The sequence below is a fragment of the Pristiophorus japonicus genome, chromosome 1 (genome assembly GCF_044704955.1).
Source record: "Pristiophorus japonicus isolate sPriJap1 chromosome 1, sPriJap1.hap1, whole genome shotgun sequence".
Classification (NCBI taxonomy): domain Eukaryota; kingdom Metazoa; phylum Chordata; class Chondrichthyes; family Pristiophoridae; genus Pristiophorus; species Pristiophorus japonicus.
The window spans coordinates 413,729,822-413,874,000 of NC_091977.1; the positions used below are offsets into that span (position 1 = coordinate 413,729,822).

Genomic DNA, 144,179 nt, shown 5'->3' on the forward strand with positions numbered 1-144,179 from the left:
AGACCCACAAAGGCTTTTTAAAAAAAAAAGGCATTACAACTTCCCAAGGCATTACAACTTTTAACCACCGGGACCATGTCTCAACAAACCTATCCTTTGTGCATTTCCTAGCTCCGTAACTTCTCATCCGAACAAATCCACACCTACGCTTCTAACTTAAAATGTCTTAAACTTCCCACATACAGGACAACACTATGAAGGGTTAAAAAACTTCACTTTGTTTGAAAAAGTGGGTGGAGCTAAAACAAACAGGCAGTTCCACAACCTTTCCCAACAGGTTTCCAGACACAAGAAAAAAACACAGAAGCACTCTCATTCAAAGACAAGACATTTACGCACTCTCATTCAAAGACAAGACATTCACAAAAGTCTCTCTCCATTCAATAAAGCTTCTCTTTTTTTTAATCCATAAGTCACTATCAGGTTCTCTTATGGCATTTAATGAAACGACGGGTAGCTGTTTGTTCGCAGCACTCGGGTCTGGGATTGGGCGTCATTGATCATTATACGGGCAATTTGGTTGTTGGCCAAATTGCTTTTGATTCTGTGATCCAAATGGATCTTGAACAGAGAAATTAGTCTGAGGTCTAGCATGTACCTGGACTTGGGTCGCATACGGGTTGGGTCCTGGAGGGAGAGGGGGTGCTCTATTCCCTGCCTGTTGAGTCCAATCATAATTTGGTTGTTGCTGTTTTGCCCGGCAATTTCTAGCCCAGTGTCCAATCTGACCACAATTGTAACAGGTATCATATTGTTCCCACCCTGCACCTTCTCTCCCTCTTCCGCTGAAATTTCCTCCTCTGTCTCGCCCTCTTCCTCTACCCTGGGGGGGGGGGGGGGGGGCCGTAGGACGGTGTCACCGGGGTGGGTGTTGTTGGAGCTGCTTGTTCCACAAATACGGTGACCTTGCTTTTAGATTCTCTATTTCGCTCTTGTATGTCCTTTAACATAGATACAACCTTGGATAGTGATTCCTGTCGCCATCTGAGACAAACTAGTTTAAAGGGATCTCTGAGTTCGGGTCGTAGCCCGTTTACCACGGCGCTGATCATGGGAGCTTCTACCTCCTCTATTTTCATGCCTGAACATTGGTTCATGATCTCGCTCACTCTTTCTACACAATCCTCAACATCCTCCTCCTTTCTTTGTGTAGTTTCCATAATTTTGGACCAATTCGTTTTCCTTGGGAACACCGAATGCAAGGCTGCCCAACATCTTTCCCAGAACCCCTCTCCTGGCTTCGTGCTGGGATCTGCATCCGGAGCCTCTCGCTGGGTTTTAAAATCTTTGAATTTTATTTCAAGTTCGGCAAATTTCGTGTCCTTTAACCATGCTTTCAGTAAGATTTGACCATCTAATATACTGGGTTCGTGGCACAAGATGATCACTTTTAACTGGTCTATGGCCTTTTCAATATTGGTTTTAGGGTCTGTCAATCCTTCCACAATTATTCTTAACTCACTTGGTGACCATGGTCGATAAATAGGGACCGGAGCCCCCCCAGAGAGTGGACTGGGAAAAAGTCTTATTGGGTATGCAGATGATGATGGCTCCAGGGCACCGGGCCCTTGTCCACAGGTAAGACTTCGTGTGCCACCTGCAGGGCCATCATGGTATTGATTCCCTTGTGGCTGATCTATTTTTCCTGCAGCCGCACCTGCATTGTTGGGAGCAGGTGTTACCCCATTTCCCTGTGCTCCGGCCCGAGGATCGTCTCCTCCTTGTTGGCCTGGAGCACCCCCCGGGGGTGGAACATACGGCGGTGGTCGATGGCTGTAGGGCGTCTAATCATCGTCCCATTCCTCATCCTCATCTTTTTCTCAATCCTTAGGGGCACTTGGTGAGTGTGCCTTTGTCTCTTTAGCAACCATAACAGATGGATGTTTGCTATGTCGAGGGCGATTCACCTGCTCTACCCGTTCATCCCCCTTTCTCCCTCTAGTACACTGCTTGCTAACTCTTAGGCTCTTCTCGTGTCGTTCTTCAGCTTCCCTTTTCCAATCTCCAAACGCCGACCAATTCACTTTTTTTTCCCTCTTCTACCTGGGTCTCTGTCTACAAGGCATTCTTCTAGACAGGTTATTCTCTCTAAATTAAATGAACCATCGGGTGGAAATGGCCTGTTTTCACCCTTAGTCCATTTTACCCATTCTCTTAGGTGGTCAAGTGAAGACTGACCACAATTCTGGAGCATAAAATGGGCTGGGGTCCCTTTTGGTGGTGGTTTACTTGCTCCAGCCCCCATTCTGGATGATTAAGATTTTCCAGTTTCTGATCTCACAATCCTTTCGGCCAACCGAGTTCTCTACGCCCACTTCTCCTGGCCGTTACGTGGCCTGAAAAGGCTCTTAATTCGGGCTCAGTCTGGGTGTGTGAGGTATGTTGGCACGAACCAACTGTAGTTGACAAATCAGTTACTGTTTCTTTTCTGAATCAATCCTTGTTTTTTTTTTTTCCGAATCACAATTTTCCCGAGTGACTCTTTCCGTTTCTCTAATGGCAATGTCGCACAAAGATATTGCACACAACAGTATAACAAGGACAACTAGGACAAACAATATTCACACGAGTACACAAAGGATAACCTTACACTCTATCTAAACAAATAATCAATTCTCAGTCTGCGTTGTACGCCACTACAGACCGAGCCCTTAACTTATCCTAATAAAACTTATAAAACTGATAAAACTTATGGTTCCATACCCTAACTCTTATCACATAAGAACCTTTGATCGATTGCGCTTCTCTTTTTTTTTCCTACTCTTATCACATAAGAACCTTTTCCTAATTAAAAAAATAAAACTCTTATCACATAAGAACCTTCGATCGATTAGCGCTTTTTTTTTCTAATCTTATCACATAAGAACCTTCAGGAACCTTTTTCGATCGACTAGCGCTGTTTCTACCTTACCTACTGAAACCTTCCCCAGGCTGTTTCGAGATTTTTTTCAGAACCCGTTCTCTTCTGCTTGCGAGTTGAGAAAGAAGTGGTTATAACAAAATAACTTTAGCTTTTAAATGTCGAGTCTTGTAGATTGCAGTACCTCCCCTGTGGACAAGATTACATATGCGATTCAACAGTGAAGAAACCTCTTGTGAGCAAAAGGTTCACCTTGTTTTGGCTACCGAAGCCTTTCACTGGAGAGGCACTATGCCTGTATCCGTTTTACTCACAGGGCAGAGAGTATGCATCTCGGCGGAACCTCCAAGAAGTAACTGTTGAAATCTCGACCTCTGAAAAGAATGACTCCGACACTTACAGCTCCGGCAGAAGTTTCTTTAATTTACTTGCTAGCAAGGGGCAGGTCACACTCAGTCAAGGGCTAAGTGAACACCTCCAAAATGGTACAGTTTCACAAGATATTTATACAGTAAAACCCAAGTTATGGCCTCTCCCTGTGTATTGGCTCTATCTCGCAGTCAGTGAATACAGATAAAGAGTTAATTACTACATCCTTGTCCTGACATGGTTTCCAGATATTTCCTTTTGTCAGGGTTATTAGTTGGCCAGCCGGCCATTACTCCATGAGAGTGTGGTAATGAGCTATTACCTGTCTTGAATTGTGTCAGGATTGTTCAGTTTCCTCGTCAGTTATCTGTTTGCATCAAATGGATGAGATCTCTACAAGAGATAATGGCTGGTGGTTTGAGTACTTCGAAAAGGGTGGGGTGGCATGGAACTTGTGTCGTATAGACAATAGGAGAGCACCATGGGGGGGTACTTGTCTCAGCATGGCTTGTCTCCTAGCTGTCTGATGGCCATCAGCCATCTCAAACCAGGTTTAGCTGTTTATGCAAGCTGACTGCTTTTATGCAGAAAGTTCTGGAAGGACCAGGACTCCATTTTGTTATATATATATTGCAAAGGGCACACAAATACCGTATGGTATCAGCTTAGATAAAAATACATTTCCACACGACCACGGAAGGGTCTGACGAACAGGACTGTGAGATAGTCATGGCAATCAATGCCTTTGAGTCCACCTTTGAGTCCACAGGTTCGCCCATGACGGCTCGCCAAATCAGAGCCTGGATGGCCAGCGACCCCACGTTCTTAGTAAAAAGATGTGTCCTAACCGGTGACTGGGCAGAGGCTCGCGATGACTGCCCCGAGGAAATCAAACCCTTTCACAGGCACGTGCATGAGCTATCACTACAAGCAGACTGCCTGATGTGGGGCAGCCGAGTAGTCATGCCTCTGCGAGGCAGAGAGACATTTGTCCGGGAGCTCCACCACGAGCACCCGGGGATCGTTCTCATGAAGGCCATAGCCAGATCCCACATCTGGTGGCCTGGTATTGACGCGGACCTGGAGCTCTGCGTCCGAAGGTGCACTATTTGTGCCCAACTCAGCAATGCCCCCAGGGAGGCTCCACTGAGCCCCTGGCCCTGGCCTACCAAACCGTGGTCGCGGGTACACGTAGACTATGCGGGCCCATTCATGGGCAAAATGTTCTTCGTAGTTGTAGATGCATTTTCAAAGTGGATCAAATGCACCATTTTAAACTCGAGCACAACCTCCACCACTGTGGAGAGCCTCGCAACCATATTTGCAACGCACGGAATCCCTGACACATTGGTCAGTGACAATGATCCGTGCTTCACCAGCGCAGAATTCCAAGACTTTATAATTGACCACGGCATAAATCACGTCAAGACGGCACCGTTCAAGCCGGCCTCCAACGGCCAGGCGGAGAGAGCAGTGCAAATCATTAAACAAGGCATGCTTAAAATCAAAGGTCCCACGCTGCAGGGTCGCCTGTCGCGACTGCTGCTGGCATACAGATCTCATCTGCACTCATTGACTGGGATCCCCCCCGTGCAACTGTTGATGAAAAGGACTTTAAAAACAAGGCTCTCATTAATGCTCCCCGACATGCACAAAATCGTTGAGGCAAAGCGCCGTAAGCTGACCGAGTACCATGACAGAAATTCGAGGGGGAGGTGGAATGAGATAGGGGACAAAGTGTTTGTACTAAACTATGGCAGGGGTCCCAAATGGCTTGCAGGGACAGTAACGGGCAAGGAAGGAAACAGACTACTGGTAGTACAAATGGACAATGGCAAAACCTGCCCGAGGCATGTAGACCAAGTCAAAAGCAGATTTACCAACAACACTGCGGAACCAGAGGCAGACTACAATGTGGAACTCGCACCACACCTGGTGGACAAACAGAGGGAACAACCCGAGGAAAGGGCAATCCCAATAGACAGCCCAGACGAGTCAACAACAATCACACCAATCGAAACAGACAGCCCAGACGAGATACCAGCAACCACACCCAAAGAAAAACAGACACCAAGGCAAACAACTGAACCACAACTCAGACGCTCCACGCGAGAGCGTAGACCACCTGAGAGACTGAACCTAAAAAGACACTAAGACCTTGGGGGAGGGTGATGTCATGTATCTTACATTATTATATATAACTGTATCCTAACATGCTATACATGACTGTAATAAGATATGACCTGTAACCACCAGCATATCTTCCCACCAGGGGTGCACTTGCAAGAGATAGGCATAGAAGGGCAGGTCTCGGGCAAGTGCAGCATTCCAGAGCTGTGAAATAAAGGTGCAGGTCCAGAGTGACCTTGACTTCACTACATACCTCGTGTGAATCTATACTGAGGGGACAGGACTTTAAGAGTTCTCATTGAAACATACAAATTTTTTACAGGACTTGAGAGGGTAGATGCAGGGATGAGGAGTCTAGAACGGGTCACAGTCTCAGGATACGGGGAAGGAAATTTAGGACAGAGAAGTGGAGAAATGTTTTCACTTAGAGGGTGGTGAACCTGTGGAATTCTGTGGAGGCCAAGTCACTGAATATATTTAAGAGGGAGATAGATAGATTTCTAGAAACAAAAGGCATCAAGGAGTATGGGGAAAAAGCGTGAATATGGTGTTGAGATAGAGGATCAGCCATGATCATATTGAATGGCGGTGCTGACTCGAAGGGCCAAATGGTCTACTACTGCTCCTATTTTCTATGTTTCTACCACAATCAGCCTGTCCGGTCTCTTGAGTGCAAGGCTTTCTCTTTGAAAAATGCCTCACCTGACCTTGGGTTTAAACCCCTCACATTGATTACAGCAAGGAAGAATCCAAATCAAAAAGTGAATACAGATGTAACATATTTTTGCTCCACACATGTATCAAGTGGATTGTCTAGAGTCCATAAATTGAACCATTTCTTGTTTCAAAAGGGATGAATGCCTTTTCAAGGGTCTTTCAGGAAGAGCGAGGTGCAGGAAATATTGAAAAGTGGAACCCAGGTGGCTGAAAGCTTAGTTAGCAAAGGTGGTGTAACATAGAAAATAGATGCAGGAGTAGGCTATTCAGCCCTTCGAGTCTGCACCACCATTCAATATGATCATGGCTGATCATGTAACTTCAGTACCCCATTCCTGCTTTTTCGCCATACCCCTTGATCCCTTTAGCCGTAAGGGCCACATCTAACTCCCTTTTGAATATATCTAAACGCAACAACTTTCTGTGGTAGAGAATTCCACAGGTTCACCACTCTCTGGGTGAAGAAGTTTCTCCTCATCTCGGTCCTAAATGGCTTACCCCTTATCCTTAGACTGTGACCCCTGGTTCTGGACTTCCCCAACAAGGGAGAGGGAACAGAGATTTTGAAAGGTTGTAAAAGTTTAGAGATAGAAAGGGGTGAGACGATAATTTTAAATACCAGACGTTGGAGGACTGGAAGCTGATGTAGGTCAGTGAGGAACATAGAACCAGGCGTAAGTACTTCAGCCCCTGGAGCCTGATCTTCCATTCAATTAGATTATGGCTGATCTGTACCACAACTCCATTTACCAACCTTTGATCTAAATCCTTTGATATACTTACCCAATAAAAATATATCTATCTCAAGTCTTGAAAATGTCAATTGACCCAACATCCACAACCTTTGGGGGAAGAATTTGAGATTTCCACTACACTTTGTGTGAAGAATGCTTCCTGATGCCAATTCTAAATGGCCAAGCACTAATTTTATGATTATGGCCCATTGTTTTGGATTCCAGCACCAGAAGAAATTATTTCTCCTTACTTAACCTATCAAATCCCTTTATCATTTTAAAGATGTCGATTACATCATTCCATAATCTTCTAAACTCAAGGCAATACAAACAAAGTTTATGCAACCTGTCGTCATAATTTAGGACAGGAATGGGGGCTTGATAGACGAGTTGGATACAAGCAGAAGTGTTTGGATGAACTTTAGACTGATTCCTGGAATGGGGGGATTGTCTTATGAGGAGATTTTGAGTAGACTAGGCCTATATTCTCTGGCGTTTAGAAGAATGAGGTGATCTCATTGAAACATACAAACTTCTTTCAGGGCTTGACAGGGTAGATGCAGGGAGGATGTTTCCTCTGGCCGAGGAGTCTAGAACCAGGGGTCACAGTCTCAGAATAAGGGTTTGGCCATTTAGGACAGAGATGAAGAGAAACTTCTTCACTCAGAGGGTGGTGAATCTTTGGAGTTCTCTACCCAGAGGTCTGTGGAGGCTTAGTCTTTGAGTATATTCAAGACAGAGATCGATAGATTTTTGGATATTAAGGGAATCAATGTATATGGGGATAGTACAAGAAAAGAGAGTGGAGATTGAGATCATGGCTGATCTTCTTTCAATGGTGGAGCAGGCTTGAGGGGCTGAATGGCCTACTCCTAATCCTAATTCTTAGGCCCTTCTTATGTAGTTTATGAAGGGTGCAAGGTTAGAGGTGACAACAAGATGCATTAAGGTTTCAGTGACAGTGGGCAAAGACAGGCAATTTTACCAAGATAGAAATGAGAAGTCTTTGTGCTGGAGAGGATATGGGGTCAAAAACCCGAGACGATAACACTTTAACAGACCTTGGAGAAGATTGAAGAAGGGCCGGTAGTTAGTCAATGTCATGCATAATGTGAACAACTACTTTCAGTTCAAAGTCTGATTTCAGATAGTTTCCATTGCTGCATCCCTCTTCCTACCACCCAGACTTGGACACTACGAATACAAAAATCCCACTACACACATGTGCTGTACTAAATAAAAATCCAACAATCATCTTTGCAAACATCTCAATCAGAAATGGCCTGGGGTTTTTTTATACATTATTGAGAAATCTTTTTTCCTGTTTTTGAATTCCCACAGTTCTTTAAATCCAAGCATATACTTTTGAATCCTTCACACCCAAAGTGGTCAAAGCTCCCACTAAAAAAAAAAGAATTCTTCAAATATTCTAATCATCATAACAGAACAGAGTCAAAAGCATCCTTTAATCACAGGCCCAGTTTATGTATTAACCGACTATCAGCTGTGGCTCAGTGGGTAGCACACTCGTCTCGGATTCAGAAGGGTGTGGGTTGAAGTCCCATTGCAGCACAAAAATCTAGGCTGTCACTCCAGTGCAGTGCTGAGGGAGTGCTGCACTGTCGGAGATGGCGTCTTTCGGATGAGGCGTTAAACCGAGGTCCCATCTGCTCTCCCAAGTGGACGTAAAAGATCCCATAGCACTATTTCGTACAAGAGCAGGGGAGTTATCCTTATTCCCGGTGCCCTGGCCAATATTTATCCCTCAAATCAATTTAACAAAAAAAATTATCTGGTCATTTATCACATTGCTGTTTGTGGGTGCTTGCTTGTGCACAAATTGGCTGCCACATTTCTTACATTACAATAGGAAAAGGGGAGGTGCAAAGAGACCTGGGTGTCATGGTACATCAGTCATTGAAGGTTGGCATGCAGGTGCAGCAGGCGGTTAAGAAAGCAAATGGCATGTTGGCCTTCATAGCAAGGGGATTTGAGTACAGGGGCAGGGAGGTGTTGCTAGTTGTACAGGGCATTGGTGAGGCCACACCTGGAGTATTGTGTACAGTTTTGGTCTCCTAACCTGAGGAAGGACATTCTTGCTATTGAGGGAGTGCAGCGAAGGTTCACCAGACTGATTCCCGGGATGGCGGGACTGACCTATCAAGAAAGACTGGATCAACTGGGCTTGTATTCACTGGAGTTCAGAAGAATGAGAGGGGACCTCATAGAAACATTTAAAATTCTGACGGGGTTAGACAGGTTAGATGCAGGAAGAATGTTCCCAATGTTGGGGAAGTCCAGAACCAGAGGTCACAGTCTAAGGATAAGGGGTAAGGCATTTAGGACCGAGATGCGGAGGAACTTCTTCACCCAGAGAGTGGTGAACCTGTGGAATTCTCTACCACAGAAAGTTGTTGAGGCCAATTCACTAAATATATTCAAAAAGGAGTTAGATGAGGTCCTTACTACTAGGGGGATCAAGGGGTATGGCGAGAAAGCAGGAATGGGGTACTGAAGTTGAATGTTCAGCCATGAACTCATTGAATGGCGGTGCAGGCTAGAAGGGCCGAATGGCCCACTCCTGCACCTAGTTTCTATAGCGACTACACTTCAAAAATAACTTCATTGGTTGTAAAGCGCTTTGAGACATCCGGTGGTCATGAAAGGCACTATATAAATCTAAGACTTTCTTTTTCTATCAAAAGGTGCACATCCCTGGCTTTATAAAAACTAGGCTCTAAATCTCAATGTAAGTAAGCAGTCCGTGCCAGCATGTAGCAGACATGAACACCATCCAGGCTTGAGCTGATAATTGGAAAGTAACATTTATGCCCTACAAGTGCCAGGCAATGACAATCTCCAAAAAAAGTCCGATCACCTCCCCTTGACATTCAATGGCATTATCATTAAATCCCCCACCATCAACATCCTCGGAGGGGGAGTCACCATTGACCAGAAACTTAACTGGACCAGTCACACAAATACTGTAGTTACAAGAGCAGATCTGAGGCTGGGTATTCTGCCTCACCTCCGGACTCCCCAAGGTCTTCCCACAAGGTTACTGCACAAGGTAAAGGTTCACGGGATTGGGGGTAATATATTAGCATGGATAGAGGATTGGCTAACAAACAGAAAACAGAGAGTAGGGGTAAGTGGTTCATTCTCGGGTTGGCAATCAGTAATGAGTGGGGTGCCGCAGGGATCAGTGCTGGGACCCCAACTATTTACAATCTATATTAATGACTTGGAGGAAGGGACCGAGTGTAATGTAGCCAAGTTTGCTGATGATACAAACATGGGAGGAAAAGCAATGTGTGAGGACACAAAAAATCTGCAAAAGGACATAGACAGGCTAAGTGAGTGGGCAAAAATTTGGCAGATAGAGTATAACGTTGGAGAGTGTGAGGTCATGCACTGTGGCAGAAAAAAAAATCAAAGAACAAGTTATTATTTAAATGGAGAAAGATTACAAAGTGCTGCAGTCCAGCGGGACCTGGGGGCACTTGTGCATGAAACACAAAAGGTTAGTATTCAGGTACAGCAAGTGATCAGGAAGGCCAATGGGATCTCGGCCTTTATTGCAAAGGGGATGGAGTATAAAAGCAGGGAAGTCTTGCTACAGTTATACAGGGTATTGGTGAGGCGACACTTGGAATACTGCATGCAGTTTTAGTTTCCATAGTTACGAAAGGATATACTTGCTTTGGAGGCAGTTCAGAGAAGGTTCACAAGGTTGAGTCTGGAGATGAAGAGGTTGACATGAGGAAAGGTTGAGTAGGTTGGGCCTCTACTCATTGGAGTTCAGAAGAATGAGAGGTGATCATATCAAAACGTATAAGATTATGAGGGGGCTTGACAAGGTGGATGCAGAGAGGATGTTTCCACTGACAGGGGAAGACTAGAACTAGAGGGCATGATCTTAGAATAAGGGGCCACCCATTTAAAACTGAGATGAGGAGAAATTACTTCTCTCAGAGGGTTGTGGATCTGTGGAATTCGCTGCCTCAGAGAGCTGTGGAAGCTGGGCTATTGAATAAATTTAAGACAGAAATACACAGTTTCTTAAACGATAAGGGAATAAGGGGTTATGGAGAGCGGGCAGGGAAGTGGACCCGAGTCCATGATCGGACCAGCCATGATTGTATTAAATGGCAAAGCAGGCTCGAAGGGCCATATGGTTTACTCCTGCTCCTATTTCTTATGTTCTTATCTCTACAAGGCACAAGTCAAAAGTATGATGGAATACTTTGCACTTGCCTGGCTGAGCGCAGCTCCAACAACACTCAAGAAGCACGATACCATCCAGGACAAAGCAGCCTGCTTGACTGGCACCCCATCCATCATGGCTGCAGTATGTACCATTTACAAGATACACTGCAGCAACTCACCTAGGCTTAAACACCTCCTAAATCCTGACCTCTACCCCCTAGAAGGACAAAGGCAGTAGACGCATAGGAACACTACCATCTTCTAATTTCTCCTCCAAGTCAAACACCATCCTGACTTGCAAATATATCACCATTCCTTCATCGTCGCTGGGTCAAAATTCTGCAACTCCCTGCCTAACAGCACTGTGGGCGTACCTTCAGCACACAGTCTGCAGCAGTTCAAGGCTGTGGCTCACCATCTTCTCAATGGCAATTAGGGATGGGCAATAAATGCTGGCCTTGTCAGCGATGTCCACATCCTGTGAATGAATAAATGTTTTTAATTGTCACAGACCACTATAAATGAACCAGTTAAAAGCTTTTGTGTTCACCCATTAAACTCATACCATTTTGGGAACTTATACATTATAGAAGAAGTATGTCTGCCTAAAATCACAATCAAGACACAAAATACATCATAAATTATATAAAAATTATTAGTGGTCTATATTGACAAAATTAGCACAAGTTATTCCTTAGACCAAATAGAATTGCTAGCCTCAACCACCTTTCCTGGCAGTTCATAAAATTAACCCTTAAATTGAAAATTGATCTTTTAAGTTATGTGTATAATATATATATATATTTTTATTTTTTTATTTTATTTTTTTAAGTAGTTCGTTTCAACAATTTTTTTGTTCCCATTACACAAATCTGAAGACACTGGTTTTAGGCACTTATTTTTTAAGAATTGCACATACTACCTGTATGTATGTGTGTGTGTATGAAATCCTTATGCTCTTGTATTGCAAGATATCCAATGCATTCATCTTATGTATAGCTTTATTCAGATATAAAATTACATATTCAAAATTATTCAAGTGGATTTATTCACATTGATCACTTTTTCAGAATCAGGATCATCAGTAGGGCTTCTCTTTGTATTCCTCCAAAATGTCTTTTCTGTCCTTGGCTGTTGGCATATCAGGCCGAATACCATTTATTCGTCTTTGAACCATTACGTTGTTCTTCAAAAGGGAAAAAACGTTTCAAAGTAAATAACTTCCACAAAACTTGATTCAAGATACTATTGCATGAACTAATGGTTATGCTATAAGAAGCACAATACATTCACCATAGTTGCATCCTTGGTCAATGACTAATGGTGAGAGTTAAATAAATCATAATTCAGGGATTGAGACTGACTGTGGCAATATATTGCAAGTCCTGCATCACCTCTGACAGAAGATCCTGGAAATGGCAGTGTTACGAGAAGGCTCCTGAAGAAGTTTCCACCTACATCTGCGCTGAGAGGTGGGGCAGATTAGCTTGATTAGAAAATCCAGGCTGATATGTCATGCAATAATACACTGAGACCTGCCAACTTTGTAGCTGATGTTCTTTCAAATGCAGCTTATAAGAGTCCTCTAATAAATTCAGGAGTCAAATCTTCAGTTACACTTACCCAGAATTTCCTACACATTTTATACCTCAGAAAATAATGGCTGCACATATCTTTGTTGTAATTGTTTGCTTCTAGGCATTTCCTGGAGGCATCGGTTTCCTTTAAGTAAAAGTGAAGTATTTGTCACATCAGCTAACAAACTTGGTATAATAAAATGACTGCTGGAGTTTAACAATGTTCCTACCTCAAGACATGGATTAATGTCTTCATCTCTTAACTTTCGCACATTTCCAGGCATTGCGAGTTATCTTTTTACAGCATCTAGCATCAATAAAAGTTGTAATAATATCAATCTAACCAATGTGACATTTAACTAGTGCTCCTCAAAAGTTAAATCAGTAAATTTTAGGAGAAGGACACTGCATTTAAAAAATGTCAATTTTGTATATGTTCTTGAACCAGACCTGCCCATCGTGTTGGTACAGTAAACCCAAACCAAACAAAAGTTCGACTGTAAAATGTAGCAAGTTATACGGGTACTTCATTAGCGAGTGAGCCACACATAATTGGTGCTATGGGGTACTGCTGTTATTATAACTATTCTGCTCAGTAAAATGTAGCAGGTAGAAAGAACCGAACATTAGTCTGTTGGTTTTAGGGAATTTTATATAAAATGAAATCCTCCCTTTGCCAAGTACACCTGAAATAAAACATTCAAATTACACAATCACTTTTCAAAATGGGTCAATTGGATGAAAAGGAGAGTAATTCATTGTCTTGATCTGTGCTGATCAAGATGGAGGTTGATAGTGGCAGTTAATGCAACATGTCACCAATAACTACTTGCATTTATATAAAACCATTAATGCAGTAAAACTTCCCAAGGAACTTCAGAGGCCTGAGCTGGAATGATTAGGAGATATGTCCAAATGTTTGGGCAAAGTCATGGGTTTTATGGTGAGTCTTAAGGAGGAGAGGGAGGTGGGGAGCAGCAGAGGTGTTTGGGGAGAGAACTCCACAGCATTGAGCCTAGGCAGCTGAAGGTACAGCTGTGAATGTAGGAGATGAAGAATGGAGTATGCACAAGAGGTTAGTTAGAGGAAGAGAGAGGAGGGATGCATGATGTAGGTGTATGTGAGGAGGTTACAGAAACAGGGATGAACAAGACCATGATGGGATTTACATATGTAGATGAGGATTTTAAATTGGAGGCATTGCAAACCAATATAGATCAGCAAGGTCAGGGAAGATGGGTGAGCCAAACTTAATGCGGGTCACCAGAGGCTGAATTCCTCATTAAATTAGTTCACCACAATAATGACCGTATCACATTAAAAAAGTGTTTTGCTGAATTTACGTCAGTTTGTGTGAAAAGACTTACATTTATATAGCGCCTTTCACGAGCACCGGACGTCTCAAAGCGCTTTACAGCCAACGAAGTACATTTTGAAGTGCAGTCACTGTTGTAATGCAGGAAACGCGGCAGCTAATTTGCACACAGCAAGCTTCCCCAAACAGCAATGTGGTAATGACCAGATAATGTGTTTTGTTATGTTGACTGAGGGATAAATATTGGTCAGGACACTGGGGATAACTCCCCTGCTCTTCTTCGAAATAGTGTCATGGGATCTTTCATGTCCACCTGAGAGCGCAGATGGGGCCTCAGTTTAACGTCACATCCGAAAGACAACACCTCCGACAGTGCAGCACTCCCTCTGTACTGCACTAGACTGTCAGCCTAGATTTATGTGCTCAAGTCCCTGGATGGGACTTGAACACACAACCTTCTGACTCAGACATGTGTGTGTCCAAAACCAGCGACTACCATTTTATTAACATCCTAGGAAGCTCACACTAGTGTGTAACATGAACTAAATCAATAAGATGTACCATAAAAAACACAAGTATGCATAGAACCAGGAAAAATTATTGTTCGTCTTTCAGTTAAACCCATGTGCCCTCTCAGGTGGACGTAAAAGATCCCATGGCACTATTTCAAAGAGCAGGGGAGTTATTAGCCTGGTGACTGGGCTAATAGTTATCCCTCAACCAACATCACTAAAACAGATTATCTGGTCAGTATCACATTTCTGTTTGCGGGAGCTCGCTGTGCGCAAATTGGATGCCCTGTTTCCTACATAACAACAGGGACTACACTTCAAAAAGTACTTCATTAGCTGTAAAGTACTTTGGGAAGTCCGGTGGTCTTGAAATGCGCTATATAAATGAAAGACTTTCTTTTGTTTCCATGCGCACTGCCTCTCCTCTATGTCTTCCTGCCCTCATCTACCTCCCATCTCCTCACCCTTCATCTCTCCTCTACCTTCACCCCGCTGCCTCCTCTACCTCATCTTGTCCGCTGCCTCTCTTCTACCTCCTCCTTCCCTCATCCACTCTCCACCTCTCCTCTACTTCCACTACACCCTCCTGCCCATCTCCTCACCCTACACCTCCTCTGCCTCCACCTCACACCCTCCTCCTATTGTCCACTACCTCTCCCTGCTCTCACCTATCTCCCACCTCCTCTCCCTGTTCTCATCAATCTCCACTCCCTTCACCTCTCCAACTACACCCACTGCAACGTGCCTTCCTCCTACTGCCCACCGCCTATCCTGTACCTTCCACACTCTCTTACTTTCTACCTCTACTACCCCCTGCCCCCTCTACCTCCATCCTCCTATTGCTGCTGCCTCTCCTCTATCTCCCATACCCTTTTGCCATCTACGTCCACTGCCTCCTGCCCGCCTCCTCTTGTCCTCTACCTCTCCACTACCCTCCTCCTCACCATCTGCCGTTCCTCCACCTCCCTTTTATTGCCCTCTACCTCTCACCTACATCCACACCCCTCCTATTATCTTCTACCTCTCCTCTCCCTCTTGCCCTCCACCTATTGCCGCTATCCACCCGCTGCTCTCTCCCGATTGCCGCTTCTCTCTCTCTCCCGATTGCCGGTGCCCACTCTCCCTCTATTGCCACTGCCCCCACCCTCACTCCCGATTGCCGCTGCCCCCTCTCTCGCTCTCCCTCCCTATTGCCGTTGCTCTCTCTCTCCCTATTGCCGCTGCCCTCTCTCTCTCCCCCTATTGCCGTTGCTCTCTCTCTCTCTCTATTGCCGCTGCCCCTCTCTCTCTCTCTATTGCCGCTGCCCCTCTCTCTCTCTCTATTGCCGCTGCCCCTCTCTCTCCCCCTATTGCCGTTGCTCTCTCTCTCTCTCTCTCTCTCTATTGCCGCTGCCCCTCTCTCTCTCTCTCTCTCTATTGCCGCTGCCCCTCTCTCTCTCTCTATTGCCGCTGCCCTCTCTCGCTCTCGCTCTCTCCCTCCCTATTGACGCTGCCCTCTCTCTCCCTATTGCCGTTGCCCTCTCTCTCCCTCTCTCTTCCCCCGATTGCCGCTGCCCTCTCCTCTCTCCTTACCTCCGACATCAGGACACATCAACGAACGACGTCACCGCCCGCCGCGCGCTCTAATATGAGCGGAACCGAACCTGCTGGCGGGAACCTGAGATTGACATTGACAGACAACAGGGATCAGCCAATGGAGCGCCAGAGCCGCTTCTCCCTGTCAGGACAAGCCCCGCCCTTCACAGCTCTAGCCCAATAGCAGCGGGGCAGAGGGGGCGGGATGTCCGCCATTAAGCTCGGTGGAGGCGCAGCGCGTATACAATGGCCGCTGGAAGGAGGCTAAAGCAAACAATTTTTAGGCCCGCCGTGAAACAAAAATATGAGAAAAAAAATTTTAAAAATTCGGGAAATTGTTTAAAGCCTGAAAAAAATACGGGAAAGTGATGTTGAATGTCCCGCGGTAAGTTCCAGTTAAATTTTGCCAGGTGTTGTCCCCTTTTTGAAATAGTTTATCAGGGTTATTTAAATCATGTTGTGAGAGGGGAAAAAGTTTGTGCCCCCGTTTGTACCTCAGAGTCTGTGAGAGACGGAGGGAACGGCAGCAGAAAAAGAGGAAACAACTTCTCCAAAACGCTCCCAACTGATCGCCAAAGCTGGGGATAGATAACCTCACCGCCTTCTTAGGATTGGAGAGTTTAACCACTTTATTCACTTTCTTATTTGAGCTCCGTTTGGAATTAGAGTTTAGTTTATTATTTTTTTTGTTGCATGTTTAACCACAGCGTTGAAGAGGGAAAGAGAAACTTGGAGTAACTTCTTCTGTCAAAGCTGCAACGAGACTTGAAAGAGTTTAAAGATTTTTAATGAACTTTTCACGAAAAATGAGTGTTAAAAACACTTTTTCCCCCCTAAGTTTGTTTTTGTTTCGAATATGATTTTGGAAGAAACAGAAGCAAAAATCAATTTTCCCCTCATCTAAAAACCAGTTCTTGAAGTCCAAATACTTTTAAAGAGGCTCTGAAATGCTATAAATGTTTTAAAATTGAAATATCTCAATATTTGATTTTGAACGATCGAGTGAAGTGAGTAGCTTTACACAAACATGTTGTTGAGGAGGGGGAGGGTAGGGAAAGATTTGTAGGAGTTGCATATTACTTTTTATTGACTTAAATATATATATATCATTAAGATGTTTAGGAAGAGAACCAAGAAAGGGGCAAATCATTTTATTTTGTCTGTAGTTCGATGTCCCGGGTATAATGTAAATATAGATTTCCTCTTAAATGTTTAATGGAGTGTTAATAGAAACAAGTTGTTTAATGATGTATAAAAATTGCAGGAAACTACTTTAGAAGAAACCACTATGTGTTTATTGAGAAAGACACATAAAATGCATTGATTAAACTGATAATGTACATTTCGATTTGATATAAATGTTTGAAATAGGAGATTACATTTGAGACTCCAATGAAGTGTTTTTTTCTGCTATTTAATTGCGAAATACCAAAAATAATTCAACCCTTTTTTAGTGATAAGAGCAGGGATTAATATTGTGGAGACTGTTTGAGAGAAAAATATTAGAAGTGAAATTCGTAAATTAACATCTTTACGTCAACATATTAGTAAACATTTCTAAGTCAGTCTGATTGATTGGTCTCCTGTCTAGGAAGAAAGACTAATGTTTATTTCTGTTAAATCATAGCTTTTCCTGCTTTTTGTTTTTATTTTGCTAATGCAATTTGTGTATGTGTGTTTTCTGCACTTGTGAATAAGTACTGCATTTCTGACATGTTACATGGGGGCGGCGGCGGGGGCGGGGCGGTGCTGGTTCAAGTCAACGTTTATTAATGGAAGTGATTGAAGTTGAAAATACGAATACCTGTTTTTGTTCAGATCTTTTTAATACTGTGAACTAAGGAACTCCAGCACTTTAGATTTGTTGGTTGTCTGGTTGCATTGTGATTTAATATTCTAATTGCTCATGTGGACATACAGCTTCTGCTGCTAATGCAGCTATTGGTATAGTGACATGAGGGATGGGCTAATACATTGAAAATTAAAAGTAATACTAATTGCACGAAAAAATATGCCTCTTTCAGCTCACCCTGGGCTTTTGGATTGTTTGTCAATGCATAACTGTGTAACGGAGTGATGTTTCTAAAGTGTGAACGCATTATTATGCAGTGCTTTTATATCCCAGTCGTTTCTGACAAGTATTTTTTTTTAAAGTAGAGTTTGTACATGACGAACTAAACGTTTAGGTAATTCTACTGTAAACAAACTTGCAGAATGGTCATATGACAAATGAATTTCAATATAGAGAAGTGTGAGGTGGTTCATTTTGGTAGGAAGAATAAGGAAAATAAGAGTCTAAGTGGAATAGAGGTGCAAAGGGATCTACGGGTATAGATTGACAAATCATTGAAAGTAGCAATGCAGGTTAACAAAGCCATAAAAGTGCAAATAAAGCACTGGGGTTCATTTCTAGGGGAATAACATTCAAAAGCAGAGAAGTTGTTTTAAACCTGTGTAGAATCTTGGTTATACCATACTTGAGTACTGTGAACAGTTCTGGTCTCCATATTACAAAAAGGATATAGAGGCACTGGAGACAGTGTAAAAAAAATTTACTGGGATGATACCCAAACTGAGAGGGTACAACTATCGGGAAAGACTATACAGGCTGGGGCTCCAGAAAAAAGACTTGACGGGTGGCCATGATGGAGGTTTTATAAATTATGAAGGGGCTTGATAGGGTAGACATAGAGAAGATGCTTCCACTTGTGGGGAGTCCAAAACTAGGGGCCATAAGAGATGGTCACTAATAAATCCAATAATTAATTCAGGAGCAACTTCTTTACTCAAAGAGTGGTGAGAATCTAGAACTCGCTACCACATGGAGTGGTTGAGGCTACGAGCATAGATGCATTCAAGGAGAAGGCATATAAGTTCACGAAAGAAAGGAATAGAAGGATATGTTGATGGGATGAAATGAAGTAATGTGGCAGGAGGCTCATATGGAGCATAAACATCGGCATAGACTTTTTGGGCTGAATGCTTTGTTTCTGTGCAGTAAATTCAATGTAATTCTTTTTGTATCTGAGATACATAGGAAACATTTCAGCAGTTGTATTGAGCATATATTTTTGTATTTATATATTAGTAGAAATTGCTCTTCTGTTTATCATATATGCGCAATGCTTACTGTTGTTAAACAATTTTAATTTTCTAAAGTCTGTTATAGAATATCATTCAATATTCTTACATTTCAGTTTAACAAAGAATACTTAATGACTCTAAAATTATTGACTGCTTAGTTTAGATATATGTTTCATAAAATCTACACTCAACCATTCTGGTAATGAGATAACATTTGAAATACATTAAATATCAATGCTACTGATATAAGGTAAACTTTATTTCTCAGCAATTAATATATAACTGTAATGTTTTAGATTGTATGCATTAGGTATTTAAGAAACCTATATTAACTTTAGGGTAAAGGTTGGTTCATAAGATTAAATACAAGTCTTTCAAAAAAAACTTTAAAAACTCACTATACAGGAAATTGCTTAATTCTGGCTTTTGTGAGCAGTGTTTTTCAATTTCATGAGAAATGCTGTTTAGATATTAATTAAATTTTATAAAAGCCATTTTTGGGAGGGGGATTTAACTTTAGTTTAATCAGTTTATAAAATACAAAAAAATGTGGTTTAATTTTTCAAAAATAGAGATGGTGGTTAAAAAAAAAGTTTAAGGTATTCAGGAATAAAAGTTATTTGTGTTTAGCATCATGTTCCTTACTAGTTCTTAATGAATCTGAATAATTATGGCTTGTACTTTTTATGTTACATTTGTTGATGTCTAACAACTGTTAAAATAATTGTTTAAAACAGACTGAACTCAAACCAAAGTTGACCTTTTTTAAAGTGATTCTCTCTCTGAAATGAACACACACTGAAATTATGTTTGTTTTCATAATATTTAGTTTAATTGCTCGAGTTGAATCTAGAAGTACCTTATAGCCCCATAGTTATTTAAAACCTGAAAATGTATTTTAGAAATCTCTTGTATTCAAGGTTTTGAAACAAACACAAAAATCTGTTTTTATTAAACAGATTTTGTCATGCTAAGGTACGGTTTCATTTATTATAAAAAAACGTTTTCTATTCTTGTGAACGATTGGAGAAATATACATAATCATTTGAATTTCTTTAAACTTTATTGTAATAGCATAATACAGATCCACCCAGGTACACACACACTTTCTTATTTATCGCTGTTATACTGACATTGAAACATTGTTAGCTAAAATACATTACAGCTTTAAGAAGTGACTCGGGCAGAAATAGTAACCTTTTTATATTTGTCATCAAAAGGTGTTTATTTTAGTGTATGACTGGGACTAATTTACTTTTTTAACTGAGCTTTTGGTAGTACAAAACTTTAGCATTTGCTAGTAACAATATTTGTAAAATGTCTTAATTCAACTACATTATTGTCAATTCAATTTCCCCCCATTCATTTCAAACTATTTTGGCAGGCATTGGTATGTGATTGCAGTATTTAAAAGTGGTGTTAGAGACTGAATAAATTACTTAGTAATTTAGGAAAGCTAAATAAAAGTGATTAGCTTGCTTTTTATTCAGGTAGGAGCCTGTGAAGGTAATTTAATAATCTAGAAATTATTTGTAGACAAGTACAGTAAAGTCCAACTCATTAAATTTACCCTGAATTTAAAACATGCTCACATGGACATGTTTCATACCTGAAATAATTTTACTTGGTGATTACAGTGTATAAAATTGTGCAAAACTCACAATGAACTTATTACTTTGAAGAATGATAGTGTAGTTTTCTAAACACCGGGTTAACATGCATCTGAAACAAACTGAGAAATTAAAAAATTTCTTGTTAGAAAGTTTAGGTATTATTAATTGTAGCAGCAACGTCAGAATATCTTAAGAAATTCCTGTTTAAATATCCAGGATTTTTGGTTCGATAGTGTGAAATTTGTTACTCAAGGTAAAATGTTGCAAATGGGTTTCAAAGTTAAACTTTTGAATTTTCATTTTATATCATTCTTCACTTAACTTGTTAACTTGCATCGTATCTTTCTTCATTTTATACTCTCCTATCATAAATTATTATCCTTGTTTTAAAAAGTCAACATTTTAATCGAGGATAATGTTTCTCCAAAAAGACCCAGAATTTAGTTCTGTAAGAAAAGTCACAAAACAATCACTGTTAAGCACACATTTAACCTATTGTTAACCTATAACTTATATGATGATGATTGAGAATGCAAAATTAGGACAAATATTTCTATTATCTTTTCAGATTGCATACACAGGTGTTAATCAGAGGGTTACAGATTGCTTCTTCTGAGTTATCTAAGTGAAGTGATTGAAGTATTTTCTAAAATTTATAGTTGTATAAAACAACTTTTACAAAATTTGAAAATCATCTGCATTTAAATTACAGAAACTAATAAATATGGGATGATCAGGCAGACATGGTTTAAAATTGATGGAAAAAGATTTTTGAACAGCATCTTACTGATGGTGTTTTTTTTTTTAGTTAAGATTATAGTGAAATTTTACCTAAAAGATACATTTCAAAAGTGTTGAAGTGCAACTTGGAAGCATTAAACAAGAAAATGCTTCCTTAATTTGTGTTAAACTGTTTTATTTAAAATGCTGTCACAAAACATGACCACAATTTGTGAAACACTTTTTAGAATATATTTATATTTAAAAAATGTTTGTTAGTTAGCTCCAAACTTTGTACTGGAACTGTCTTGGTATGTGTTATTTTTTGTTTTTTCTGAATGCTCACTGGACCATATTTCACTACATGGATTGCATTTCTAGACAAGATTTATATGCCGTTTAGAAAGTCTTTGTAAATCAAATGGAATATTACCCAAACAGAACAGCATTCATCAGAGAAACCTTTTTTAAAGTGAAATTCAAAATGAAAATATTTTGAGTGCATATTGTATTGTTTTCTAATAATGTAGTTTAATAAAGACAATTGTTTAATTGGAATTATTTTGGTTTTAGAAATTGTATGTTGAATTGTATTTCCACTATTTTGATTTATATTATGCCTTTACTATTGATGCAGAAATAAATTAATTTCAGATCCTTTCTCTTGTCAGAATACAAACTGAGTAGCTCAGACACTAGCTGTATGCATAAGATTAGGTAAAAGGATTAAAAAAAAATGAAAGCAATACCTGTACAAGGAGTAATGAACTCAGCAAAAATGTAGGATTTTTTAATTTAAAAGACTGTTATGAATCTGATGACTTAAGTATTTAAAATTAATTCATTTTAATATTTAGCATAAGATACATTTTCAATTTAAATAAAACTTGAAAAATGTTAGTTTTAATAGGTATTTGGAATATTTAATACAATAAATATTTTTATAGGGTGCTCTTTGACAAGTTTGATCGCTCTCTTTTCATAATACTTTGACATTGATTTAAAAAAAATGTTTCTTTAGACAAATCTGTTTAATGTTTATGAAGTTTCACTAATGTTACTCAACAACACAATACTAATTATGTTTTATTGAATGGAATTTAGATACTATAAGCGAAAAACAAATTGAACATTAATAAACATAAGAACATAAGAAATAGGAGCAGGAGTAAGCCATTTGGCCCCTCAAGCCTGCTCTGTCATTCAATATGATCATGGCTGATCTGATCATGGATCAGCTCCAGTTCTCTGCCTGCTCCCCATAACCCTTTACTCCCTTATCGCTCAAAAATCTGTCTATCGCCGCCTTAAATATATTCAATGACCCAGCCTCCATAGCTCTCTGGGGAAGAGAATTCCATAGATTTACAACACTCAGAAGAAATTTCTCCTTGTCTTAGTTTTAAATGGGCGGCCCCTTATTCTGAGACTATATCCCCTAGTTTTGGTTTCCTCTATGAGTGGAAATATCTTCTCTGCATCCACCTTGTCAAGCCCTCTCATTATCATAAGTTTTAATACGATTGCCTCTCATTCTTCTGTATGCCAATGTGTATAGGCCCAACCTACTCAACCTTTCCTCATAAGTCAACCCCCCTCATCTCCGGAATCAACCTAGTGAACCTTCTCTGAACAGCCTCCAATGCAAGTATATTCTTCCTTAAATACGGAGTCCAAAATTGTACGCGGTACTCCAGGTGTGGCCTCACCAATACCCTGTACAGTTGAAGCAGGACTTCCCTGCTTTTATAATCCATCCCCCTTGCAATAAAGGCCAATATTCCATTGGCCTTCCTGATTACTTGCTGTACCTGCTTACTAACTTTTTGTGTTTCATGCACAAGGACCCCCAGGTCTCTCTGTACTGCAGCACTTTGCAATTATTCTCCATTTAAATTATAATTTGCTTTTCTATTATTTCTGCCAAAGTGGATAACCTCACATTTTCCCACATTATACTCCATCTGCCAAATTTTTGCCCATTAACATAGCCTATCTATATCGCTTTGCAGATTTTTTGTGTCCTCCTCACAATTTGCTTTCCCACCTATCTTTGTATCATCAGCAAACTTGGCTATGTTACACTCTGTCCCTTCATCCAAGTCATTAATATAGATTGTAAATAATTGAGGACCCAGCACTGATCCCCACGGCACCCCACTAGTCACTGTTTGCCAACTGGAAAATGACTCATTTATCCCCATTCTGTTTTCTGTAAGTTAACCAATCCTCTATCCATGCTAATATATTACCCCCAACCCCGTGAGCTTTTATCTTGTGCAGTAACCTCTTGTGTGGCACCTTTATTAAATGCCTTCTGGAAATCCAAATACATCACATCCACTGATTTTTCCCTTATCCACCCTGCTCGCTACAGTCTCAAAGAACTCCAGCAAATTTGTCAAACATGATTTCCCTTTCATCAAACCATGCTGACTCTGCTTGATTGAATCATACTTTTCCAAATGTCCCGCTACAGCTTCTGTAATAATGAACTCCAGCATTTTCCCAACGACAGATGTTAGGCTAACTGGTCTATAGTTTCCTGCTTTTTGTCTGCCTCCTTTTTTAAAATAAGGGCATTACATTTGCGGTTTTCCAATCTGCTGGGACCGCCCTAGAATCCAGGGAATTTTGGTAGATTACAACCAATGCATCCACTATCTCTGCGAATACTCCAACGGTACAGATATTCAGATCTAATGCAATGTTCTTACTTGCTATATTAGTACCAGTATGTTGGAGGAAAATTCACAGTTAAACTAATCTACTTTAATGTCAGTATTTTTCTTGTTGACATCTATGAATTGTTCTTACCATTACCACCAAGCATGTTTCATCCTAATGTAATATAGCTGAAAGTGCTCTCCCCAAATACATCTCTAGTTTGAAAGAACAAAATCTATAATGCCATTGTAATACTCAGTATTTTCTAGTTTGTGACCATTGTATCAAAATTTCACATACAACCATTATAGTTTACTAAAAGTCTACTGGCAACACTACAATGTTGTCTCGATTCTTTCTTGCATAGCAATTGGAAAAAAAACAATATCTAATGAATTGTATTCAACATTGAGTTTTAAAAGATTAGTAGAGTCAAAAATCAATCTCTTAAAAGCTTTGTTATAATTTTGTATCATTCTACTTTCTTTAAATTACTGTACATCGCACTGTAACAAATCAGCTTTTAACGTTCACAACTGGTACCTTCTTGCAGAAGTTCCTTCTGGAGAAACTGGCTTATGAATGTGACAAACCAATAAAATTATATTGCAGCGTTATGAACTGATAGTTGTGTATCAGTACAATTGCCGAATGTGGTTGAACCCTGATGAGTTCTCTAGTTTTGTTGTGATGTTTTTCCCCCTAATTTATTTTAGTTTTATGACAAAAACCTTCAGTAACCTTCTATTTGTTACTTAAGGTTAATCAGCACGAACCAGCTGTTGGTTTCTATGGCGTTGTGCTAACATAGAAATAAAAATAATAAAAAACTTGTTGAAACAAACTTTGGTTAAAATAGTTATATAATATCAAAAAATTACCAAGTGCTTTTTTCTGTAGATCTTAATATAGCAAAAATGATATGGATTTAAAATCAAGGGAATCTGATCACAATTAACTTTTGCCCTGTGGTCTTATAAAAGAATATGAAATACATTAAAACATTCCAGAATTCAAAACTATCCTTTCAGAGATTCTTTTTTTCAATCTCTGACATTGGTTCCTAGCTCTCATTATGTGTACTTTGATTATTCTGGACTATGTATTCCATGCAACATTTCTAAGCACTGTCCTATTCAACACTATACAAGGATAAATAGGTTGCTAATATCAAAGAAAAAATTGCTCAAAAAGCAAAACTCATACAGTAAATAACATTACTACACTATGTTTGCATTATTCCTTCTGGGTGTGCATATTTTATTTATACATTGTGTGTGTGTTGAAGCTAAATCTAGATTTATAATAGTTATTCAGTGCAGAATTTTATTTCAGAAACCCTATATAAAAGGTCTAAATGATAATCTAAAATGATACAAGATGAGTTATAAAAGATGTAGATACCTCCTACTCCAAAATCAATGTGCTTATTTAAAGATATAGAAATAATATATTAAGTATGTAACTAAGTTAGGAATATGGGCAGTAACTGACAAATAAGTTAGAATCTGAATCATCTTTAGGATTCCTTGGAACATATTGAAGGAACCAAGGAATGTGTTTAGTACACTTCTATAACTGTGGCATGGTGCAAGATGGCTGCCAGGGTGGCAGCTCCTTAGGAAGCTCCCCAGCTCCACTGACCCTCCCAATGCCTGCCCCAACCAAGCATCGGACCACCTACCATCAAGAGCGCTACCCAGCGCTGAGCCTGCGGCCAACATCTCGCCATAGGCAACTAGACCCATACAGCAGCGCCTGGTCTCCAGTCGTCTTGGACCCCCTTGCCACTGGATCAAGACCGTGCTCAGCTAAGCCCGTGTGGTAGCCAGTGTGCAACGACCACCCCACATTAAAGAACTCACGCACAGGCATCTTCCACTCCTCTAACATGAAGTTCGGGACCTGGAACGTCAGGGCCCTCATGGACAACTCCCAACAGCGACAGGCCGGAACGCTGCACCGCCATTGTTGCCCGGGAACTTAGACGCCCATCCACCTTTTCCCTTTTCTCAACGACTATCTGTCCCACCTGTGACAGGGACTGTGGTTATCATATTGGACTGTTCAGCCACCTAAGGACTCGTGTTAAGAGTGGAAGCAAGTCTTCCTCGATTCCCAGGGACTGCCTATGATGATGATGATAACTGCCTCTGCTTATGTTGCTTAAACTTATTTAACAATCCTAATTAACATCTACAGTCTTGCAATACATTATTATCTGTAAAGACTCTTTATACCAGAAATATTGCATTGTAACCAAAGTATTCCAGAAACACAATAAAATTGAAATGTCAGTGAATGTTCATTTATCACAGTAAAAATGACTCAGAATTGATATATTTTCAGGAAAAGTTGGCCGCTTAACCAGTTCCCAATGATCCATGGGTATACACAATTAATTAAGGAAACCATTTGCCCTCTTATTCTCTGATCAACAGAATTTTAGCAATAAGGAATACATTTTAAAACTTAAACTAGAAATTGAAAAATTACATTTTAAATTATGTAAGTTTTTAAATAGAATTGTAACTTCAGGGACTTGCCCCCTATATAATATGATTGGATGACATCAAATTGGGGTTACAGTTAATACTGAGGAAGACTGTGACAAAATACAAGAAGACATTAATAAATTTGTAGAATGGGCGTGCAATTGACAACTTTAAAGAATATAAACATCATGTTTGTGTTGTGCTTTAATAATAAACCTAACCTGTGAGTGTTATCACACCTATAGCACTTGCATAAAATTAACTAAGTGCTTTATTAATAATCTATCTACTGTGGATTTCATTTTCTTTTTGATACTGTTTTAATTTGAGGCATTGCAAACATCTTTAAATTGGCTTTCTTCCTCTTAATATCTGTTCCTTTCCATTTGAGTCTAATATGCTCGGTTTACCTAATAGGCATTACAACACACCATAATACCGAACTGAAGTTAACATATTTGGAACTAATCCATATTGATTACAAGCTAAGCATATATTTTATTTTTAATTCAGGAGTAATGTCTGGATCATTAGTAGGAGGGCGGAGGTTAGATATGAGCATTTAAAATAACTGAAGCATCCTGAAATCATTGGGTTCCAGATTCATTTCCAATACATTTGGATTTTTCAGAAAGAGTTCTCCTGTGTTTTCCCTGTATCCTTTTTTCTTTGTTTAAAAAATTGAGCTTGCTGAATATGATTTTCTAGTGTGATCCTTTGATTTTTTTGAATCCGTTTGATTCACATAAAGCTTGTCTATTGCTATGCAACATAATGCTAAGTAGAAATTCACTTTTTTGTTCAAATTAAATGTCCAGTTGATTGATTTATACAAAGTATGTAGCTTCAATCTTGAACAGGAATTATTCAATAGTTCAATCCAATTTGCAATAGTTTGTGTATTTCCAAAACTGTAGTAGTCGCCATGTGGTTAAAAATGCTATCTATTTAAATATATTTTTGCTTAATTTAAGATTAGGGAACATCCTTAATTAGGTGAAATCTCTGCTTGCTAAAATGTTTGAAAATTGGTTGCCTGCTTTATAGAATCAGTGAATCATACAACACATGAGGCCATTTGGCCCATGTTTCTGCCGCTCTGTGAAAGAGCTACCAATTAGTCCCACTCTCCTGCTCTATCCCCATTACCCTGCAATGTTTTTCTTTTTAAGTAGAATAGTAATTTCAGGGACTTACCCCCTGTAATCATATGACCAGATGACACCAAATTGGGGGCTATAGTTAATACTGAGGTAGATTGTGAGAAAATACAAGAAGACATTAATAAATTTGCACAATTGGCGTGTAATTGGCAAATTAATTTCAATGTAGTTAAGTATGAGGTGCTGCATTTTGTTATGAATAATACTCCTTTGAAAATAGGTCTAAATGGGGTAGAGCAGCAAAGGGATCTAGGTGTACAGATACAGAAATCACTAAGAGTAGTGACAAGTTAAGGCCATTCGAGAGAGAGAATTTAAATTTGTTAAACTTGTATAGAACCTTGGTTAGACCACATTTGGCGTACTGTGCATAGTTCTGGTCTCCATTTTAAAAAAGGTATAGAGCCACTGGAGAAGGTGCAAAAATAGATTTACAAGGATAATATCAGAACTGAGAGGTTGTACTGATCAGGAAAGATTGAAGGGAAGGCTGAGAGGTGACCCGATCGAGGTCTTTAAGATTATGAAAGAGTTTGATAGGGTAGACGTAGAGAAGATGTTTCTACTTATGGGGCAGACCAAAGCTAAGGGCCATAAATAGAAGATTGTCACTAATAAATCCAGTAGGGAATTCAGAAACTACTTCTTTACTCAGAGAGGGGTTAGAATGTGGAAGTCGCTACCACAAGGAGTAATTGAGATGAATAGCATAGATGCATTTAAGGGAAAGCTAGACAAACACACGAGGGGTTAGATAAAGTAGGATGGAAGGAGGCTTGTATGGAGCATTAAACATTGGCATGGACCAGTTGGGCCAAATGGCCTGTTTCTGTGCTGTAAATTCAATGTAATTCTATGTATTTTTGTTGAGGTATTTCTTAAATGGTTAAGACATACTATTAAATGCATTCATAATTTCACATGTACTTATGAATACTAAATGTTCTCTCGCAGTATCCAAATATTATTAGCCTTCAACATTCTCAAACTTCCTGTGATTTTTTTTAAACTAAAATGATAAAATACAAAATTCCAGAATGTTGTTTAATTTATTGTTTTGTGATCAAACTAGAACCCTTGCAATATTACTGTATTAAGCTTTAATTGGCTTGCATTAAAATTCTCTCTCCAGCTTTTTAACAGAACATTACCCTGTTTATTTGTAACTTGTTTAAAACCTTTGTTAAATTAGTGGATAGAGAAACTTGATATCACCTACCATCATTTTCAGTTGCCACAGATTAATTATGCAGATATTTTCCTCTCTGCATTAGTTTTAATGAACCTGTAAATATGTTTACGAATTACATTTTGTTAAAACTAATGCAGAGAGGAAAATAAATAGATTATAGTTTGTGTTTTAAATCCCGTATATCCAGACATTGTTGGTCATATTCGTGTTCCTGTCTTAATTGGCATTCCAAATCAAGTGGCTGGTGCACTCCTGATTCCACTGCTGAGCTGAGGACTGGCTCACAATAACATTTTATGTCAAAGTATACCACCCTCCTCTTAGTGGGCAGCACTTTTACACTTACCATGTGCTTATTTCTGGATTTTGCAGCAATTCCAACAACTTGTTACCTGATTTTGTATTCTTTGGAGGTAATAAAACTGGTGGTAATCATGCTCCTGTTAGTTGTGTGACCCAGGCTTTGATGCACTCAACCTTAAATGTTACTACTTTGAGCTATTCATAAACTTGCATCATATTTCTTTAAAAATCATATACTTTTTTTGTTTCTTGCAAATATGTTTAAATACAGGTTTGTTTGATTTGCAGAATTATATGATTAGACATTGAAGTAATGTTCTTTCGATGCACAGTAAATAATTTATATTCAAAGGCAATTAGAGTGCTCATTAAAATTTATTTAATGCACATTTTCAATAAATCTTGTATTTGTAATAAATTCTATTAACCTTAATAGCTTATTGATCACTTTTTTTCAGAATGTCCAATTGTTTTGTAGTCTTGTAGAGTGTTTGCAAAGTCCATGTAAATATATTTGTTGAGAGTAGGGAAAAGAATGAGCTTTGTTCATATTTCCATTCACCATACATTCTGGTAGTTTCTAATACAGCAGTCATAGAATTCAATATTTAAAGTGTGAACTAGTGTTTTTTTTGTCTTTTTAAGTATTGCCATAACAAACATTTTAAGGAGTGTAAAGAAGTTCGCTGTGGTTGACTGAAGTCATCAATTCGATTTTAATTAATTGAATCCCATCACAAGCTATGAATTTAGGCTAAACATTTTATGAATATGTTAACATGGAAACAAAAATGTTCACTAATAAAAGTCATTTGAGGAATGCAAAGCGTCCTATTATTGCTAAATTACCTTTTCATTCCTTAAACCCTCAAGTAGGACTTTAAAAAAAAATGCAACAATTGTTTCATTTACCGACTGTACAGCATCCCATTTTGCAGCTTTCTCGCCGACCTGTAACTCCTTTCTGCACACTGATTAGCTGGCCCTATTTCAAAGTGTATTGACTTGTACAGACTTTCCTCACAAGGAAGTAAAATCCTGTGTCTGAGCCAATTGTGTCTCTTTGTCCCAGATCTGTTACAACATTTGGCTCCGTTTGACAATCGAACTTGTATTTAACTCCTGCAGTGGGGTCGTTGCTAGCTGGCTCTTGGTGTGATGTTATTAAAGAGCTTGGAGCTTCCCTTCTTTCCCCATCCACTCCATTCAGCTTTGCAAAATTAATTGCATGAAATTTACCAACTATCTATATATATAAATCATAGTCCTAAATGGCAAAAAAAAGTTAGTTTAACAGTTCGGCAGGACTGATTTTCTATCGTTCACGGGATGATGCAAAATTGCTTAGCAATGAACTTGCTGCTGACCTTAATTTATTTTTTTAAGTAAAGTAATTTGAAAAGTAAAGGAGCACTCCTGCTCCTACACCAAGTCTATCAATTTGGTTCATCAGCTGCACATTCATGCCTGCCTGAAACCAGTTACTAATACCAACACGATCAGTCTGTCCACTTCCATCACTACAACTGGGTTTGGATAAGCCCACGAAGTAACTTGATCCGCTAAATTTCTATTTGCGCTTCAATTTTTCAAAGTTAAGTTTACACAGCAATAATAACTGTTTAGACTTTATATTAGATTAAACAAAACATTAAATAAACATTCTAATCATGTAATACGTAAGATAGCCCATGTAAGCAGGATAATATGGCAACCCTAAGCACGGGGTTCATAACAAAACACCTGCTTTAAGATCTTTTTTTCTTCTTTCCTTCTATTTGGCTCAATCAAAAACTGATGGGGGTTGCCTTTCTTGTCTTGATTTAGTAAAGAGACAAATACCTGTATTTATATAGGCCCATTTTGAAGAAAAAGTTGAAGCACAAATGGCGGTCGACTCAATTTTGGCACGCCCCCAGCGGCCGCCATTTTCGGCAGGTCAGCAGCGATGCCATTGCCTGTGCTCACTGCAGAAATGGAAATGAGGCCGATCATGATGTCCACAAGTGTGCAATGCTCACTTGATGCACGATCTGGCATTTTCACTGTCGCCGCTCCACTTACCGCCCTCTTAATCACGACCAGGAAGGAGCCTCCAGCAGCGATATTTAAAGGGATCATCAACAACTTTGCTGAATGGTTTCTCAGTTTGACTGGCTCTTTGTAACTTTCTGCAACTCCAGCAGCTTTCTAAACTTGTTTAAAGGTCCTGAGGTGACTGGGAGTGTTGGTGCAAGTAGACAATGCCTTCATTCTCATTTAAAGGCTTCTGCTCACACCACTTAGTCATGGAGGCTCTACTTGCAGTCCCCCTTGTATTCAAGTATCTTTGGGAGAGGGAGCACAGGCAGTGAAGAAGAGAAGGTGCTCACAGAGGGAGTAGGAGGAGAGCCCTCAACAGGATGACTTATCCACCTTGGGTCTTCGGAGAGCACTTCTCTTACCTCCACTTAAGCGAGGAGCAGTGTATTAGGAGGCTCCGCTTCACCAAGGAGGTGGTCACAGAATTCTGACACCTGCAACCTCAGAATAGGGCGACCACGCTCTCCCAGTGGCTCTCAAGGTCATGGTGGCCCTCAATTTCTTTGTCAGCGAATCCTTCCAGTCTGCAACAGTTTGCTGTCGATCACTATATCTGGGAGGGTCACAGAGGCTCTCTACTCCAGGAGAAGGGACCACATTGTCTTCTCTCTTAAGCGCTTGTCCTATTGCTCTCTGTTATGTGGCTTTGCCAGGATAGTGGCTCCCCATTGTGCAGGGCACCATCCTTGGAACACACCTGGCTTTGCGGGCACTGTATACCAATCCTGAGATGTTCCGTTACTGCACAAAACTAGCATGAAATATAAAAACAGTACTAGTTTCTACAGGTACATAAAAAGGAAAAGAGTGGCTAAAGTAAATGTTGGTCCCTTAGAGAATGAGACTGGGGAATTAATAATGGAGAACAGGGAAATGGTAGAGACTTTGAACAAATATTTTGTATCGGTCTTCACGGTAGAAGACACTAAAAACATCTCAGTAGTGGATAATCAAGGTGCTATAGGGAGGGAGGAACTTAATACAATCACTGTCACTAAAGAAGTAGTACTCGGTAAAATAATGGGACTATAGGTGGACAAGTCCCCAGGACCTGATGGCTTGCATCCTAGGGTCTTAAAAGAAGTGGCTGCAGAGATAGTGGATGCATTGGTTGTAATCTACCAAAATTCCCTGGATTCTGAGGAGGTCCCAGCAGATTGGAAAACTGCAAATGTAACGCCCCTATTTTTTAAAAAAGGAGGCAGACAAAAAGCAGGAAACTATAGACTAGTTAGCCTAACATCTGGCATTGGGAAAATGCTGGAGTCCATTAATAAGGAAGCAGTAGCAGCACATTTGGAAAAGTATAATTCAATCAAGCAGAGTCAGCATAGTTTTATGAAAAGAAAATCATGTTTGACAAATTTGCTGGAGTTCTTTGAGGATGTAACGAGCAGGGTAGATAAGGGGGAACCAGTGGATGTGGTGTATTTGGAGTTCCAGAAGGCATTCAATAAGGTGCCACATAAAAGGTGGCTGCACAAGATAAAAGTTCACGGGGTCAGGTGTAATATACTAGCATGGATAGAGGATTGGCTAACTAACAGAAAACAGAGTCGGGATAAATGGGTCATTTTCCGGTTGGCAAACAGTGACTGGTGGGGTGCCGCAGGGATCGGTGCTGGAGCCTCAACTATTTATGTCGCCAAGTTTGCTGATGATACAAAGATGGATGGAAAATCAAATTGTGAGGAGGGCACACAAAATCTGCAAAGGGACAGGCTAAGGGAGTGGGCAAAAGTTTGGCAGATGGAGTATAATGTGCGAATATGTGAGGTTATCCACTTTGGCAGAAAAAATAGAAAAGCAAATTATAATTTAAATAGAGAAAAATTGCAAAGTGCTGCAGTACAGAGGGGCCTGGGGGTCCTTGTGCATGAAACACACAGTTAGTATGCAGATACAGCAAGTAATCAGGAAGGCAAATGGAATGTTGGCCTTTATTGCAAGGGGATAGAGTATAAAAGTAGAGAAGTCCTGCTACAACTGTACAGGGTATTGGTGAGGTCACACCTAGATTACCGCGCACAGTTTTGGTCTCCAGATTTAAGGAAGGATATACTTGCATTGGAGGCTGTTCAGAGATACATAGAAACATCGAAAATAGATGCAGGAGTAGGCCATTCGGCCCTTGGAGCCTGCACCGCCATTCAATAAGATCATGGCTGATCATTCACCTCAGTACCCCTTTCCTGCTTTCTCTCCATACCCCTTGATCCCCTTAGCCATAAGGGCCATATCTAACTCCCTCTTGAATATATCCAGTGAACTGGCATCAACAATTCTCTGCGGCAGGGAATTCCACATGCTAACAACTCTCTGAGTGAAGAAGTTTCTCCTCATCTCAGTCCTAAATGGCCTACCCCTTATCCTAAGACTGTGTCCCCTGGTACTGGACTTCCCCAACATCGGGAACATTCTTCCCGCATCTAACCTGTCCAGTCCCGTCAGAATCTTATACGTTTCTATGAGATCTCCTCTCATCCTTCTAAACTCCAGCGAATAAAGGCCCAGTTGATCCAGTCTCTCCTCATATGACAGTCCAGCCATCCCTGGGATTAGTCTGGTGAACCTTCGCTGCACTCCCTCAATAGCAAGAACGTCCTTCCTCCGATTAGGAGACCAAAACTGAACACAATATTCCAGGTAAGGCCTCACTAAGGCCCTGTACAACTGCAGTAAGACCTTCCTGCTCCTATACTCTCAACCCCTAGCTTTGAAGGCCAACATACCATTTGCCTTCTTCACCACCTGCTGTACCTGCATGCCAACTTTCAATGACTGATGTACCATGACACCCCGGTCTCATTACACCTCCCCATTTCCTAATCTACCGCCATTCAGATAATATTCTGCCTTCGTGTTTTTGCCCCCAAAATGGATAACTTCACATTTATCCACATTATACTGCATCTGCCATGCATTTGCCCACTCACCTAACCTGTCCAAGTCACCCTGCAGCCTCTTAGCGTCCCCCTCACAGCTCACACTGCCATCCAGTTTAGTGTCATCTGCAAACTTGGAGATATTACACTCAATTCCTTAATTCAAATCGTTAATGTATATTGTAAAGAGCTGGGGTCCCAGCACTGAGCCCTGCGGCACTCCACTAGTCACTGGCTGCCATTCTGAAAAGGGCCCGTTTATCCCGACTTTCTGCTTCCTGTCTGCCAACCAGTTCTCTATCCACGTCAGTACATTACCCCCAGTACCATGCGCTTTGATTTTGCACACCAATCTCTTGTGCGGGACCTTGTCAAAAGAGAAGATTTACTAGGTTGATTCCGGAGGTGAGGGGTTGACTTATGAAGATAGGTTGGGCCGATACACTGGCGTTCAGAAGAATGAGAGGTGATCTTATTGAAATATATATAGGATAATGAAGGGGCTCGACAAGGTGGCTGCAGAGAGGATATTTCCACTCAAAGGGGAAACTAAAACTAGTGGGACATAGTCTCAGAATAAGGGGCCGCCCATTTAAAACTGAGATGAGGAGGAATTTCTTCTGAGGTTTGAAAATCTGTAGCATTCTCTTCCCCAGAGAGCTGTAGAGGCTGGGTCATTGAATATATTTAAGGTGGAGATAGACATAATTTTGAGCGATAAGGGTTATGGGGAGCGGGCAGGGAAGTGGAGCTGAGTCCATGATCAGATCAGCCATGATCTTGATAAATGAGGGAGCAGGCTCGAGGAGCCAGGTGGCCTACTCCTGCTCATAATTTCGAATGTTCTTATGTTCAAAGGCTACTGCTCACTTTAATGTTCAGTTGTTGTGTGACCACGCCCAGCGCATCATGATGGTGAATATCCGCTATCCTGGCAGCAGTCATGATGGTGTCATCCTGCGCCATTCTGGTGTGCCGACAATCTTCCAGCCACCAAGTCAAACCCGAGGGTGATTACTCAGAGACTAGGGCTATCCGCTCTGCACCTGGCTGATGACTCCCCTCCGCAATCCCACCAATCATGCCCAGCGTTCATAATGACAGAAATGCTGCCACCAGGAACATAATCGAAGAAACCCGGTCTAAAGCAACGGTTCTACTGTCTTGACCGCTCGGGAGGTGCCCTCTGGTACTTGGTGGAGCGGGTGTCCCATTTCGTGGTGGTCTGCTGCATGGTTCACAACTTGGCCATCATGAGGGTGCAACCCTTGCCACCAGGGACCACCTCAGGAGGAGGAGGGAGGGAGAGACGGGCTGCAAATCCCTGTTCTGGACGGGCTGTCTATGAATGCCTCATCTGACTCTCATTCTAGTGAATTAAACCACAGATTTCGTTGCTCACCACTTCATCATACCATCCTTCTGTCACGGAACATCACCATGTCCTCCTGGGCACAAAACTGAAATGAGAACCACCACAAAACACACCCCAAACAAAAATCATGAATTCAGTTAAATTTAATCAACATTACAAAATCCCCCTAGTGCATTCCCTTAGGGTCTGTTGTTTGTGTGCCTATACCTATTCTAGTGCTTCCCCCAGTGGCTTTGGCATGGCTGGTGGGTGGCTGCAGCATGGCTGGTGGAAGGCTGCTGACTTTCATTGGAGGAGATTACAGTTGGCCTTGCAGGACGACCTTGACCAGTAGTGGACCTTGAAGGCTTGGCTGTAGATTGCAGACTGCACCACCTCGGCACGGGCGGCAGCAGTCTGGGCTGGCTAGCTGATGGGCAGTGGCAAGGGCAATCGTGGAGCGGTAGTGGTGGGAGTAGGAATGCTGTCATCCTGACAGAAAGCAGCAAGTTCTTGCACCGCAGACCCACTGCCACTCCCCCAGGGTGTGCCTCAGCATTCCTAGCAATTTGTTGGAACAGATTTGCTGCAAGCCCCTTTCGATGCTTGTAAACCCAACGATGCAGTCTGAGCTTGTGGAGAATAGTCTGCACTTTCACTGCAGCACTGAGATGTTGGGTCATTTCCACCTGTGCTACAATGGAAGCCACAACATTGCCCATCACATTCAACATAATGGCTGGGTCCGCAAGGTTTTTCCTGGAGTTGTCCATTTCCATCCTGGAAATCATGGGCTACAAGCGCTGCACAAAACCCCATCCAATGTTGGAGCTGGAATCCTTCATGCTCCTTGACATCGACAAGAGGCTCTCTGGCAGGTTTGTCATTGCACCTAGCATTTCCATGTGCATGCCCATCATCCTTCTTTTGAAGACGGCCCCATACAGATTATCATCTGAGTCGTGTGCAGCAGAACTCGAGCGCAAACTCCTCCCTGTGGAATTCCCTACCGCAGAGAGTTGTTGATGCCAGTTCATTGGATATATTAAAGAGGGAGTTAGATATGGCCCTTACAGCTAAAAGGATCAAGGGGTATGGAGAGAAAGCAGGAAAGGGGTACTGAGGGAAATCAGCCATGATATTATTGAATTTTGGTGCAGGCTTGAAGGGCCGAATGGCCTACTCCTGCACCTATTTTCTATGTTTCCCATGGGGAGCTGGCACCTGAGCTGCCCTTTCCCCCTGGCTTTGCTGCAGCCCAATCGTGCCTCACCATGTGCAGATCGTGCCTCTATACTTCTGAGCTGGTGTCTGAATATCAGATAAAATGATGGTGTATCTTTTTTCTTCTCCATTACTCTCCTCCACAACTTCAGGGACAGGCTGGCCTGCTGGCAGCTCTTGTGTATCTGAAAGTAGAATGGCACATAGGTCAGATTGTGGTGAGGGAGGGCGGGGGTGAAAGCAAGATATCCATGCATACACCATCAGCAGCTTGTAAATAAGAAGAGATTTTGTGATGTGAGAAGATTGACTAGGTATGACCATACAGTCATTATCAACAGCTTCAACTTCTCCCGTGGCCACGGACTCTGTCACTGCCCCTCCAAGGACAGATTCCTCCAGGTCACTGAGGTTCTGTATGGCGGCTTGACTGCCTTCCATATGCCCCTGTTCCCTCTTGTTCTGTGCCACCTTTGCCTGCAAGAGAAAAGGGAAGTGTGTCCGTGAATGTGGTGCAATGTGTTTGGGTGATGTGCCTGCCGTAATTAAAAAGCTGTCACTGTGTGCAAGGTGTGAGATGTGGGTGTGAGTGTTGCAGCAGTGGTAAGGTTGAGAGGGTGAAGTGAAACCATGATTGTGATGTATGAGTGGTGATAGGTAGAGATTGTTGGTGGGTGTGTGATGGGGTGTGGTGCATTGAGCAGAGTGAGGCTTGTGAATGCAGATGGTGGGATATGGCATTTGCTGAAGCCTTCACTCACCTTAACATGCCATGTGAGGTCATTAAACATTTTTCGGCACTAGATCCACGTCCTTGGAATCACACTGGTGGCCGTGACTGAGTTAGATATCTCCTCCCAGAGCCTTCTGCAAGTAGCTTGGGATGGCTTCCTACTACTACGACCAAGGCCTCCAGTGCAGCATCCGAGAACCTTTGTTTTCGCTCTCTTGGTTGCTGAGCCATGTCTTCATCCAGACTGACATGAGGTGTTGCTGCAACAAAGCACCTCCACTTTAAGTAGTGCAGAGAGTCTAGGCCAAACATTACTGGCCAATAGACTGCACCTGGTATTGCCACTCTTTTCCCCCCCGCCCTGTTCCCATTGAACATTAAGCCAATCAGCAACATGTTTAATGCTGAGATCAGCGCTCCAATCATTATAATGAGCAGGCAGCACAAATTTTGTATGCTGCCTAGACCACTTTCAACGTGCACAAGCAAATAGAGCTGATCCGTGACACCGCCCGATTTCGGGCCGAATCCCATTTCTAGGCCAACATGTCTTATCAGATGTCCCAAAGCGTTTCATATATCATGAATTACTTTGGAGTGTAATCAGTATGTAGACAAGCACAGCTTCCACTTTGTGCACAAGATCCCACAAATAGCAAGTTGCATCAATGGCTAAGTAGGCTGTTATTAATTGATGCTGGTACTTGGCAGAAGTATGCTGGCCAGCACACTGGTAGAACAACCTGATCCTCTTCGTATAATGCCATGGAATCATCCAACTAGGTTGATACGGCCTTGGTTTAACATTAAATCCAAAATATTGCTGCGCGTTCGCTTTTGTCCTGTAGACCAGACTTTTAAAAAAAAATAAATAAGCTTAAATAAAAATTGGGCGAAATGTCTACTGTATATGGTTTCAAATTCTGCAGTAAGATGATTTCTGCTCCGGTCAACTATCTAGATTGAGATGGTGAACCACTACTAAATGCAACAGGACAAGAATAATTAAAATGCCACAGTTCTTCAAGGTCTTTCACGCTCCATGGGCAACATTAGAAGGCCTCGGAGGATCTTACATACAGTTTGGTTCTACTGAATTTCTCTTCTCATTTTGGTTCCAAGTTATCAAAGAGGTGAAGGACACTCACATTTTCTCCTACAACTTCCAGCTAAAGTTCTGCATCACTACATAGGATTGGATTAAGTTACTCCTTGAGTCTCGGTCAAAACCCAACAAAATTACAAGCTGCTAATGCATTTGTGCAGGGTCTAACCATTATTTTTACTTTTATCCTTCGTAATAATAGGGCCCTTGATCACATTGATGAATTTCTGATTTGACCTGCCCCGTTGCCACCCTGGGCCTAAGCTGGAGTTGCAAAAACCCTGCATACTGCTCAACCCAAATCAAGCTTTTTCTCTTGTGTTCATTCTGTTACCAAGTCTGCTTTCTTCTTTCTAAGCAGCTCTACTCACTTATTACCCCCAATGTTGCTGGATAAAAATGCCTCCAATATCTATCAAATCCTTGTTAAATATTTCCCTTTTTCTCCAACCCCCATGAACAGTTTTTGGAATTCTAAGTTCCCTCTTAAATAATATTTTCATAGTTATCGAGGCATAACTGATATGGTTCACCTTTTATATTTAATAAATAGCTTTGAGAGTATGTTCTTCAAAAGGCATATTTAGCAGGTAGTTTTTAATTCCTTTTAATGTACTGATAACATTAGGGAATGACTTTCCTAGCTGAACGAAATTATGTGCATGGACTTGCAAGTATTTTTTTCCCATCTCGTCAATAACTGATATTTTGTCAAGTTATCTTATTCTTGCACCAATTATGGAATACCTGCTAATTTTAGTGTTACTGGGTAGGATAAAGGTGCAAGTCCTGCTAATAATTGGTGCAGTGCACCTGGGAGAATGAGAAAATTAATGGCAGGAGAGAGGTGGCTGAGGAAGCTGTTGTGAGGGTGGAGCTGTAAGTCTTAAAGTTGGACTGCTTGAAAAGCAGAACTATTTGAAAGTAAGTTGAAGAAATTGCTCCAAATGGGAACTAGTAAAAGGATAGCTGCAAACATCAGAGTGATATAAATATTCTTCTTCTGACTGAAATAGCGGGTGTAGATGGCAAGAGACCTGCCACCACAGCCAGAACCATGTGGAAGAACGTGGCACAGGTAGTGAGTGGCAATTCCCTAACCCTCAGGACATCCCTCCAGTGCAGTAATGACTTCACCAGGTCAGCAAAGGTTAAGTGTGATGGTAGCAAGCTACCATGCATGTATATTTTAAAGTTTTCACACTACAAACCAGAATTAATCTTAAAAGTACAGTAACAAACTTAAGAGCATAATCTGTCAACTAAATGAACTGTACAAGCTACTTCACATTGAACAATTAAATTAAATCACTGGAGATTTTTGTAATGTGTGCGCACCCTTTGAAGAATCACTTTCTTTATGGGAACTCCCTAAGAGGATTGATATAAGTTCTCCAATAATTGTCAAATAAACTACCTGACAAGCATTCTGTTCTCGTGCAGGAAAAAAAGGTACATAATTCATGGGAGCGACAGCTACGTGAGGAGAAACATCAGATATTTATCTATTAACCCAGCAGTTGAAGGAGATGGCAATTGAGATACTGGGATCCCACTCAGCTGAGGCGATAGGGGAATGAGACATGAGATGCCACACCCACAGTTGGTTTGTGCAGGGCAAGTCCTAATGTCCAAAGATCAACAAAAAAAAATCTATTTTAGGACGGTCATACTTTTACGTGACCCTTGCATGAGCAGAACAGCAAGCAAAGGGTAAATAGCAGGAAACTCATTGTATTTCTCTGTCTTTCTCAATGCATATGATGTGGAAACAAGAAAGAAGAAGCGGAGCGAGAGTGGTTGAATAGCAGAACACTACAGCAGGGAGAGCCAGCAAAAATTCACCCACATTGTCATTCATCCCCTCACTCGCACTCACCAGCTCAGATAGCTACTCAGGCATACAGAAACTTTAGATGAGGAGTGGATACTGGGTGCTACATGACACACATTGGAGCCAAAAGGAAAGTTGTGGAAGTGGAAGAGGATATTTCTGAGCAGAGGCTAAGGTCCTATCATTAAAATTAAGGATACTAGCAGAGAATCAAACCCATGAAGGTTCTGAAAATGTGCAGCAGATGCCAGGCTGATAGTAAAGTACAATGTTATTCTTTGCCACATGACAGAGAACTTCTCAATAATGCAGAGCAGCCTGGAAAAAGTGGTGGTTGGAGGAATCTGCTTGGATCCCACAGAACACAGGATCGGGGGCAAATCACCACCTCCATTTGGAGGCTTTAAGTACAGGCATTCAGGCCTTGGGTGACAGAATGGAGCTAGCCAGAGCAACACTTAAGAGTGTTTGCATTGTATTTGGTGTATTGCAGGCTAGAGATTAAGGTACATTAGTAATTCCATAAGATCTGTTTTCCCACAGATCAGTGGCAATCAAATCCTCATACCATGGCTAGAGGGAGAGCAAGAGATGGATCCAAGGATTCTGTTTTCCAGGCAGGCCAGAGTTCTCTACTCAGTTCCTTCAGACACCTTCACAGTTGGAAGAAAGTCTGTAGGCCAAGGTTGTGGAGATTCAAAGCCTTGAGAAGCAATCTTTTACAGTTCCATCCCCACGACTCAACAGCCTTGACAGGAGGACTATCTCTGTTTTAAGAAGCTTTTATCCACATCTCAGTCCCCAAGATAGCACTTGGAAGTGTTAGAATAAGACTGAGGAAGAATCAAAGTCGCAGTGACACTGCACTGTGGTGAATCTAATTAACCTGTTGATTATAAACTTCCAGTTATTTTTGTTGTCAGAAATAGTTATGATTTTTTTTGTTGAAAACGAGCAGTTGCATAAGATCTGAAAAAACATGTTTGCTGACTTATGGCCATCATGGGACATGCTTTTAATAATGGAATGTTCTAAGGATTGTACATTTAAATTATGTGGTGCATCCTTGTTGTTAAAAAATATTGTATAATAATATGGTCATATTTATCTGAGTCTCTGATGAGTTTGTCTCTTGGCTTTCTCCTAGCATTTGTCTGTGACCCTGCTGTTCTCCTCCTGTCTGTTCCTCTGTTAGAAACTATGGGCTCAATTTTTCCCAATGCCGTTTTTTGGCATATTGCAAGAGTTATACCCGTTTTTTTCGGCCCCAACTACTCCAAAATAAAAACTTGCAAGTTTCCCCATTCTATTTTTTGAAATTGGCGCAGCGCAGCCTGTCCTTTAGCTTTGGGGGGTGGTGCCTAATATCAGCGCCGAAAAAACAATGCCCCCACCCCCTTCTGCGCATGCGCGGGGGAAAAAAGGACGTTTTTGATGTGACTGCTATGGACGCGCATGCCCAGTACAGCTCCCGGTCTGCATTTGGCCATTTTTAAAGAGCCAATTGTCTGTGAGAGCTTTAATTCTCAGTGGAAAAATTGGAGCTGCGATATAATATGCAACGCGGCTCAAGGACCAAGAATTTCTCACAGGATGAAGTGGAGGCACTGGTTACTGTAATTGAGGCCTGATGGCATGAGCTGGGCACCAGCAGAGGTCACACAAAAGTTTCACCAAAAGAAATGAAGAAACGCTGGAACCAACTTGTAGAAGATTACTGTGCAATGGTGACCACCCTGTGGTCTGGAGGCCAGTGCAAAAAGAAGTGGCAGGACCTTGGTCAAGTAGTTAGTGTAAGTAATATTTTCATTTATTCACTGGAATTGCGATTGTAAATGTGACCATCTGTATGTACCACCCAACAGAAAGACACCCTCTCTCAAAAAGTTATATTTTCATCTTTGCAGAAGAAGGTTGTACACAGCAAAAGGGGAAAAAACTCAAACAGGAGGAGGCCTGGCAAATCTGCACCCACTGACACCCTTGGAAGAAAGGGTCGCTGCTTTGATGGGTCCTGCCTGGAGAAAAGCAACCACCACTGCACAAGCTGGGCCCACACTCGAGGGAGAGGGTAAGTCCTGCAAATTTCATAGTCTGGCTTTGCTAAATGTTAAGTACTGTGCAGGCTAGCCATGCTTTGGTTCATGGGGATGTCTCCGTCAGCTACGCTTCGGTTGATGCAATGTGTTACCATTCATCATGGTCCTTCAAATGAGTCTGCTGCCTGCCTGTGCTGTGTGTGACTACTCATGCCACCCTGCCCTCTCCTCTACTGCTAACCATTTGTCTGTTATATTTTGCAGAACTTGAAGCCAACCCTGACGAGGCTGAAGCTGATGCAGAAGATGATTCAGACGCCGACGAGCCGGAAGAGGAGAACATCTTCCAATCCCACCTTCCAGACCAAGAGCAGGGGGAGTGGGGGGGGATGGATGAAGCCCCCACTCTTGTACTCACTCTGGAGGAGGTGCAGATGCCGCCCATTGAGGTGCCAGGCCCTTGCCTGAATGGTACGAGTGTTGGGACATTCCATGAATTCTCACAGTCTGAGGATAGGGATTCCAGTGGGGTTCAGCGAGGCACACCCAGGGCCCCACCGTCCAAGGCTGCAGGTCCTAGTGGGATGCAGCGAGGCACACCCAGGGTGAGGAGGGGAAGGAGAGCTTGACAGCGCTCTTCTGAGGTGCAGGATCTAACGGATGTGGTTCAGATCATGGCAATGAGTGCGGAGAACATTGACCTTACAGGATCACTCTTGGGCACCATCAGTGGGGTGGGTGATGAGGTATCGGGACTGTCTGGAGAAGTAACAATACTCTCACAAGAAATGGGAACACCGTCCGGGCACATGAGGGAGGGAATGTCACAGACTGCTGATACAATGTCGGTGCATATGAGGGGGGAATGTCGTTGGTAGCTGATACACTGTCGGCCAACCTGAGGGAGGGAATGTTGGAGTTAGCTGCTGCAATAAGGGAACGTGCGCAGACCCCACGGCCATTGACAGAATCAGCTGCCACTTCCACTCCAATCCCCAGACCAGCCTCTGCAGAGGCCCAAGCCGGGCCTTCCACATTACCGCCTGCCCACGCCCCCCCCCCCGATCAAGAAGTGCGCATTACCCGAGATATTCAAAAGAATAAACATAGAAACATAGAAAGTTACAGTGCAGAAGGAGGCCATTTCGGCCCATCATGTCCACGCCGGCCGCCAAAGAGCTGCACGGCCCTTGGTCAGCAGCCCTAAAGGTTACATATAAACCTATGGACAATGACGGAAAGGCAAAGAGCATCCAGCCCAAACCAGTCCGCCTCACACAACTGCGACACCCCTTATACTGAAACGTTCAAAACTCCACCCCAACCGGAACCATGATCTCCTGGGAGAGGCAAAAACCAGATTAAAAACGCAGGCCAATTTAGGGAGAAAAAAATCTGGGCGATCGAAACTAGTCCGGGAGATCATCCTGGCTGAATTCTATTCCCTGCAGTACTTACCATTATATCTGCATCGTCCAACAAAAGGCCATCCAGTCTAATCCCAATTACCAGCTCTAGGTCCAAAACCCTGCAGCTTACTGCACTTCAAGTGCCCATCCAACCATCTCTTTAAAAATGGTGAGGGTTTCTGCATCCACCACTCTTCCAGGCAGCGAATTCCAGATCCCCACAACCCTCTGCGTAAAGAAGCCCCCCCCCCTTAAATCGCCTCTAAACCTTCCACCAATCACCTTCAAACTATGCCCCCTCGTTATAGCCCCCTCCACCAATGGAAATAGACCCTTAATATCCACTATGTCCAGGCCCCTCAATATTTTGTACACCTCGATGAGGTCTCCTCTCAACCTCTTCTGTTCCAATGAGAACAAACCCAGCCTATCCAATCTGTCTTCATAACTAAGATTCTGCATTCCCGGCAACATCCTAGTAAATCTCTGCACCCTCTCTAGTGCAATCACGTCCTTCCTATAATAAGGCGACCAGAACTGCACGTAGTACTCCAGCTGTGGCCTAACCAAAGTATTATACAATTTAAGCATAACCTCCCTGCTCTTGCATTTATTGGCCGAGGCATAGAATATAAGAATTCCGTATGCCTTCTTAACCACCTTATCCACCTGGCCTTCTACTTTCAGGGATCTGTGGACAAGCACTCCAAGGTCCCTTTGTTCATCTACACTATTAAGTGGCCTACTGCTTAATGTGTATAACCTTTCCTTATTAGCCCTCCCAAAGTGCATCACCTCACACTTCTCTAAATTAAATTCCATTTGTCCACCTGACCAGTAGATTGATATCCTCTTGCAGCCCATGACTTTCCTCTTCATTATCAACCACACAGCCAATTTTAGTGTCATCTGCAAACTTATTAATTATACTCCCTATATTCAAATCTAAATCGTTGATATATACCACAAAAAGCAAGGGACCCAGTACTGAGCCCTGCGGAACCCCACTGGAAACATCCTTCCAGTCACAAACATCCATCAATCATTACCCTTTGCTTCCTACCTCCAAGCCAATTTTGGATCCAACTTGCCACTTTGATGTGGATCCCATGGGCTTTAACCTTCATGACCAGTCTATCGTGCGGGACCTTATCAAAAGCCTTGCTAAAGTCCATATATACTACATCGTATGTACTACCCTCATCGACCCTCTTGGTTACCTCCTCAAAAAAATTCAATCAGGCTCGTCAAACACGATCTTCCCTTAACAAATCCGTGCTGACTGTCCCTAATTAATTCTTGCCTTTCCAAATGTAGATTTATCCTGTCTTTCAGGATTTTGCCCAATAATTTTCCTACCACTGAGGTTAGGCTGACAGGCATGTAATTACTCGGCCTATCCCTTTCTCCCTTCTTAAACGGTACTACATTAGCAGTCCTCCAATCCTCAGGCATCATGCCCAGATCCAAAGAGGACTGGAAAATGATGGTCAAGGCCTCTGCTATTTCCTCTTTTACTTCGCTCAACAGCCTGGGATGCATTTCATCCAGGCCTGGGGACTTATCTACTTTCAAAGCTGCTGAACCCCTTAATACTTCCTCTCTCACTATATATTTATTTCATCCAGAATATCACACTCCTCCTCGATAGCAGTATCTGCATTACCCCTTTCCTTTGTGAAAACAGATGCAAAGTATTCGTTAAGAACCTTCCCAACATCTTCCGCCTCCACACAAAGATTGCCCTCATGGTCTCTAATAGGCCCTACCCTTTCTTTAGTTACCCCCCTTATCTTAATATATTTATAGAACATCTTGGGGTTTCCCTTAATTTTACTGGCCAAGGATTTCTTGTGCTCTCTCTTAGCATTCCTAATATCCTTTTTAATTTTGCCTCTTAACTTTCTATATTCCTCAAGATTCTATAGTATTTAGCTGTTGGTATATGACATAATCATCACTTTTTTTCTTAATCCTTCCCTGTGAGTCCCTAGACATCTAGGGGGCTCTAGAATTCTTTTTCTCAGCCTGGTACCAACCCAAGAAATGCTGCACCACTGCCTGTGGGCAGGGATGGAGACAACAAGACCAAGCGCAGTGGGCGGTCTTAGAACAAGGTGGAGGAGAGATGGGTGCAGCCTTTCTTTGCTGCTGCTGCTGCTGCTGCTGCTGCTGTTATTATTGTTGTAACTGTTCTCAAATTAAAAGTTTTTTGTAAGTTATGTAAATTTACAAGTTTAAAAGTTTGTAAGTGATCTTAACTGAAAACTTTAAAGTTTGATACAAGAATATTTTTATTAAAGTTAAGTACAAACAAGTGTTAAACCTTTGAATAAAATTTATTTTAAATGATAACTGAATCATTTCCATTATTTGTTCCATTATTAACACAACGTTTTGAACTAAAGAAGAATCATTACCATTATTTGTTCTATTAACACAACACATTATGGAACAGGTCCAAACAGTAAACGTGGTCCATTTGGAATAGTTGCTGCTGAGCCTTCAGGCAGCAAAGCGTTCACAGATGAGCTGCTGCCGCAAGGCTCGAGCAATCATTAAAAGGGCACGATGGCCTGTCCACCTCCGCCGTTGTGCTCCAGGTTCAGGTAGTTGCATGGCTTCCTCATCCTCCTCCTTGTCATCTGCATCTTCCTCCTCATCATCAGCCACTATCCCCTCAGTAGGTGTTCTACTACCAGCTGCTGCTGCCTCATGATGGCTAAGTTAAGCAGCACGCAGCACACAACAGGTGAACTGATCGACAATCTCAGGGGAGTATTGCAAGTAGCCTCCAGAATGGTTCAGGCATCGTAAACGCTGTTTGAAGATGCGAATGGTCTTCTCTATTATGCTGCATGTTGCAATGTGCGACATGTATTCCCGGCCAGCTTCCGTCCGGGTTACGCGTAGGGGCGTCATGAGCCAGGTGGCGAGGCCAGCTCTGCTCTTCTGACTGCTGCTGAAACATGGCAGATATAGCGCTCTTGCATAGGATGAACACATCATAGGTGCTCCCAGGGTATCTCTTATCAACTGACATGATACAATGCATGTCGTCACACACAAGCTGCACATTAACGGAGTGGAAGCCTTTTCTATTCCTGTACATCTCTGAATCCTCCAAAGGTGATATGGGTACAATCAATGCACCTCTGTACCTTTGGGAAGCCAGCAATCCTGGAGAAACCCACAGCCCTTTCATGCATTACCTGGGTGGTCATGGGGAACTTTATGTAGTCATTCCTCCGGGCATATAGTGCAGCAGTCACCTGCCGAATGCAGATATGTGTTGACTGTTGAGAAATGGTCCACACATCCCCAGTTGTGGCCTGGAATGATCCAGATGCATAGAATGAAAGTGCAGTTGTAACCTTCTCTTCAACTGACAAAGCAGTCCTCCTGATGCTTCTAGGTTGCAGGTCTGCTTTTATTAACTCACAGATCTCGGTTATAACTTCTTTGCGGAAACGCAGCCTTCTGACGCAATCTGCATCACTCGGGTGCAGGTATGAGCGCCTGTCTCGATATACCCGATGTGGGTAAGGCCTCCTGCACATCATTCTACCTGCTCTGAGTTTCTCATGTGATGACGTTGAATCAATCTTCTCCTCCGCATCACCATCATGCAGAAGGCTTGCATGAGGTATGGCAATGTCAATATTGCCCCCATAATTAAATTGTACCTTTGCAAGAAGCTCAAAACAACAGGACAAGGAGTTAAAGCTTCTCTGCTCGCGCTTTCTCCCCAAGGTTGACACCCTAGTATGGACCACACCCTGGTCTGCACATGCACAATAGGCTTGCTTAGAACGGGAAGCTAAGCATTCAAATGAGAACATTTGGGGCAATGAAGTCTAATGCAATTCTTTAATTTTAGATTTTTTTTCGAAGAACCACCCACCACCGACCGAACTTCTCCTCACCGGGCTTGAGGGTCGGCCGGCAGAATTGCGCTCTCGCCCGGACATGGGCTCGGCAAACAATCCCCCCGGGTTTTTTTGAAGCTGTTGTATAGTGTAAGGCTTCTCATACCTTCAGTTCGGCTCCCCCAACCGCCCCCCGCCAGCCCGGGCTTCTTTTGAAGCTGAGCCCCTGTGTCCGGTCAGTAGAGTGATTCTGCCGGCCAATGCTCCGACCCTTGAGTCCAGTGAGAAAACATTCGGTAGTGGTATGGCACTTTGAAAAAAATCTAAAGCTAAAGAATTGCATTAGACTTCCATTTTCTCCGTTTTAAGCTTGATGATGCATATTTAATGTCTTCTTGACTCCCTCCAAAACTTCGCATAAAAACAATGGTGTCTTTCTGTGCCGACTTTTTTAATGTGCGGTGGTTTTTCTTAAGTGCCCAGAAGTTTTTTGGGGAGTGGTCACATACGCCGTCCTAGGAGAGATGTAAGTTGGCCAAACTTGCATAAATCTGAAAAATTGGCGCAGACATCAGGTTACACTTCCTATGACGCAAAAAAAAACGAATCTAAAAAAAATTGTAACTAACTGAGTTACACTGGCGCAAAAACTTTGGGGAAACTTGGATACTTTATTAGGCCAAAAAAAAACGGCACAGATAACTGGGGAAAATTGAGCCCTATAGTAGTATTGATACCCTTTGTCTCCAAGAAGACAGCCAGCACCTTGACCTTGATTCTGCAAGGGTGTAGGGACACTGGACTGCTGGAAGGATAAATGGATGATAATAGTATGTTGGGCACTGACATGCAGAAACCTGTGCCTATAATCTCATACTAATTGGGCATTAAGGAGGTGAAATCTCTTGATTCACAATGTTGAGAGTTAGCAATAGAAGCTCATATGGTCACATTAATACAATCTATAGCTCTAATCACTGATGGAAACCTACAATCCATTGAAACTTAATGGGCTGATCACCCATTTGTCCTGATCCTGCGTCAGATGATGTGAATTGGGGCTGCTCTGGCAAATCGAGCATTAATTATTTATGCAAGAATGATCGAGTGGCAAAGAAATTAAGCGATGTAGTGACTTTGAGCTAAAGTAAATGCTATCCTGGCCTGCCTGATTTGCAGATCTCCCTGTATGTTCTATGCTTCTCTGCTGTTCTTTCTCTTGCCACTCCAGAGGAAAATCCCCATTAGGAAACCCATACTGCAAACAAACTAAATTTTAAGAAAATTTCTCAAACGAAAACATAATCCTGACCCCTGTTCCACTATTTAAATGGACTGCTCCTCCAGTTTTGGCTAAACTTCAATCCGACACTCCTGATCTTGGGTCACCTGGTTTGTACGGAGGCGAGCAAGTTGGATGTCCTTCTCGTGGGTCAGCTCCTGGTTCCAGGATGTAAAAGATACACAGAGTAGGTCACTCCAACTGCTTGCCTCTCTTCCGCAGTCCTGTGCATGCCTGTGTAGCCCTAGAGATGGATCACGCAAACTTTGCCAGTATGTTTGAGATCTTCCCTGACTGGTGGGCACCACAGGATGTTAATTGTATCATTAATGGGACAAACTAGATTATTTAGTTTTCACTTGTATTCTGCATATATCAGTTGGGTGAACCATTTGTGTATTGGTGGTAACCTCCTAGAAGGGAGTCACTTGTAGGAATGTTTTTGTTCAGGCAGGACTGGGTTAAACCAGAGTCACTTTACTGGTCCACCCCAAAATAGTAAAAACAAGTCTTTGGTAGACTTTGAAATGAAGCCAAGAGGCTTAAAAATAAAAGAGTAAAATAAATGTTGTGAAAAGACCTCACCAGTAACCCGTTTACTAGCATTCATTTTGGATTCCACCAGAAACACATGGTTCTCAACTTTATCACAGCCTCGATTCAGATATAGACACAAGAGGTTAATGCCACAGGAGAGGTGAGAGTAACTGCCCTTGACATCAAGGCAGTATTCAACTCAATATGGCACCAAGGAGCCCTAGCAAAACTGAGGTCAATAAGAAAATCCTCCAGTGGCTGGAACCATACCTGTTACAGGAAGATGGCCATGTTTGTTGGAAGGTCAGTCATTGCAGCCAAATTACATCACTGCAGGAGTGTCCTTGGCTCACCCTTTTTCAGCTGATTCATCAACAACCTTCCCAATGCTGGAAGTAGGACTGCCTTCTGCTAATTCCACAGTGTTCAGTTCTATTCACGACTCCTCTGTTAATGAAGAACCGATGCTAACACAGCAGGACATAGGCAACATTCAGGCTTGAGCTGACAAGTGGCAGGTAATGGCCATTGCCAACAAGAGAAACCAATGCTACCTTCCCTAGCCTTCAAAGTCACCATCATCAACATCCTGTGTGGGGATGGGGAAATTGAAGTATAACAGGCCTAGCAATACCAATACCATAGTTACAAGACCAGGGCAGGGGCTATGTCGTGTGGTTCACCTCCTGACCTCTCAGTGCGGTTCAGACACATGTCCAGAATGTGATGGAATACTTGTTGCAGTTACAACAAACCAGCCGAGTAGCAACAGTCAAGAACGTCACCACCATCCAAGACAAAGCAATCTTGTTTGATCAGTATCCTTGCTACTGAGCTGAATATCCACCACTGGTGCACAGTGGCTGCAATATGTACTATCTACAGGATGCACTGCAACAACTTACCAAGATTTCTTTGACAGTACCTCCCAGTTCCGCAACCTCTACTACTAAGAGGGAGAAGAGCAACAAACTCATGAGAATACCATTCCTTCATTGTTGCTGGGTCAAAATTTTGAGATACCCTAAAAGAAGGCTCACCATCATCCTTGTAAGGTAACTGGGGATGGAAAATAAATGTGGCTTTGTTAGCATCAGAGAGGATGCCAAGAAAAGATTTAAGAGAATGATTCCATGGATGAGGGACTTCAGTTATGTGGATAGATTGGAGAAGCTGGGGTTCTCCTAACCACAGAGAAAATTGAGAGGAGATTTAAGAGGTGTTCAAAATCATGAGGGTTCTGGACAAAGTAGCTAGAGAGAAACTGTTCCCATTGGCAGAAGAGTCGAGAACCAGAGGACACAGATTTAAGATGATTGGCCTTAGGATTTGGAATGCACTGCCTGAAAGGGTGGTGGAGACAGAGTCTATCACTGCTTTCAAAAGGGAGTTGGATAAGTACCTGAAAGAAGAAAATTTGCATGGGGAAAGGGCGAGGGGGTGAGACTAGCTGAAGTACTCTTGCAAAGAGCTGGCAGGGTGTAGAATATTCTGCAGAGGGAAGGGAGTGAGCCAGAAGTTGTGTACCAACGACATAGAAAGGGCAAGTATGGAGGTCCTACAGTCAGACTTTCAGAAGCTAGGGAGGAAGTTCAATAAAATAAGAACCTCGATGGTAGTAATCTCTGGATTACTACCAGTGCCATGCGCCCGTGAGAGTAGAAATAGGAAAATGGGGAGGATCAATGCGTGGCTTGAGGCATGGTGAAGGAGGGAGGGCTTCAGATTCTTGGGGCATTGCGACCAGTTCTGGGGCAGGAGGCGACTATTCAAAAGGGACTGGTTGCACCTAAACAGGACTGGCACCAATCTCCTCGCGGGGAGGTTCACTGGTGTGGGTTTAAACTAAATTGGCAGGGGGGTGGGCACCAGCATATAGAAATAGAAAAGAGTAATAGGGTGCATAAAGGAGTGAGGGTGTTGGATAGTACTAGAGAAAGAATCTAACTATATTAGATAGGATAGGTGCAGACTAAGAAGGACTATGAGGAATACAAAGACAGGGTTAGAATGCATGGATGTAAATGCACAAAGTGTGAATAAGGTTGGTGAGCTACAAGCACAATTAGCTCTGTGGGAATATGATGTAATGGCAGAAACGTGGCTTAAAAATGGTGAGGACTGGGTGCTTAATATACATGGATACAAAGTGTTGAGAAAAGATAGGGAAGGAAAAAAGGAGGTGGAGTAACACTACCGATTAGGGAAGACATTGTAGTGTTGAAAAGAGAGATGTCCTTGAGGGGGCAAGGACAAAATCCATTTGGTTAGAGTTGAGAAGCAAAAATGGCATGATCACGCTATTGGACATATTCTATAGGCTTCCAAATAGTGAGAGATAGAAATGCAAATCTGCAGGGAAATCAGAGATGTGCAAGAACTATAGAGTAGTGATATCTGGTGACTTTAATTACCCAATTATTGATTGGGATAATGTTAAAGTAAAGGTAAAGAAGGGGGAGGAATTTCTGAAATGTGTTCTGGAGAATGTCCTTGACCAGTATGTTCTTGGCCATACTAGGAAGGAGGTATTGCTGGGGAATGAGGTGGGCCAATTGGACCCAAGTGTCTGTGGGAGAAAACTTGGCTAAGAGTGATCATCATATCATAAGATTTAGAATTAGTAATAGAGAAAAGCAAGGAACAATCTAAAGTGGAACTCCTAAACTGGAAGAGGGCTAACTTCAATGGGATGACTCCCATTGCATCCCAGGTTGCTAAGGGAAGTGGAGGTGGAGATAGCAGAAGGGCTTTCCATAATCTTCCCTAGTTGCGGGGGAGGTGCCAGAGGATTGGAAAGTGGCAAATGGAGAAAGGATGTAGGAACATTCCTAGTAACTACAAGCCGGTCAGTTTAACATTAGTGGTGAGTAAGGTTTTAGAAACAATAATCAGGGAAAAAATTAACAGGCACTAGGAGAGGTTTAAGTTAATTAAGGAGAGCCAGCATGGATTTGTAACGGCAAATCGTGTTTGACTAATCCAATTGAATTTGTTGATGTAACAGAATTGATGAAGGGATGCAACGGATGTTGTCTATATGGATTTTAGAAAGGCGTTTGACAAAGTGCCACATAAAAAGGCCGGTTAACAAAATTTGAGGCTCATGGAATAAGGAGGGTCAGTGTCAGCTTGGATAAGAAATTGGCTTATGGACAAAAAGCAGCGAGCCGTGGTGAATGGTTGTTTTTCAGACTGGAGGATGGTGGCCAGTGGTATTCCCCAGGGGTCAGTGCTACAACCACTGCATAAATGACTTGGATATTGGAATACAGAGTAAAATTTCAAAATTTGCTGATGATACCAAACTTGAAGGTGTAGCAAACAGTGAGGATGATACCAATCGACTGCAACAAGACATAGATAGGCTGGCAGAATGAGCAGACAAGTGGCACATGCAATTTAATATAGAGGTGATGCATTTTGGCAGAAAGGATAGGGAGAGGCAATATAGACTTCAAGGCAAAGTTCTAATGAGTGCAGGGACAGAGAGACCTGGGGGTTTATGTGCATTGATCTTTGAAGGTGGCTCGACATATTTAGTAGTTAACAAAGCATATAGGATCCTGCGCTTCATAAATAGAGGTATTGAGTACAAAAGCAGGGAAGTTATGCTGAACCTTTATAAAGCTCTGGTTAGGCCACAATTAGAGTACTGTGTCCAATTCTGGTCACCACACTTTAGGAAGGATGTAAAGGTCCTTAAGAGGGTGTAGAGGAGATTTACCAGAATGGTTCCACGGATGATGGAGTTTAGCTACAAGGTTAGGTTGGAGAAGCTTGGGTTGTTCTCCTTGGAGCAAAGGAGGTTGAGGGGAGATTTGATAGAGATATACAAGATTATGACCGGTTTAGATGAGGTAGACAAAGAAAAGCTATTCTCATTAACTGATGGTGCAAGGACTAGGACACAGATTTAAGGTTTTGGGCAAGAGATACAGAGGGGATGTGAGAGAGAACTTTTTTAAGTAGCGAGTGGTAATGACCTGGAACTCGCTGCCTATGAGGGTGGTGGAAGCAGAGACGATCAATGATTTCAAAAGGAAATTGGATAGGTACTTGAAGGAAATAAACTTTCAGGGCTAGGGGGATAGAGCGGGGGAATGGGACTGACTGGGTTGCTCTACAGAGAGCCGGCATGGACTCGATGGGCCGAATGGCCTCCTTTTGTGCCACTATGACTCTTGGGAAAAAAAAAAAGGAGGTGGGGTGGCAGTATTGGTTAAGGAGAATGTTAGTGCTGGAGAGAGAGGATGTCCTGGAGGGGAGTCAAGGACAGAATCTATTTGGTTACAGTTAAGAAATAATAGAGGTGCCATTACACTACAAGGTGTATTCTATAGACCACCAACTAATGGAAAAGATATAGAGGAACAAATTTACAGGGAAATTACAGAGAGGTGCAAGAACTGTAGAGTAGTAATAATTGGGGACTTCAATTATCCTAATATAGACTGGGATAGTAATCGTGTAAAGGGCAGAGATGGGGAAGAATTTCTGGTGTGTTCAGGAGAACTTTCTTTCCAGCCCAACGAGGAAGGAGGCATTTCTGGATCTGGTTCTGGGAAATGAGGTGGGTTGAGTGGAGCAAATGTCAGTAGGGGAACATTTAGGGAACAGTGATCACAGTATCATAACGTTTAGATTAGCTATGGAAAAGGACAGGGAGCAATCTCAAGTAAAAAATACTTCATTGAAAGAAAAACATTTGCAGGTCTACGGGAAAAGGGCAGGGGAGTAGGACTAGCAGAAGTGCTCCTTCAGAGTGTCGGCATGGGCTTGATGGGCCGAATGGTCTCCTTCTGTGCTGTAACCATTCTATGATTCTATTAAATAGCCGCCTTCCATGCTGTAACCATTCTATGATTCATCCCTGGAACAAGTTTTTTTAAATTCACTTTTAATGTAGATTAAACCTGTTTTTAAGATGTGTGCCATTGACCAATTCCTTGTTATTGTTTTCTTTGTGGCTTTGGCAGCTGCAGAATAACTTGTAGAAATGCATGAACTTGTACATTTTTACAATTTGAATTGCACAATGTGACTTTTCACAAAGAGAGGGGAAATATGCAGTGAGGACGTACATCTGATGCAATCCCATAGGATTGTTTCTACATTGCAACAGTGACTACATTCCAAAAAGTACTTCATTGGCTGTAAAGTGCTTTGAGATGCCCGGTGGTCGTGAAAGGCGCTATATAAAGTCTTTTTATAACCTAAATATCAGGAATAAGTTCATTTTGAAGAACAATACACTCTTTAACATTGCAGCACTGTGATTTTTTTTTTAGTTATCAAAGCATTACTTGGGTAAAAGAAAATCTGCTTCAAGTTAGAGACCTTAACCACATTTTTAAATGGCATTGTATAGTATGACGTTAAAAATGCAGTACCTATATACTGATTGATATGTGTGACAAAATAAAGATATTTGTCTAGTTTGGTTTGGTGACTCTTCCTTTTAAATCTAGTCTCAATCATCATAGGCAGTCCCTCGGAATCGAGGAAGACTTGCTTCCACTCCCAAAGTGAGTTCTTTTATGGCTGAACAGTCTGATACGAGAGCCACAGACCCTGTTACAGGTGGGACAGATTCGTCGAGAGAAGGGATCGGTGGGGCTGGTTTTCCACGCGCTCCTTCCGCTGCCTGCATTTGGCCTCTTCTTGCTGTTTGCGTTGAGACTCGAAGAGCTCAACGCCCTCCAGGATGTACTTTCTCCACCTCGGGCGGTCTTCAGCCAAGTACTCCCAGGTGTCAGTGGTGATGTTGCACTTTACCAGGGAGGCTTTGAGGGTGTCCTTATAACATTTCCGCTGTCGTCCTTTGGCTCGTTTACCATGAAGGAGCTCCGCATAAAGCATTTGCTTAGGGAGTCTCGTATCTGGCATGCGAACCATGTGGCCTGCCCAGCGAAGCTGATTGAGTGTGGTCAGTGCTTCAATACTGGGGATGTTAGCCTGGTCGAGGACACTGACGTTGGTGCGCCTGTCCTCCCAGGGTATTTGCAGGATATTGCGGAGACATCATTGGTGATATATCTCCAGCGACTTGAGGTGCCTTCTATACATCGTCCATGCCTCAGATCCATACAGGAGGCTGGGTATTACTACAGCCCTATAGACCATGAGCTTGGTGGTAGATTTGAGGGCCTGGTCTTCAAACACTCTTTTCCTCAGATGGCTGAAGGCTGCACTGGCGCACTGGAGGCGATGCTGAATCTCCACATCAATGTCTGCCTTTGTTGATAAGAGGCTCCCGAGATATGGGAAATGGTCCACGTTGTCCAGGGCCGTGCCGTGGATCTTTATGATTGGAGGGCAGTGCGATGCGGTGATGACTGGCTGGTGGAAGACCTTTGTCTTACGGATGTTAAGCTGCATCGCAGTTTAACCACCTACAATTCAGATTCCTGAGCCAAGGCTATAGTGATATAATGGTTGCGAGTTCTGTTGGGAAGAGAAATAAATTGGTTTAGCTTTAATGTGACTGTTGCCTTTTAAATTTGAGTGGCAAGATATTCAAAATCCAGGGCATCCTGCTAACTCTTTCCTGGGATATAAAAGAATGGTTTTATTCAAATCAAAGAGTCTGTTTGAAAATTTCAGAAGCATCATTTTGAAGTGAACCAATTTGTGTGAAATTTCTGAAAGAGAAAAATCACTGAATTTTGAAGAAATGGTGCCAAGAAATTCAAGAAAAATGCTGTATTATCAAAAAGTTAATTTTTAAAGCATTAGATTAGTTCTTAACGTTGCAGTTGTTAATTGTTTAGTTCACTCGATTTAGGCAGAAGGATGTCTAAAGTAAATATACAACTAACTATATTATATTACTGTTACTTATATACGTTATATTTTTTTTTAATTAACTGAAAACAAGGTTTGATCTTACGATATGCCCAGTAGCTCAAAGCAATTACCAGACAGGATTTGCTATGTGTTTCTTGGGCACATTACAAAAAGTTACAACTCAAGGCAAGAATAAAAACTCTAGAAGAAGATATGAGGCGTTGGGAATCACCCGCAGATGTGACCTAAGATACTAGAGGCCAAATAATTAAGGGTAAGAAGGTTAGAAAAGACCCAAAAATGCACCCGTGTGGTTAGAAATATATTAATGTTGTAATACAAAGGCTGTATTCATTTTATTCTTGGACTGAGTGCTTGTTAAGTGAACATTACAATATCAATTGGCTGAGAGTATTCTGGAGCTATGCTATGTAATCTATGATTTAGCTCATGAAGAAAATATGTTTAAGGATAACTAATATAAGACTTCAATGTACTTTTCAAAACGTTAAAGTTTTGTATATTTTTCAGGGCAAGGTAGATTTCCATCGAGTTCATTCCCTTTTCTTTGAGTTGTGGTTCAACTAACTGTTCCAAGTTTACCTTTTCTATTCTGAGCACGTGGGTATAAACTGGTAGTTCAAGACCTATGTTAGGAAGCACTTCATGGCCAGTAGCTGAAATTCCTTTGGGATATTGGAGACAAAACCTGCAATAATTCAAGAGGCAATTAAATGATGTACATGGGGGATCGTGGGTTTCTAAGAAAGGATGAACTAGTGGGCCAATTTGCCTCCCTCATTAATATTTTGTGATGTAATTCAGGGAATTGTAGCACCTTCAAATTATAATTGAGATTTTCTTTTTGACTTAAATTTGCATGTCGGGTTATTAGCCAGAGTAATTTGTTCAATGATATGGTTTTTTCCTGTAACAGTATTTAGCATCTAAACACATTCATAATACTCTGCCATTAAATGTAAAAAAAAAGTATGTAAAGAGAAAGCAAGCCAATCATTTCCACATAACCGAGAAACTTCCCTAGCAAAAGAAAATGCTTTTTAACTCTCCTCAGAATATATTCCTAAGAGCAGTTAGCTTCTAATTGACCTCAAGGATGTTAACAGCATTTAAATCTTGTGGCCTTAAAGGTTATACAAAGCTTCTTTTCAGTGTTCACTGTGTGTTATAATACAGGCCAGATTTAGCAAACAGCACTCACCATTACTAACGTGTAAATTGGACAACAACTTCCAGACTGCACATGCGCAGTTAAATGCGTAAATCAGGAAGTTGCTGTCCGAAATGCCCTGCTCCTCCAAAAGCTGAACAATAATAGTGTCTCGCCAAGAGACTTAGCATTCAAATATAGGCAACTCTCGATTGTCCGCACACGGATCCAACGGGAAACCATTGTATCGGGATTCAAAATTTCGACCCGGGAAGGCATTGGGCCAGTGCGTTCGGAGTCCTTTCAGCCCAGGAAGGCATCATGTTTTAACTTTATAATGTTAATCGCTCTAACAGAGAAATTGTTACCCGGCATAGCCCAATCCCCGAGGGATCCAGATAATCGAGAGTTGCCTGTACATGGAATGACGTGAAGTTGCTGTACTTATCTGATATGTACGCACTAAACTTGCCAGAAAAAATTGGGGCTTGCCATTCCACTGTACCCTTTTAATGGTGTGATAAGTCTTAATTACTGCCAAACACTCTCTCTGGCACTAAAAATTAACTTCAAGTGCCGAGTCTCACTCCTTCAGATTTTAATTATTGTTGGAGATTTAAAAACATTTAAAATAAATCTGTCTCTTATCTCTCTCATAATCCAATCTTTCTTTCCCCCTCTATTTTGCTTTCTGTACCTTATTTGATATTAAATTCACTACTCTAACTAACACTTCCTGCTTCAGACTCTATTTTGCTCATTAACGATTCTGCAATCTGATTGGTTAAGGAGATACACAGTTGCTTGTCCTGTTCACACAGGTTCCAGATGCTCTGTCGAAGGCACCGCGCTTTCTCAATAGCTGGCTGACAGGAACTTCCAGTGCAAACGTCCATTGGCAAGTGTAACGGTTCATTCGCCGCTGGCTGCACTATCCGGCCCTTTATCGTGCTTTCTCTCTTCATAAAACTGCACATTTCTTGTGAATTTGAACAATGTCATGGGAGATTCAGTAGTTTTTATAATGGTTAAACTCACTTTAAAATGTTCATTGCAGTGCTTGTTCACTAATTTCAATTAATTCAACATTTTAGGTATAAGTCTTATCTGAAGACTCTTAAGTTCACATTATACCTTTTTAGATCATCAAAAATGGGACATAGTACATTCTGGTCACCACCTGGAAGAATTAGCGGGACTGGTTGAGACCGTTATCCATGAAGCCAGAAGTATCATCCATTGGTTTTACAACAGAACAGTGAAGTACAGAAAAGGTAACTGCCCTTTTATGTTTTGGACATTTTTGTCAACACAGACAGGCACTGTGTGCTACAGGTAATTTCATAGTATGTACATCCAAATGTGCATGGGAGAAGGGTCATAATTTCAAAATAACTTCAAGCTGTAAGAGGTACTAAGTGGCAAGTGGAGCATGTTTCACTGGAGAGCATTTGGGGAACAGTTATCATAATATCACCAAGTTTAGAATAGTTATGCAAAGGAATAAGGGTAAAATAAAGTGTAAAAATACTTAACTGGAGGAGTGCTAACATCAGTGAATTGAAAAGGGATCTGGCCCAGGTGGATTGGAATCAAAAATTGGTAAACAAAACTGTGAACAATAGGAGGCCTTCAATGAGGAGATGGTTTAGGTACAGAGTAGACACATTCCCATGAGGGGAAAAGGAAAGGCATCCAAAGCTAAAACTCCCTTGATGACTGAAGTTAAAATGAGAGAAAAAGGAGGCTTATGACGATTTTCAGATTCATAATACATTAGAGAACCAAGCTGAATATAGAAAATACAGAGGAGATCAAAAAAAGGGAGTAAGAGGGGAAAAGTGAGTGTAGGAAGGTAGATTAATGGCCAACTTAAGAGAACACAGAAGCCTTTTATAAACATATAAATAGTAAAAGGGTAGTCAAAGGGGAGGGTGGGGCCGATTAGGAAAAGAGATATTCTTGTGGAGGCAGAGGGCATGGCTGAGGTACTAAATTAGTTCTTTGCATCTGTCTTCAGTAGAGAAGATGCTGCCAATGTAGCAGTAAAGGAGGAGGCAGTAGTGATATTGGATAGGATTAAAAATAGATAAAGAAGAGGTACTTAAAAAGTTGGCAGTCCTCAAAGTAGAAGAGTTACCCGATTTGGATGGGATGCATCCTAGGTTACTGAGGGAAGTAAGGGTGGAAACTGCAGAGGCTCGGGCCGCAAACTTCCAATCCTCCTTTGATGTGGCTGTGGTGCCAGAGGACTGGAGGATTGCAAAGGTTCACCCCTGTATTTTAAAAAAAAGGGAGAGAGTTAAACCCGGCAACTACAGGCCAGTCAGTCTAATGTCAGTGGTAAACTTTTTGGAGACAATAATCCAGGACAAAATTAATTGCCATTTGGAAAACTATGGGGTAATCAATGAAAGTCAATTGATTTGTTAAAGGCAAAAAGTGTTTGACTAATTTAATCGAGTTCTTTAATGAAGTAACTGAGAGGGTTGATGAGGATAGTGCTGTGGATGTTGTGTATATGGACTTTCAAAAAGGTATTTGACAAAGTACCACATAATAGATTTATAAGCAAAATTAAAGCCCATGAGATTAAAAGGACAGTGGCAGCATTGAAATTGGCTAAGGGACAGAAAGCAGAGAGTAGTAGTGAACGGTTGTTTTTCCATCTGGAGGGAGGGAGACAGTAGTGTTCCTTAGGGGTCAGTATTCGAAACACTGCTCCTCTGGAGATATAATAATGATCTCGACTTGGGTATAAAGTTTCAAAGTTTGGGACAGTAAGGGAGTTGAGGATAGGGCGGCATAGTGGAGTTGATGTAGAAAATCCACCATGATATTGAGTGGCGGTGCAGGCTAGAGGGACCATCGGGCCTACTTCTGCTCCTATAAGCTCTTACAAATGTGAAGTGATACATTTTGGTCGGAAGAATGAGGAGGGGATTGCAATATGAACTAAATGGTACAATTTTAAAGGAAGAGAGGGACCTGGGGGTGTATGTACACAAATTCTTGAAGGTGGCAGGACTAGTTGAGAAGGCTGTTTTTAAAAAAAAATCAGATGGGAACCTTGGCTTTATTAATGGAGGAATAGACTACAAAAGGCAGGAACTTGTGCCAAACCTTTATAAAATCTGGTTAGGCCTCAGCTGGAGTATTGTATTGAACTATGGACACTGCACTTTAGGAAAGATGTCATGGCCTTTGAGAGGGTACAAAAGAGATTTACTAGAATGTTACCAGGGATGAGGGAATGGTTTTGATAGAGTAAATAAGAAGAAACTGTTTCCAGTAGTAGAAGGGTCGGTAAGCAGAGGGCACAGATTTAAGGCGATTGTCAAAAGAACATGAGGAAACTTTTTTTTTTACACACCGAGTTGTTGTGATCTGGAATGCACTGCCTGAAAATGGAAACAATTCCATTGTAATATTCAAAAGAGAATTGGATAAATACTTTAATGTAAAAAAAAATTACGGGGCTTTAGGGAAAGAGTAGAGGAGTGGGATTAGTTGCATAGCTCTACCAAAGAGCCGGCACCGACTCAACGGGCAGAATAGCCACCTCCTTGCTGTATCATTCTATGATTCTAGATAAAGACTTGTTATGCTGCTAATGTCAAATTCTGTCTGATACTGCACCTATGAAGCCTCTTTGGATGTTTTTACTATGTTAAAGGCACTATATAAATGCAAGTTGTTGCTATAACTGCTTTTGAATGAAGAATTACCACACCAGCAACTTTAAAAATACTGCATCATTTTTAAATTACACATTTTCAAACAGTAGATTATTTCAGAAAATCTTGTTAAACATACCACAAAAGCCAATATAAAGCCCAAATTTGCCAACAACAGTAATTGCACAATATAATAAATACATTCTATGTAAATCACTTTGGGGTGTTTGAGAAATGTGATAAACTCCTATTTTACATTCGAGTTTTTGCTTTCTAATTAGTAGTGTTATTTTTTTATGTTTTCAAAATTCTACAGAAGTACTCATTGCCACTAGGTTCATTTTTTATCCTGACTTGTAAGAGCTAAAGGAACTAACCTGTGAAAACTGTTTCTCCCCAGTCCTATTATAAAATTATCCCAATTTTATTTATTTTCTTTAGTATAAGTACATTTCAAGAATTCTTGGTTTGTGCACTTGTGATATCTACTTTTGATTTTTGCCCCTAGGTTCTAGATTTGTGATTTGCAGAAACTGGGGCAGAGAGTGACTGCACAAACTTAATGAGCCTGAACCGGAGTCCGACTGTGGAAAGTGGTATTTTCACAATGAATAGAACTAGGAAGAAAAACATTTGAGTAGGTAAACTTCTCTCCCCTGCCCCATAACTTAATTACAGAAAAAGCAAACTCGCATTATCTTTTGCTACATTTTTGACCTCATTGCATGTCCATATAGTTAATTGTTGTAAGACACTGGCTAATTTAGACAGCCTCTATCAATATCCTTAATGGGGAATTTTTGTGTTACTCGTGTTTATGGGTAACATTATATCGAATAACTCAATAATTCTTGGAATTTATTTGAAAACAGGGCAGCTGGTTTTCACCTTCAGTAAACTGACAGCTGCATATTGGTTACCTATTATACACCCCACCCAATTTTTCAGTTCCAAATCAGAGAGGAAGAAAATTGAGCAAGGCATATAGTGGGCGGTTCATCCACAACCTCCAGTTTACCACCCACACCAAAAGTGACAGTTTCAAATAAAATAATTTTCCTTGTACATGGTTAACCTTTCATAAATAATCTTTAATAAACTTTTATGGGAATCTTGTAACATGGAGTGAACAAATATAAACATTAATAGGGATGGCATTTACATGTAGATGATTTGGACTTGGGTGTAAAAAACAGAATCTCAATTTTCTGATGACACAAAAAGTAGGAGGCTTGGCAAATAATGAAGAGGACTGTAAAAACCTTCAGGAATACACAGGTTAGCAGAATGGGAAGACAGGTGGAAGCTGCAATTTAATAAGGATAAGTATGAGGTAAGACATGCTAGGAGTAAAAAAACAAGGAATAGAAATATACAATTAATGGATGACACTGAATGGCATGGCTGAATAGAGAGTGAACAGCTGAACAGGAGTTCAAATATATAATTGCCTGAAAATGTAAGTAGATAAAGCTATAAAAAGGGCAATAGAATTTTGGGTTTATGAATAAGGAAGTAATGAATTTATGCAAAACTTTGATTAGGCAACTGTTAAAAGTATTGTGCGCAGTTTTGAATGCCCCATTATAAAAAGGACATTAAAGTGTTGATTCACTGGGATGATATCAGGGATGATGGTTATGAGGAGAGACTTGAGATACTGGGATTATTTACAGAGAAGGCTAACAGATTTAAGAGATTTTTAAATCTATGAAGGATTTATGCACTATGATCTTCAGGTTGGGGAGTTAAGTGACGAGGGTCATCAGAGAGTGATTAGGAAAAGTATACAGAGGGTTATTAAAGAATGGATGCTTTGCCACAAAGTGAGGCAGGGACCATTGCATCTTTTAATGGCACCTTCGATAGATATCTTGAAGCAGAGAAAAATATAAAGTGGATTAGTTTTGATTGCTCTTTCAGAGGCAGCATAGGCACAATGGTCTCCTTCTGTGCTGTAAACATCCATGGTTTGAATGATGCTGATTATGTACAAATGCTATTGATATTGGAGCAGGATTAAGATATATTTATTCAGACCTTCATATCTGGAGACAAAAGTGCACAAGAGAAAGAGGATTAGGTATCCTTCCAAAGACTATCCCTAAAGAATTGTAAGTGAATTCTGTTCTATTACTTTTAGTTAATTCTACAATAAACTATGAGTCTATAATTATATAATGGTTCCAGATGTGGTGACTTGGCTCTGAGAATTAGGGCTGAGTATGTAATATAGAGATAGTATTGATGCAGTAAGGAATGCTCTTAAGTTCAGTCACACCATTATCTTGCCTGAAATGACTTATGAAACTTTCTCAACAACTTTTATTTATAGGTTCTAAATGCCAAATGTATTGAATGCATGAAACATCAGAACGAAGATACAGAAGTCATTTTATATCAGTACAACTGGGCAAAACCCAAGTGTCCAGAGATTAGGCCTACTATAGACTGCGATGGCCACTGTCATCCCTGGTGATCTTTTAGAAGTAAAGGATACTCAGAAGGTTCTAGCAGGAAAACGTAAACGTAGTGAAACCAAATCCAGAAAATCCTTCCCTTGTCAGTTGTGTGGAAAGATCTTCACTAGTGTTGAGAAATTGAAAGTGCATTCATATTCACACACCGGAGAAAGACCCTACAAGTGTTCACACGAGGACTGTACCAAGGCGTTTGTGTCTAAATATAAACTACTGAGGTATGGAAAACCCTATACAGAATAGGAACTATTTCTATTTTACAGCTACATTGGGGATATTTGCCTCTAATGTTTTGTTAATTCAGCATCCTTGATAATTTACAGCAATTCTAAATTTCAGATTTGGGCTCATTCGAAATTAAACAATTGCCTGCAACTAATGCACCTAAATTATCATTTCACAGCAGACATTGAAGGAGTCTGCAGCAAATTGGATTGAGGAAAGAAATACATTTTTGGCAAAGTTCATCAAAGTGATGATGACCAAATATTCAGGCTGAAACTGGTGCATTGGTTCCACTTAAGGATTTAGGCACACTTTGATATAAGAGACAATGGGACATTTGATTAAAAGTTGCTGTCAGATTTTGAATGATTCTAAGGTACTATTATTTTTCTAATTGCTGTTTTTATTGTGTTTTAGACGTATAAAATGTGTAGAGGTTCTGCAAAAAAACAACAATTATAATTGAATTCATTCGTGAATATATTCAGAGGGCAGGAGTTTCCGCTAGATGGTGCTGGAATTTTCAGCATAATTCGCCCAAAATTGGCAAAACCAATGCAAAGATTTCCATAATCTTTCACGCTAATTTTATTGAAAAATGTCTCTGGAAGCCAGTCACGCTCCTCGATTCAATTAATCGCCATTGCGAGTTTCTGCTAATTGTACCCATTTGCAGGCCCTAAAAATTGAGTTTTTGTTAGGCGCAAGGACACTAATGGGCACATTTTAAAAGCTTTTGAATATAATTTATTTTATTTACTAAAACTGACCACTGTACACCAATATAACTAGTAAATATTTCTTTTTTATAATATCATTTTCAGTTATTTAAAATTGTGTTACATGTGGTGGACTAGACACTGATTAAAATGCTTATTTTGTGATGCACATTTTCAGCTGTATTAATCAAACTGCACCAAGTTAGCACTCTTAAATATCAGAATATTTTTCAAAAGTATTTTCTTTAAGTTTTAAAATGCCCGATTGTGCTGGTTCATGGCAGATTTTACGTTTGGCGAAATGCAACTGAGCTTGAGCGGAAACTTGAGCAAAAGAAACTGCTCAAAACTAGCCAATGAGCCCGACTCGACAATTGCGCCCAAAGCGGAAACTCTACCCCAAAATCTTTATTGAATGATTTCAACACTTGTATCTTATTTTACGTATGTTTCTTACTGTTTCAGTGCTTTTCAAAACATTTTTGAGTGAATCCAAAAAATAGTATTTGAAAGGATACTTATGGTATCAGTAATAAATCTGTTCTAATTTGCAAGTAATTGTGTATGTGTGCATGCGTGCCCTCACCCCGACACACCCTTCAACACTGACCCACCCCCATGTAACAATCCTAATTGTGCAAGTGTAACATTTTGTAGCATTTACAGCTGATAAAAAAAGCAATACATTCCAGTCGTTGAATTTTACAGCAGCTACAATCTATTCAGCTAAATTTTAACATTTTTTAGCTATCTTTTAAACATTCTATTTGCTCAGGCAGTAAAATAAATACATCAGTAATTTCTTAGTGTTTAGAACTGTTGATCATGTCATCATCATAGGCAGTCCCTCGAAATCGAGGAAGACTTGCTTCCACTCTAAGTGAGTTCTCGGATGCCTGTACGGTCCAATACGGGAATTAAAGTCTCTGTCACAGGTGGGACAGACAGTCGCCGAAGGAAAGGGTGGGTGGGGAGTCTGGTTTGCCGCACGCTCCTTCCGCTGCCTGCGCTTGTTTTCTGCGTGCTCTCGGCGACGAGACTTGTAGTGCTCAACGCCCTCCCGGATGCTCTTCCTCCGCTTAGGGCAATCTTTGGCTAGGGACTCCCAGGTGTTGATGGGGATGTTGCACTTTATCAAGGAGACTTTGAGGTGTCCTTGAAACGTTTCCTCTGCCCACCTGGGGATCGCTTGCTGTGTAGGAGTTCTGAGTAGAGTACTTGCTTTGGGAGTCTTGTGTTGGGCATGCGGACGATGGGGCCCGCTCAACGGAGCTGGTTGAGTGTGGTCAGTGCTTCGATGCTCTCGTTGGTGTGTCTATCCTCCCAGCGGATTTGCATGATCTTAGGGAGACAGTGTTAGTGTTATTTCTCTACTGTATATGATTCCCGTCCATGTAAATACTTGACAAATATCATAAGCAGGAAAGAGCCATTTGTATTTACCTACCTTGAGATTAGAAAATAGTGAAAAGAGGGGGCTGAGGGGAGATTTAATGGAGGCATATAAAATTATAAGGGGCCTAAATAGAGTGGATAGGAAGGACTTATTTCCCTTAGCAGAGAGGTCAATAACCAGTGGGCATAGATTTAAAGTAATTGGTAGAAGAATTAGAATGGAATTAAGAAGAATTTTTTTCACCCAGAGGCTGGTGGGATTCTGGAACTCATTGCCTGAAAGGGCAGAAACCCTCACCACATTTAAAAGGTACTTGGATATGCAGTTTTAAATGTAATCAACAAGGTTACAGACCAAGAGCTGGAAAATGGGATTAGACTGGATAGCACTGTTTTGGCCAGCACAGACATGATGGGCTCCTTCTGTGCCGTAAATTTCTATGATTCCACAAATAATTTTTCTGTCGGTTTAAGGCTATTAAATTATATCCACAATAACTTACTAGTTGATGTACATAAATTTTAAATTTAAAATGTGAATTTTTATAATATTTAAAAATAAAATACTTCCAATTTTACTATGCATGCTTTTGTAACATGGGGTAATAACTCACAATAAACAGGTTAAAGCCACCGTTAAATACTGGTGAGAAGAATTTAGTATACATGCATTAAACATTCATATGATAATGTTCACTAACAGGAATTTGAAGTCTATAATGTTTTGTTCCATTTATCCATTTTTGATAAACTAACCAAAATTTCCCCATAGGTGCTTTGTATCATTTTTCAAAGATTTTTTCAATATCTAAGGAAAACACGATTGTAAACATGCCAAGTGTTTCACAATGTTTAAGTATCTTTGGAAGATTCCTTATATTATTTGAAAAATATGTCTCTACCCTTCTGAATCCCAATAATCAAATCTACGGGTGTTTTGTTTCAATACATTCTGTTAACATTTTAGCAATACTGTGTTAAACAGCTGCCTTTCTCCTCTAGTTCACAACAACACATTTCGAGTAAGCACAAGACTTCATAGTACAGTATACAGAACAGACTTTATTGAAGCACAGTTAAAAGTGATCAGCCTTTAACTGTATACAGAGAACGACGTTACTGGTTTCTGTACCTTTTGAGCACACAAACTCTTGAAAACCATGCTCCTTTTTAAAACCATGTTTTGATTACATCAAAGGAAAATGTCAAAATGACGTATCTATTTCCCAAATTCTTTGAAAACAGACTACAGTTTGCAATTGTTTACCTCAGAACCACTTCCCTTAAACAAGACTTCCTTTGCTTCCTGTTGTCTTTAGCAAATGGACTCGCTACCCTTTTTTTAATACCCTAAAACTCAAGCACTCATGGGTGATGTCATTACTAACATTTATTCCTTTACACAAGCACTTTATATATCAGAAAACAAGCCATGCTTTCTCCTCATGACACTTCAAAGTCAACCTGTTTAAATCTTGGAACGCCTGTTGCAGTAAGATGCAAAGAAGTTTGACTGTTAACCCTTCAAGCTAGTATCAGTAATGATGACCATGAAACTACCAGATTGTCAGGAAAAGCCTAACAGGTTCACTAATATTCTTCAAGGCAGGAAATCTGCTGCCCTTACCCAGTCTGGCCTATATGTGACTTCAGACCCACAGCAATGTGGTTAACCCTTAGCTGCCCTCTGAAATGGCTTAGCAAGACAGTTGTACCAAACCGCTACAATAAAGTCAGCACTGTGGGAGTACCTTCACCACATGGACTGCAGCGGTTCAAGGTGCCGGCTTCACCACATTCTCAAGGGCAATTAGGAATAGGCAATAAATGCTGGCCTTGCCAGAGTCACCCACATCCCGTAAATAAATTTAAAAAAAAAACCTCCCCAGATGTTCAACATGCATCTCTCCAGGATGTCTGACATATCCACCACTTTTTATCTGTTCTAATGCATGCTCATATAATGAGGTAGACTGTTGATGCAGTATAAATCTAGTCCATAGGTGCTGAATTCAGTTTTAAACTTTCACCCACCATTCATGATTTCCAAAAGAAACATAAGCATTCCATCATATCAAACACGGTCAGTCATTTAATGTTGGGGTTTTAAACTACAGAACTCTTGTCCAAGTTTAACTTGGGTAATAGTACACATCATGATGCACATAAAAAAATATCATAAAACATCGTACAGATATTACAGTTTACCATATGATCAAGTACTTGTGGCCTTAATAGATTCTCCAGCTCTCCTTGTACCATTATGCATCTTGTGGATATTCTTGCTGTGTACCATTTCCCACTAGGTTTCAGTTATTCCAATTTCATTGTTAACTGAAAGGAATTCAAATTTTGAAATCCAAATCCTATGTCCCTCTACTTTAATTTTAGTTCCTCTGCTAGGTACCAGTGTGTTTAACACTATATTGTTTCATTTAAAAGGTTTCGCAATGCAGTATATGTGCCTTGATTAAAAGTTGTCCCACTCTCCTGAGCCACGTTAACCATTTCATGTTGTGCTGTTGTCAAATAACTGAGCATGTCTGAGACCCATTCGTCAGTGCATCTTCACCACTTAATTTCTGCATGCTAGTTGCCTCATGCACAATATATCACATTTGCACAAACACCGATATCCCAATATAATACCACAATTGATAGCAGATACAAGCCATTCTTGGGCTTTTAAGTTATCTTATCAAAAGATCGGAGGTCTTTTCTCCTCTCTCTGCATGGTCCCAATGTTTAGGGTAGTGGCCAGGCTATCAAATACATTTTCTCATTGTTCAGTATAAGCAAAGACACAAACATCTCAAGGAGAAACCTTTCCATTAATGATTCTCTCCTACATTTTCTTGACTTTCAATAGAATGTACCTTTACACCAAATTGAAATCTTTTCAGGTATCATGTTGCTCGGGGATGCATTCGCACATCTTTTCCGAATCCCTGTTTGAGTTCCTGAAATTCACCTGTGATCACCTGGGAAAATTATTTTAGAAAAATTCCCATTTATATTACCATTTCATCTCATTCATGAGCCCTGGAGAAACTTTACCATCCAATACGATATGGTCATTACCATTTAACACAGTTCCCAAATCAATCCAAGTTATAAACACATTTTTGTTCATTCTACTTGTACTCTTATTAGACTTTTTATTCCTCAAAATATTCCAGGGAGCAATTCAGTCTTCAAGATGAGATGTTAGTTACTTTTAACAACAGTCTCCTCTCAGTAATGGGGAACATGGAGATGGCAGAAACTCTGAACAAATATTTTGTATCAGTTTTTACGGTAGAGGACACTAACAATGTTCCGATAGTGGATAGTCTAGGGGCTATGGGAGGGAGGAATTTAATATAAAAATGTGGTACTCAATGAGATAATGGGACTAAAGGCAGATAAATCCCCTGGACCTGATGGCTTGCATCCTAGGGTCTTAAGAGAAGTAGCGGCAGGGATTGTGGGTTACTGCACGAGATAAAAATTCACGGGGTTGGGAGTAATATATTAGCATGGATAGAGGATTGACTAACTAACAGAGCGTCAGGATAAATGGTTCATTCTCTGGTTGGCAACTAGTAACTAGTGGGATGCCGCAGGGATCAGTACTGGCACCCCAACTATTTACAATCTATATTAACGACTTGGAAGAAGATACTGAGTGTAACGTAGCCAAGTTTGTTGACGATATAAAGATGGGAGGAAAAGCGATGTGTGAGGAGGACACAAAAAATCTGCAAAAGGACATAGACAGGCTAAGTGAGTGGGCAAAAATTTGGCAGATGGAGTATAATGTTGGATAGTGTGAGGTCATGTACTTTGGCAGAAAAAAATCAAAGAGCAAGTTATTATTTAAATGGAGAAAGATTGCAAAGTGCTGCAGTACAGCGGGACCTAGGGGTACTTGTGCATGAAACACAAAAGGATAGTATGCAGGTACAGCAAGTGATCAGGAAGGCCAATCGTATATTTGCCTTTATTGCAAAGGGGACGGAGTATAAAAGCAGGGAAGTCTTACTACAGCTATATAAGGTATTGGTGAGGCCACACATAGAATACTGCGTGCAGTTTTGGTTTCCATATTTACGAAAGGATATACTTGCTTTGGAGGCAGTTCAGAGAAGGTTCACTTGGTTGATTCCGGGGATGAGGGCCTGACTTGTGAGGAAAGGTTGAGTAGGTTGGGCCTCTACTCATTGGAATTCAGAAGAATGAGAGGTGATCTTATCGAAACGTATAAGATTATGAGGGGGCTAGATAAGCTGGATGCAGAGAGGATGTTTCCACTGATGGGGAAGACTGGAAGTAGAGGGCACGATCTTAGAATAAGAGGCCGTCCATTTAAAACAGATGAGGAGAAATTTCTTCTGAAGGTTGTAAATCTGTGGAATTTGCTGCCTCAGAGAGCTGTGGAAGCCGGGACATTGAATAAATTTAAGACAGAAATAGACAAATTCTTAAACGATTAGGGGTTATGGGGAGCGGGCAGGGAAGTGGAGCTGAGTCCATGATCAGATCAGCCATGATCTTATTGAATGGCGGAGCAGGCTGGAGGGGCCATATGGCCTACTCCTGTTTCTATTTCTTATGTTATTAAAATCATCTTCCTTAACACACATTTTGGACAGAACTACGTAGACTGGACCTTTTCAAAAATAACATTTGATGATCCCCTTAAATTTCAGAAATTTCTCTTCCCAAGTGCTTGAACAGTAACGCGTCAATTTATCTAATCAGTTTTAATTTCCTTAACAAATTATACCCATGCTTCATGATTTACAAAAAAGAATCGTTGTAATTGCATTTAGATACAAGTCTTTTATCTCTTTCCTCCCCCCCCCCCCCACCCACCCAAGCAATGTGTTGTTATCTCCCCCCTCCCTCACCCACGAGCAATGTGTCTTGGTTAAAATCTTGCGTCCAATTTTGTCACCATGCGGTGATATTCAAAATCCATCGATGTCTGCTGAACTTAAATTCTGAACAAGACTGGAGTTCCTACTGCACTTTTCCAGCAAAGTTTAAGCTCTGAAGTCATTTTATATCAAAGAACCACGTTCGGTAATCTTGCACCATCAACACTCATATGGCCTCTGCATAAAAGAAAAGAAAAATCCATTGTGGCTTTCCTGTGAGTCTAATGGATTAATTTGTCATCTGTCAAATTCTGAATTCTTCTGTCTCAAATTAAAAAAACTTAAAATTATAAAATGTCCAAAATATTTAGTCAGTAATGCAAAGGTTTTTGCTTAGTGAATTAAAACCGAGTTAGTCTGACACCAGAAAGTAACAAAAAAACAAATAGCTGCTTGTGAAAAGAATTGACTTTTTCATTTTGAAAGACAAACCCAGACATTATCAATCAATGTCAGCTTGTGTCACAGCTTTCAAATACATTTTAAAAACTATTGCCCAATAAAAAAAGTTCTTTGCAAGTCTTCGTGCCTTTAAAACTTGCAAAGATTCTGGTCAATTCAATTCTGCAAGTAAAAACATCAGACTTCATTATCATACACAAAGCAGTAGCAATCCCCTTTTCCTCCCTAGTCACGCATTCCAGTATCATTAAGGTGAATAAACTGATTGCACAGTGTTCAGTTCTATTCGCAACTCCTCAGATAATGAAACAGTCCATGCCTGAATGTAGCAAGACCTGGATGACATTCAGGTTTGGGCTGATAAGTGGCAAGTAACATTCACGCCGCTCAAGTGCCAGGCAATGACTATCTCCACCAAGCAAGAGTCTAACCACTGTCCCTAGACAATCAACGGCATTACCATCACCGAATCCCCCACCATCAACGTCCTGGGGATCACCATTGACCAGGAATTTAGCTGGACTAGCCATATAAATGCTGTGGCTACAAGAGCAGGAAAGAGGCTGGGTACTCTGCGGCGAGTGTCTCTCCTCCTGACTCCCCAAAGCCTTTCCACCAACTACAAGGCACAAGTCAGGAGTGTGATGGAATACTCTCAACTTGCCTGGATGAGTGCAGCACCAACAGTACTCAGGAAGCTTGACACCATCCAGGACAAAGCAGCCCGCTTGATTGGCACCCCATCCACCACCTTAAACATTCACTCCCTGCACCACCATGGCTACAGTGTGTACCATCTACAAGGTACACTGCAGCAACTCGCCAAGACTGGCTTCTCAGCCTTTTGGCTAAGATCATGCGTAGCTGACCTGACAGGGGAGTAACCACCATAACCCCAAGGTGGTTCTCCCTGGATCAGGAAGGTATATGCTTGCTTTTTTGGAAATAGGAGGTGGGTGGGGTGGCTTGACCCATCCACCTCCACGGAGGTGTGTGGGGGGCCTGACCCATCCACCTCCATGGCACGAACCTGGTATTGCAGTACTTCCAGGAATGGTGCAGTGGCTCTAGGCCTTTTGGCTAAGAGCATTGGCGCAGAATGATCCTTGATGTGTGCAAGGTGACCTCTGGCGTTTGTGATTTGACAAAGAATTGGAACGATTGGCTACGAATTTCAAAAAAAAAAACTCGCCAAGACTTCTTTGGCAGCACCTCACAAACCCGCGACCTCTACCACCTTGAAGGACAAAGGCAGCAGCCGCATGGGAACACCATCACCCGCAAATTCCCCTCAAAGTTGCACACTATCCTGACTTGGAAATATATCACTGTTCCTTCATCGTGGCTGTGTAAAAATCTTGGAACCCTCTCCCTAACACCACTGTGAGAATACCTTCATCACAAGGCCTGCAGCAAATCAAAGTGGCGGCTCACCACCACCTTCTCAAGGGAAATTAGGGATGGGCAAGAAATGCTGACCTTGCCATCGGTGCCCACATCCCAGGAATGAATAATAAAGAAACAGTCCCCGCAAAACACTGAAATTGGTCAGAAATTAAAAAAACAAAAACAATTATTGATGTGACTTGCCTCATGTCCGGAATTAAAGGCGTTCACACAAATTTACAACAATCAGAATTTCACACTGGCCACAATAAAAGTCTGTTTTTCATAACTGAATAGTTAAGTTAACCTCAATAACTCATTTAATTCAGACCAATACTTTAAGCTCAACACATTCCAGCTTGCAAAAGAGGGAGGAGCCATAGTAACATTCACACATGCTTTGTAAAAAGATATTAACATTCACACTGAAAACAAACTTCTGCAGATCAGTAAAAAAGAGTCAAGCTTCCCTTTTCTCCTGTATTCCATCACAGCTATTTATCTTTTTTTTCCCTTAAACCAGTTTTTAATTTGATGTTTCTTATTGAATCCCATTCTGTACTGATTCAAAATTTCAAGCTCACAGTCCATGTCCTCGCCCAAGCCTGTTGCCTCCTGCACAATTCTTAACACTTTTCTCTGGAGGGGTGTAACTACATAGAGTAAAGGGTGAAGGAAACACTGAATATTCAGTCGAGAGTCCCAACCTTTTCTCAATTTGCCCTTTGCAACTGCTATAACTGCCTCTCTCAACATTCCAACTTCCATACTGCATCCCTTTTAGACAATGCTTATAACTCTCACATTTTGGGCCCGAAATTCATCAGGATGTAAGGTACGCCCATTTCTCAGTTGTATTCTGGCGGTGCGTCGTTTAAAACAGCCGGAATACGGCCGAGACTGAAGACCATTAGTTTGGTGAGAAATATTTCGGCAATATGTGAGCGGTGTGCAACATTATAGTCAATCAAGATCGACTTTCTTGTCGATGGATGATGCGGCACTCCGCATGCGTGAATTTTTTTTTTGCCGTTATTTCACAGATACTTTTACCCCACGATTTCGGGGGTCAGGGGTCACCACATGCGCAGAGAGTTGGAGTCGAGGGGGAGAGTGAGAAGGAGCAGCAAAGTATTCGAGGGTCAGTTATTTTCATCAGAGATTCCAGAGTCAAATAATATTAACACAATAATAATACAATATTAATAATACATTTTTATAAATAAAAAAATCATAATAAATCTAAGTGCAGCTTCGAGAATCCGGAACCCTTGAGACCAAGGCCGTTACGGATTCCAGGCTTTTTCGGACTTTTGATCGTCTTTCTGAATTCCGGAACTCTGGATTTTCTACACTGCACCTGTATAATAAATATAATGGAAATGCTGAAAAAGAAGTCTAAGTGCAGGAATATTGAGGAGGACGGGAGGTTGAAGGCGTCTGCCTTCGACGAAATGGAACTATCTGCCCTGCTGGCGAACATCACGGAGAGATACTCCGACTTAACGAAGGGTGGATGTGGAAAGCCCCCCACCCTCCTCCCTACCCCCCCACTACCCCAAAGGAGTGCAACAAATTATGAGATGAGATCGGGGAGACTGTCTCCTTCCCAAGTACAATGGTACGCACTGGAGAAAGGTGTCGTAAGAGGTGGAACTACCTGGTGAGGGTAGCAAGAGTAAGTAATGATTTTATTTATGCGCCCCCCATGTGCGGTGTAAATGTAGGTTCGGTGTCACATGGATGATATTTATCCCAAGGTTACGGCGATGTATTTGTGCTTTCTGGCAATGACAAGAGGATCAACCCAGTGTTTTGATGAGTGTGTGTGTATGAACCTGTGTATGCGCAATGTTAAATTGGTTGAAGATTTTTACTTTAATTTACTTTACTTCCTGCAGAAGAAGACATCTGCAATAGCAGTGGATCAGCGCGTACGGGGAGAGGACTCCCAACTCAAGAACCCTTGATGGAGATTGAAATCCATGCCCTGTCGCTGGTTGGGGATAGCAACCGTGCCACCACCGGCATTGGAGCTGACCCACCCACATAGGACGGTCAGTTCAATACAATCCCCAGTCGGTGTTGCGGTCGTGTAATGTCATGTAATGTAACTGTAACTGAAATGTTGGCCTCATGTAATGTAAGTTTATTGCACTGTAATTTTGGACTTGTGATGTACTGCAATGTTGGGGGCATGTAACGCAATGCATATATATATATGTATTGTCTGCAATATGTAATGCAGCAGTGGACATTTAAGTAAGACTGTGCTACGTCACTGTACTCACGTACTCATATAACCCTGACCCCTCCCCTGGTGCCAAGCACTTTTAAATGTTGTTTTGTACTTTCAGACTCTGAGGATTCAGACCAGACCTCCGCAGAGACACCAGATGACAGATCCACTGCCTCCACCTCTGGCGTCACCCAGCCCTCTCCTGACTTCACCCCTGCCAGAGATGATGAAGAGGAAGAGCAGCTCATCCTGGAGCCAGCGTAGGTGGAGGTGCGGGTGGAGACAGAGGAGGAGATAACAATTACATCTGGGCCAGCTGGAACATCCTCCACCACCGACTCTATATTCAGGGGATTCCCCCATGCCTCCTCGAATTCTGCGGGACCAAGCAGTGTGCAGCAATGCATCCCCAGCGTTGCAGCACCTTTGCTGCAGCGACGGAGGTTGGTGCAGCAAAGGTCTATTGCTGCAAGACCGATAGGCGCGTACCAGGACATGGTGCATCTATCACAGGCCAGTGTCGACAAAGGTCGAGAGCTACTCAAGGTCATGGCTACGATAACCGGAAACATTGCGGCGCTATCAGAACGACAGTCAGAGGATATGTCGCGTCTGATCACTGCGATAGAGCGAACCGCCGACTCAGTCGATGCTATGCTGCAATCAACGGGATGGGGATATGGCGCGGATTCCCCCCCGTGCCATGGTAGTCAGGTCGACAGCACCTGAGGATGGGGAACTTCCAGCCCTGAAGCTGTGCCTTCCAGATCAAGAGCTTCTTCTGAGGCCCCATTCATTGCGCCTGCAATGTCTCGCCCCCAACGACAGCAACCGCACTCTGGGTGCACTGCTGCACGCCAGCTTGGTACCACCACAGGGAGGTCTGGGCTCGGGGGCAGTGGGAAAGGGAAGGGTGGGAATAAGAAAGAGAGGGTGAATCCCAAGGGTGGTGGAGCACGCGGTCAAGGTCGTGTACAGTAAAGGGTGCTTTGTTGTGGTCAATTGTTCATTGTTAATTTAAAATAGTGAAGTTTGATTTTTTAAAGTTTATTTCAAGTTCTTACAGTTGTACAAAGTTTTACAATTGTTCTATATTTTTCACATTTTTGCATAAACGTTTCAATTGAATTTAAGCACTCTTGTACAGTGTCAAACTTTTGGGGTAACAGTCATCAGCATCCCACACACTGTGTCCAGGAAAAGATGAAACGCAGCTCCACATTCAAGCAAAGCGTTCATGTATGAGCTGCTGACTTAACAATTTTACAATGGCATGCCCTCTGCGGTGGTGGTGCCAGGGGTTCATCTGGAAGCTCCCCCTCATTTTCCTCCTCCCTCCTGCACTCTCTCCTCAGGTGGTCCCGCAGTCCCCTGTGTCAATTTCTGTCCCTGCATAATTGCTAAATTGTGCAACATGCAGCACACCACTATGAACTGAGCAACCTGCTCAGGGTGGTATTGTAGCCTGCCTCCCGAGTGGTACAAGCATTGAAAGCGCTGCTTCAGCACTCCAATTGTCTTTTCGATAATATTACGTGTAGCTATATGGCTCTTATTCTATCGTTGCTCGGCTTCTGACTGAGGGTTCCGCAGGGGGGGTCAAGAGCCAGGTGGCGAGGCCGTACCCTTTGTCATCCAGCATTTACCTTGTGGCTCAGACTTCAACAGGTCAGACACAGTGCTCTCACGCAAGATGCTCCCTGGAAAGTAGGCATTCACTGCCATTATACGCTGCGGTGAATGAGTGGAATCCCTTACGGTTTTGGTACACCTCCGCCTCCTGTAATGGTGCTCGCAGGGCAATATGGGTACAGTCATCAGCACCCTGCACCTTGGGGAAGCCAGCAATGCATGCAAATCCCAAAGCCCTCTCACTCTGTGCCTCCCTGGTCATTGGGAAGTTTATAACTTCCATCCGGCGTGCATACAGTTCTTCGGTTACCTGTCGAATGCAGCGATGAGTAGCATGCTGAGAAATGCAACATATGTCCCCAGCTGATGCCTGAAAAGAGCTGCATGCATAAAAGGAAAGTGCTGCAGTCACTTTCACTGCAACAGGGAGTGCAATAATGTTAGTGGTACTGGGCTGCAGGGCTGCCTTAATGAGCTCGCAAATCTCATTGATCACCTCTTTTTGGAAACGCAGCCTTTGAACGCACTATCAATCGGACAGGTCCAAGTATGAGCGCTTCTCCATGAAAATCCTTTGGGGTTAAGGCCTCCTCCTCCTCATGAATCTGCGATCTCCTCCATTACCCTGATAATTCTGCTCAATAAACCTTCCATCTGGATCCTGCATTGAACAAGTAGTCAGCAATACAAACTTAGATAGTACAGGCCCCATCCTTTTTAAATCTCCAGAATCTCCTCAAATATCCTGAGATAAACTTAAATGATTTTTCAATGAAAAAAATATTAACTCAAATGCCTTCTATCTTAATGTACTCAGTACCAGTGTAAAGTCACTATTCACCTCTGAAATACTGCAGTGCTGCTTTTGCTAAATGTTCCCGATTTCAAAATGGCGGCACTGAAGACTACCGCCCATTCCCACCCACTTAAGATCGAGTAAAACCATCTTCTCCAGGAAGGTATGCAGCTCCGATGGTATGTCGGCGGTATGTCATGAAACTTGCACTTTTTGGGCGTATGCGGTATGTCAGTGATTAATCTCAATTAACCGAGTTGGTGGTATGTACCTGTTTTTTGACGGAATTTGTATTTTTTGGCACTTAGTGGGCGGTATGTCGATGAATTTCGGGCCCTTTATCTTTTCACTGAACATCTCATCAGTTCTGAGAGAGCCCATTGCTACAGAAATTTTAAGTGCTTCTAATCAAGCTTCTCCCAGTCCTTTCATCTCTAACTGTTTCTGTATCAGTTTCTCATCCACGGCTTCCTTCCTTCAAATTAATGAGCAACACCTCAGACTGTTCTTTCATTAGCCTGTCTTTTTTTTTCTGCTTCTGTTCTAGTTTCTGTGTTTGTTTCTGTTTCTATTGGCACACTTTTTCCACCGCCTTTTCTAACTGTGGTCTGTCCACCTTAACTTCCAAGCTGCGTACTTTATCTTCCAATTCCTTTCTCGCATCACGCATTGCAGCACAGCATCATGACGAGCCAGGAAAGAATTAGTAGCTTGCACAGCATGGACCATGACTGCATCAATATACTCTCTCAGTTTCTATGGGCTCAATTTTCCCCAATGTTGTTTTTTGACGTATTTGAAAAGTTTCACCTGTTTTTTTTGAGTCCGACTACGCCAAAAAAAAGTTGAAAGTTTCCCCGTTTTAACTTGTGCATGTGGCCCAGCGCACATTGTCCTTAAGCTCTGTGGGTGGAGCCTCTGATGTGCGCCAAAAAGATCGGGTTGCCAGGGTAACTAGGGACACACTGCGGGCTGAGGCTGGAAAGTGAAACTTACAACACATTCTGGCCAGCAACCTGCACAAGCACCTTTCATCTTACCAACATGAAAATATTAGTCTTTGTGCCAAAAGTAAACTGAATTGGAAACCCCCCCCCTTCTGCCGGTGTCACTCCTAGCCCGGGCCGAAAGGCCTCCCTCCCTCCCCCCTCCCCCGGAGCCGGTGCAACTCCAAGCCCAGGCAGAGCCACGACACTGACTGGACAGAAGAGGCCACAGTAATTTTTTTTTAATACCTATCAGAACTCCTATCATTCAGGAGGAGAAGGAGTGCTTCCCCCCCCAAGCTCTGCAAGGAGTCCTTGGGTCTCCCCTGGTTGCGCTGGTACCGCTCGTAGCCTGGGCCGAAAGGCCTCCCTACCCCCGGAACCAGTACCGTTCCTAGCCCAGGCCGAAAGGGTGGACAGACCAGACCAAAAGCCCCACATTAAAGTTAATTCAAGATTAAAGACAAAAAGGAGATTGTTACAGTACTATAGAACCGGTAAGTAAAAGAGGTTATAATTACCTACTCTCCCTCTCTGCCACTGCTGTCCCGGCCGTGGAACTGGATCTTCTGCGCTGATTCTCTTACCTGTGCTGATTTTGTTAACTGCCCAGAAGGTTTTTCAAAGCGGACACATACGCCGCCTTAAGAAAAATCATAGTTAGTCAAACTTGCATAAATAGCCAGAATTGGCGCAGGTTACGCCCCCAGTAAAGTAAAAAAAATTATAGCCTAAAAAAAGCGAAACTAAGTAAATTACGCTGGCACAGAAACTTTGGGAAACTTGGGAGATTTTAACTTATTCCCCAAAAAACGGTGCACGCCAAAAAAAGGCGCACGCCAAAAAAACGGCACAGATAATTGGGGAAAATTGAGCCCAGGCCCTATTTTCAGCCTGCGTCTGAACATGCTTTCTCCACAAAGTGCCTATTCCCAGTCAAAGCCCTTGCAATAGGTATGTTCTGTTACCTTTCATTTTGTTCCTGCCAAAACAGGAACATTTTCTGTCTACTGTCATTTTGTTTCTGCAAACACACATTCTCCAATGTCTGCTCAATCTCCTCCCAGCTCCCGTTTAAAACTTCCTTGGAAAAACTGCAAGGCCCCCTTTTAATCCAGTCAGAAATTTCCAAAGGGACCAACTTGGTCGAGAAACCATCTATTTTGTCTGATTTCAACCTATTCCCTAGATGGCAATTCCCAGGAGCTAGTTATACCCACTACGATATTAATTCATACTCTTCCGCCAACATATTCGTTGGACGAGTTCACGGCACCAAATGTTAAGCAACCTTCTTTCTCCTCTAGTACACAACACGTTTCGAGTAAGCACAAGACTTCACAGTGGAGTATATGGAACAGACTTTATTGAAGCACAATAACTGTATAGCAAGCGACTTTACTGGTTTCTGTACCTTTCGAGCGCATACTGACAAACTGTTGAAAACCATGCTCCTTTATACACCATTTTTGATTACATCAAAGGAAAATGTCAAATGACGTATCTATTTCCCAAAGCTTTTGAAAACAGACTCGGTAAACAGTTTGTAATTGTTTACCTCAGAACCACTTCCCTTAAACAAGATTTCCTTTATTTACTGTTATCTTTAGTAAATGGACTCGTCATCCCTGTTTTATTACCCTAAAACTAAATCACTCGTGTGACGTCATTACTAACACTTATTCCCTTACACAAGCACTTTACGCATCAGAAAACAAGCTATGCTTTCTCCTCCCCATACTTCAAAATCATCCTGTTTATATCTTGAAAAGCCTGTTGCATTAAGATACAAAGACTGTTAAACCTTAACTCCCCAAGATGTACAACACACACCTCTCCAGGATGGCCAACATTGTGAAGATTCAGCATTTCAGTATTTTAGTCTAGAACTTGCAAGTATTTTTTTCTGAGCACTCCCATCATCATCATCATAGGCAGTCCCTCGAAACGAGGATGACTTGCTTCCACTCCAAAAAGGATGAGTTCACAGGTGTTTCAATGAAGGACCTAATATTCCAGGTCCCGAACTACATGTTGAAGGGTGGAAGATGCCTGTGCGTGTGGTGGCCGTTGCACACCAGCCATCACGGGCTTGACAGCTCGGTCTTGGTCCAGTGGCAAGGATTACCCAAGACGACTGGAGACCAGCTCTGCTGCACGGACCTAGTACGTACACATAATCGCGGTGTGGGCTGGCCCGTGTTGTCCCTGGGCCCCTGGCCCCGAACTCACGCCTCCCCTGGGTCCCGATCACATCCCTCCACAGTCTCGCCGCTCCTGCTGTACCTGCTCACGCTCCAATCACTGACCTGGACCTTGATGACTTCCAATCCAGTTGTCCTGTTGCAACTACAAGTTGCTGTTGTTGGATACTGGAGCTTTCCTGCTGTGTGTGTGTGTGGGGCTCAATACCACACGGACCACAAACAGTCACCGTCTGTACCTTGCGGATCACTAAACCATAGTTTGCAGTAACAATTAATGTAATGCATCATTACACTTGCCTGAAAGTAAAACCACTATCTGCTTCGTAATTAATACATAAAACACTGATGATAAAACCAATTTATTTGCCTATATTTTGATTGGCAATATTTATCAATGTGAATCACAACACCAAAAATTAATTTTGAAAGGTATCTAAAGATGTATGGTTTAAAAGTTCTTGAAACATAATTTTTTTTTGCTGGGAAATTATTCAAAATTATACACATTTTCAATTTTCTGATCATTTCATTTTTATTATTTTCTTCCCTAATGACACATGCTTCCATTTTCAGTTTCTTAATTTGATGATTGTTTTTATCTCCAACAAAATATATAGTCTATTCTGAAGAGGATTTTATTTTTAACTGCTAATTGTTTTCTCTATTTTTGTTAATTCAATTTCTCTCTTTCTCTGAGGTTGTTATTTTAGATGCAAATCACACAATTTGATTGTGAAATATTGTTTCAGCAGTTTCAATAATGTAGGGGTGCCTTTTTAGAACATTTTTTGAGCTATTTCTCCATTTCATTTATAAACTAAAGATATTTTCCCTGCACTAATAATATTTTAATAGTCCATGTTTTATTATTTCCTCTTAAATTTAAAATGATTGGCTTTGGATATAGTCAGAATTAATTATTTACTATATATCATTACTATCAACACATTTTTGTTAAGTAATTGAATACATCAGTTTTATTAAAGTAAACTAACTTGGAAATATATCAACTTGAATAACCTTCACAAAGCCTCTAATTATATGTCCTCTATATATAATTAGATACTCAAATTATCTTACTGTCCAAAACCTTGTTTGTACTTTTTCCAATATTTTGAGTATTGAAATAACCTGTATATTAGTTATTATGTTTTGATAATTTAGTTTATACATTGTTAAATTTAAGTTGAGGCTATGTCACTTACGGATTTATAAACTGTGAAGTAAGGTTACAAAATTATAAAGTCATTTATAATCCAGATTTTATTTTGAAAGATCAATGTAATTATATTTCTTGGGGTATACTGTAATGTGTATTGCCTACCTGCAAACAAGGAGGCCTGGGTACACTTTACTTTTGTGCAACTCTTTAAAATGAGTTTTCAGTATGAATAACAACTTGTATCTATTCAAGGCATATGGCCACCCATTCACCTCAGAAGACCCACAAGTGTACTTACTGTGAGAAAATGTTTCATCGTAAAGATCATCTAAAGAACCATCTTCAGACTCATGATCCAAACAAGGAAGCCTTCAAGTGTGAGGAATGTGGAAAAAACTACAATACAAAGCTTGGTTATAAGCGTCATCTGGCTCTGCATGCTGCAACTAGTGGTGACCTTACCTGTAAAGTGTGCTTACAAACATTTGAAAGCACAGGAGTATTACTGGAGCACCTGAAGACACATGCTGGCAAGTCATCAAGTGGCACAAAGGAAAAAAAACACCAGTGTGACCACTGTGACCGTTGTTTCTATACTCGTAAGGATGTACGGAGACATATGGTAGTACACACTGGAAGGAAAGACTTCCTTTGTCAGTACTGTGCTCAGAGATTTGGTCGGAAGGACCATTTAACCCGCCACATGAAGAAAAGTCATTCACAGGAGCTGCTAAAGGTGAAAACTGAACCACCAGACTTTATGGATTTATTTAGCTCTAATCCATCATTGTCATTAAAAGATGAGCTAAATCCAGTGATGTCGATGGTTTCCAGTGAACTGACAACTAGGCCATTTACAAATACTTTACAAATGAATATCTACAGTGCCCATATTCAGACCATGCAAACATTAGGGTCAACAAACCAAATGGTCTCTACTCCATTACCTTTAGGAATGGGTTGCCCACTAGAAATTGAGTCTTCAATTCGCTCTCCTCAAGAACTCTCGTCAAAATATTTTCTTGGTTCTACCTCATATGCCATTGCAATGCCTGAAAAAGGACAACCATTAAAGAATGAGATAGACAGTTACTTAATGGATTTACAAAGTGATTTGCTTCCCTCCGCCCATGACACTCAATCATCTTCAAAACTAGGATTGGAATCCCAGGCAGGGTCTCTGGGTGATGGATCTGGAGACATTTTGCTTTCAAAAAGTCCAACGGTCCTCAGTGAACCTCTGAATACATCATCTTTAGACTTTTCTCAGTTGTTGAGTTTCTTGCCGCTAAATGGCCCTCCATACAATCAACCAGTTTCTTTGGGCAATCCTGGAATCTGTTATACACAGGAGGAACCTCGCGCATCCCCAATTCCTCTCCCACCACAGTGCCAGGATTCGCATGAAACTGGCAACAGTATTGGTCTCAATGCTCTGCATCCCTTATCTACAGTCTTTACAACTAGCTTAAGCACAACAACCCTACCACGTTTTCATCAGGCTTTTCAGTAAACAGAATTTTTTTCTTACCCACTTCCTTTTACAAATATTCTCCTATGTGATGCCAGTTCTCCAGATGGAACATTAAGGAATTGGACTGTAGACTCCTTAATGGCTTCTAATGTCGGTGCTGCTTTGTGACTAGCCACAGGAGGCAAGCAAAACCAGGGAAAGGTGGACAGCACATGACTGTCTATTTTTGTTCATGATGGGAACATCTTATTTAGCAGTTAATCTATAATCTTTCATTACACATTAGTAAGCAGATTTGAGACTAGGCCACCACTAATGGACTCAAACTGACAAGTCGAGGTTTACAGTAAGAATTCATACACCGTAGCACTGCACCCAACTCCATGACCGTAATAGTTTTTTATAGTTCCAGCTTTGAGGCTGCAATGATTTTAAAAGACAATCTTTCAGATTTAGTTATCAGAGTGACTGCAACATTCACAGTACTTTATATCTTTTTTTTAAGTTATAAGCAACCTTGGTTCAATTTTTTTAATAATGTTATTGCTGCTTTGTTTAATGATTTTGCAGAGTTTCACTTATATCTTTTGGGGTACTTGTATGGAATGGTGGTCCATATTTGCATTTTTTTTAAAGTTTGAACATCAAGTACCTTTGAACCTTGGGCATATCTGTGCACCAAGGACCTACAACAATAAAACAAATTGCTACTAAAAATTACTGAAAATAGGTTAATGAACAAATTAGATTACCTTCAAACTGAAACTACTTGATGAAAACGTGTAAAGGTTAAACATGCCATCAAATTCAATACAGTTCCTTTAAAAACTCTGGAGATAATTATGTTTTTAATTATTTTGCAATGGTGTGGCAATACAAATCCTGCACAAGTTCTGCTTTCCAACTTGAAAAGTGATTGTGTTGGTCTTCATTTAAATTCTCAGTGAGCAGCATTAATGATGATTATGGATTATACTGACAAAACTTTTGAATATAAGAAGCTTATAATGCATCTTCTAAAATGGTACAAATTCATCTCCATTAGATTACTGGTTTTGGCTAACAAATTTGGAGCATGTCCTCAACACTAATTATAAATAATTCTTGTTTTAAAACAATACAAGTGAAAGAGCTATGTTTCCAAAATAAAGCACAGCCTTAAGAGAGGCAGAGAATCAACTTGTAGCACCTAATGGTAAATAAATGAAGTTTTGGTAGAATCTTTATTCGCTTATAATAAATTATGCAAATCTTCCTTGATTTATTTTGAATTTTAATAATTAAAGCATAATTTAGCCAATATATTTAGCTAAATATTTTAGGCTATTTAGTGTATTTTATTTTTTGATATTTGCTGCTTTGAAAAACAATGTGCTCATTATAAGGGAACCATTTACTCCATCCTTCTTACAGAATTGGTGTACTCCAAATTTGAAATTTTGACAACTGCTTTGAATTGATTTCCTTCAAAGAGCTTTCAGCTGGTCTTTGTTTTTCTGCATCATATTACTGATGTTCACTTTCATGCCTGCATTATTGTAGTGTGCTTGAATTTATTGCTTCATTGATAAAATGCAGACTGTATGAAGTTGCTATCTTCTGCTAGACTAAACCTCAAATATTAAAAAAATGAAACCCCAAAGATCTATTTTGCAACTGATAGCAATTGTACTTACTGAAGTTTCCTTTTGAAAAAATGTACCTCGGAGGAATATTAGTACTGAAGAAAAACTATCTAACATGCCTATCTAAATTTAATTTGGATTTTTCTTATAGTTCACTCACTGGCAGGAATGAAATTGTATTTTGAGGTAATGACTTCTGTTTGTCTTGTACTATACACAGCAAACGACTGTTGTAATTTGTTTAGACAAGATTTTAACACACTATTTCAGTGGCAGACATTCAGCAGTCATACAGTAGTCTGTACGGTCTAAGTGATCATGATTTAGCTAGCTGGTCAATCCCTGCGAACCATTTGACAAGTGAAGAGCTTTAAATTTAGTAAATTCTAATGAAGTAGCTAGCAAGATGTGTTGCAATCTAGTTTATTGGTTAGCTATTAGCAACCTTGTAATTTAATACAAAAGGTTTTACATTGAAATTCAAGCAGTCTCAAATAATTGAATAAAAAGCAAAAACTAAAAATGTTGGAAATCAAGCAAAAACAAAAAATACTGGAAACACTCAATAGGTCTGTTGGCATCTGTGGAGAGAACAGACAAGGTAACATTTCAGGTGTAACTCTTCAGAAGTGATGAAGAGTGACATCTGAAATGTTAATTTGTCTGTTCTCTCCACAAATTCTGACTAACTTGCTGAGTGTTTATAAATTAGTCATGCTTTTGTCTATTGGGTTTCTTGACTATTAGCTTGGTGGAATATTGCAAAACCAAAATAACCTGTAGCCCAAAAAGATGGAATGTAGGGAAGACCAAGGGAACTTTCTAGCTTTGTTACTTCATAATAGATCTATGTGTGATCTTTGTATTCTTCATGATAACTGCCAATAGTAAATTGTTAATGTAATACTGTACTACTTCAGTGATGTAGTATTAGTTCTTCATGCACAAAATTCTGATTCCGATTCCCTGCCCAGTAAACCCGATTAGCAATTATCCACAATTTAGCAGTTAGCTACAACTTATTGTCCCAATCGATCCTAACTATTCATCAACCAGAAAAAAATCTTTACCCAACTACATGAAATATAAAATAATTTTAATGCTTGAAACTCTTCAGTATGTGGATCATTGTTTCCCTACTCTTGAGACTATTGCAGATATTGGCCAGTCCCCATTAGTTTGAACACACAAACCCTTGCTTGCTCACTTTCAATGAAAGTCCTCCTGTCAATAATTTTACCAAAAAAGTGACACGAGTACCAAATCAGAAACATCACTACCCAAACTAACTCATTTTGCTAAAATTATCAATAGGAGCAGTATTACATCCTTTGTCACTCCTTTGGGAAGTGCAAGATTATAATGTTTCAGTAGCATTATTTGTAATTTAGTTTTTGAATCTTCAAATGGGAAATATTACATTCAAAAACTTCTGAGAACATTGTTACTACTTCCTTGTAACAGTTTAATACCCTAGAGCCTAGATTTATAACTCATTTAAATCAGTGGTTCTCAAACATTTTTGGTTGAAGGACCCCTTTTCAAATCTGAATTCTAAATATCTATAAACTTCTTGCATATTTACATTTCTGAATGTAAAGTTAATCAGTGTCTGTTAAAGGGACTTGCATGAAATTTTGCCAGGGCTCTCCGATTATAGTAAACATTGATATGATTGGTGATGTGAAAACTTTTATCTGCCCTTCAGCTGAAAGGTAATCCTATACGTTCAGCAACATTCCTGTTGAATACTTCACTGCATGGCACCTCCCTGCTCTTCCTGGAATGGGATTAGGTTCAGTGGCTCATAGAACATAAGAAGTAGGAGCAGGAGTAGGCCATTTGGCCCCTCAAGCCTGCTCTGCCACTTAATAAGATCATGGCTGATCTCATCCTAGCCTCAACTCCACTTCCCTGCCTGCTCCTCATAACCCTTGACTTGCTTATCGTTCAGAAATCTGTCTATCTCCACTTTAATTATATTCAGTGACCCAGCCTCCACAGCTCTCTGGGGTTGAGAAGTCCAAAGATTCACGACCCTCAGAAGAAATTCTTCTTCATTTCCATTTTAAATGGGTGACCACTTATTCTGAAACTATGCCCCCCTAGTTCTAGATTCCTCATGAGGGGAAACATCCTCACTGCGTCTGCCCTGTCAAGCCCCCTCAGAATCTTGCACGTTTCAATAAGATCACTTCTCAGTCTTCTAAACTCCAATGAGTATAGGCCCAACCTTTCTTCATATGACAACCCCTTCATCTCAGGAATTAACCTCGTGAACCTTCTCTGAACTGCCTCCAATGCAAGTATATCCTTCCTTAAATAAGGAGACCAAAACTGTACGCAGTATTCCAGGTGTGGTGTTACCAATGCTCTGTACAGTTGGAGCAGGACTCCCCTACTTTTATACTCTATCCCCCTTGCAATATAGGCCAACATTCCATTTGCCTTCCTAATTACTTGCTGTATCTGCATGCTAACGTTTTGTGTTTCATGTACAAGGACCCCCAGATCCCTGTACCGCAGCATTTTGTAATCTCTTCCCATTTAAATAATAATTAGCTTTTTTTAGTTTTCCTACCAAAGTGGATAACCTCACATTTTCCCACATTATATTCCATCTGCCAACTTTTTGCCCACTCACTTAGCCTATCTATATCCCTTTGTAAATTCTTTGCATCCTCCTCACAACTTGGCTTTTCCACCTATCTTTGTATCATCAGCAAATTTGGCTACATTACACTCGGTCCCTTCATCCAAGTCATTAATATAAATTGTAAATAGTTGAGACCCCAGCACTGATCCCTGTGGCACCCCACTTGTTATAGTTTGCCAACCTGAAAATGACCCATTTATCCCAATATGTTTTCTGTTCGCCAATCCGCTATCCACACTAATATTTTACCACCAACCCCATGAGTTTTTAATCTTGTGCAGTAACCTTTTATGTGGCACCTTCTCAAATGCTTTCTGGAAATCCACATACGCGACATCTACTGGTTCCCCTTATCCACCCTGCTCATAACATCCTCAAAGAACTCCAGCAAATTTGTCAAACATGATTTCCCTTTCATAAAACCATGCTGACTCTGCTTGACTGCATTATGATTTTCTAAATGTTCTGCTACTACTTCCTTAATAATGGACTGCAGCATTTTCCCAATGTCAGATGTTAGGCTAACTGGTCTATAATTTCCTGCTTTCTGTCTCCCTCCTTTCTTAAATAGGAGCGTTACATTTGCGGTTTTTCCAGCCCGTTGGACCTTTCCAGAATCCAGGAAATTTTGGTAGATTACAACCAATGCATTCACTATCTCTGCAACCACTTCTTTTAAGACCTTGGGATGCAAGCCATCAGGTCCTTTAGTCCCAATTGTTTGCCTAGTACTTTTTCGCTAGTGATAGTGATTGTTTTAAGTCCTTCCCCCCCCCCCCCACCCCAATAGCCCCTTGATTATCAGTTATTGCGCTCCTGTGGGAATACTGGCACTGTTCCAGGTGTAACCCTGCACCCCCGTCTACTCACAACACAACCACTGATTCAGAGTATTTTTTTTCCTCCCCCTCTACTGTTTACAGGCCTGTCTGCGCTAGAATATACAGACACATTGCCTGGTGCACGGCATTTCTCCCATCGGGACACTGCCAGTAACTGGGACTGTGGCTTTAGTCCAGGTCCAGGTCCAGTTACAGTCCCAGCTGCCGTACTCAGTGAACGTAGCTTGGCTTGATCATCATTCCAGGGAAATCAAAATCTGACAACACGTACCCGACCCGAGCCATCGTAGCAATGGGTACCATTCACATTATTTCGCAGATCCCCTGGAAAGTCTCTATATATCCCCGGTTTGAGAACTACTGATCTAAAGAACTTTACAACAGGAGAGAACACCAAAACTTCATACTCCGATTCACACAATTATATTCAGTTGGAAAAAGTAGCACACAACCTCTTAAAAAGAGAAGCCAACAGTCCTATTAGAACGCTAAAAGAATTATGGCGAAATGCACTTTTTGGTGTTAATGGCTCAATCCCTCTGTGCTGAGTTACTCAGTTATTAGCTGGAGTAATATTAGAAATACAAAACCTGATCTGAGCATTGCTGGACTAGGGAGGTGGAAAACTTAACTAGTCCATTTCTGATCACCTAGTTAATGACATTTCTAGAAAAATGCATGCATGGGCACCAGCTGAACAGGTGATTTCCAACATTTTGCCCCCCCCCCCCCCCCCAAGATAATCAAATAACCCACAGAAACTCACTCACCAAGTTCATATATGAAGAATGGACACTTCAGTCTGATGCTGGAGGACTTTTGAGGTCTGTGGAACTAAAGTGTAACACAAGTGACTGACAAGAGAGAAGGAGTGAAACAAGAAAATTAGAGGGATTTATTTTTTAAATAAAAGGACACTTGTTTAAGAGACTTCCATATTATAAAAAAATACTGCATTTATGGCAAATTTATTTCTGACTCGTTACAATGTTTCCTTGATCCCACATCTCCGTACCTGCTTATGAACTGTTAATAATGTTGCATCATATGATCCACTCACTATCTGGGAATCAACTTTTTAGTTATACAATATATAAAGTGATGACATTTCCTGTCAGTTTTAGCAAAACAACTGTCATGACTAGAAAAGTGATGATTAAACATAATAAAGGCAGGAAATTCACCTGCCCGCCCACACACACAATATTTAAATAGAACTGCATTGCTAGTCATTCTATAAAAACGCAAGAAAAGTCAAGAATAAAAAGGCCCTTCAGCCCATCAAGACTTATCACTCTAGTGCATTCACTCATGGCATATAATGTATTTTAAATAGCCATAATTTTTTTGGCTGTTACTTTGCTTGATAGATTATGGAGATTTCCATGACCACAACTGCCTATAATTCAAACCTGTAGTTAGAGAAGGATTTGTGGTGATTATGAGCCTTCTAGAAGATAAAAATAGGACAAATATAAAGTTAATCAAGCACTTCTGATGGTACCGATACTTAAGAAGTATCCTGAAATTGTATCTGAGGATACTCAAGTAAGATTTTAGTTATTCATATAGGCATATGCAAATTAATTGAATAGTATTGAACACCCAATTACAAATTCATATTTGATCAGACTGGTAACTCATTGGAATACTGGCTATCCCACAACTCTCCAAGTCCTGTTATTAGCTGTAGATGCCCAAACAAAATAACTGGAGACATTAGAGATGTCGCCAATGATAGTAATAAGTAATACAGGTTCGGTACTTCTGCATTCGGTAAAATAATACTTGCATTATATAATGCTTTTCATGTCAAGATATCTCAATTCTTTACGTGATGAATTACCTTTTTGAAGTACAGTAACTTGTATGTTAGCAAACTTCTGTATATGATGTTTGCACTATCCTCTAAAACTGAACTCTGTTGGATGTATGATTCTTACAGTTTATAAGAGTTGAAACATTATCATTGGAGGTATCTTGCAAATTTGTGTTTCAGTTTAAAATTTTCAAACTATGTAAGTATTGCATTAGCATTGAAGATTTAGTGTACATTCGTTGTCATTGGGTGGAAATCTAGCCCATGCCCAAATATAGCCTTAAAGAAAAGAAACTTAAAAAAAAAATTGTCTGTAACCTATAGCTCTGGTCAATTTCTCCCTGGATCTGAAAGTTAGTATTTGTATTCACATAATTGAGTCTACTGTTTTTTTAAGTTAGTGAAAGGCTTAGCACTTAGGTTTTGATTCATACATTAGAATTTTGAACTGTGACTAAGAAATACTTCAAATGTTAATCACACCATTGGTTTTGGTTGTATGGTAGACATTTACTCAGCACAGAAGGAGTGGTGCTTATTGTGTACAGTGTATTATTCCGTATATAAATGCCAATGCTGCTGCTGAATAGATGTGTCTTCCCCCCCCCCCCTCTTGTGGGTAGACAATTGAAACAAGTGATGCTAGAAAATTATCGATTGTCCTTTTTTAATATGAAGTTCATTAGCTACAGGATAATATGCATAGATAGTTCTATTTTTTTTTAAGTATCCCTTTAGAGAAATGCATTAAAAATGTAAGACAGATAGAATAAATGCAAGACTTCATAGCTCCCAATTGAAGGTATTGGGGGAGAAAACTGGGATATTGGTACATGACATTATTTAAAAACCTATATTGCATTGTGTACTGGACCAATCAAATGCTGTAATCAGTTTTATTTTTATATATCCCAACATTAACTATATAAATGCTATAGGGGTAATTTTGCAACATTGCATTCCTAACTAGGAGCTTCATCTGCCAGAAGTACATGTTGAAAATTCAGGTGCACACTTTTTCAACCATTAATTTAAATGGAAAATAATGCACCGCATAGGCAAAGTAGGAAAATTACCCCTTATATTTAAAACTGTAGTCAGATTTCCTTGCACAGACAATGAGGCAGACTGAGCAAGTGAAACTGCGGTTGCAGCACAGCTGAAAGGGAAATGGTTTGAAGATAGCCAGTGGGTAAATTGTTTACAGATACCCATCTATGTTTTACACACAATTTCTACACGAAACTACAAATCCAGTTCTATGGTATGTTAGGCACTTTACATCAGAAATGCCTCATTTATATATACCTTCTGACTTTACGGTTGTCTTTAAGTTTAGACTGGAGAAAACATTTGTATTTGAGAATGTCTTCTGGTTTAGAATAAATAGACCAACCAATTAAGATGTCTGGAGGGAAAAACCCCATACACATAATATGAGGAAAAAAATTCAAAGGGTAACAACTAATTCAAGCCAACCTGTGTTAACTGAAATAAATCTGATGTTGAGAATAACATAATCTCCCATAAACTAAATAAACTGGATGTATATTGTTTTCAATTCTGGCATTCAGATTGCATCCAAACTCGAATAAGTAAGTGAACTTTAAACAGTTACCCTTTTACACATGATTATTTTATATATATTTTTCATATGTCAACTAAAGCACAAGCAAGTGCATGCTGCTTGAGAAATGGAATTTTCATAAAATGTTAGATCTATTTTTTCAAAGTTGTACAAAGGTTCAGTTTTTTTATAGATGCATAACTGAGTAACATGTTTTAGAGTATTATTGCAACACACAAGTATATAGTGAATAGTGTAAGTTGTAGCTTTGTCTACAGAACATGTGCAAAATAACCTATATTTTTAGCACTTTCATATACCTTAACCCTTTAAGAGTATCTCTTGAAGGTCATGCATTTAACCATCATTACAAACTTGTTTCAAGTGCCATTAGATTTTATATTCTATTATTAGAGCATTAGATTATAAAACAATTCTTGTATATAAAATGTTACATTTTCTATTTAACTGTTAACAGGTACAAATGTCATAGTGTTTCTTTTTTTTAAATTGTCATATTTGCTTTACTTGCACAGAGTTGCTGTGTCTCACTTAGGGAGTGTCTTGTTTTTTGTAAAAAGGCAACTTTATCATAACCAGTATATGACCTGATAGTTCTTTGCTGCTGCCGTCCCACCAGCTCCCTCTAAATAAATATATTTATACAGACGAGAAAGTAAACACCTGGGTGAAATTATTGTGGTACAAGTGAAGCAGATTCGATGGGGAACACTCCTGCAACTTTTTTGAAGTATGTACTTTGCTGCTAATTCACATTGGTTAGAGGAAACCAGTCCTCATGGTGCTATGAACCTTCCCTTTCTTAGTTTATTACTATCATTATATATTGCAGTTATCAAAGTATGGAAACCCAGCAATGGCTTAAATGCTGCAACACCCCTAAATGCCATGTCCTTTATGTGAAGCCGGAACATATTGTTACGCAGTTATGGCAAAAAAAACTGTTGGAAAGTTTTAATACCTGATCAAAATTGATCAGCAGTTAGTATTCCTTGTATCTCTGTATAGTGGAGATTTGCTGGAACCACATGAATTCTAGTGCATTTAATTCTGTGAAAGTATTGTTGACCGTTTTGTGTATAAGGTTATTCGATCTCTCCCCAAAGTATTACTAAATCTGTTGCTTGATGCATCAAATTGTGCATCCCCATGAAGAACAAAGATTCCTACAATTGTTCCCTCCTTTGCATCATGGAAGTGCAAGGTTTATACAGTTTTTGTGAATGTTAAAAAGATGCAAGCATAATTGGATATTTAATGTGCCTGGTTTAAAGCATATTATTTTAGTTTAAACCAAAATTGATGGAATAGAAGAAACTAACTGCATTCCAAATTGGACTTTTGTACTACTACTTTGCATTTCAACAATTTTTATCCTGTTCACAATGGGAAACGTGTTGCTTACAATGTATACACTTATCAATGTATTTACATACTACTGGTATCTGTACAAATATAGGCATAAAAGATGTGTAAGATAGCTTTCACAACCTAAAGCTGCAGTAAAACGTTTTAGAATTTAATCTTTACATCCAAAGAAATGCTTTAAAAGCAAACTGATTATTTATTATTGTGCCAGATAACCAGCATTTTTGTAAGCAAATTTACTATAATAAAACCGTTCCGCTGCAGCTCCAATTGGTCTAAAGTGTTATATTAGTGTCCTCAAATACTGTTGACATTGTACAATTATCAAAATGATACTATTGAGATTGATCAAAAACACTACATGACAATTACTTCAGCTCGTATGAAAAAAGATTGTACCCATTTTCAAATTACGGGACTCAAAAGCCTCGATTTTTACAGGGAACCGGGAAGGGGGGGGGGGTGCTGGTGGCAGAGAAGCCCAATAGCGGGTGATGCCCCCAGATCCGTGGAGGACCTCCCAATCTTAATGGCAGGGCCTCAGATAAAACTTCCTGTAAGTCACCCAGCCAGATTCACTACCTGGCTGATGGGCGGCAGCAGAAATTTGGCCATTGTCAGGACCCATGGAAACAGTCCCCAGCAGTCAATGGGAGGAGGGGTTCTCGGGCAATTATGTTAACGTTACGGTGGTGGGTTGGTGGCAAGTTTCTATTACATAAGAATTAGGAGCAGATGTAGGACATACGACCCCTCGAGTCTGCTCCGCCATTCAATAAGATCATGGCTGATCTTGGATCTCAACTCCACTTTCCCGCCCAATTTCAATATCTGTTGATTCCTCTAGAGTCCAACAATCTATCTCAGCCTTCAATATACTCAACGACTGAGCAGCCACAGTTCTTTGGGGCAGAGAATTCCATACTCTATGACCTCTATTAATTAAGCCAACTTCCACCCCTCACCTGACCCTTTTCTGCCAGTGGGGGGTGGGGTAGATTAAAATCGAGGCCATAGAGTATGGTAATATAGTGGTTATGGTACTGACTAGCTAGCCAAAGGTTGAAAGTCCAAATTCCAATTATGAAATTTAAATTAATAAATCTGGTAATTTATGGGTTAGTATCAGAATAATCATTACAAAACTTGCTGGATTGTCATAAAAATGTAACTAATTCGCTGATAGCCTTGTGGAAAGAAAGCCTGCTGCCCCAGTCCAGTCTATCCTAAACATGATTCATTGGACTGTTCAGCCACCTAAGAACTCTGAGGGACTGTCTATGATGATGATGATGATGATGATGAAACTTGATTCAAATTCTATTATATGTGCTTAATGCCCCCTGAAGTGACCTAGCAAATCACTTAGTTGTAAACAATTATTCATAAGTGTGAAAAAAGGGAGGAAATCAGATGGACCCATCATCAACGATTAGGACAAAATTTGGGCCCAAGGCCCATTTGACTCTGCAAAGACTTCCAACAGCTAGGGACAAGTGCCCAAGTTGCGAGAGCCCTCCCACAGACTAGTCAAGCAGAAGCCTCACATAGTTGTACAGAATCATCTCAGCCAACATTCCAGACTTTCCCATCACCCCTTTTGGCAGAACAAACTAAAAACTGATTTAGCCTAAAATTTGGCATCCATGAGGCACTGTGGGCCATCATCAGCAGGAGAATTGTATACCACCATAATGTGTAACCGCGTGGTCTGGCACATCCCTCTTACTAAATCAAGCTAGGAGGCCCCTGGTTTAATGGAGCGTGCAGAGGGGCATGCTAGGAGTAACACCAGGAATACATTTGAATGAGGTGCCAACCCACTGAAGCTACTAAATGGGACTATCTGCATGCAAAACACACAAAGCAGCAGGCTGAGTGCAGCAGTTTTATCAAGCCCTACCAAAGCCAGTACAGTAGCATAGTGGTTATATTACTGGACCAGTAATCCAAAGGACCGGACTAATGATCTGAAGACCTGAGTTCAAATCCCATCACGGAAGCTGGGGAATTTAAATTCAGTTAATTAAATAAATCTAGTGTCAGTAATGGTGACTGTGAAACTACATGATTGTCATAAAAACTCATCTGGTTCACTAATGTCCTTTAGGGCAGGAAATCTGCCGCACTTACCCACTCTGGCCTATATGTGACTCCAGACCCACAGCAATGTGGTTGACTCTTAACTGCCTTCTGAAATGGCCTAACGAGCCACACAGTTGCACAAAAACTGCTACAAAGAAGTGGATGAAGACCTTCACCACATGGACTGCAGCGGGTCAAGGCGGTGACTTACCACCACCTTCTCAAGGGTAATTAAGGATGGGCAATAAACGCTGGCCTTGCCAGTGATGCCCACATCCTGTGAACACTTTTTTAAAGTTGATAATGGTGGTGGACAATTAGGTATGTAATAGAAGATGGAGGCTTCATGAATATTCCCATCCTCAACCATGGTGGAGCTCAGCAATGAGTGCACAAGACAAGTTAGAAATGTTTTCAAGCCAAAAGTGCTGAGTGCACCTACTTGGCCTCCAATAGTATGCACAATCACAGATGACAGTGTGTAGCCAATTCGATTCACTCCATGTAACATTAGCAAGTAGCTGAATGCACTGAGCGCAACAATTGTCATAATATCCTGGCTATAATGTTGATGGCCTGTACATCACACATGCCTGTTGCCCTAGCCAAGATTATTCCAGTATAGCTATGGCACTGGAATCTACCTAACAATGTTGAAGATTACCCAGGTATAACCACAAAAAACAGGATAAATCTAATCTGGCCCAGTACTGCCCGATCAGCCGCCTCCCAATCATCAGTAAAGAAATGAAAGGAATCATCAACAGTGCCATCAAGTTACACGTGCTCACTGCCGGGAATGGTAGCATAGAGGTTGTGTTACTGGACTCGTAACCCAGAGGCCTGAACTAATGATCCAGAGATTCGAGTTCACCATGGCAATTTAAAGTTAATTAAATAAATCTGGAATAAAAAGCTAGTATCAGTAATGGTGAACATGAAACTATCCGACTGTCGTAAAAAAAATATATCTAGTTCACTAATGTCCTTTTAGGGAAGGAAATCTGCTGTCCTTCCCTGGTCTGGCCTACATGTGACTCCAGAGAGATCCACAGCAACGTGGTTGATTCTTAACTGCTTTCTGAAATAGCCTAGCAAACCGTTCAGTTGTACACAACCGCTACGAAAAACAATCAGAATAAAACCTGATGGAGCACCCAGCATCAACCTTGGCACCGGCTTCGGACACGACATCGGTACACCCAGCCCAGTCAACCTTACAAAGTCCTCCTCACTAATATCTGGAGACGCCTGTCAAAATTGGGAGAGCTATCCCACAGACTAGTGAAACAACTAGTCAAGCAACAACGTGACATAGTCATACTCACAGAATCATACATTTCAGCCAATGTCCCAGATTCCTCCAACACCATCCCTGGGTGTGTCCTGTCCAACCGGCAAGACAGACCCACCCGAGGTGGTGGTACAATGGTATACAGTCAGGAGGGAGTGACCCTGTGAGTTCTCAACATTGACTCCAAACACCATGAAGTCTCATGGCGTCAGGTCAAACGTTGGCAAGGAAACCTGCTGATTATCACCAACCGCCCTTCCTCAGTTGATGAATCAGTACACCTCCATGTTGAACACCACTTCGAAGAAGCACTGAGGGTAGCAAGGGCACAGAATGTACTCTGGGTAGGGGACTTCAATGTTCATCGCCAAGAATGGCTCGGTAGCACCACTACTGACTAAGCTGGCCGAGTCCTGAAGGACATAAATGCCAGATTGGGCCAATGGCAGGTGGTGAGAGAACCAACATGAGGGAAAAACCTAGTTGACCTCATGTTCACCAATCTACCTGTTACAGATGCATCTGTCCATGATGATAGCAGTGACCACTGCACAGTCCTTGTGGAGACAAAATCTTGTCTTCACACTGAGGACACCCTTCATCCTGTGTGGCACGACCACCATGCTAAATGGAATAGATTCAGAACAGATCCAACAACTCAAAACTGGGCATCCATGAGGCGCTGTGGGCCAGCAGCAGCAGCAGAATTGTATTCCACCACAATCTGTAACCTCATGGCCCGGCATATTCCTCACTCTACCATTATCATCAAGCCAGGGGACCAATCCTGGTTCAATGAAGAGTGCAGAAGAGCATGCCAGAAGCAGCACCAGGCATACCTAAAAATGAGGTGCCAACCTGGGAAAGCTGCAACACAGGACGACATGCATGCTAAACAATGGAAGCAGCATGCTATAAACAGAGCCAAGTGATCCCACAATCAAAGGATCAGATCAAAGCTCTGCAGTCCAGCCATATCCAGTCGTGAATGGTGGTGGACAATTAAACAACTAACAGGAGGAAGTGGTTCCATAAATATCCACATCCTCAATGATGACGGAGCCCAGCACACGTGCAAAAGACAAGGCTGAAGCATTTGCAACCATCTTCAGCCAGGAATGCTGAGTGATCTTTATCAGCCTCCTCCTGAGGTCCCCACCATCACAGAAGCCAGTCTTCATCCTATTCGATTCACATGATGTCAAGAAACAGCTGAACGCACTGGATACAGCAAAGGCCATGGGCCCCGACAACACCCCGGCTGTCATGCTGAGTGCTCCAGAACTAGCTGTGCTCTAGCCAAGCTGTTCCAGTACAGCTACAACACTGGCATCTATCCAACAGTGTGGAAAACTGCCCTGGTATGTCCTGTCCACAAAAAGCAGGACAAATCCAATCCGGCCAATTATCACCCCATCAGTCTATTCTCAATCATCAGCAAAGTGATGGAAGGTGTCATTAACAGTGCTATCAAGCGGCACTTACTCACCAATAACCTGCTTAACGATGCTCAGTTTGGGTTCCGACAGGACCACTCGGCTCCAGACCTCATTATAGCCTTGGTCCAAACATGGACAAAAGAGCTGAATTTTAGAGGTGAGGTGAGAGTGACTGCCCTTGACATCAAGGCAGCATTTGAATGAGTGTGACATCAAGGAGCCCTAGTAAAATTGAAGTCAATAGGAATCAGGGGGGAAACTCTCCACTGGCTGGAGTCATACCTAGCCCAAAGGAAGATGGTTGTGGTTGTTGGAGATCAATCATCTCAGCCCCAGGACATCGCTGCACGAGTTCCTCAGGGCACTGTGCTAGGCCCAATCATCTTCAGCTGCTTCATCAATGACCTTCCCTCCATCATAAGGTCATAAATGGGAATCTTTGCTGATGATTGTAGTGTTCAGTGCCATTTGCAACTTCTCAGATAATGAAGCAGTCCATACCTGCATGTAGCAAGACCTGGATGTGACATTCAGGCTTTGGCTGATAAGTGGCAAGTATCGTTCGCAACACACAAATGCCAGGTAATGATTATCTCCAACAAGCAAGAGTCTAACCATGCCCCTTGATATTCGACAGCATTACCATCGCCGAATTCCCACACCATCAACATCCTAGGGGTCACCACTGACCAGAAACTTAACTGGACCAGCCACATAAATACTGTGGCAACAAGAGGAGGTCTCAGCAGATTGGAAAACTGCAAATATAACGCCCCTATTTTTTAAAAAAAGAGGCAGACAAAAAGCAGGAAACTATAGACCAGTTAGCCCAACATCTGTGGTTGGGAAAATGCTGGAAAAGCAAAATTCGGTCAGACAGAGTCAGAATGAATTAAAACTGAGATGAGGAGAAATTTCTTCTCTGAGGATTGTGGATCTGTAGAATTCGCTGCCTCAGAGAGCTGTGGAAGCTGGGACATTGAATAAATTTAAGACAGAAATAGACAGTTTCTTAACCGATAAGGGAATAAGGGGTTATGGAGAGTGGGCAGGGAAGTGGACCTGAGTCCATGATCAGATCAGCCATGATCATATTAAATGGCGGAGCAGGCTCAAGGGGCTGTATGGCCTACTCCTGCTTTTACTTCTTATGTTTCTTATGGTAAGAGGTGGTCAGAGGCTGGGTGTTCTGTGGCGAGTGTCTCAATTCCTGACTCCCCAAAGGCTTTCCACCATCTACAAGGCACAAGTCAGGAGTGTGATGGAATACTCTCTACTTGCCTGGATGAGCACGGTAAAATTACACTCAAAAGGCTCAACACCATCCAGGACAAAGCACCTGCTGCTTGACTGACACCCCATCCACCACCTTAAACATTCACTCCCTGTACCATCAGTGCACCGTGGCTGCAGTATGTACCATCTATAAAATGCACTGCAGCAACTTACCAAGGCTTCTTTGACAGCACCTCCCAAACCCGCGACCCCTACCACTTAGAAGGACAAGGACAGTAGGCACATGGGAACACCATCACCTGTAAGATCCCCTTCAAGTTAAACACCATCCTGACTTGGAAATATATCACCATTTCATTATCGTTGCTGGGTCAAAATCCTTAAACTTTCTAACAGTACTGTTGGAGTACATTCATCACAAGAACTGCAGCAGTTCAAGAAGGCATCTCAGCACCACCTTCTCAAAGGCAATTAGAGATGGGCAATAAATGCTGGCCTTCCCAGCGACATCCACGTCCCAGGAATGAATTTTAAAAAGTAACCTGCTCGCCAATGCTGAGTCCAGGTTCTACCAGAACTATTTGGCTTCAGACCCCGACACAGCCTTGATCTAGACATGGATGTAGGAATTAAGAGAGCCCTAGCAAAATTGAGTTCCATGGGATTTAAAATAATCACATTCAACACACAGGAAGATGGTTCTGGTTGTTGGAGGCCAAACATCACAGCCACATGGCCTCAATGCAGGAGTTTCTCGGGGAAGTGTCCTCGCTCAACCACGTTCAGCTACTTCCACTGCAGCACTTGGGCCTTTGGCAGAAGCTGCTTGTGCTGCAATGGCAGTGACATCACCCATCAGAAGCTGCATAATGGTGGGTTCCACAGGTATGCTGATGGAGGTGACCACCCATTCCATGTTGGAAAGGATGGGCTCCAAGCTCTGTGCAAAGTGCTGTGCCAAGTTGGTACTGAACACCTCCATGCTCCTTGACATTGAGTGCAGGCTTTCCAGTGAAATGAGCATTTGGTTGTGTATACCCATCAGCCGCCTTCTTTAGTCTGGTCCATCAAAGTCCTCATCTGAGTCCTCTGCAGCAGAACTAGTGAGCGACCTTGCCCTCCAGCGAGCTGGCACCTGCGATATCCTTTCCCCTGCCTTGACTTCGGTGTGCTTGTGTCCAGTATCTCACCACATGCAGATTCTGCCTCTATCCTAGCCTCTAAAATATCTGAGCTGGTGGCTGCGACTGTAAGAACGAGTGACAGTGTCTATTCATTTTCACCATCTTCTTCCTCTTCCTCCACTGACTGGGAAGGTTCCAGTTCTTGGGTGTCTGAAATGAAAAAGGGTCAAGGGTTGGGTTGTGAGGAGCAGAAAGTAAGAAGTGCGTGATTACACCCTCTGCAGTTGCTCAGTCAGAAGAGATTGTGGGATGAGGTTAAGTGGATGAGAAAAGGAGGATTATGTATGTGGATACCCTCATCAATGATTGCGTCAGCGCCGCCAGTGTCCACGGCCTTAGTGATTGCCATTGGACTAAGACCTTGCTCTGTCAAGTTCATGCACAGCCATCTTCCACCCTTTAAAAAGAAGTTCGGGACCTGGAACATCAGGACCCTTATAACCGGAACTGCTTTCATTGCCTGGGAACTCAGATATAGGTTAAAAAAATGGGATGAGGTCCGACAAGATGAATTTAGGGAGCTAGGAGCTAAATTAAAAAGTAGAGCCTCAAAAGTAGTATCTAAGGATTGCTACCAGTGCCACGTGCTAGTCAGAGTAGGAATCACAGGATAGCTCAGATGAATACGTGGCTTGAGGCGTGGTGCAGAAGGGAGGGATACAAATTGCTGGGACATTGGAACCGGTTCTGGGGGAGATGGGACCAGTACAAACTGGACGGTCTGCACCTGGGCAGGACCGGAACCAATTTCCTAGAGGGAGTGTTTGCTAGTGCTGTTGGGAAGGGGTTAAACTAATATGGCAGGGGGATGGGAACCTATGCAGGGAGACAGAGGGAAGTAGAATGGGGGCAGAAGCAAAAGATAGAAAGAAGAAAAGTAAAAGTGGAGGGCAGAGAAACCCAAGGCAAAAAGCAAGAAAGGCCACATTACAGCAAAATTCTAAAGGGGCAAAGGGTGTTAAAAAGACAAACTTGAAGGCTCTGTGCCTCAATGCGAGGAGTATTCGGAATAAGATGGACGAATTAACTGCGCAGATAGTAGTTAACGGATATGATGTAATTGGCATCATGGAGACATGGCTCCAGGGTGACCAAGGCTGGGAACTTAACATCCAGAGGTATTCAACATTTAGTAAGGTTAGACAGAAAGGAAAAGGAGGTGAGGTGGCATTGCTGGTTAAAGAGGAAATTAATGCAATAGTAAGGAAGGACATTAGCTTAGATGATGTGGAATCTGTATGGGTGGATAAACGGAATACCAAAGGGCAGAAAACCCTGGGAGTTGTGTACAGACCTCCAAACAGTAGTAGTGAGGCTGGGGACAGCATCAAACAAGAAATTAGGGATGCGTGCAATAAAGGTACAGCAGCTATGATGGGCGACTTTAATCTACATATTGATTGGGCTAAGCAAACTGGTAGCAATGCGGTGGAGGAGGAATTCCTGGAGTGTATTAGGTATGAGTATATATGTCAAGAAACCAACTAGAGGGCTTCCCTTCGTAGGTCCCTTGCAGTCAAATTCAGCTGAATTTATAACGGGGAACAAAAAAATGGCGGACCAGTTGAACAAATACTTTGGTTCTGTCTTCACGAAGGAATACACAAATAACCTTCCGGAAATACTAGGGGACCGAGGGTCTAGTGAGAAGCACAAACTGAAGGAAATCCTTATTAGGCGGGAAATTGTGTTAGGGAAATTGATGGGATTGAAGGCCGATAAATCCCTGGGGCCTGATAGTCTGCATCCCAGAGTACTTAAGGAAATAGCCCTAGAAATAGTGGATGCATTGGTGATCATTTTCCAACAGTCTATCGATTCTGGATCGGTTCCTATGGACTGGAGGGTAGCTAATGTAACACCACTTTTTAAGAAAGGAGGGAGAGAGAAAACGGAGAATTATAGACCGGTTAGCCTGACATCAGTAGTGGGGAAAATGTTGGAATCAATAATTAAAGATGAAATAGCAGCACATTTGGAAAGCAGTGCCAGGATCAGACTAAGTCAGCATAGATTTATGAAAGGGAAATCTTGCTTGACAAATCTTCTAGAATTTTTTGAGGATGTAACTGGTAGAGTGGACAAGGGAGAACCAGTGAATGTGGTGGATTTGGACTTTCAAAAGGCTTTTGACAAGGTCCCACACAAGAGATTGGTGTGCAAAATTAAAGCACATGGTATTGGGGGTAATGTACTGACGTGGATAGAAAACTGGTTGGCAGACAGGATAACAGACGGGATAAACGGGTCCTTTTCAGAATGGCAGGCAGTGACTAGTGGGGTGCCGCAGGGCTTCGTGCTGGGACCCCAGCTCTTTACAATATACATTAATGATTTAGATGAGGGAATTGAGTGTAATACCTCCAAGTTTGCAGATGACACTAAGCTGGATGGCGGTGTGAGCTGTGAGGAGGATGCTAAGAGGCTGCAGGGTGACTTGGACAGGTTAGGTGAGTGGGTAAACGCGTGGCAGATGCAGTATAATGTGAATAAATGTGACGTTATCCACTTTGGTGGCAAAAACACGAAGGCAGATTATTATCTGAATGGTGGCAGATTAGGAAATGGGGAGGTGCAACGAGACCTGGGTGTCATGGTACATCAGTCATTGAAAGTTGGCATGCAGGTACAGCAGGCGGTGAAGGCGTCAAATGGTATGTTGGCCTTCATAGCTAGGGGATTTGAGTATAGGAGCAGGAAGGTCTTACTGCAGTTGTGCAGGGCCTTAGTGAGGCTTCACCTTGGAACATTGTGTTCAGTTTTGGTCTCCTAGTCTGAGGAAGGATGTTCTTGCTATTGAGGGAGTGCAGCGAAGGTTCACCAAACTGATTCCTGGGATGGCAGGACTGACATATGAGGAGAGACTGGATCGACTGGGCCTGTATTCACTGGAGTTTAGAAGGATGAGAGGAGATCTCATAGAAACATATAAAATTCTGATGGGACAGGACAGGTTAGATGCGGGAAGAATGTTCCCGATGTTGGGGAATTCCAGAAGCGGAGACATAGTCTAAGGATAAGGGGTAAGCCTATTAGGACTGAGATGAGCAGAAACTTCTTCACGCAGAGAGTTGTTAACCTGTGGAATTCTCTACCGCAGAACGTTGTTGATGCCAGTTCATTGGATATATTCAAGAGGGAGTTAGATATGGCCCTTATGGCTAAAGGGATCAAGGGGTATGGAGAGAAAGCAGGAAAGGGGTACTGAGGTGAATGATCAGACATGATCTTATTGAATGGTGGTGCAGGCTTGAAGGGCCAAATGGCCTACTCCTGCACCTATTTTCTATGTTTCTATGTAAGACATCGACATCGCCACCCTGAGCGAAATACGGCGGGCAGGAGGTCAGCTCAAGGTATAAGGTGGTGGATACACCTTCTTCTAGAAAGGCAAAACAGAAGAAGAATGGCGTCTCCATGGGGTTGGCTTCACCATTAAAAATGAGCTAGTTTGGCATCTTAGCGATTCCCCCTAAGGGATAAATGAACGCCTCATGACCTTTTGACTCACCCTAACCCAGAACCAGTATGCTACCGTCATCAGTGCGTACACCCCAACCCTGGAAGCTACAGACGTGGCTAAAGAGGAATTCTACTCCTGCCTTGAACAATCCCTGACTTGAATCCCAATAGGCGACAAGCTGATTCTCCTTGGCGACTTCCAATGCCAGAGTTGGAATGGACACAGACCTCTGGAGAGGGGTGATTGACAGGGAAGGGGTAGGGAAAACCAACTCCAATGGTATCCTCCTCCTGACGAAATGCTCCAAACATGGCCTTGTCATAACCAACACCTTGTTTCATCAGAAAGACAAGTACAAGGCCACCTGGCAACACCCTCGCTCCAGGCAATGGCATCTGCTCGACCACGTCATCGTCCGAGCGACCACAAGGACATTCGCATCACTCGCGCCACGAGAGGAGCTGATGACTGCTGAACTGACCACCGTCTAATCCATTCTGTTATCTCCATCACGTAGCCTCAAAACGGTGGGGGCAACAGAAATATTGTTGCAAAAAGATCAATGCTGAAGCACTCAAAGACCCTGCAAAGAAAGCCCTATTCAGCCAATGCCCCACAGTCAACCTGATAACTACCAATGAACCGGAGCCGTGTCCATGTGTCCATGGTGCCTGGTCTGCCTGCAAGTCCACCATAATTAACACCTGTGAAGAGACTCTTGGTTACTCTACTATAAAACATCAAGACTGGTTTGGTGAGAATGACCAGGAGATCCAGGAGCTAATAAACTGAAAACGCAAGGCATTTCTGAATTGGAAACAACTCCATAACTCAAGTGAAAGAAAGTAGACCTACAGGCAACTGAAGGCCGAGGTCCAACAAAAAACTCGTGACCTAAAGAACAGATGTGGGTGGAAAAAGTGCAGGAGATCCAGTATCAAGCCGACAATCATGAAGTGCGTGGATTTTTTAGCGCAGTCAAGACCACTTACGGCCCAAGCACTCAAGGTCCTATTCCACTGAGAGCCAAGAACTGAGGGGAGCTTTTCAAGGACAGAAGGGCAGTAAGTGTCCGCTGCAAGGAGCACTTCAAGGATCTCCTCAACCAAGACCCTGTCTTTGACATGAGTGTCCTTGACTCCATCCCACAACATGCTACCCGTCACCGCCTCGGCAAAATCCCAGCCAGCATGAGGTTGAAAAGGCCATGTGACAATTGAAGAACAACAAAGCCTCAGGAGCAGATGAAATCCCCGCCGAAGTACTAAAACACGGCAGAGAGGTACATTCGGGGGGAATCCATGACCTCATCTCATGTGGAAGGAGGAGAGCATGCCAGTGGATTTGAGAGACTCCGTAATCATGGCCATCTTCAAGAAAGGGAACAAGTCTGACTGCGGTAATCCCTGCTGTCTGCCACAGGGAAAATCATCGCAAGAATCCTCCTCAATCGTCTCCTCCCAGTGGCTGAAGAGTTCCTCCCAGAGTCGCAATGTGGATTCTGCCCACTAAGGGGCACAACGGATATGATTTCACCACGCAGCAAATCCAAGAGAAATGTAGGGTTCAGCATCAACCTGTCTGAAAACCTTGGTGCACGCTCTCTCACATGTTCGTGGTAGCTGGTGTGCAACAACCATCACACATTAAAAAAATCCACGTACAGGCATCTTTCACCCTTCAAGATTTAGTTTGGGACCTGGAATTTTAGGTCCTTCATTGAAACACCTGTGAACTTTTTGACGTGGAAGCAAGTCATCCTCGATTCAAGGGACTGCCTATGATGATGATGTTCAGCCATTGCACAATGTGTCAGAGCACAGATTCAGTTTTGAAATGATTCCCACCACTACTTGCAGCCATAATGTATTTCCCCTTTAAGAGGTGCAGGCTGCATTTAAGTGGCACTAGCCATTTGCTATATTGCGCCCCTTGCTGATGCGTACAGCCACTAAACAGTGCGGGGAGCAATCATGTAAATAAGCAGATAGCACATAGTTACTGTTATGTATTTAACCCTTGGTAACCTGTATCACACCACCACCAAAGGACCAACTATTGGAGTCCCAAGAGATCCCAGCATCCCTTGGGAGCACTATATATAAGCAGACCACCCACGAGGTACCTGCACTCTGGAGTCCTATTAAATGAGCTAAGGTCACACTTACTCATTGCTCACAGTACTCAGTTTCATCCTTTATTACGAGCATATCAATTGGCGACGAGATAACGAACAACCGCGCGAAAATGCAAAGAACAGTTGGTATCCTGGAGAAGTTCTCAGAAGGGGACGATTGGGAGGCCTTCATGGAGAGACTCGATCAATACTTCGTGGCTAACGAGCTGGAAGGGGACGAGAATGCTGCCAAACGAAGGGCAATCCTCCTTACCGTCTGTGGGGCAATAATCTATGGCCTCATGAAGAATCTTCTAGCTCTGGTAAAACCAACAACTAAATCCTATGAAGAATTGTGTATGCTGGTCCGGGAGCACCTAAATCCTAAAGAAAGTGTTTTGATGGCGAGGTATCAGTTCTACACGTGTCAAAGGTCGGAGGGCCAGGAAGTGGCGAGCTATGTCACCGAACTAAGGCACATCGCAGGACATTGCGAATTTGAGGGATTCCAAGAACAAATGTTGAGAGACTTTTTTGTGCTTGGCATTGGCCGTGAGGTAAGCCTTCGCAAACTATTGACTGTTGAAACTCCGAACCTGAGCAAAGCCATAACGATAACCCAGGCATTTATGTCCACCAGCGACAACACCAAACAAATTTCACAGCAGAAAGAGGTTTCGGCCAATACTGTGCATAAAGTAACATCGTTTTCGAGCAGGAATATACATGGCAGAACATACATGCCGGCTGCTGTATGACCTCAGATGACCCACAGTCCGCCATCAATCATTAATGCGAGGCAGTTAACACCCTATTGGCATTGTGGAGGTGACCATTGGGACCATCAATGCTGTTTCAAGCACTATACGTGCAACAGTTGCAGAACAATGGGACACCTCCAGCGAGTGTGCAGGCGAGCTGCAAACCCTGCAAACCACCACGTTGCAGAGGAAGATCGATCCACTGTGTGGATCAGGCTGAATTGGAGACTCGAACGGAGGAGGCAGAAATGTATGGGGTACACACCTTCAGCCCGAAATGTCCACCAATAATGTTGAAAGTTGAACTGAACAGGATTCCAGTATCCATGGAACTGGACACGGGTGTGAGCCAGTCCATAATGAGCAAAAAAGCCCAAGCTCAACCCCATTCACACTAAGCTAAGAACTTCCACCAAGGAACTGATCCCTGTAATTGGCAGTGCAGAAGTCAAAGTCTCCAATGATGGATCAGTTCACGAACTCCCACTGTGGATTGTGCCAGGGGATGGCCCCACATTGTTTGGCAGAATCTGGCTGGGAAAAATCAGCTGGAACTGGGACGACATCCGAGCGCTTTCGTCCATCAACAACGCCTCATGTGCCCAGGTTCTGAGCAGTTTCCATCGTTGTTCGAGCTAGGCATTGGAAGCTTCTCGGGGGCGAAAGTGCAGATCCATTTGGTTCCCGGTACGCGACCCATCCACCACAAGGCACGGGCGGTACCGTATATGATGCGTGAGAAATTGAGCTGGACAGGCTTAGCGAGAAGGCATCATCGCGCCAGTGGAATTCAATGAGTGGTCCAGTCTGATTGTCCCGGTACTTAAAGGGGACGGCATGGTCAGAATTTGTGGGGACTATAAAGTAACGATTAACCATTTTTCGCTACAGGACCAGTACCCGCTACCCAAGGCAGACGACCTATTTGCGACCCTGGCTGGAGGGAAGACGTTCACCAAGTTGGATCTGACCTCGACCTAAATGACGCAGGAGCTGGACGTATCTTTGAAAGGCCTCAGCTGCATCAACATGCACAAAGGTCTGTTCAGCTATAACAGATGCCCATTCGGGGATTCGGTCAGTCGCAGCAATCTTCCAACGGAACAGGGAGAGTCTGCTAAAGTCAATCCCTCACACCGTGGTTTTCCAAACGACATACTGGTTACAGGTCGAGACACCATTGAGCATTTGAAGAATCTGGAAGAAGTTCTTAGTCTGTTGGATCACGTGGGACTCAGGTTGAAATGCTCGAAGTGTGTTTTCCTGGTGCCGGAGGTCGAGTTCTTGGGAAGAAGGATCACAGCAGACGGCATCAGACCCACCAACGCGAAGACGGAGGCCATCAAGAATGCGCCGAGACCACAAAACGTGACGGAGCTGCGGTCATTCCTGGGACTCCCTTACTATTTCGATAATTTCCTACCCAGGTTAAGCACCTTGCTAGAACCCCTACATGTGCTACTGTGCAAGGGAGACGACTGGTATGGGGGAAATTAAAAGAGGCTGCCTTTGAGAAGGCCAGAAATCTGTTGTGTTCAAACAAACTGCTTGTCCTGTAAATGATTAGTGCTAGCTTGCGATGCGTCGTCATACGGGGTCGGGTGTGTGTTACAACAGGCTAATGAATCGGGGATTTTGCAACCGGTCGCTTATGCATCTAGGAGTCTGTCCAAGGCCGAAAGGGCCTACAGCATGATTGAAAAAGAGGCTCTGGCGTGCGTTTACGGGGTAAAGAAAATGCACCAATACATGTTTGGCCTCAAGTTTGAGCTTGAAACTGACCACAAGCCGCTCATATCGCTATTCTCTGAGCGCAAAGGGATTAACACCAATGCCTCTGCCCACATCCAAAGATGGGTGCTCACGCTGTCGGCATACAACTATGTAATCCACTACAGACTGGGCACAGAGAACTGCGCTGATGCTCTTAGTCGGCTACCATTGCCCACCACCGGGGTGGAAATGTTACAGCCTGTGGACTTGGTCATGGTAATGGATGCATTCGAAAATGAAAAGTCACCCGTTACAGCCCACCAGATCAGGATCTGGACCAGCTAGGATCATTTACTGTCCCTTGGAAAAAAACTGTGTCCTCCATGGGAGCTGGTCCAGTGTCCCAGCAGAGATGCAGGAGGCGATTAAGCCGTTCCACAGAAGCAAAGACAAAATGTCCCTGCAGGCTGACTATCTATTGTGGGGTAATCGCGTGGTCTTGCCCAAGAAAGGCAGAGAGACGTTAATTGTGATTTACACAGCACCCACCCAGGCATTGTAATGATGAAAGCCATAGCCAGATCCCATGTGTGATGTCCCGGCATCGACTCAGATTTAGAGTCATGCGTGTGTCAGTGCAACACTTGCTCTCAGCTGAGCAGTGCACTCAGAGGGGCACCGCTAAGTTTGTGGTCGTGGCCCTCCAAACCATGGTCGAGGATCCACGTGGACTATGCGGGCCCATTTCTAGGCAAAATGTTCTTGGTGGTTGTGGATGCTTATTCAAAATGGATTGAATGTGTAATAATGTCTGTAAGCACGTCCACGGCTACCATTGAAAACCTACGAGCCATGTTTGCCACACACCGGGGTGGAAATGTTTGCCTGATGTCCTAGTCAATGACAATGGGCCGTGTTTCACCAGTGCTGAATTCAAGGAATTCAAGACCCGCAATAGGATCAAGCACATCACATCTGCCCCGTTCAAGCCCGCATCTAACGGCCAGGCAGAACGGGCAGTTCAGACCATCAAGCAAAGCTTGAAATGAGTGTTGGGAGGCTCCCTGCAGACCCGGCTGTCCCGAGTGCTGCTCAGCTACCGCACCAGACCCCACTCATTCACCGGGGCTCCCCCAGGCAAACTGCTCATGAAAAGGGCGCTCGAAACAAGACTCTCGCTTGTCCACCCTGATCTCCATGATCACGTGGAGGGCAGGCGGCATCCTAAAAGTACGTACCATGACCGCGCAAATTTGTCATGTGATATTGAGGTCAATGATCCTGTGTTTGTACTCAATTATGGACATGGTCCCAAATGGCTCGCTGGCACGCTCATAGCCAAAGAAGGGAGTAGGGTGTTTCAAGTCAAATTGGCCAATGGACTAACGTGCAGAAAACATTTGGACCAAATCAAATTGCGATTCACCAACAGCTACGAACAACCCGAAGAAGACACCACCAACTTTGATCCTCCAACACACACACAAGTGGCAACCGACATCATGGTTGACTGCGAAGCCGAACTCACCATCCCCAGCAGCCCAGTGAAGAACTAACCAACTCACCCACACCCACATTCATACTGAGACGATCGACAAGGGAACGAAAAGCCCCAGATCGTCTCACACTGTAAATAAGTGTACTATTAACTTTACGAGGGAGTGATGTTTAACCTTTGATAACCTGTATCACACCACCACCAGAGGCCCTACCTGTTGGAGTCCCAAGGGATCCCAGCATCCCTTGGGAGCACTGTATATAAGCAGACCACCCACGAGGTACCTGCACTCTGGAGTCTTATTAAAGGAGCTAAGGTCACACTTATTCATTGCTTACAGTACTCAGTTTCATCTTTTAGTATGAGCATGTCAGTTACCATACTGCCTGCAATGCAATGAATGGGCGTGGCTTAATCGCATACCACGATTCCTGTGTCCATTTTTGGGGGTTAGTCAATTTCTCCTCTATGGCTATTACAACACACTGTTGCAAGATATGACTGCCTCCTATTACATAGTTCCCCTGGAACAGTTAGTAACCTTCTTTTTGCACTTAGCAGCCATGCACGAGTTCCTGAAGTTCGAAGGCCATCTCATCCATGGAGCTATCATAACCTCTGTGGGCCTCCATGCCTAGTCATATTACGATTTTCTAAGTGCCCTATTATCATGTCCCTAATAGATTATAGCATTTTACCTACTACTGATGTCACGCTAACTGACCTATAAGAACATAGGAAATAGGAGCAGGAGTAGTCCATTTGACCCCTCGAGCCTGCTCCACCATTCAATAAGGTCATGGCTGATCTGATTATGGACTCAGCTCGACTTCCCTGCCCACTCCCCATTACCCTTTACTCCCTTATCACTCAAAAATCTGTCTATCTCCGCCTTAAATATATTCAATGACCCAGCCTCCTCAGCTCTCTGGGACAGAGAATTCCATAGATTTACAACCAAGAAAAGAAATTTCTCCTCATCTCAGTTTTAAATGAGCAGCCCCTTGTTCTAAGACTAGGTCCCCTGGTTCTGGTTTCCCCTATGAGTGGAAATATCCTCTCTGCATCCACCTTGTCGAGCCCCCTCATTGTCTTATAAGTTTTAATAAGATCACCTCTCATTCTTCTGAACTCCAATGTGTATAGGCTATTCAACCTATCCTCATAAGTCAAAGCCCTCATCTCCGGAATCAACCTAGTGAACTGTCGTGTGTACTTTTGGGATCACCAGCCACTAGATGGCGTCACTGTTGGAGACCATTGGGCTGCACGCACTGGTGTGCAGCCCAAGTATAAAAGGCCAGCTATTTTGTATATTAGTCACTTTGGGCCTTAATAAAGCAGAGCCAAGGTTATACCTCTTGGAGTTAAACAGTACTCAGTCTAACAGTTATTGCATACACAACATTTGGCGACGAGGCAACAAGAACCTTTGCATGCAAAAATGAGCATAATTGGATTGTTGGAGTGATTTGTGGAAGGAGAAGATTGGGCAGACTTTGTGAGTCATTTGAGCCAGTTCTTCGTGGCCAACAAAATGGAGGAGATCACGACGCAGATCAGCGCCGGGGGGGTGTACCTCATGGATTGCGGTCCAAAGAATCTACTCCTGCCTGTGAGTCCAACAGAGAAGACGTATGAAGATTTGTGTACACTGTACAGGACCACCTTAAGCTGAAGGGTTCCCAAAAATTCCCATGAGTCCCTCTCCCTGAAAATTAAAGAAAAGCTCCTCTTGGACTGTTAAAAATGAGCTTTGGATTTTGAAAAGAGAATTCAAAATGGACCTAAATTACAGAAGCCTGAGATCCCCTAAACATCTATGGGAAGCAGCATATCAATTTTAAGATTCTACAACATTTTGGCTGCGAAAAAGAGTTACCGAATACAGGAGGTGGGGCTAACCTCTGTGAAGCAAATTCATGTATTAAGGACCCCAGACTGTCTGGGGAACTATGCAGCACCAATTCACTCCCTAAGAGATAATCAAATTACCAGCCATTATCTAACCTACAGAACTCATCCAAAATATGCAAAAAGCCAATTACCCAATCAACCACTATGGAAATCATGGGCCCAACGAGATGATCAGGAAACTGGGCAATCCTAAAACAATGCAAAAACCAGTGATAGCACATTATCACACCCTAATTGAGTTACTGCTGACTAGCCCACCAAAAACACTGACAAAGGAGACATTTGAAAATCAATGGACAGAACAGTTTAAACAAAGCCCAAGAACTGATTTGGCACCAAGATAAGGAAGCCTGTTTTAGTATAATTGAAGGCCTGTTCTGGCAGTTAGGTGCTTCTGGAGTCACTATTAAGGTAGCAGTCTCGTTGCATAAGTTAACACCAGCCTCGAAAAGTGGGACCCCGAAACATCGGCGAAAGGAATCTCTAAAACCCAGAAGGACAGCACCATGACAACAAACAGGCTTTCAAAACAACTGTCGGAAAGTTTCGGACCATTGCGACCAAACAGTCAACCAGAACCAACCCAACAAAACCGAAGAAAAACCGAAGATTTTTCCACTCTACAAGCTGGTCCTACGCTACCAAGGGATAAAACATTACCTAACAGAACTTTTAAGACTACCCTGACCAAGGAAAAGTGAATACTCACCCCACAAGTCCAATACACACCTTACCACATCAGCGGACTCAGCCCAACTGAAGAAGTGACATAGATTGACGTCCCTAATGGGGTCCGGGGTACAGACTACAGAACCCGGACAACTAAGGCAAACCCCAGAGTTTGGAACAGGACCAGGACAACTAAGGCGAACCCCGGAGTTGGAACTGTCAAAAGGGAATTGGTGAGCATGGTCCCTGAAACGCCAGAGTTCTAACCTAGCTAGATAGTGGGTCTGGGAGGTTGGGTTTTTCTTACTGTTCCTATCTGTTGATGTTCTTGTGTGTTTTCCCTTTCCAGGTTTAGTGCATAAGTATTTTGGGAGGTGGGAGGACTGTGTTCTTTTAATCTCTTATATGTGTTATGTGTTCTTCCCAAATATAGAGCATTTGAGTTGCCATTTCTCCCTATTTGTACCTGATTACTGTGATTATTAAAAACGTGCCTTTTTACTCTGTTTGGACACAATAAAACCAGTTTTGCATCCTACCCAACTGACTCTGTCTCAGTTTCTCACAACCCCCAAATCAGTCCACAGTCTAGAATCCAGGGTGTGGGGCGCCTCGAAAATGCCAAGGAGTCAGAGAAAGCTACCCAAACACCACCCCCTACATAATGGCGACCACGAAGGGACTGTGGCAAAAGGGATGTGAGGAGACATACTTTGGTTGTGAGAAAAGAAGTAAAATGGAAGAGAGGATTGCCTCCTATGTGGTCAAAAGAGTGAATGTAACAAAGAAGTGGGTACGTGATCTGTTGCGCGCTGAGCATCCAGGGGACACTGCAGCCCAGTGGACAGAGGGTAAAACTCACAAAAAGGTGGTGGAAAAGGCAATTTGGCTAGTATGTGTGCATAAACAGGTCCAACTCTTAGATTCGACAGTGGAGAAATTAAGGGCTGAACTGAGAGAAGGCAGAGGAACAGTCTAGTGCACAAACAATCATAGGGGAAAGGTTAATGAGAGAGCTACATGAGCACAATGAGGAAAGGCTTTACACAGGGAAGAAGTTCAGGAATAGGTTGGATTATATGCAGTGTCAGGTCACCGAGGCTAAGAAAAATGAATTGGTACTGCAAGAAGAGAACGCTCACCTTAATAGACAAATTAAAGAGCAGGAGAGAGTCAAAGACATCCAGGCAACCTACAGAATAACCAACACAAAGGGGTTTGAGTTGGGAGATCACGGCCCCTGCGAGCAACAAATTGAAAGTTTAAACCACGCTCTGTCCAGGGCAAGAGGCATGGTGTGCCTCATAAGTCTGGGTACGACCCGGGCAGACCTGGAAGAGCAGGAGAAAACTCTTCAGTCACCCCGTGTGGCGCCGGGGAACAACCCGGTTGGGCAGCAGGAGGGAGGGACAATTGCTCAGGCAGGCAGGGAGTACGGACCACCACCACCTGTGGTGCCAGGGTTTAACTCGGTTTGGCAGCAGGGAGAGAAGGGTGAGCCAGAACTGAAAGGGTCGGAGGGGGGAACCAATGTGTCCAGTCCGGCAGCAAAAGTTCAATGCGCCTGTGGGTGGAGCACCAGGGGTTCTTGAGAGCCAATTCGTGGTTCCTCACACTACCCAACAGTTGAGGGCTATGGTAAGCCACCTGAGAATGCTTACACATAAGGGAGACCCCTCCGTCCACTTCATGGAAGTGGAACAGGCAGCCAAGATTAGTGGATGTGATGACTCAGCAGGTAAAACTGCTCCTTTTCTCCCTGGACAGCAAGCTGTACCAGTCCCTTTCGGTGGAGTGCAGAAAGGGCAGGGGTACATATGATGATGTCCGGGATGAAGTTCTGGAGGCCATGCGTCTAAATGAGGGAAGTCCTTTCTACCGAGTGGAGAGGACAGTGCAGCTTGTGGGAGAAACCCCTCAGGCTTTCGCTGACAGGCTGTGGCCTGTGTATCAGCGAACCTCCGGGCAAACCTTACACCAGGCGAATGGGCACAATGGCTCCGGAGCATAGTGGCGAACAGCCTGCCCCGGATCAAAGCCAGAGCAGAGCTTTGGCTTGACCCAAGGGACCCCCAAACCACCGAGGAAACAGCGATCAGGCAACTGACCACGGCATATCGGAACTGCAGGGGGGAAGAGCACCCACCCAAGGGAAAGGTACATGAGTTAAAACCCAGTCAGGGAAAGAAAGAGTGGCACCAGGAAGGGGGTAACCGTTCCGAAACCAAGCGTAACTGATTTGGGTGCGGGAAGAATGGGTATTGGAGGAAGGACTGTAGGAATGCCTGGAAGGACAGGGTAGGAAAGAATCCTGTGAAGTCCTTACTCTACAGTATGAAACCACACGAGGCACATTCTGGGGACAAGATCATTCTGTGACCTTAATTCTTTATTCACAGGACTCCAAAGACGATGACCCTGCATGGGACCTTCCTTTTTATACCTGTGTGATCAGGTAAGGAGTGTCTCCCACAAGTTCACCCCTTGTGGTCAAGGTGTGCATCTAGGTTGCGTGTATACAGTAATACAGTGGTGTTACATTGTGGTTACATACATGACATCACCTTCCCCCCCAAAGTCTTATTGGGATCATAGATTTAGTCTTTCAGGTGGTCTATGCTCCCTCGTGGAGCGCCACAGTTGGGGCTCTGGTTGTTGGACACTGAAGTGAGTATCTGTCACCTGTGGTGATTCCGGCCTGTCCGGGCTGACCGCAGGGACTGTGCATTCTTCGATTGCTCTTGTTGCTCGTTCACTGGCGATGTTGTGAGCTCCATCTCATGGTCTTCTTCAGGTTCCTCCGTGTCGATGCTGAACCTTTTTTTTACTTGCTCCAGATGCTTACGGCATATCTGATCATTGTTGAGTTTTACCACGATGACCCTATTCCTCTCTTTGTCAATTACAGTGCCCTCAAGCCGTTTGGACTCCATGGCGTGATTGAGGACGAATACAGGATCATTTATTTCTGTACATCTTCCCCTCCAATTACGGTCATGGTACTCATTTTGTGACTTGCGCTTGCCCTCAACTATGTTGGTCAGGACTGGGTGAATGAGGGACAACCGAGTTTTGAGTGTCCGTTTCATTAGTAGCTCTGCGGATGGGACCCCCATGAGCGAGTGTGGTCGGATCTATAGGCCAGCAGGAGACGCGATAGACGGCATTGTAGGGAGGGTCCTTGAATCCTGAGCATACCTTGCTTAATGATTTGGACCGCACGTTCCGCCTGGCCATTGGAGGCCGGCTTGAACGGCGCAGTCCTGACGTGGTTGATGCCGTTGCCTGACATAAACTCTCGGAATTCATAGCTTGTGAAACATGGGCCATTATCATTAACCAGGATGTCCGGCAAGCCATGGGTTGCAAAGATCGCACCTAGGCTTTCCACAGTGGTGGATAACGTGCATGAATTCGTAATGATGCACTCGATTCATTTTGAGTACGCATCTACCACAATAAGGAACATCTTTCCATGAACGGACCCGCGTAGTCAACATGAATGCGTGACCATGGCCTGGTGAGCCAGGGCCACGTGCTGAGCGGGGCCTCCCTGGGGGCATTACCCAGCTGGGCACACGTTGTGCACCTGCGAACACAGTGTTCCAGGTCTGAATCAATTCCAGGCCACCAAACATATGACCGGGCAATGGCCTTCATCAGCACAATGCCTGGGTGCTCGCTGTGGAGTTCCATGATGAATGCCTCCCTGCCCTTCTGGGGCATAACTACCCAGCAGCTCCATAGTAGGCAGTCGGCTTGGATAGAGAGCTCATCCATCCGTCTGTGGAACGGTCTGACCTCCTCAGGGCATGCTCCGTGTGCGGGCGCCTAATCCCCAGTCAGGACACATTTCTTAATCAGGGATAGGAGGGGATCTCTGTTTGTCCAGATTTTGATCTGGTGGGCTGTGAGGGGGGAGCCTGCGCTGTCAAAGGCATCGTCAGCCATGACCATCTTGGCGCTTTGCTCCGCTGCCTCTTCAGTGGTGGCCTGTGGAAGCCTGCTGAGCGCGTTAGCGCAATTTTCAGTGCCGGGCCGGAGCCGGATGGAGTAGTCATAAGCAGCCAGCGTGAGAGCCCATCGCTGTATGCGAGCAGATGCGTTGGCATTGATAGCCTTGTTGACTGACAACAGGGACCTTAATGGCTTGTGGTCCATCTCTAATTCAACTTCCTCCCAAAGAGGTACTGATGCATTTTTTTTACACCATAGACACATGCAAGCACTTCCTTCTCGACTATCCCATATCCCCGTTCTGATTGAGAGAGTGACCTGGAGGCATAAGCCACAGGTTGTAGTTGACCCTCAGCATTGCCCTGCTGCAACATGCACCCAACCCCATAGGACGATGCATCACATGTCAGAACCAATTTTTTACAGGGGTCGTACAGGGTCAACAACTTGTTTGAACAAAGTAGGTTTCGTGCCTAATCAAAAGCCCATTCCTGACAGTCCCCCCAACGCTTACGCAGGAGCACGTGTAGTGGCTCCAACAACGTGCTCAAGTTCGTCAGAAAGTTCCCGAAATAGTTCAACAGTCCCAGGAATGAACGCAACTCCGATGTGTTGCAGGGCCTGGGTGCTCGTCAAATTGCCTCTGTTTTGGATTTGGTGGGCTGAATCCCATCTGCAGCAACCCTCCTGCCCAGAAACTCAACCTCAGGAGCTAAGAACACACATTTAGACTTCTTGAGTCGCAGGCCTACCCGGTCCAGTCGGCGTAGCACCTCTTCCAGGTTGTGGAGCTGTTCCTCAGTGTCTCGACCCGTGATGAGGATGTCGTCCTGGAATACGATCGTTCCAGGAATGGATTTAAGCAGGTTTTCCATGTTTCTTTGAAAAATCGCGGCCGCTGATCGAATGCCAAACAGGCACCTGTTATAAACGAACAGTCCCTTGTGCGTGGTGATGGTGGTCTGTAGTTTAGATTCGTCGGCCAGTTCCTGGGTCATATAGGCTGAAGTGAGGTCCACCTTGGTTAATAGCTTGCCGCCTGCCAGCATGGCGAAGAGGTCCTCTGCTCTCGGGAGCGGGTACTGATCTTGTAGGGACACCCGATTGATGGTGGCCTTGTAGTCACCACAGATCGTGACAGAGCCATCCGCTTTTGGGACGGGAACGATGGGGCTCGCCCAGTCGTTGAATTCAACAGGTGAGATGATGCCCTCTCTCACAGCCGGTCCAATTCACTCTCGATCTTTTGCCGCATCACATACGGCACCGCTCTGGCTTTGTGGTGTACTGGCCTGGCGTCCGGGGTGATGTGTATCACTACTTTGGTGCCTTTGAAAGTCCCGACACCAGGTTGGAATAGGGAATTGGATTGTTGTAGGACTTGTGAGCACGAACTTCGCTCCACAGATGACATTGCGTGAACATCCCCCCATTTCCAGTTCATCTCGGCTAACCAGCTCCTCCCCAACAGTGCGGGACCATTGCCCGGGACAATCCAGAACAGCAGCCGATTCACTACCCCATTGGTGTGACAGCCAACATTGCACTGCCTAGCACCAGAATTATTTCTTTAGTGTAAGACCGTAATTGTGTCTCAATACGTGCTAATTTGGGTCTACTGGCTTTAAGTGGCCATAGCTTCTCAAATTGCTGAACGCCCATGAGTGAGTGGCTGGCCCCAGTGTCCAGCTTCATGCATACTGGGACACCATTTAATAAAACCCTCATCATCATTGGTGGCGTTTTGGTGTATGAACTGTGAATATTCGCCACATGCACCTGCTGAACCTCGGCGTCCATCGATTTGCCCCAAAAGTCATCCTGCCTCAAAGAACCCTCTTCTGGTCCATCTGCCTCATATATTAGTCTGGTTGCAGGCTTCCTGCACATTCGAGCTAAATGGCCACTGAGATTGCAGTTCCTGCAGACAAACTGTTGAAATCTGCAGGATCTGACTGAGTGTTTTCCCCTATACCTCCAGCATGAGTTAAAGTTTCCATTGTTGGGAACAATGGGACTATGGGCAGGCATTCCCGTTGACTGCTCTTGAGTACCCTATTAGTGGCTGTCAATGGCCCTATCCCGGGCCGCATTGTCCACTGTGATGGCATGAATGTCCGTTCAGCCTGTCATTGTCTCTGCTGACGTCCTACTCTGGGGTCTATAGCTGCCTGGGGAGTGTCGGACTGCCCCTGCTTGCCTGCGGGGGCTCTGAGTCGTATTGATGATGTTGACTCCCGAATCCATCGCCGCATTAGAAGCAGAATTGCGCACGTATATTATTTTCAGCTCTTCCTCCACCGCCATGAAAGTTTGAGCTATCAACGCCGCTGCTTCCAAGGTCAAATCCTTGGTCTCAATTAATTTGCAGAAAATTCCCGCATGACCGATGCCCTTGATAAAGAAATCCCTTAGCATCTCCCCCCTGCAGGCGTCTGTGAACGTACAGAGGCTGGCCAAACGCCGGAGGTCCGCTACGAAGTCCGGTATGCTCTGTCTTTCACGACGTCGGTGGGTGTAGAATCTGTGTCAGGCCTTATGTATGCTATTCGCCGGTTTGAGATGCTCCCTGATCAATTTGCTAAGTTCTTCAAAGTTTTTGTCCGCTGGCTTTTTGGGTGCTAGTAAGTCCTTCATGAGCGCGTAAGTCTTTGGTCCGCAGCTGGTCAAAAGATGAGCCCTTCGCTTGTCGGCCGCTGCATCCCCCAGCCATTCTTTCGTAACGAAGCTTTGCTGAAGCCTCTCGACAAAATCGTCCCAGTCTTCCCCAACACAGTACCGTTCCTCTGTGCTACCGGTGGCCATTCTCGTGGGTCATGAATTCCCGTTTCTCGTCGCCAATGTAAAGTCCTTACTCTGTGACCTTAACTCTTTATTTACAGGACTCCAAAGACGATGACCCTGTGTGGGACCTCCCTTTTTATACCTGTATGATCAGGTAAGGAGTGTCTCCCACAAGTTCACCCCTTGTGGTCAAGGTGTGCCTCTAGGTTGAGTGTATACACTAATGCAGTGGTGTTGCATTGTGGTTACATACATGACAAATTCCACAGTCCCAGCTCAAATGACCGAGTTGTCGGTCTCTCCCCAAACATTTGAGACCGTGGTGGCTGCACTCCGAACCGCACTAATAGGTCCGGGGAAGGAAGCCACGGCCACCGGTACAGTGATACCATCTGCCCCATCTCACCCAGATTTATGACTAAAACCAGCGCAGCCTGTCTACCTGTGTCCCCTAGTATACAATGCCTGGAAGCAACCGTATGTCGAGATGGAGGTGGAGAGCGTAAAGGGGACTTATTTGCTGGACACTGGAGCATCATGCACCATAGTCTATTCAGATGACCCCACAGCCTCACCTCTATCAAACGGGACCCCGTACAGCCTAGTGGGATTCATGGGCAATGAACAGGCTGGCTCATTCTCCATCCCGCTGTCCATTCAATTAGGAACACTGCACACTAAGTGGACGTGTGTCCTGATGAAGTGGGAGCAGGAGGGAAAAGGAATCCTGGGGGACGACTTTATTATAGGTCACTGGATTCTAGTGGGTTTAAGAAACCATTGTCTGTGGGGGGCAGCCTGTACCGGTAAAGAAAGTGAGGTAGCAGTCATCCCAGAGAAACAGGGAAAGGGGACCCTGTGTACAATGAAGCCAAAGGAGGGTTACAACCTTGAACTACTGGTCAGTAACACTCCAGTGGAGTACCAGGCTGTTGTGCGAGCACACCTCGCCGCGTTTGCCACTCACAAACATGATTGTGGGAGAGTAAAAGGGGTCGAGGTCAGTGTGAGTGGGGACCCCATGACCCGACCACAAAAGCAGTACAATTTCCCCAGGGAAGCAGAGGCAGACATGGAAACGGCCATGAGTTCTTTGGTTAAACAGGGGGTATTGAGACCGATAGCCACCCATGTGAACTCTCTACATGTGGCCGGTTAAGAAACCGGACAATTCCTGGAGAGCCACAGTGGACTACCGGGTACTCAACCGTAACATCCCCGCCTGTGCACCCACAGTCACAGCTGTCGCCGACCTCATTGGAAGTATCCCAGCATCCGCAGCCACCTTCACGGTGCTGGATATTTCCAACGGGTTTTGGTCCATTCCCTTGCGAAGGGAGGACCAGTATAAGTTCACTTTTACATTTAAAGGCCAACAGTACACTTGGAACTGCCCGCCCCAGGGTTTTCACAATAGACCCAGCATTTTTCATCAATGCATGGCTAACTGCTTGAAGGGTTTTAGCAGATCCCGGCAGCTGGTCCAGTATGTGGACGATCTACTCCTATTCACCGATGAGGGTGAGGAGCATGGCCCACTGCTGGCCAAGCTGCTGGAGTTACTTAGGGAGGAAGGTTTTAAAGTTTACCCCAAGAAGGCGCAGATCGGCCAAAAGGAAGTAAAGTTCCTGGGACTGACGGTGCGCGCTGGGGAAAGAGCCATTGACAAGGCTAGAAAGGAGGCAGTACAGGAATTACCAGCCCCCAGCACAGTAACTGGAGTGAGATCTTTTCTGGGGCTAACAGGATACTGCAGAGACTTCATTGAGGATTATGTCGCCACAGCAGCCCCTCTGCTCCAGCTCCTACTCAAGGGAGTGGAGTGGGATTGGGACGAGGGTTGCGAGGCAGCATTTAAACAACTCAAGAAAAGGCTGCAGACCGCACCGGCCCGAGGAGTGATTGATCAGGGGAGAGAGTTTTTCCTGGAGGTGGCAATCAGCAGAAATAGTCTGAGCGCAGTGCTGTTGCAGGAACGGCACAGCCAGCTGAGACCGGTGGTTTACTCCTCTAGGATACTCACCGATGTGGAAAAGGGGTACTCCAACTGTGAGAGGCACTTACTGGCCACTCACTGGGCTGTGAAGAGATCTTTAATCTTCACAGGTGGGTCCCCTATCACACTCCTCACCCACCATACGCCTACCCAGATGCTCCTGGATGGGAGGATTAAAGATGGGACAGTGAGCAGTACTCGCATCGCTCGCTGGACCCGACTCCTCTCCCAGATGGACCTAAGGGTAAAAGGGCTTGCAGCTAACATGATCTACCTGGGGACAGTCCACCAGTGCTCTGTAGAAGGGGTATGGGATACACCCCACGGGCCGCGAAATCTATGTGGACAGTTCGAGCACAGTAACTGTTGGTGAACGACTCACAGGGTGCGGAGTCTATGACCCAGAGGCGAACATTGCCCTGGCTATTAAACTCCCCAGCACCATGAGTGCCCAGCATGCCGAACTGTCCGCGGTGGTATATGTGGTCACACACCCTGAAGAATTCCCTACCCCATACACAATTTGCTCGGACAGTATGTTTACATGCAACGCGTGTACGGAGTACCTGGCCATCTGGTCCCGTCGGGGGTATACCTCAGCCGATGGGAGACCTTTGGCAATCAAGCCCCTGCTGGAAAAGATCATGATGGCCGTAGGGGAGGAAAGGGAGATTTGCATTCACAAGATGAATGCCCACTCGACCACTGAACTTCGAGGTCAGGGAAACCAGCAGGCAGACATGCTGGCTAAGGAGGGTGCTTGCACAGGGAAGTTTTGGGATCCATACGCCCTTGGCCCTATAGCAGCAGTTAGGGGCGGGGTGGGAACAGCAGGCAGGGCAGGGGTAGTATTAGCCCCAGACCTGAAAACAGTTCAAACCCAGGATCCAGTCCTAAGAACTGTTTTAAACACACTAGCCAAGGGAGAAAAGGTAGAAGGACCATACGGCGCAGCAGCCATAACCATTAAAGAAGGCATGCTGTTCAGGGGAGAGCAATGGGTAGTGCCACATCAACACAGGACGGAATTCCTCCAACTGGCCCGTGAGGGTCCAGGAGCGAGGGCACCAATGGTGACTACCGGGGATGGCACACCGGGTGTGGAGGAGATCACGATCCAGTGTGGCTGGGGTCTAATTCTACTCGGTACTCCAGCCAGGACGGATTCACCTACGGGGAAGTCTCCATCCCATGCCCCAGGGTACAAATGGTTGCGGCGCGGGTCAGTGTTAATGAAGGAAAACGTGTGTGCCTTACCTGTAAGGGACAAATTCCTCCGGATAGATGGTGGTGGCTCAGGAAGCTGAGCAAGGACACGGTAGACCACAGAACCGACAGGGAACGACACCTACCGGACAATCACGGGGACCGAGGGGGGAGAGAGTGTGTGTTGGGATAAGTGGTGGGAGTCTGAACAGGGGATTTATGTCTGCATGTGGGGATCAGAGAGGGTCTGTCCCGCAGGCATGTCAATTGCCTTTGCCAGACAATGGCAAGACACCGGAGAGGGGATAGCATGGGACTCTAGCCTGCTGGCGTGTGAGAGTCCCATATTCTCCGGTCCCAATTAACGACACTGAACTGGTAGCACGCCCCAAAAAGCCCCTGCTTACTAGTCCGACAGTACGGACAGTAATACAAAGATGTCCTACCACCACCAAGGGACCAGGGAATGGATTACTTCTAGTACCGACCGAAAAGGTACTCTACCAGGGGATACACTATGCAGTAGCCTCAGTTATCTGAACCGTACCGAAGTACACTTACCTGCCTGGTGTCCCAAAGAAATGGAACAACTATACCAGGCACTACTTAAAGAAATGTTTAGAAAATGTTACAAGTTTGACTTAAGCAATGTAAACAAAACAGAATTATACAATTTAGATGCCAGAAACACTATGGGCACCGGGAGACAAAAGAGGGGAACCTGGAACGATGTCCTTGAAATCTGTGGAAATATCGCAAAAACATTTCTACACAATAGAACAAAAGAATTAAGATAGGGATTGCGATCTTGGCTATCATAGTTTCACCCCGGTGGGACATTGTCAAAAAGTCCCTTCTTGGATCAGGATAGCCTCCCATCTTTTGGTAGTATGTCAGTTCGGGATAGTGCTGTATCTTTGATGTTCCAAGTGCAAAGGGAAAAACTGAAGGCACCAATCCCGATATTACAGGGTGGTGGGTAAACCTTAGGAACCCTATTAGCAATTTAAGTTTGTCATTTTGTGTGATGTATTTGAAATATGTATTATTCTTGTGAAGTGAAGTGCAACTTGTCTATATGCCTGTAAAGGGACGAGGATGTAACTGAATGCTGTATCACGTAAAGCGGAATGTATGCTATGGGTGTTTAGTTTAGGTAATTTGCGGGAAGGTTGGCTCTTGGGAGTCATGAAATTTTGCTCACCTGTAAAGTATGGTTGGATAGTGTCATAGAGGGGACTGAAGGGTTCCCAAAAATTCCCATGAGTCCCTCTCCCTGAAAATTAAAGAAAAGCTCCTCTTGGACTGTTAAAAATGAGCTTTGGATTTTTCAAGTGGAGATCCAAGTTTTAAAAGGAAAAAGTCAAAAGGGGGCCAACCTCATGGACCCCCCTGCCCAGTGTTTGGACTTTTTGAAAAGAGAATTCAAAATGGACCTAAATTACAGAAGCCTGAGATCCCCTAAACATCTATGGGAAGCAGCATATCAATTTTAAGATTCTACAACATTTTGGCTGTGAAAAAGAGTTACCGAATACAGGAGGTGGGGCTAACCTCTTTGAAGCAAATTCATGTATTAAGCATCCCAGACTGTCTCAGGGAACTATGCAGCACCAATTCACCCCCTAAGAGATAATCAAATTACCAGCCATTATCTAACCTACAGAACTCATCCAAAATATGCAAGAAGCCAATTACCCAATCAACCACTATGGAAATCATGGGCCCAACGAGATGGCCAGGAAACTGGGCAATGCAAAACCAGTGATAGCACATTATCACACCCTAATCGAGTTACTGCTGACTAGCCCATCAAAAACACTGACAAAGGAGACATTTGAAAATCAATGGACAGAACAGTTTAAACAAAGCCCAAGAACTGATTTGGCGCGAAGATAAGGAAGCCTGTTTTAGTATAATTGAAGGCCTGTTCTGGCAGTTAGGTGCTTCTTGAGACACTATTAAGGCAGCAGTCTCGTTGCATAAGGTTAACACTAGCCTTGAAAAGTGGGACCCCAAAACATCGGCGAAAGGAATCTCTAAAACCCAGAAGGACAGCACCATGACAGCAAACAGGCTTTCAAAATTACTATCGGAAAGTTTCGGACCATCGCGACCAATCAAACAGTCAACCGGAACCAACCCGACAAAATCAAAGATTTTTCCACTCTACAAGCTGGCCCTATGCTACCAAGGGGTAAAACATTACCTAACGGAACTTTTAAGACTACCCTGACCAAGGAAAAGTGAATACTCACCCCACAAGTCCACAAGCATCAGCGGACTCAACCCAACTGAAGAAGTGATGCAGGTTGAAGTCCCCAACCGGTCCGGAGTACAGACTATAGAACCCGGACAACTAAGGCGAACCCCAGAGTTTGGAACAGGACCAGGACAACTAAGGCGAACCCCGGAGTTTGAACTGTCAAAAGGGAATTGGTGTGCATGGTCCCTGAAACACCAGAGTTCTAATCTAGCTAGATAGTGGGAGGTTTACTGTTCCTACCTGTTGATGTTCTTGTGTGTGTTCCCCTTCCAGGTTTAGTGCATAAGTATTTTGGGAGATGGGAGGACTGTGTTCTTTTAATCTGTTATATGTGTTATGTGTTCTTCCCAAATATAGAGCATTTGAGTTGCCATTTCTCCCTATTTGTACCTGATAACTGTGATTATTAAAAACGTGCCCTTTTACTCTGTTTGAACACAATAAAACCAGTTTTGCATCCTACCCAACTGACTCTGTCTCAGTTTCTCACAACCCCCAAATCAGTCCACAGTCTAGAATCCAGGGTGCGGGGTGCCTCGAAAACGCCAAGGAGTCAGAGAAACCTGACCAAAACACCACCCCCTACAAAGCCAGACGAAGTCATCATCATCTCGAGATACAGATTTTACACGCACGTTTGCTCAGAGGGCCAGAATGTGGCGGAATTCGTTGCTGACCGGAGATGTCTAGCGGGACCGTGTAAGTTTGGGGCTGTGTTGGCAGACATGCTGCGGGACTTTTTTGTAATCGGCATCAACCATGAGGTGATCCTGCGAAAACTACTGGCGGTGGAGACATTGGACTTGAACAGGGCCATCACGATGGCCATGCATGACGACGGATTGAAGTCTAAAGCAGATATTAGTGAAAAATCGAAACTCGGCAAGTACTGTAAATATGATTGATTCGGCATTCAGCAGAGTGGCACATGGCAGGGCCTACCCGACTGCGTACACGAAACCCTCGCCAGTGGGAATACATCCGATTTCTCTGTGTTGACGTTGTGGGGGAAATCATTGGCACCAGCAGTGCCGATTTAAGCAATATAGTTGCAAAGGCTGTCTGAGAGTGGGGCATCTCCAGCGCAAGTGTCCGCAGATGAGCAAGCATGCTGTGACGCACCACGTGGTGAATGATAGTCAGACTAGCGCGGTTCCTGATATGCAATCCGAGAAAGCAGACGAGGAAGTGCATGGACTGTACTCATTCCTAACTAAGAGCAAACCGATAATGATTAACGTGAAATTTAAAGGGGTGCTGGTATCGATGGAACTGGACACGGGGGCAAGTCAATCGATAATGAGCCAGAGGGCATTCGACAAGCTGTGAGATATTAAGGCTGTGAGGCCCAGGCTGAGTCCAGTCAATGCCAAGCTGTGCACGTACACCAAATAAATCATAACGATGATTGGCAGTGCCACAACTAAAGTGTTGTATGACGGTGCGGTTCACGAGTTACCGCTATGGATTGTCCAAGGCAATGCCCCAAAGCTGTTTGGCAGGAACTGGCTTGAAAAAATCAGATGCAACTGGAACAACATCAAGGCGTTGTCGTCGGAGGAAGATACATGTGCCCAAGTACTGAGCAAGTTCATCTCGCTGTTCAAACCAGGCATCAGCAACTTCACGGGAGCCAAGGTGCAGATCCATGTGGACTCGGATGCAAGACCCATCCATTATAAAGCTTGGGCAGTTCCATATATGATGAGGGAGAAGGCCGAAATCAAACTGGACAGACTCCAGCGTGAAGGGAATCATATCACTGGTTGAATTTAATGAATGGGCCAGCCCCATTGTTCCTGTGCTGAAAAGTGATGGCACAGTCAGAATCTGTAGAGACTCAAGGCTACGATCAACAGGATTTTGAAAAGGATCAGTACCCGTTACCGAAGGCTGATGACTTGTTTGCAACGCTAGCCGGGAGGAAGTCATTCACCAAACTGGACTTGACGTCAGCCTACATGACACAGGAACTGGTCGAGACATCAAAGAGACTTACGTGCATTATCATGTGCATAAAGGACTGTTTATTTATCACAGGTGCCCTTTTGGAATTCGCTCGGCTGCAGCAATATTTCAGAGGAACATGGAGACTCTACTGAAGTCCATTTCCAGAACCATCTTGTTCCAAGATGACATCCTGATCACAGGTCATCACTCCGAGGAACATCTGAACAACCTGGAAGAAGTTCTACATCATCTGGACAAAGTGGGACTCAGATTCAAACGCTCGAAGTGCATCTTCATGCCACCAGAGGTCGAATTCCTCGGGAGGAAAATTGCTGCTGATGGCATCAGGCCCACAGGCATGAAAACCAAGGCGATCAAGAATGCACCCAAGCCACAGAACGTGAGAGCTGCGGTTGTTCCTTGGTCTCCTCAACTACTTCGGTAACTTCCTACCTAAATTGAGCACCTTATTAGAAGCACTGCACATGCTGCTAAGAAAAGGTGACAACTGGGTTTGGGGTGCGTCTCAAGACAGAGCTTTTGAGAAAGCCACTAATCTGCTTTGTTCTAACAAGCTGCTGGTACATTATGACCCATGTAAATGTTTAGTATTGGCCTGTGATGCTTCGTCATATGGAATTGGTTGCATACTCCAACAAGCTAATGAGTCAGGTAAAGAGCCTACAGCATGGTAGAGAAAGAAACACTAGCCTGTGTGTATGGGGTTAAAAAGATGCATCAGTACCTGTTTGGTCTTCGGTTTGAACTGGAGACAAATCACAAGCTGCTCATTTCACTGTTCTCTGAAAACAAAGGTATCAACACCAATGCTTCATCCCGCATCCAGAGGTGGATGCTGATATTATCCACTGATGATTATGTCATTCGCCATAGACCTGGCACCGAGAATTGTGCCGATGCTTTGAGCCGTCTGCCGACGTCCACACCGGAGGTGGAAACGCCACAACCGGCGGACCTATTGTTCGTTATGGATGCTTTTGAGAGTGAAGGAACCCCTGTCATGGCTCAACAAGTTGGACCAGCCAGGACCCGATTTTATCGGTGGTGAAGAGTTGCATGGTCAAAGGTGATTGGTCTGCCATACCCAAGCAAATGTGCGAGGAGACCAAATCTTACATTCATTGCAAAGACGAACTGCCTATTCAGTCGGATTGTATACCGTCGGGCAATTGTATTGTTATGCCCAAGAAAGGAGAGAGAAATTTGTACGTGAGCTACATTGCACACATCCCGGCATTGTAATGATGAAAGCCATCACCAGGTCTCATGTATGGTGGCTGGGAATTGACTCTGAGCTGGAATCATGTATGTATCAATGCAACTGAGTCTGTGGTCATGGCCATCCAAACCATGATCCAGGGTCCACATAGACTTTGCAGGTCCCTTCCTGGGGAAGATGCTTTTAGTTGTGGTGGATGCATATTCGAATTGGAGAGAGTGTATAATCATGTCATCCAGCACATTCACAGCTACCATTGAGAATCTTAGTGTCATGTTCGCGACACACGGCCTGCCTGACATCGTTGTTAGCGACAATGGATCGTGCTTCACCAGTCAGGAGTTTCAAGAGTTCATGAAACTCAATGGTATCAAACATGTAAGGTCAGCACCATTCAAACCTGCATCCAATGGGCAAGCAGAACATGCTGTCCAAATCATAAAGCAGAGTATGAAGCGAGTAACCCAAGGGGCACTGCAGACCCGCCTGTCATGCATACTGCTTAGTTACAGGACAAGACCACACACGCTTACCGGGGTCTCACCTGCTGAATTAATGATAAAGAGAGGTCTTAAGAGCAAGCTATGTCTTGTACACCCTGACTTGAATAATCATGTTGAATATAGAAGACAAAGTCAGCAAGGGTATCACGATCACGCAGCTGTGTCACGCGATATTTCTGTAAATGATCCTGTATATTTTCTGAATTATGGTTAGGGTCCCAAATGAATCGCTGGTACTGTCATGGCCAAGGAGGGAAACAGAGTATTTATTGTCAAGCTCAAAAATGGGCAAACATGCAGGAAACATATGGATCAGACAAAGCTGCGGCACACAGACAAACCGGAAAAGTCGGAGGAAGAGACAATCAACGACCAACCAACCTACCCCCAGTCATCAGAGGACTCAGTGGTCATCAGTGAATCGGGACTTTCAATCACTGATATGTTCAATGAAAATGGACTTTCAATCCCTGACATGGGCATTGCCACTGCCACCAGGTCAGTCACCTAGGCACCAGTCACAACAAACTCTGAACACTCACCCAAGGCTGGAGCGTAAAACACCGGACCGTCTCAATTTGTAAAAGACTGTGTTAATAGCTTAGAGGGAGGTATTGTCATGTATGTACTTTTGGGATCACTAGCCACTAGATGGCGTCACTTTTGGAGGCCATTGGGCTGCATGCACGTGTGTGCAGTCCAAGTATAAAAGGCCAGCCATTTTGTATATTAGTCCAAGGTTATACCTCTTGGAGTTAAACAGTACTCAGTCTAACAGTTATTGCAGAGAGAACAGGAATCTTCTTTGAACAGCCTCCAATGCAAGTATATCCTTCCTTAAATGCGGATACCGAAACTGTGTGTCCTCACCAATATCCTGTACAATTGTAGCAGGACTTCTCTGCTTTTATAGCATGAAATATAAAAACAGATAGCAAGAGTTTCTATAGGTATATAAAAAGGAAAAGAGTGGCTAAAGAAAATGTTGGTCCCTTAAAGGACGATACCGGGGAATTACTAATGGGGAACATGGAGATGGCAGGAACTCTGAACAAATATTTTGTATCAGTCTTTACGGTAGAAGACACTAACAAAGCAGGAAACCATAGTCCAGTTAACCTAACATCTGTGTTTGAGAAAATGTTGGAGTCCATTATTAAAGAAGCAGTAGCAGGACATTTGGAAAAGCATAATTCGGTCAGGCAGAGTCAGCATGAATTTATGAAGGGGAAGTCATGTTTGACAAATTTGCTGGAATTCTTTGAAAATGTAACGAAAAGGGTGGATAAAGGGGAACAAGTAGATGTGGTGTATTTGGACTTCCAGAAGGCATTTGACAAGGTGCCACATAGAAGGTTACTGCTCAAGATAAAAGTTCACGGTGTTGGGGGTAATATATTAGCATGGATAGCAGATTGGCTAACTAACAGAAAGCAGAGAGTTGGGATAAATGGTTTATTCTCGGGTTAGCAATCAGTAACTAGTGGGATGTTGCAGGGGTCAGTGCGGGGAACCCAACTATTTACAATTTATATTAACGAGTTGGAAGAAAGGACCGAGTGTAACATAGCCAAGTTTGCTGATGACACAAAGATGGGAGGAAAAACAATGTGTGAGGATGACACAAAAAATCTGCAAAGGGACACAGACAGGCTAAGTGAGTGGGTAAAAATTTGGCAGATGGAGTACAATGTTGGAAAGCGTGAGGTCATGCACTTTGGCAGAAAAAAATCAAAGGGCAAATTATTATTTAAATGGAGAAAAATTGCAAAGTGCTGCAGTACAGCGGGACCTGGAGGTACTTGTGCATGAAGCACAACAAGTTAGTATGCAGGTACAGCAAGTGATCAGGAAGGCCAATGGAATCTTGGCCTTTATTGCAAAAGGGATGGAATATAAAAGCAAGTCTTGCTACAGTTATACAGGGTATTGGTGAGGCCACACCTGGAATACTGTGTACAGTTTTCGTTTCCATATTTACAAAAGGTTATACTTGCTTTGGAGGCAGTTGAGACCAGGTTCACTAGGTTGAATCCAGAGATGAGGGAGTTGACCTTTGAGGAAAGGGCGATCTTATCGAAACATATAAGATTTTAAGGGGGCTTGACAAGGTGGATGCAGAGAGGATGTTTCCACTGATAGGGGAGATTAGAACTAGCGGGTATAATCTTCGAATAAGGGGAGTCCCATTTAAAACTGAGATGAGGAGAAATTTCTTCTCTCAAAGGGTTGTAAATCTGTGGAATTGACTGCCTCAGAGAGCTGTGGAAGCTGGGACATAGAATAAATTTGAGACGTAGATAGACTGTTTCTTAACCGATAAGGGATTAAGGGGTTATGGGGAGCAGGCAGAGAAGTGGACCTGAGTCCATGATCAGATCAGCCATGATCGTATTAAATGGCGGAGCAGGCTTGAGGGGCCTTATGACCTACTCCCGCTCCTATTTCTTATGTTCTTATTGTCATGTATGTAACCACAATATAACACCACTGTATTACTGTATACACTCACCCTAGATGCACACCTTGACCACAAGGGGTGAACTTGTGGGAGACACTCCTTACCTGATCACACAGGTATAAAAAGGGTGGTCCCACGCAGGGTCATCAACTTTGGAGTGCTGTGAATAAAGAGTTAAGGTCACAGAGTGACCTTGTCCCCAGAATGTGCCTCGTGTGGTTTCATACTGTAGAGTAAGGACTTTACATTGGCGATGAGAAACGGGAATTCACAACCCACGAGAATAGCCACCGGTAGCACACAGGAATGGTACTGTGTTGGGGAAGACTGGGACGATTTTGTCGAGAGGCTTCAGCAAAGCTTCGTTGCGAAAGAATGGCTGGGGGATGCAGCAGCCGACAAGCGAAGGGCTCATCTTTTGACCAGCTGCGGACCAAAGACTTACGCGCTCATGAAGGACTTACTAGCACCCGAAAAGCCGGCAGACAAAACCTTTGAAGAACTTAGCAAATTGATCAGGGAGCACCACAAACCGGCGATTAGCATACATATGGCCCAACACAGATTCTACACCCACCGATGTCGTGAAGGACAGAGCATACCAGACTTCGTAGCGGACCTCCGGCATTTGACCAGCCTCTGTACGTTCACAGACCCCTGCTGGGGGGAGATGCTAAGGGACTTCTTTATCGAGGGCATCGGTTATGCGGGAACTTTCCACAAATTAATTGAGACCAAGGATTTGACCTTGGAAGCGGCGGCGTTGATAGCTCAAACTTTCATGGCGGGGGCGGAAGAGACGAAAATAATATATGCGCACAATTCTGCCTCTAACCCAGCGATGGATCAGGGAGTCAACATCATCAATGCAACTCAGAGCCCCGCAGGCAGACAGGTGCAGTCCGACACTCCCTAGGCAGCAATAGACCCCAGAGTAGGACTTCAACAGACACAATTGCAGGCTGAGCGGACATTCACGCCATCACAGTGGACAATACGGCCCGGGATGGGGCCATTGACACCCACCAATAGGGTACTTAAGAGCAGTCAAAGGGACAGTCAGTGCGGAATGCCTGACCATAGTTCCTTTGTTCCCAACAATAGAAACTTTAACTCAAGCTGGAGGTGTGGGGGAAAACACTCAGCTAGAGCTTGCAGATTTCAACAGTTTGTCTGCAGGAACTACAATCTCAGTGGCCACTTAGCTTGAATGTGCAGGAAGTTTGCAACCAGACTAATATATGAGGCGGATGGACCAGAAGAGGGTTCTTTGAGGCAGGATGACTTTTGGGGCAAATCGATGGACGCCGAGGTTCAGCGGGTCCATGTGGGGAATATTCACAGTTCAAACACCAAAACGGCACCAATGATGATGAGGGTTTTATTTAACGATATCCCAGTACGCATGGAACTGGACACTGGGGCCAGCCAGTCACTCATTGGCGTTCAGCAATTTGAGAAGCTATGGCCACTTAAAGTCAGTAGACTCAAATTAGCACGTATTGAAACACAATTATGGACTTACACTAAAGAAATCATTCCAGTGCTAGGCAGTGCAATGTTGGCTGTCACACACAATGGGGTAGTGAATTGGCTGCCACTCTGGATTGTCCCGGGCAATGGTCTCGCAATGCTGGCGAGGAGCTGGTTAGCCGAGATGAACTGGAAATGGGGGGGATGTTCACGCAATGTCATCTGTGGAGCGAAGTTCGTGTTCACAAGTCCTACAACAATTCGACTCACTATTCCAACCTGGCGTCGGGACTTTCAAAGGCACTAAAGTAGTGATACACATCACCACAGACGCCAGGCCAGTGCACCACAAAGCCAGAGCAGTGCCGTATGTGATGCGGGAAAGGATCGAAAGCGAATTGGAAAGGCTGTTGAGAGAGGGCATCATCTTGCCTGTTGACTTCAGCGATTGGGCGAGCCCCATCATTCCCGTCTGAAAAGTGGATGGCTGTGTCAAGATCTGTAGCGACTACAAGACTACCATCAATCGGGTGTCCCTACAAGATCAATACCCGCTCCCGAGAGCAGAGGATCTCTTCGTCATGCTGGCAGGCGGCAAGGTGTTCATCAAGTTGGACCTCATTTCAGCCTATTTGACCTAGGAACTGGCCGACGAATCTAAACTACTGACAACCATCACCACGCACAAGGGACTGTTCATTTATAACAGGTGCCCGTTTGGCATTCGATCAGCGGCCGCGATTTTTCCAAGAAACATGGAAAGCCATTCCTGCAACGATCGTATTCCAGGACGACATCCTCATTACGGTCGAGACACCGAGGAACACCTCCACAACCTGGAGGAGGTGCTACGCCGACTGGGTAGGCCTGCGGCTCAAGAAGTCTAAATGTGTGTTCTTAGCTCCTGAGGTTGAGTTTCTGGGCAGGAGGGAGGAGGATTGCTGCAGATGGGATTCGGCCCACCGAATCCAAAACAGGCGATTCGACAAGCACCCAGGCCCTGCAACACATCGGAGTTGCATTCATTCCTGGGACTGTTGAACTATTTCGGGAACTTTCTGCCAAACTTGAGCACATTGTTGGAGCCGTTACACGTGCTCCTGCGTAAGGGTTGCGATTGGTTTTGGGGGGACTGTCAGTAACGGCTTTTGATCGGGCACGTAACTTACTTTGTTCAAACAAAATGTTGACCCTGTACGATCCCTGTAAAAAATTGGTTCTGACTTGTGATGCATCGCCCTATGGGGTTGGGTGTGTGTTGCAGCAGGGCAATGCTGAAGGTCAACTACAACCTGTGGCTTATGCCTCCAGGTCACTCTCTCAAGCAGAACGGGGATATGGGATGGTCGAGAAGGAAGTGCTTGCATGTGTCTATGGTGTAAAAAAAATGTATCAGTACCTCTTTGGTAGGAAGTTTGAATTAGAGACGGACCACAAGCCATTAACTTCCCTGTTGTCAGACAGCAAGGCTATCAATGCCAACGCATCAGCTCGCACACAGCGATGGGTTCTCACACTGGCTGCTTATGACTACACCATCCGGCACTGGCCCGGCACTGAAAATTGCGCTGATGTGCTCAGCAGGCTTCCACTGGCCACCACTGAGGGGGCAGTGGAGCAAAGCGCCGTGATGGTAATGGCTGTCGATGTCTTTGACAGCGCAGGCTCCCCCATCACAGCCCGCCAGATCAAAATCTGGACAAACAGAGATCCTCTCCTATCCCTGATTAAGAAATGTGTCCTGACTGGGGATTGGGCGCCCGCACATGGAGCATGCCCTGAGGAGGTCAGACCATTCCACAGACGGATGGATGAGCTCTCCATCCAAGCCGACTGCCTACTATGGGGCATTCGGTTAGTTATGCCCCAGAAGGGCAGGGAGGCATTCATCAGGGAACTCCACAGCGAGCACCCAGGCATTGTGCTGATGAAGGCCATTGCGCGGTCACACGTTTGGTGGCCTGGAATGATTCAGACCTGAAACACTGTGTTCGCAGGTGCACTTAGTGTGCCCAGCCGGGTAATGCCCCCAGGGAGGCCCCGCTGGCCCACCAGGCCACGGTCACGCATTCATGTTGACTACGTGGGCCCGTTCATGGGTAAGATGTTCCTTATTGTGGTAGATGCATTCTCGAAATGGATCGAGTGCATCATTCTGAATTCATGCATGTCATCCACCACCGTGGAAAGCCTACGTGCGATTTTTGCAACCCACGGCTTGCCAGACATCCTGGTTAGTGATAATGGTCCATGTTTCACAAGCTATGAATTCTGAGAGTTTATGTTGGGCAATGGCATCAACCACGTCAGGACTGCGCCGTTCAAGCCGGCCTCCAATGGTCAGGCGGAACGTGTGGTCCAAATCATTAAGCAAGGTATGCTCAGGATTCAAGGACCCTCCCTACAATGCCGCCTATTGCGTCTCCTGCTGGCCTATAGATCCCGACCGCACTCGCTCACGGGGATCCCGCCCACAGAGCTACTAATGAAACGGACACTCAAAACTCGGTTATCCCTCATTCACCCAGTCCTGACCAACATAGTTGAGGGCAAACGCAAGTCACAAAACGAGTACCATGACCGTAATTGGAGGGGGAGATGTATATAAATAAATGATCCTGTATTCGTCCTCAATCATGCCATGGGGCCCAAATGGCTTGAGGGCACTGTAATTGACAAAGAGGGGAATAGGGTCATCATGGTAAAACGCAACAATGGTCAGATATGCCATAAGCATCTGGACCAAATAAAGAAAAGGTTCAGCATCGACACGGAGGAACCGGAAGAAGACCATGAGATGGAGCTCACAACACCGCCAGTGAACGAGCAACAAGAGCAATCAGAAGAATGCACAGTCCCTGCGGTCAACCCGGACAGGCCGGAATCACCACAGGTGACAGATACTCACTTCAGTGTCCAACAACCAGAGCTCCAACTGCGGCGCTCCACGAGGGAGCGTAGACCACCCGAAAGACTAAACCTATGATCCCAATAACACTTTGGGGGGAAGGTGATGTCATGTATGTAACCACAATGTAACACCACTGTATTACTGTATACACTCAACCTAGATGCACACCTTGACCACAAGGGGTGAACTTGTGGGAGACACTCCTTACCTGATCACACAGGTATAAAAAGGGAGGTCCCATGCAGGGTCATCATCTTTGGAGTCCTATGAATAAAGGGTTAAAGTCCCCAGAATGTGCCTCGTGTGGTTTCATACTGTAGAGTAAGCACTTTACACTTATGTTCTTATATTCTATCCCCTTGCAATAAAGGCCAACATTCCATTTGCCTTCCTGATTACTTGCTGTACCAACATACTCACTTTTTGTGTTTCATGCACAAGGACCCCCAGGTCTCTCTGTACTGCAGCACTTTGCAATTTTTCTCCATTTAAATTATAGTTTGCTTTACTATTGTTTCTGCCAAAGTGGATAACCTCACATTTTCCCACATTATACTCCATCTGCCAAATTTTTCTCCACTCACTTAGCCTGTCTATATCCCTTTGCAGATTTTTATGTCCTCCTCACAATTTGCTTTCCCACCCTTCTTTGTATCATCAGCAAACCTGGCTACATTACACTCAGTCCCTTCATCTAAATCATTAATATAGATTGTAAATAGTTGAGGACCCAGCACCGATCCGTGCGGCACCTCTCTAGTCACTGTTTGCCAACTGCAATATGACGCATTTATCCCGACTCTCTGTTTTCTGTTAGTTAACCAATCCATTATCCATGCCAATATATTACCCCCAACCCCGTGAGCTTTTCTCTTGTGCAGTAGCCTCTTATGTGGCACCTTATCAAATGCTCTGGAAATCCAAATACACCACATCTACTGGTTCCCCCTTATCCTCCCTGCTCATTACATCCTCAAAGAACTCCAGCAAATTTGTCAAACATGATTTCCCTTTCATAAACCATGCTGACTCTGCTTGATTGAATTATGCTTTTCCAAATGTCCCTCCCCACTGCTTCCTTAATAATGGACTCCAGCATTTTCCCAATGATAGGTGCTAGCCTAACTGGTCTATAGTTTCCTGCTTTTTGTCTGCCTCCTTTTATAAATAGAGACGTTACATTTGCTGCTTTCCAATCTGCTGGGACCTCCCCAGAACCCAGGGAATTTTGGTAAATTACAATCAATGCATCCACTATCTCTGCAACCACTTCTCTTAAGACCATAGAATATAAGGCATAAGGTCCAGGGGACTTGTCCGCCTTTAGTCCCATTATTTTACCTCATAGTACTTCATTAGTGATAGTGATTGTGTTAAGTTCCTCCCTACCTATAGCCCCTTGATTATCTACTATTGGGATGTTTTTAGTGTCTTCTACCATGAAGACTGATGCAAAATATGTGTTCAACGTCTCTGCCATTTCCCTGTTCTCCATTATTAATTCCTCAGTCTCATCCTCCAGAGGACCAACATTTACTTTAGCCTTTTTTAAGTACCTGTAGAAACTCTTACTATCTGTTTTTAAATTTTGTGCTAGTTCACATTCATAAATCTATCTTCCCTCTCTTAATCATTTTTTTTAGTCGTTCTCTGTTGGCTTTTAAAAATTTCCCAATTCTCTGGCCTCCCACTAGTCTTGGTCACATTGTATGCCCTTGTTTTCAATTTGACACCCTCCCTTATTTGCTTAGTTAGCCACGGATGGTTATCCCTTCTCTTGCCGTCTTTCCTTCTCATTGGGATATATTTTTGTTGCGATTTGTGAAATATCTACTTATATGCCACTGTTCATCAACTGTCCCATTCTTTAGTCTTTTTTACCAGTCTACTTTAGTCAACTCTGCCTTCATACCTTTGTTGTCTCCTTTATTTAAGCTTTGGACCTTGGTTTGAGAACCAACTTTCTCACCCTCCAACTGAATTTGAAATTCAACCATGTTATGGTCACTCATTCCTAGAGGATCTTTTACTACGAGATCATTTATTAATCCTGCCTCATTACACAGTACTAGATCTAAGATAACCTTCTCCCTGGTTGGTTCCGCAACATACTGTTCAAGGAAACTATCCCGGATACACTCTATGAACTCCTCCTCAAGGTTACCCTGGCCAATTTGCTTTGTCCAATCAATATGAAGCTTAAAATCACTCATGATTTTTTGCCATTCCTTTATTACAAGCCTCCATTATTTCTTGATTTATACTCCGTCCAACAGTGTAGCTACTGTTAGGGGGTCTATAGACTACGCCCACTAGTGACGTTTTTCCCTTTATTATTCCTTATCTCCACCCAAACTGATTCAACATCTTTATCCTCTGAGCCAATATTGTTTCTCACTAATGCATTGATCCTATCCTTTATTAATTGTGCTACCCCACCTCCTTTTCCTTTCTGTCTGTCCTTCCAAATTGTCAAATACCCCTGAATATTTAGTTCCCAGTCCTGGTCACCTTGCAATCATTGTTCCATGTTTTTTCTTTCTTAAATAGTGGGGTTATGTTTGCTACCTTCCAATCCTTGGAGACTGTTCTAGAATCTAACAAATTCTGGAAGATTAATACCAGTGCATCCACTATCTCTGAAGCTACCTCTTTTAAAACCCTGGGATGCAGGTCGTCAGATCCAGGGGATTTGTTGCCAATTAGTCCCATTAATGTCCCCAGTACTATATGTTTACTTGTACTGATTTCATTAAGTTCCTCATTCTCTCTAGACATTTCTGGAATGCTTTTTGTTTTTTCTACCGTGAAGACAGATACAAAAGGCCCGAAATTCATCGATGTCCTGCCCGCTGCAGCCAAGGTTCCGCCAGAAATGGCCGTTTTCTGGGCGATTCCTCTGGAACCACCCATCTCCCGTCGAGGATCCGCCCGGCAGAAGATTGGCGGGGAAGGGTTCCGCTCACACCGCAGCGTCCTGCCCGACCATGCCGGATGTCTGCTAATCATTATTTTGATCATTTTTCCTGTACTCCTGCCTGCCAGAAGGACCACTCTGGAAAAGCAGGTCTGAGCTGGGCAGCAGTAGGCCAGCAATTGCACATCGGAAAGGAGTCAACAGTGTGATCGGGCAGCAATCGGGAGGGGGGCAGCAATGGAATCGGGTAGCAATGAGGGAGGCAACAGTGTGATCGGGCAGCAATCGGGAGGGGGGGGGCAGCAATGGGGCAGCATTCGCACACCGGGTGGTGGGAGGGAGAGAGAGAGATGGAGTGCAATGGAGCAGCACTCGCACATTGGGTGGGAGGGATTGCTGGTGGCCATCACATCAAAGCAGCTAGTCGGATTCTGCACCATATCAGTGGGACTGCTGGAAAGAAGTTAGGTCAATGTTGCATTACTTTCTTGCTGATGGTGATACTTAAATTGGATGTGATAAAACCAACTGGAATGTATCTCAGCTAATGGAGGGTTTTTTTGTCACACCTTGTTGAAAGTCCTTCATTGAGAAGGCCAATGGCAAAGGGAAAATTATTATGAGTGACTGAAAAGTGTTCAGCATCTCACATTTTGTACATCCAAGCTGATTCATTAATTGTCTTGCACAATGTACTGCAATGTAACTGATAACCATATCATCTCAGGGGTGGCACTCCTCCATGTTTGGCCTCACAAAAAGAAGGTTGAAGTGCAAGCCTTATGGTCTGCCCTGCAAGTAGGTAAAGTGAGAATAATTGAATGGCAGGCTTCTTGCATTGGTGACCCTTCCATGTCATCTTGAGATGGCCTGATGACAGGATCCATTATACACTGTAGTCAGATGTGGATGGGAAGATATCCTTGATGAAGCAAGTGACCTGAGGGACAGATGTGTGGTTGGCGCAACGCACCACACATATGATGTTAAAATGACACACACAAACAGAGGGTCAACAATGTGAGTGTCTTTGCTAGTGAATATTGACAAACGTTACATAATAGTTTGACATATACAAACATTTAGACGAGGAAGCAACACCCACCCCTCTACCCGGCACCACCACATCTCTTTCTCCTCACCACCCCCCCCCTCTTGCAGCTATGCCCGATTTCCTCTTCCTCCCCACACCTACATGATGGAGTGGCCCTCCCCTGCCCCTCACTGCCTCTGGTTCAGGAGGTTGTGGAGGAGAGCAGTGGGATGCGTGTAGACGTGTGCATATCGGTGAGAATGTAGGGCGCGGGACTGAAGGCGCTGGGATCTCCTGTTCCTCCACATCTGTGTGCCTTGAGGGCATGGGGTCAGGGGCTTGCAGCACACGTGCAGAAGCCATCTCCTGCCACCTGGCCTCGAAGCTTTCTGATGTGTGCTCCAACACTGTGAAGACGCGCTCCATCCTTTGATCGTGCTGCTGGGTGAATGTGGCGATGTTGGCAGCTATCCCAGCCATGGTCTGCTGCATCTCGCGACCTACCTTCACGCCGGTGGTTAATAGCTGGACCATCTAGCTCAATAGAGCGAGCCATCCTGCATCTGCAGGTGGTTGCTCGATGCTGCTGGGTAGTGGGGCCTTGATCCCTTTGCGCCACGGACTCTGCGCTTGCTTGAGCTTGCTTGAGTGGAGTCTGTTTGAAACCCCTGGAAATCTGAGCCTGACGCCGTCTCGTGGACACTTGGCTGAGTTGGCAGGGGGCTGATGTCAGGTGCTTCCGGATCCTCCAGGTGAAGGGGCATAAATATGGGCTCTTCTCCCTTCTCTCCTCCTCTTCCTGGCCCTGGATGGCGGAGGTGGGAGCGGTGGACATGGGTGATGTGGGCTGGGGGTACAGGAATGATCCAGTGTCCTCGGGTGTGGAGAACGTCGGGGTGGGCGATGCTGGGGTGTGACAGCATCTGTGAAGGCCAGAGGTCGATGGTCTCTCCAGATCTGTGGTGTCCGAGTCAGCAGCTGCAAGTAGAGGACAGTCTGTGAGGGGGGTGCGGGTGGGGGTGGGGTGGGGGGGGGGGGGGGTGAAAGTGAGATGTGAGCCGTTCCATCTCACATTCTACCAGCAAGGAGTCATGTCCACACCAATAATGGGCGACAAAGTGTGCGTAGAACCGCCAGTGCCTTAACATTGCATGTACTTTCATGCCATGACCGACGCTAATACCAGAGATGAGTGTAGCCTCACCCTGCGGTAGCACCGGATCTGCAGAAACGTTTGTGGTAGGAATGCGGTGATGTTCCACCAATGCCAACGCACGCTCCTCCAGCCTGGTCAATTCCACCACATCTTGTGGGCCCCCTCCGGTCGTACTCAGGCTTGCCTGTTTGGCTGCTTGTTTTCTCTGCACAAAGAAATGTTGCAGCCTTTACCCCCTTTGCTTAGGCCATCCACACACACACACACTCACACCCACATCGCATGCACAACCTTTTTGGCCTTGGACAGGAGGGGGCGAATAAATTTGTGCTCACTTTAACTGCCGCCACCAAATCGTTACAACGTTTGCAGCATTGTCTCCATCCCGCTTCACGTTGCCCATTGCACTGACCACCTGACCGATCTCCATCCAAAGACGTCGGAATTGGGCTGGTGGAGGCTTGCCATGACCATCCCGGGTGAGTTCACTGTACCTGCACTCTACCACTGTCACTAACTCCTCCAACTCCTGCTCATTGAACCACGGAGCTTTCGACCTGGTTCCGCCAGTCTTCATTGATGCTTTCTGCCCACTCATCCTCTATGATGAGAAGAATGGCTGCTCAACAGTCTGGTTATAAATTTGTCACACTACCCCCTCTGCAACTCAGACTGGCCCCTCACCAATGCCACCTCTGCTCTCTTCACCCCCCTCCTCTCTTCCCCCCTCCTCTTTTCGCCCTCTCCTCTCTTCCCCCTCTCCTCTCTTCCCCCCCCTCTCCACCGCCCCCCTCCCCTCTTCCCGCGCTCCTCTCTCTCCCGTCTTCTCGCAGGTGCAATTGAGTGGCGTCCTTTTATTGGCCATGAGCACTTCCTCAATTAGCATGCAAGGGCCACAAATGGACTACAACAGCCATCCCCAAAACTACAAAAAAAACACCTAAAACCCGCGCATGCGCAGTAGAGGCCCTCCTTAAAACACAAGTGGAGCGGCCTCCATATGACGCATTCTGATGACGCTTCCCACCGAGTCCCGCTCCTGCTTGCCGATTGACACCCGCCAAAAATGGACCTCCCGCCCAGTGGCCACCGAGAAATGGGCGGCCATCAATTTCGGGCCCAAAGTATTTGTTTAATATCTCTGCCATTTCCTTATTGCCCATTATAATTTCTCCTCTCTCTGACTCGAATGAGCCCATGTTTACTTTCACTAATCTCTTCCCATTTACATACCTATAAAAACATTTCCAATCTGTTTTAATGTCTCTTGCTAATTTACTCCCATATTATTTTTTCTCTTTCCTTATCAATTTCTTGATCCTCCTTTGCTGAATTCTAAAATTCTCCCAATCCACAGGCTTAGTACTTTTTGGCAAGAATAGAAGCTCTTCCTTTGATCCAATACTATCTTAAGAAACATAGAAATTTACAGCGCATAAGGTGGCCATTTCGGCCCATCGTGTCCACGCCGGCCGACAAAGAACTGCACAGCCCTTGGTCAGCAGCCCTAAAGGTTACATATAAACCTATGAACAATGACGGAAAGGCAAAGAGCATCCAACCCAACGAGTCCGTTTCACACAACTGCGATACCCTTTATACTGAAACATTCTGCACTCCACCCCAACCGGAGCCATGTGATCTCCTGGGAGAGGCAAAAACCAGATAAAAACCCAGGCCAACTTAGGGAGAAAAAATCTGGGAAAATTCCTCTCCGACCCATCCAGGAGAAACTAGTCCAGGAGATCACCCTGGCTGTATTCTATTCCCTGCAGTACTTACCATTATATCTGCGCCGTCCAACAAAAGACCATCCAGTCTAATCCCAATTACCAGCTCTAGGTCCACAACCCTGCAGGTTACGGCACTTTAAGTGCCCATCCAACCATCTCTTAAAAGTGGTGAGGGTTTCTGCATCCACCACTCTTCCAGGCAGCGAGTTCCAGATCCCCACAACCCTCTGCGTAAAGAAGCTCCCCCCTCAAATCCCCTCTAAACCTTCCACCAACCACCTTAAAACTATGCCCCCTCATAATAGACCCCTCCACCAATGGAAATAGGCCCTTACTATCCACTTTGTCCAGGCCCCTCAATATTTTGTACACCTCAATAAGGTCTCCTCTCAACCAATGAGAACAAACCCAGCCTACACAATCTGTCCTCATAACCAAGATTCTCCATTCCAGGCAGCATCTTAGTAAATTTCCTCTGCACCCTCTCTAGTGCAATCACGTCCTTCCTATAATACAGCGACCAGAACTGCACGCAGTACTCCAGCTATGGCCTAACCAAAGTATTATACAATTTAAGCATAACCTCCCTGCTCTTATATTCTATGCCTCGGCCAATAAAGGCAAGCATTCCGTATGCCTTCTTAACCCGCTTATCCACCTGTCCTGCTACTTTCAGGGTTCTGTGGACCAATGGTGGAGCTTTGGAGGCGTGGCCTATTCAGTTGGAGCTGTGCTGTAGTGAGAGAAGGAACTCCCTGCTGAAGCTCCTGTATGGAAGGCCTGGAGTGAGCCCTGAGACCAGCCCAGGAAGAGGAGGAGAGGGCTGGCTTACTACACATTCAACGTCCAGAGGGAGAGGATGAGAGCAGAACATTTATCATTTTTTACTACTGCAGAGAGTTGGAGAGAGGGGGAAAAGAACATCCTGAGAAAACACCATCCAGTGTGGAAGGAGGGAGAGCCATTTCGACAATCTTCGACAGGTGGGTGTGTTTTGGTGCATTCCCCGAAAGACTTTGTTGTATCGGTGGGGGGAGGAAAGAAGACCTTTCGAGGGCCGGAACATCGTGGCGGGTGTGTGTGTGTGGAAGTGTGTGTCGGGGTCTTGCTTACAGCTAGGCCCCACACACCACTGAAGCACCCCTCCCCCATTGCCTAGCCTGGGATAGCTGGAGCTACCTGGCTGAAGTAGTACTAATTACCCTATTAAACATCGTTGGGAGTGTGTGCCTGGGTGGCTCCAGCTACTCCAGATGAAGACATCGTCCCCCCCACCCGAAGACCATTCTACAAAGACTGTGTTTTTTGCCATCTGGGGAGTGCACCCCAAGAAACACCCATCCATCGCTGTGAGGGGAGACCTGCCCTCGCAGCTTCCCTCTTTCCCACCCCCCTCACTCTTTCTCTCTCTCTGTCTCTCCTCTCTCTCTCTGAGAGCCCTTTCCTCCTATTATAAAACAATTAAGACAACTGAGCAGAGGGAGCAAGGCCCCTCCCCATTCGTTAACTAGGGGAGAGGTGTGCCTCTTTTAGAGCTCCCTCTGCTCAAAACACCAACGAGGCCAATTAAAGACCATTAAGGCCTGTGACTTTGGGGTGGGTGTAGCCCTTAAAGGGACCCCGTGATTGCGACCCCATCCACGCCGGTGGCAGGGCCAGCTAGGACATATGCACAGGCAGCGTCCACATCGACGGCGCCTCCTGCGCCTCCTGCTGCCCTGCCACCATTCAGACTGATAACAAAAAAACACGGGGTCAAGAGCTACACTCACCCCACAATGAGCATTGAGGAGTGCGTGCGTCGATGGCTGGGGTAGTCGGCCCCTCGGCCATTATCGCAGCCTCCAAGATGTCTGGGAAGGCCGTGTTCTTCCTGGGGTCGGAGCGGGCGGTGTCCCTGGCCCTCGAAAAGGGGCTCACGGTAGGCGGGACGTTCCTGCCGGTGGACCCTCTCGAGGCCACCGCGCAGAGGGTCATCATTTCAAACGTCCCGCCCTTTGTTCCCGCTGAGCTTCTCCTCCCTCACCTACACCAACTGGGGGAGGTAAGGTCGGGGATCAACCCCATACT

The 144,179-nt window shown here is 43.5% G+C and overlaps 2 protein-coding genes and 1 pseudogene across 10 annotated transcripts; 2 read left to right on the forward strand and 1 right to left on the reverse strand.

Annotated features, from left to right (window-relative positions):
* Positions 1–8,987: 8,987 nt before the first annotated feature.
* chchd7 (coiled-coil-helix-coiled-coil-helix domain containing 7) lies at positions 8,988–16,092 on the reverse strand. 2 transcript variants are annotated; one of them, XM_070892069.1, is made up of 4 exons: positions 12,827–12,895; positions 12,643–12,741; positions 12,073–12,205; positions 8,988–11,497 (listed from the first exon to the last, which is right to left on the reverse strand). In XM_070892069.1, the coding sequence occupies exons 1-3, from the start codon at positions 12,878–12,880 to the stop codon at positions 12,101–12,103; spliced, it is 258 nt and encodes an 85-aa protein (XP_070748170.1). In that variant the 5' UTR covers positions 12,881–12,895; the 3' UTR covers positions 8,988–11,497; positions 12,073–12,100. The 2 variants fall into 2 exon arrangements, with proteins under 2 accessions (XP_070748170.1, XP_070748179.1); XM_070892078.1 differs by lacking the exon at positions 8,988–11,497 and adding an exon at positions 15,996–16,092 and having other exon boundaries at positions 12,003–12,205; positions 12,827–12,903.
* Positions 16,093–16,218: 126 nt separating this feature from the next.
* plag1 (pleiomorphic adenoma gene 1) lies at positions 16,219–84,532 on the forward strand. Of its 8 annotated transcripts, XM_070892117.1 has the most exons (6): positions 16,219–16,383; positions 58,691–58,822; positions 61,734–61,862; positions 63,243–63,339; positions 63,561–63,923; positions 82,029–84,532. In XM_070892117.1, exons 5-6 carry the CDS (start codon positions 63,682–63,684, stop codon positions 83,287–83,289), a joined length of 1,503 nt encoding a protein of 500 aa, XP_070748218.1. In that variant the 5' UTR covers positions 16,219–16,383; positions 58,691–58,822; positions 61,734–61,862; positions 63,243–63,339; positions 63,561–63,681; the 3' UTR covers positions 83,290–84,532. The 8 variants fall into 8 exon arrangements, with proteins under 8 accessions (XP_070748218.1, XP_070748191.1, XP_070748208.1 ...); XM_070892090.1 differs by having other exon boundaries at positions 61,734–63,339; XM_070892107.1 differs by lacking the exon at positions 63,243–63,339 and having other exon boundaries at positions 61,734–61,866.
* LOC139279346 (U2 spliceosomal RNA) lies at positions 72,197–72,435 on the forward strand (annotated as a pseudogene).
* Positions 84,533–144,179: the final 59,647 nt, after the last annotated feature.

Excerpts from the sequence above, each read along its gene's own strand:
- plag1 (XM_070892090.1), top strand. The coding sequence starts at position 63,682 with ATGGCCACTGTCATCCCTGGTGATCTTTTAGAAGTAAAGGATACTCAG. Across the intron at positions 63,924-82,028 it reads TCTAAATATAAACTACTGAG|GCATATGGCCACCCATTCAC; the intron begins GTATGGAAAACC and ends TATCTATTCAAG.
- chchd7 (XM_070892069.1), bottom strand. The coding sequence starts at position 12,880 with ATGCCTGGAAATGTGCGAAAGTTAAGAGATGAAGACATTAATCCATGT. Across the intron at positions 12,742-12,826 it reads ACATTAATCCATGTCTTGAG|GAAACCGATGCCTCCAGGAA; the intron begins GTAGGAACATTG and ends TTTTACTTAAAG. Across the intron at positions 12,206-12,642 it reads AAATGTGTAGGAAATTCTGG|AACAACGTAATGGTTCAAAG; the intron begins GTAAGTGTAACT and ends TCCCTTTTGAAG.